Genomic DNA, 137,707 nt, shown 5'->3' with positions numbered 1-137,707 from the left:
GATAAAGCAATGAGTGAAATAGTCCTTGTTTTTTGTCTGTTTGTTTGTCTGGTCAATATAAGAGGGGAAGATCCTAAGACAAATATCCAGGTTTGATTATATAAGAAATGAGAGCACAGAAAACCCCTCCAGCTAACTCCACTGATCTTGCTGTAAAAGACAAAAGTGAAAAGAAAACAAATCTTTAAAAGATGGCAATGGAAAGCTGAGGAATAAAACATTTGTGGTTTCTTTTGTTGGTCTGTGTAAAGAAAGGATTTAAAAGACCAGAGACATTACCTCCTGTAGAGAAGTTGCTGAAATGCTGCTTTCTTTATAGCCTTGTGTCAACATTACAGAGAGCTATAGAAACCTAGCATGGCATCCCCACCAGAAGTGTGGCTTGATCTCATGAAGCCACACTGTGAATGTCAAAATGACATCTTGTAAGTTTAACATTTGAACAATTTAACTCTTTTAAAGTCCAGTATAAGATTTTTTTTAATATTCCTCACCTTCAAAAAGCAAAATACTATTTATAGACAAGTTCCTCTTCAGTAGGTTAAAAAATGGCCACAATTTCCCATCCCTCCCTGTAGGTCATGAGGCTCTTTACCTTCTCCCATCAAGTCTATCTCTCCAGCCCTTCAGTCTGCACCAGGTGTATACTTTGCTTTGGCCAATAGAATGAAATGAAGTGATCTTGTGCCTGTTCAAAGCCTCAACTTTAGAAGGTCCTTCAGGCATCTGTGCTCTCTCTTTCTTTCTTGGAACCCTGCTCTGGTGCTATGAGAACAAGACTTAGCTTCCTCTCCCTCTCTCTCTCTCTCTCTCTCCTCTCTCTCTCTCTCTCTCTCTCTCTCTCCATTCATACACACCCCTCTCTCTCTCCATTCACACACACCTCTCCTTTGTACAAAAAGAAATAGCATTAGGAAGCAAGTCAGAGAACAAAATAGACAAGGATATTCTCTAAAATGAAATAAAGCAGCTAAAACTCCTCATCTCTTCCCCTAGATCAAGGGTATGGAACATCTGGCCAGTGAAATCATTTGTCTGACCCTGCCAAGGCATTAGGGATAAGTTTATTAAATGTTTGACTAAATATGCTAATTTTTAAGTTAATAATTTAGTATGGCCCACAAATGAGGTTATAAATATCCAAATGGCCCTTGGCAGAAAAAGGTTCCCATCCCTGATCCAGATTATAGCCAGCTAATCCCAAAAACTAGAATTGTCTTGCTGTCATGCATGTTCCAGAACTGTCCAGTTGACTCTAGTCCAGATACACCAAGTCACAGAATCTTGAGCTAAATAAAAAACTATATTTAGGCTACCATGCTTTGAAATTGTTTGCTATACAAGATGATTCATCCTCTACGTTTCCTTCATCTGAAAAGTAAAAAATATAAGCTTACTTATCTGCCTTCTTAGCAATAACTAACATCATGTGTTGTGAATCCTAAAAGAAAACTAATATATGATTAAACTAATTTCATAAATTATTGAGAGGGAGTGTTTTACAATGGTTAATTGCAAATTCCACAGTATTGTTCATGAGATATCTGACCTATAAAAAGTTGTACAACTTGAGCCTCATTTTCCTCACCTATAAAATGAGAATGATGACAGTATAGTTAACTTGGGGATTAAATGACATAGGCCAATAGAACATTTAAGAACATCATTGGCACATTTTAGGCATCTGTTTATAGTAACTTGTATTATCAAATGAAGAAAAGCTTTCACCCCAAAATCACAATTAATACTTGGCAGAAGCAGGACTATAACCCATATCCTCTGACTCTTATCTGTTATTCCATGCTGCCTTGTACAGAAGACAAAACTAGCTCAAATGTTGGATATCCCATCTATAGATAGTCCTTGGGTTATGTCAGACTCAATATACATCATTTCATGGTTACATCACCATCTCCCATTTACAATATTTATTTTTTTTTAAGTTCTGTCATTTTGACATATGTACATATGTGCTTTATGTTTTTTATCATTTATTTACCACAAGTAAAGGTCAGGAATTGTTTTCTTTCTTTTAATTATTTTTTACTGTTTCACTTCATTACTGCTGTGTATGTGCTTCATGTGAGTGACATAGGTGCTTGTATAGGTGGGTTCCAACTTACGACGAAAATTGTGTTACCTCGCTCCAAACAATCGAATCTCCAACATAACCCGAGGACCTACTGTATATATATATAAAAGCCTAACTGACCATTATGACTGGTCAGCCAGTCTCTATAATGCATACTGACCACCAGGGGAGAGAGAGAGAGAACCTCAGTATATGGTTACCTATCATACTGCTTGACATCATTACAACTTACAAAGGGGGCAACATGCAGGAGCTCTTCCTAGGGTGGCTGCTCTACCTCTAAGGGTAAAATATTGACAGATATCACTAAAGTGTACTTTACTTCCTATTGTTCTTGTTCCATAATAGATCATGGATGCTAAATAAGACATTTCATTAAAATTTTATAATCTGTCCTTTTAGTACTTTCCTGTCTTCTACCGCTAATGATTTCATATGTGTATGACTTACTCTACTACATTATATATGTCTATAGATTTCCTCTCTTTACATTATCTTTATGACCTCTCAGCTATGATGGAGTTGTATGCTTTGAAGTGCATTAGACTCCCTTGTGAAGCTTTTTAAAGTGCAAAAAGGTCCCTTCCTGGGTTTATGATTAAGTTGGTTGGTCTGCACCAATTTCTGCAATTTCAAATCTGTGTTTTAAAAAAGCATCTTATACACTTTGAAACATTCATAAGAAGCTATATTGAAGTGAATGATTATAAAACTATGACAAGAAATTAACTGAACTTAGCACCTACTGAAAATATTAAAGGAGGAGTAAGGCAGGAAGAGAACTAATATTTCTTAACAACAAGCTCTAGACTCCATATTTACATATATTATTTTATTTTCCCTTACAAGCAAGTATTGAAATACTCATGTTCTTCATATTAAACTAGGGATTGTCAGAGTGATTAAGGAAAAAGTAATTATTAGTAATTGCAGTAGTCAAAATTTTTTTAAGCATGTAAGTGCAAAAGAAAATACCAGGAGGTTTAGATTCAACTCACTCGATGTACAACCTGTGATTTTACCAGCATTTTACTGATGTGGAGACTAGAATTCTAAAATAACTTTCCCAATATCACCAAGCTAGAAAAGGACAGCTGGTAACATTCACACCCACAGGTGTTTAATTCCAGTGCTTGTGTCCCAGGCAGAGAGTAAATGGTAGAGCCATGATTTGAATATAGAGAGAACCAAGATTTGAACAGAAAATCAAAGATCATAGGCAGGACAAAAAATCAATACCATACTTGAAGCATACTAACTATTTAGTGAATGAAAAACCAATTATTAAAATATCTCAGAGTTATATATCCTCCTGTTGAATAAACAGCATATGATAAAAGCATTAATCAAAATAGGTAAGTAAAGCAGATTAAAAAAAAAAAAGACCATGTTTGGGTTTCTTTAATACAGAAGAATAAAATGGAAACCATGAGTCACAAGTATTTTTCTGCAAAAGGCTGAAAATAATCAGGTTGGTTTCCCCAGGAAATAAAAGTAAGAGCACAGGAAAGAGAAAGTTGAAAGACACTTCTAATAAAAGTAAAGCAGATATAAGCACACCAGTTTAGCTTCATTATTGAGAAAGATATCTAGACAAGTGAAAAAGCTCTCTTCTGAAAAGCTACTATATGCAGGTTTCAAACAGAATCAAGGGAAGTAAAAATAATGTCAGAGCAATGAAACAGTTCTAAAGAAGAACCAGACAAAGGCAAACATTATTGAAATTCTTTTCCTTTAACTAGACCATGGAAACCTGCATTTCAATTCACTAAAAAAAATAATAATAAAATTATCTGGCCCTGGCCAGTGTGACTCAGTTGGTCTGAGTGTCACCCTTGTATACCGAAAGATCGCAGGTTTGATCCCTCGTCAGGGCACATACCTAGGATGCAGGTTCCATCCCAGGTTGGGGCAATGTGTCTCTCTCACATTGATGTTTCTCTCTCTCCCTTATCATACTATCTCTCTAAAATCAAGAAGCATATCCTGAGAGAGAGAAAAAGAGAGCTCTCTAAAGTCAATAAGCATATTGAGAGAGAGAGAGAGAGAGAGAGAGAGAGAGAGAGAGAGAGAGAGAGAGAGGATGAGAGAGAGAGAGAGAGAGAGAGAGAGAGGATGAGAGAGAGAGAGAGAGAGAGAGAGAGAGAGAGAGAGAGGATGAGAGAGAGAGAGAGAGAGAGAGAGAGAGAGAGAGAGAGAGAAAGAAAGAAAGAAAGAAAGAAAGAAAGAAAGAAAGAAAGAAAGAAAGAAAGAAAGAAAGAAAGAAAACTATAAAATAGCTTAGAGTAGTTTATCATGCAATTTGGGGGACAGAAATGAAAAAAAAAAATTATAATTCCAGCATGGATTACCAGGGCAAAACAACATCTCAAAGGAAATGTTAAACTGTATTCAGAAACACACAGTTGTTTCCAAGAGATATAAAACACTTTCAGAATTTTTGTCAGAAAAAAAGTCAATTCCATTCCATATTTAGATACTTAATCTTAAAAAGTCCCGTATTCTTTTAATGTCCTGAGTCTTTCTATTGCCCTAATTATATTTGTACATTTAAACAGATTTAAAAGCATGTTTTTTTAAATATTTTATTCCATTACTGTGATGAGTGACACAATGTATTAATGTAATATAAAAACAATACTCATAATACACACTCTTACCTACTCCTAAGGACAATACTTTCTGCTTTTATTACTACTAATCATTTCATTTAGTTTGTTCCCTTTTTGGCAATAACCACAAAAAAAGTATTGGGCCATAGAACCAAGTTAGAAAACATAACTGAAGACTATAACTAAAAGAAATAAATTGTTCCAAAGGCAGACTACCTAGAAATAAGTTTATAATCCATAGAATTTCTCCAGTATGGCAGCTCAAGGAATACCAGGGGAGTCGGATACTTTATATTGAAGCTCAGGGATTTAAAAGCAATAGATCTTGGTGGACACTACAAAGATTCCTACGATATTAAAAACCTAACCTTATGTCCAGTCCCTGTAGTCTTATTTCTATTCACTACTGTACTGAAGTCCTAACTTGGGACTATATCATTACTATCCTTTCCCTCAATTGCTGTTCTCATGGATTTTTTCCTATATTGCCCTTTATATCATTCAAATCTCTGCTCAGTGTCTTTGTTGTATAATGATTGTCTTGACATAGTTAACCTTGCAGCCATCACCCAGAATCCTAGAAGGCATATCAGTCACTTTTCTTAAGGGGATGGAGTTGTGCAGTGCAGAAGGCAAAAGGAAAAAAGAGGACCTTCTTTTGTAGATGGTGAGATATTGCCAATACTTATGACTTCATTTTTTTCTCCATCTTTGAGTCTTTCTGGATTTATGAAAAGAGAAATTTACACAATCCAATGTATACCTCTTTTTTTCTTGTCTTTCACCTATAAGTTTGGGAAAGGTGTAAATATAAATTTTAAAAAATAAGTGAGAATCCAGGCTAAAAAAAAGTGGGACCACAGACAAAATCTTCAGCCCTAACACTCTTCAACTTGCTCCCATCAACTGCATCAGTTACCATCTTCTTTATGTTTTACTCCCAAACCCTGAGCAACACATACACTATATGGAGAACAGGGAAAATGTTCAGTATTAAATAAATACTTATGCATTTTTATTCTCTCAGAAATATCTTTTAAACTGTCATTATTTCTCATCTGAACAAGATAATACCAAAGTTTAGGAATTTATGTTAGATGTAGGGGGAAAGTTCTGACTTCAGTGGTTATGAGGATGAAATGTGCCGTGCTGTCACAGCAGATGCAAAAGAAATTATTATTGAATAGAAAGCAATGCCTGGGTCAGCTTGGATGAACTCTCTAGGCAATAGAAGAAACTAGAAATTTAATTGTAGTCTTGTCCCAGTCTTAGAAATGTGCCCTCCAAATCACAAGGGATCATCATCAAACATCAAGTGTCATCACTTCCACCAGGAAGTTAATTCCCCATGCATTTTTTTTTCTTAATAAGGAAAACGTTTTCACAGATTCTAACTCATGGGAATCATACTAGAATCTATTACACAGTGGGGGGAAAAGCAATACAGAAATATCTTTGTACCATTGCTGAACTAAAAAAAAAAAAAAAAAAAAGAAAGAAAAAAAAAGAAAACACGGGCAAAGATGATAACTTGCACAACCTATTTAAAAAGAGTATCCAGAAGCCTCATTCTCAGGCTAGCAAACTAAAAGCCCCAAATCTCTTATGAAGACAAAACTACATTGTTAGAGCAAAAATACTTGCAATAAAAATAGAATGAAAACATATAGCCACGAAGAATACCTGGACATATAATTTTCTAAATGTTGCTAGTGCATACCCACTACACATATGCCACTGGGAAGAGAGGAGACCCCATAGGGTTGGACATTTTACTTCCAGGAAAAGTGGCAGCTCTCACTTAACATATGAAAACCTGAAGATGGTGTTTTCTAATATCTAGGATAGCTGGTAAATGTTCTGGTTGTTCACATTTTCAAAATGCGCAGGAGTGATTCCTTTAGATTTCAAACATTTACTTTTTAATGTTTTAAGGTAAGATATCAAGAATTTTTCCATATTTTCTGCCTTAGTAAATGGTGAAAGGCATAATTTATCCTCTTTATTGAGATAAGAGGGAAATGCTTTATTATTGCTTGATTGCTTTACATTCATTTCATTGCTGGTGAATTTAACTCACTCATTAAATATACAAATATTTATTTACATTTATATGCATACACATTAACATTATATATATATATATATATATACACACACACACACACACACACACAGACGCATGCAGGTGTGTGTGTATATTGCTGATTCAATTGAAAATAAGTTGTAGAAGACTTGAAACTTCATTTCTAAGTATTTTAGCATGTTTCTTCTATGAATAAAAACATTCTTCTATATATTTATATACCTAAGAAAATTAACAATGATTCCATAACGTCTAATAAATATTCCATGTTGACTTTTCCCAATCCAGTACCTAATTAATGTTCACATATTTATTTGCATTATGCTCATTATTTATCTTTTATCTCTCTTCATCTTGAACATGTTGCTGTTCCTTTGGTGTTCATGATTTTTTCTTTCTTTCAAAAAATCCAGGCCATTTGTCTTGCAGTGTGTCCTGTGTTCTGGAATTGTCTAATTTTCTCTCATTATTAGATTCAATTAAATATTTTTGGAAAGAATTTCACATAGATAGATATAGTGTAGTTTTTTGTTTTTTTTAGCAAATCCCACCTGAAGACATGTATAGGCAGTTCTACTACTACTGATGATGCTAAGTTGGTTATTTGGTAATTAAGCGATCATGAAATCTCTTCATGTAAAGACACATTTTGACTATTGTAATTAGTATGTAATCTGTGAAATGATTCTTTAAAATCACATGAAAATTCTTTTCCCCAGCATTTCCTCTCTTTGTCTGAATTATGGTGTTAGTTGGGTTTTTCCACACAGAACTTCTGCAATACTCTTCCCTCTGCCTGTACATCTCTTACTCACTTGATTGACACTCTCTTGAACTCCACAGCTATACACTAGCTAACTCAATTCATCCTTCATGTCTCAGCTTCAACATTGCTTCATTATGGAAACCTTCCCTGACACTCCCCTCCACTCAGAAACACAAACATTGGGCAAACTGACTTGTTTGCCTTAGTTCTTTTTTCATAGCAATTATCACCTTTATAATTGATTAGTTGTCTAGATAATTACTTGTTTAATATTTGTCTTTCTCATCATACTGTAACCTCTATTAGGATGAGAAGCATGTATATTGTACTCATCTCTATACTCCAAGCATCCAGGCCAGAGAAATTTAGTTTGTGGTTATAGGCAGGGTCTTGTAAAGAAAGATGAACAACTATGAGCTATGAGCTGATTATGGTTCAGTTAGATTGTATAGCAACTTTAAATTAAATTACTATATCAGAGAGTTAGAGAGTAAAGAGAGTCTAGAGACAGTATATACTTATTATGTGTACAGTGCTAAATCACATGATAAAGCAGTGATTCATTATCTTTAGTGTGAACCAGAATTGCCTTTGCACTTCCCAAAAGCTAAAGTCAGGGCCCATGCCCAGCTATTCAGGTTAATGAGATTCTCTGTGCCCTCTCTGTAGGACAACTTTCCAAGAATTTTGTGGTTTTCTGCAGGGTCTCTGACTGTAATATCACAAGGACACTCTCCCATTGATCTTTTTCTCTCAGGCTTATTGTTACAAACTACATTAGTAGGAGTCTGTTTTAGTGACTTTTCTATTTTAGGCTACTATCTAAATGACATGCAGGATAGAATTACAGATAAAAAAAAAAAAAACATTTTACCGTAGGGAAAAGAACAAAAAAATTACTCCCACCACAGTTTTTTTTAAATGAACATTTTAGTTTAGAACAGTTTTAGATATACAGAAAAATTGATAAGGTGGTAAAGAGGGTTTTTATATTTCCACAGCCTTAATATACATTGCTATGGTACATTTGTCACAATTAATGAATCAATCATTATTGTTAACTAAAGCCCATATTTTATTCATATTTTCTGAGTGTTTAGACTAATGTCATTTTTTTTTTCTGTTGCAGGGTCTCCAGGATACCACATTATATTTAATTGCCATGTACACTTAGGTTTCTCTTGACTGTGACATTTTCTTAGACTTTTCTGGTTTTGGGTGACTTTGACAGTTTCAAAGAGTGCTGATCACATATTTTGTAAAATGTCCCTCAATTTGAGTTCTTCTGATTTTTTTTCTTAATGAGCAGGCTGAGGTTATAGGTTTGGGGAGAAAGGCCTTAGGAGTTAAGGCCCCTTCTCATATGGTCAACATGTCTAATTGCTGTTTATTACATTTGGCTGAGGTAGTATTTGTCAGGTTTCTTCACTGTAAAGCTACTCCCTTTCTTCCATTTCCACACTTCATTCTTTGGAAGTTACTATATGGAGCTCACTTTTAAGAAATGGGGAATTATGTCCCAACTCTTTGAAGACAGAGTATCTACAAAAACTACTAGGAATTATCCTGCTTGAAAGATTAGCTTATTCTCCCTGATTTTATTTAATCATTTAGGTATATCTGTATGGACTTATGCATATTTATTTCATAGTTTGGGTTATGATCATAGTTAGTTTTTATTTTGTTGTTCAACTTGTTCTGGCTTTGGCCATTAGGAGCAACTTCATCAATGTGGGGATTCTTTTGTTTGTTGTTTTCTTTTTGTTTTGTTTTTTTAAATATATCTTTATTGATTTCAGAGAGAAAAGGAAAGGGAAAGAGAAATAGAAACATCAATTTTAAAATATTTAAATACTAAATTATACATTTATAATTTAAAGAACTACCAAGTTATATATTTATAATATCATAAATACACCTTAACTATATTAAAAATAAAACATATCAAATAATATAGGAGGCAATCAAAGCTATAACAGAAGTATAAATTTTTTATAAAATAATTTCATTATTTTAAAATACATAACAAACTAAGTTCAAAATATATTTATCTTCATTTGTAAAATCGCTATAAATTAAACCTTAGGAAAAATAATAAAAAGTAAACAAAAATTATAAATAAATTGGTTAGTTTATTTATCAAAGGAAAAATAATAGGATCAATTACTATCAGGATCTAATTCTTGGCAGCAATAACAGTACAAAATGTGATGATAAATTTTGAAAAAAGAAGTAAACGTAAATGAAATAATAAAATAGATAATATACTGAAGGATTATAAATTATAAGAAACATACTATACATGGTTTATGTTAAAATAGGAAAAGAAAATGGATATTGTTTTAATTGTCAATATTTCTGAAGAATAAAAAAATTAAAAATCAAATAACTAAAGGTGATAATAAAAATCTTAAAAACCCAAAAGACTGGGAAACAAAATTACTCTATGAAAGATTACTGACAGATATAAAGAAGACCTAGAAAAGAAAGATGGGTCATGAACAAAAGGAGAACAATTAAATAAATCTGCTTTTAAATGTCACCTGAGTCAATGACAACAGAAATTAACAAGTAACTAATCCTATGTCTCTGGATCTAATTTTTTTCATCAGTTTATTTTCCACAACCTCTTATACCTATTCCTTCTTTACTTCTCCATTATTATCAAACTTGCTCTGCAGGAGAAGTTCTTTAATATTTGGATAATTGCAGTAGCTGCCACCACTGAACCAACCTATTGTCCAAATTATTCTTTCCAACTCAACGTATCTCAATTAAGAGTCCTAAGTGTTTTATTTTCTATTTAAGAATGTACAGTATTTCTGTGAACTTTTAGGTAAAGTCCCATCAATAAATCTATCACTCAAAATCTTCTTAGTATTTGTGATTCCCATTTTTTTGTTTTAAGTTCTTGTGTTTCTTAATTTTAGTTATGTCACAACATTTTTCTTTTATTTTTTTAAATATATTTTATTGATTTTTTTACAGAGTGGAAGGGAGAGAGATAGAAAGTTAGAAACATCGATGAGAGAGAGACATCGACCAGCTGCCTCCTGCACACCCCCAACTAGGGATGTGCCTGCAACCAAGGAACATACCCTTGACCGGAATCGAACCTGGGACCCTTTTGAGTCAGCAGGCCGACGCTCTATCCACTGAGCCAAACCAGTTTCAGCAACAATTTTTTTTTTTAAACAAAGTCACATCATCTTCAAGTGTCCACGGCAAATCCCCACCTATTCTCAGTTGTGATGTTTTCTAACACAATTTTAAGCTGTCCTTTTTTATTTATTCATTTCTTTATCTGTTAATGTTAGAAAGAGGAAGTGGGGGGGGGGACTTCCACCTGTCACTCTACCCACTCATGCATTCATTGGTTGGTCCTTGTATTGCACTGCAACTTGTTTTATCTAACCAACTGAACTTCCCTTTTTATTTTTTAAACCAGTAAATCATTTGATGCTTAAATGATTGACTAAGTTCAGATTTTGTTTAATAGATGTCAACTGATGCCTTATTATACTTGTATGAGAACAGTACCTCTTAAAAGTAAAAATTAACATTTCATCCCAAGGTTAGCATTACTTTGTCATTATCTCTTCAGGCTAGAAACCACTAGCACCAGCAGATGTAACTTTCTTGCTAGACTTACACTCAGGAACTCCAGGTTAAGCCCCACCCATCCTGATATCCTCAAAAACACAATCTGGACATTTTAATTTCTGCCTGTACCCAATTCATTTAGCAAGTCTCCTTTTCTGAGACCACTGTCTGCCTTTTTAGAAAAATTACTTTTTGTCAATTGTTCCAAACTCCTAATCTCTTTCAACTGGCTTGCTTTTAGTTCCTTCTGGAAATGATATGTTCCTTCTGTGGCTTTTTCAGGTTAGACTGAAAATATAATTCTTTAAATTTCAGGATTTCTTTTATAAGCTTTCTTTATTTCACCATTCATATCCCTACCCTGTTAAATTATTGCCATGTGATCATTGATAAATTTTTAAGTAAGTTCATCTGAAGATAATGTGCCTGCTTTTTCACAGATAGGAAAAATAGGAACTAAAACTCAATATCCAATAACATTTGAAGAAGAAAGCTTTACTTCACAAAGCTGTATAGATGAGAATGCTTCATAATTTCAAAATATTATAGCAGAATCATTTTGGCAATGGAACAAAAGAGCTTCAAGTGTCCTGAAATACGTCTTTAATCGGATGCATTTTTAGGGATCTCTTATGAGGAAGAAATGGCCTTAAAGGGAAGGAAATCAGTGTTGCTGTAATTGTTGATAAAAGTAAATAGTTCCAAGAACCAGGATTAAAGACACTGTAAGTGGAAGCCCAAAGAGCTGAGATTGGGGAGCTTAAAAGTTAAGTTTGCTGAGGAACTCAATGTTGTTCATCAGTTTGCACAACTTAACTCACTTAAAGAGGTTGAAGAGACAAGCATTATAGAAACCTCATAAAATAAAATGAAAGGTAAAATCCTGTCTCCCAGTCTTTATTGGTTGTCTCTGACCTAGCAGGAAGGAGTTATTGAGCTAAAGTAAATTATCTTGTCACCATCAGAATTAATTATAAGACACACTATACATGAAAGAACATAATGACTCATCACTGTCTCTCACACCATGAAAACGCCCTGAAGTTGTCAGAGCTCTTGATACTTGCAGAAAATCTTTTCACACAGTCTTACCAGCTCCCCGAGACAGGCAAGGCACATTATTTTCGACACACAAAAAATGACTTGTGCAAAACTTAGAATGGAAAATATTTGAGGACAATCACTAGTGCCAACCCATGATCCTTGGCACCAACAGGAATCCCCAATTTGGGATGCAGTGAAGAAGGAAACTATTCTGAACAAAATAGCACAATTGTGATACAGCACAGCTGTGAGGCTGCCCTAGGGCCAGGCCCCTTCCCTCAACAGCTCTGCTCCTCAATGGTCTGCTTTGCTCTGCTCCACTGTGCTTTAGTGGCTTTATTTTGTGACAGTGTGCTGGTGGGTGCTGATCTGGTCTATTTTGCTCTTTTCCCTCAAGACATCTTGAGTGTTTCAGCTCACTCAGGGAGATGCAGGCTTCAATCTTCAGTGCAAAGGGAAAGTATCTCTCAGAGTCAGCAGGGAGCTGGCTTATATGAATAGTAGTCCCTGCCCTTAGTCTGTGATTGGTCTGTTCTCATGCAAATGAGGACTCCAAATCCTCAAAGTTTGATTGGTCCAAAAGGCAATGTCCTGATTGGTTAGAATAGAGCCACACTGATTGGTTGGAACTGGGCAGCTCCAATTAGATGGGGAAAGTCTCACTCCTATTGGATGAAATAGGATTCCAGGAACTCCTTTATAAGGGCTGGCTCAGATGGCAGAGGCATAATGTAGGCAGGCAGTTGAATGCAGACTTCTCCCTGAAGTGCAATTTGCCTGAGAGGCCCAAGTAGGTTCTGGTTTTTTATTGTTGCTGTTTGTTTTATTTTGGTTTGTTTTGTTTAATTTTACCCCAGTTAGCCACCAGGAGCCCTTCTTAGTAGGCATTTTCTTTCTCAGGGTTCACATCTGTGAACAATCCTCATTCCTGTTTTCCTTAATCACTGAAAAAATTCAATATCCTGGACTCTTTTCTTTTTTAGGGCCTGTGCTCCATTACTGTTTTCAGACTTCTCTTTCTGACCTTTCTCTATTGAACAACCCAACCACCCAACTCCTCTAACACCCTTTTCTGTGGATAATGAACTGCTCTATATCCCAACCTTCCCTTCGGGATCTCTCCACGTCCCCTGCCTGTTAGATAACTGTAAAATATTTTTACACAGAGAACAGTGGAAAGACAGTCTTCCAAAGGAACGAGAGAATTAGCCCAAAGTAGCATTTCATAACTATAAATTTTCTTAGGAATTTGTTGTTATTTGTTATCATTAACATGTACATCGTACTTCAAAATATATCTGAGTTTGTATTCCTCTAAGATGTGTAAAATTGTTGAGTATGTGTGGAACTGGGTGCTATAAGAAGAGACACCTTGATTCATTATGGCTTTCAATACTCCCACAAGCCTCTCTACTGGAAGCTACTCTTTCCCCCACATCCACACGAAAGTTTATTGGGAGATAGTGGAAGTGACATTCCACAGTTTCTCCATTTCTTTTTCCAGATATTTACTCTTCCATTTGACTATAAAAGTCCTCATGGGAGGCTTCTTATCTTTTATCATCCTTGTTAAGCTCACTTCGTTCAGTGTAGACTTTCAGAACTGGCTCACAGTCTCTTTATGCCACAATTCTGGGAGAGTTGTAGACAAATGATCGCATCCTAATTTCACATTTCCTAGACCTCTTTCACATTACCATTTCCTTCTCTGCCCTCCCCCAAGGCCCACACCTTTAACAGGTCATTCAGAAATTTCAAAGTTCCATATTCAAAATTTTGTAAACAAATTCTTGTGGGTTTTTTTTTTTTTTTCACATTTCTCATACTATCCTTCACACCAAATATGAACAATCTCAACAAACCCTCAGTCCCTGGATTCCCTATTTTCTTTGAATTTTTTAGTTCTGTTCTTAGGTTACCTTCCTTCCTTACTTTATCTTGGGCTTCAAGATTATTCATCTCAAGTTCAAAATCACCATCAATCTGCAAAACCCAAATGTTTGAGCAGTAGCAATTAATCTTCCTTGTGTCTACATTTTGGTAGTTGTGAATATTTGATAAAAAGCCCCTAGTTCTTTGATTTTGCACTCCTATAGAGTTATGACTTCCAACTTTGGCTAGGACCTCAGTACCTTTACTTGTCCTTGATTAGTTTCCTCCAAAATTTCCCTCAAAACCCACTCAGAACCTGTACCACTCCCCCTAAATTTCTACTCAGATTCTGTTAATTCTCAGTAGATTTCAGTCTCTTACTTCATATTAATCCAAAAAACAAATGTTCTCTTCCTCAGCTTCCCACATCCATATCCACAATATATATATATCATCTATATGAACAAGAAGGTAAAGATCATTTTCATTCAGAGAAAAACAAAGTGCCAATATTAACTATTTTCCATCAATAGCGAGGTCCTCGCTCATTTGACAGCTTAGAATCTAGAAACAGACCCAATCTGGTCTGAATAATTATAGTCAAAAAGTGTTCCAGTGTATGTATTCCTGTCTAAGTGAGAGCTGGACAAAAACACAACCTAATCCCTCATTTATTGTTTATAGACTGTTTATACACATACTTTCAGTCCTGTCACAGCACAATGAGATTTCTAAAATGGACAGCACAGAGACTATGCCACTTTCAAGTCGAAAAGGAAAGAGCATCTTTGATCACTGTCGGGGAGAGCTGCTGCGACTTCATTCTCTACAGCTCACATCTTCCGAGTCCTCACTTTCATCAAGACGCTGCTCGCTGGTATTACTGACAGCTCAGGAACGCTCTAGTTGCTGTCTTAGAGGCTCTGGGTTCTGCAACTAGAAACAATCCAAACCAACTTTTTTCAACCTTCAAGAGAAAATATCCCGCTAGGTATTTAGGAACTATCTCTCTCCAATAAAAACAACTCAGTGTCCTTAATCATTGAACACTTTATAACAAGCAGGAGAACCTGCAATAGTTTAACGAATTAGGTTTCGAATTCTCAATTGAGAAGGCACAAAGCTAACCCAGATGGCTTCGCTTTTGGAAAGACTGGTAGAATATGTTATACTTTCAGCTAAGCTTCCAGCTTATCAGGGCTCAATATTTCCTCTCTTTCTTAAATATAAAATCAATGTCTTATATAAGTGAGAGAGAGAAAAAAATATCTGACAGCAGAATGTGTCGTTCATAGTTGGGATTTTTTTTTCCAGAAGAATTTTTCCTTTTCTTTTCTGCCAGTGCATTTCCATGGACTAACCTGGATTATTTCATGAGTAGATGAACCATTGCATTCTTCTTCAACTATTCTGGAAGCCAGCAAACATAATAGACTCCAACACAAGAAGAATTTTTGGTTCCACCATCATAAGAGCCAAGGATCTATCCAAAAGATTGGTAGCCAGGATAAAAGTTTATGTGCAAGATCTCTCTCCCTGCTCCCCACCCTCACAAGAAAAAAAAAAGAAAAAAAGAAAAAAAGTTGGTTAAATCCTTAGATTTTGACATTTCTCTGTCTTTGGCACAAACTGCTCTGGTTCCCAATGGTAGTTGTCATCAAACTGAGCCTTTCCCCCTCAGGGTTAGAATGCCTGTGCTTATTCCTGGTAGCACTTCAAGAACTCAGAGAGCTGTGCTCATTCTAGACTGCCAAGAGCTATGCTCCCAGGTCCTTCCCTCGGTGGGAAGGGCCACGGCTGGCCTAGAGAGGAGAGCATAGAGGAACATAATGGACTCTTCCATGCTTCAGGCACCCATCCGCTCAGCAGTGCCCCAACGGGCACCCACCCTCCACTGCCATGGCCTCTCCTAGCCTCACAGCCCAGGTTCCTGTGCCGCCACGCCCAGGCCTCCTGCTGGCAGCACCTCCTCCTGCAGACTCCTGGCCTCCCAGCCGCGCTGGGGTCTCACCATGCCACCCGCAGAGGCTGAAACAAACCTCTTGTTCATCACGTTTTTAATTTCCGAAATTAAAAGTTGGTTCTCTGATTTTTATTTTCTCAGAAGAACATGGTTTGGTTTCATAGGCATTTTGCCTTTGCTTATATCCTTGAGGATAGTGGCTTCTTTTTGTTTCCTCTGTCCCACTGATTGTTTCTGTTCACTCCCCCCCCCCCCCCCCCCCGCCCCGTTTATTTTTGTACCTGTCTCCCAAGTTTATCTCTAGAGATTGCTGGCCGCCTCTTACTATGTTAAAACCAGAAGCTCACTGGAAGAAGCGTGTTGGGGTGTGTTAGTGGGGAGGTTATACTAAACCTGGCTGCTAGGATTCTAGGACCAAGGCAGGAAAAGCAGGCTGCATTTCAAAATGTAGATTTTTCTATAATAGTGCTGTTCTTAGTTCCTATATCACCCCTCCCTCATCCTGTATCTTTTACTCTGAATCCTGAAGCTCCTGGGCTCAGTTTCTACAGATTGAGCCTCTTGCCACCTAGATGGACGTAAGTAGGGCAGTTTCCCGAATGCTCGAGGAAACTCAGCAACTTCAACCAATTGGCATATGGGTTTTCAGTCAATCATATCTCACCATTTGTTATGGACATTCTGTCAGGCAAACTAGATCACTTCCTAAGAGTGTTCCACTCCTGCAGACACTGGATTCCTATTTCTTCTAGGTCTGCTAAGTCTATTAAGTCTCCATTAGTTTATTGTGTAAACATTTTCTGAAATATTTCATGCACTGTCTCTTATGTTCTCCTTGTCCTCGTGGCTAATAGCTTTTTAATTCTTCATTGATAGTTTAATAAATTTTTTAGAGTAAGAGCTGATGGGCAAGGTTGGTCAATCTGTCAAGTTTAACTGGGAGGGCTCAGTAGTCAGCTGCTGACATTTCTAAAACATTGGACAACATCATAAGTGTACATATGGTCTGGGAGCAATATGTAATGCCATGTTTCACTTGTAAAACTAGGATATATCCTTTTGCTCAACCTTCAATGTATAACCAGAATTTAAATCCCCCAGTAGCTATCATCCTAACCCAGTGATATCATCCTAGACCAGGTTTCTACAATCTGAATTGAGGGGGGGGGGGGGGGGGAAATGTAGCAAATGTCAGAAACTAACCTGGATTTACTGGCTGCCTGAGGTCTGCCCAACAACTGATTTATAATAAGTACTTAATATATACAATACTTGTTGAAGGAAGGAACAAAGAAGAACCATGAGCTTGTTTCAGGGTAAAAAGCAATTAGGCTAAATGCTTTCAATTAAGATTAGTGCTTATCTATAGCTTCATAATTATCCAACCATAGGAATACCATTGACACTGTTAATAAAGAAGCTAAAATTCAATAATGTAATTGGAAAATAATATTGAAACAGGGACTGTACACAATAAAGTGTGTGTGTGTATGTATGTGTGTGTATGTGCGAGTGCGCACGCACGCTCGTGCGCTCCTACACATTCTTAGGTTCCGCTTTTCTTTTTCTTTTCTTCTTTTTTTAATTGAAATTTATTTTTAAAGGGATAGGGAGAGAGTCAGTGAAACCAACATGAGAGGGAAACATCGATTGGCTGCCTTCTGCATGCCCTCTCTCCCAGGGATCGACCCGCTACGTTTCAGTTCATGGGCTGACACCCAACCGACTGAGCCACCCGGACAGGACTCAGTTTTTCTAAAAGATTACTTCGTCTCACTGGGTCCTAAGGGAAAGCTGGCTCAGGAGATGCAATTGTTAAGTCCTAATCTGAAGTTGAGAGAGGAGAGTGTGCAAGAGAGTAAAATGGGGAACCATTCATCTGACTTCAGTGAGAAAAAAACATCTTTTATATAATACAATGATATAATGATACCTAAACATGCCACTTATAAAATAGAAATATAGATTCAAGAAAAATATAGAGAACAGCAAAAATTTTATATAAGAGAATATAGAAATAGATATGGCTATTTTGTCATTGAAATAAAACCTTAAAATATATGAAAAATCTGATTAATAGATCAAAATTAATAATGAACATTTTATCAGAAAAAAATATTGAAATTAAAATAACAAAAGGAGAAATTTAAAAAAGTAAAAAATATGCCTGATATCAAATGAACAAGTTGAAGTCAGTGCAGTGATATGTCATAATAAGGCTGTAAAGTCCAAGAAAAAAAATAGAAAGTATCTTCAAACTTCAAAAGTGTGAGGAAAGTAAGCAGATTACGACCAGGAAACCACATGTCAGAGTTTCAGACTGCCAAAGACAGTAGAGTGACATCTTCAAAAGTCATACTTAAAGAGAAAGCCTGTGACTCCAGCCTGCTGTGCCCTCACGGGTCCCTATAGCCTGGAGGCCACAGGATCATTCTAGGAAAGGTCAACTCCCCACATTTTCCTACTTATGTGTCTTTCTTCAGACAATAGTCAAGTATTGTACTGAGAACACCAATAACTAGAGGATTACAGGAAAACTCAAAGTCTTCAAATGTCTTGTAAACAAACTACTCACTCTAGTCATACATAAGAAATATGAAGAAGGAAAGATAAAAGAATGATCATTAAAAGTAAAATACAAACACATTGGTGTGGATTTTAAGTAATTCCAACAATTTTTGGAACACAGTCATATTTTAAGTGTCATATTTTAAGTGTCATATTTTAAGTTATTCATATAGAAATCATAAACAATGTGACAGGATAGAAACAGAAAATATTAAAAAGTGTCAAATATCTGATAAAAAAAAATAATACAAAAGTATTGGGATTGCTGAGGCAGATACAATTTTATATATTATACCAGTCAAAAAATATGTATTGTGTATTTATGTGCCAGACACAAAGCCAGATGTTGCAGTAGACAAAGAGAATCTATCGCTATATATAAAAGCCACGTGACCAAAAGGCAGTGGAACGACCAGAATGGCCAGAATGGCCCGTGGCTATGACACGCACTGTGGCGGCCAACTGGCCTGATCAGGGGTGGGCTGGCCAGCCAACCGCTCTCAGCCCCTCCCTCCTGCCAGCCCCGCCCCCGAATGGGTCTCCTACCCCAATCACTGAAGTGTGACCTCCAGTGAGTCTAAGTAAACACTCTCCAGTCTTCATAGACCAGGAACCTAAATGACGAGTGAGCAGGAGGAAAACTGCTCATGGTCTGGACCATCAGTCAGGTGTCAGGAGAGGTGTCCAGCACAACCACAATTCTCTCTCCACTGCTTATTGCCAAAGAGGTCAGGCACATCACACCACGGCCTCTCTTTAGATGGTTTGTCAGCAGGGAACTAAACTGAATTACCTGTCTAAGGAGAGGCTTAGAAACAGGAGCTGTAAGTGTCCCTGACACTAATGCACCTATGAAGATTCAACTCATCTGAAAACCAACAGCAAACATGTATACACCCTGCAAAGATCTTTGACACTAATAATTCACCCTGGCTGGCCCTGCCCCCATCGCCTCCCCACCAACCCCCAACTCCGATTAGGGGTGGGCAGCATGAATTCATGCACTGGGCCTCTAGTACAGTGATGAACAATAAAAAAGTAACACCAACTGCCTCTCAAATAAGAATAATTGATACAGACAAATGTAAATGGGAAAAAAGATACAAGTGATACAGAGACTATGGAGCGAATAAGGAGTTCTAATGTTCCTGGCATTACAGATGAGGCCTGAACTTACGTTTTAAGTTGTTTAGAAGAAATTTTATAAATAGGATACTTACATTCGGGATGATACTGTGCTTTCCAGCCTTCATTACCCTACATAACTCCATTCAAACTTGCTCAAGTATTGTCTTCCCTGTCTTTTCCTTCCTCTTCATGACACACGTACAGATACACACACACTCACCTATAGTATCATAGTGATATCTATCCATGCTGCCCATCACTTATCTCACATACTACATAGTCACTGACTTCTCCATCCGCAGTCTCCAGGACCCACTAAGCTCCATGAGGACAGAAAGTTTGCTTGTTCTACTTTTCACCACCAGCAGCTAGTATAGGAATACCCTTTTGGTCTCTGTCTCAGTAGAAACTCCCAAAGTTCCCTCTTCCACTTCAGGTGGGACTATATCTACACTAATAAAAGAGAAACATGCAAATTGACTGTGCCTCCACCATGCCCACAAGCTACACCCACCAGCCAATCAGGAGCAAGTATGCAAATTAACCCAACCAAGATGGCTGTGGCCACAGAGCGAGCAGGCGGCTTGGATTTCCCCAGCAATGGAGGAAGCTAAGCTTCTCCCGCGCCCCCGCATCCCCTCCCCGCTCTTGCCAGCCCTGGCCTCGGCTCAAGACTACAAGTTTCAATTATAGAAGATACATAAATTCCAGACACTAGGGTCTCCACTTGGGTCACCAGGGGACCTGGCTGGCCTGCAAACTACCACAGGCCTTTCATCCAGCCAGCCTCATACCCCAAGGGAAACCACACCCTGATCCGGGACACCCTTCAGGGCAAACCAGCCAGCCCCCACCCATGCACCAGGCCTCTATCCTATCTAATAAAAGAGTAATATGGAAATTGACTGCCACTCCAACACAAGATAGCTGCTCCCATGTGGTCAAAGATGGCTGCTCCCATGTGGACACAAGATGGTCATCACAAGATGGCCTGCAAGGGAGGGCAGTTGGGGGTGACCAGGCCTGCAGAGGAGGATAGTTAGAGGCAATCAGGCTGACAGGGGAGCAGTTAGGCATCAATAAGGCTGACAGGGGAGTGGTTAGGGGATGATCAGGTTGGCAGGCAGAAGCAGTTAGGGGCAATCAGGAAGGCAGGCAGGCGAGCAGTTGGGAGCCAGCAGTCCTGGGTTGTGAGAGGGATGTTCAACTGCCTATTTAGGTCTGAGGTGTTCCAGATTGGAGTGGGTTCAGTCTGGGCAGAGGGACACCCACCACACACACACACACACACACACACACACACACACACGCAGAGGAAAGTTCAGATTCTGAATTGAATTATTGGCATTTCTGCTTCCAACCCTGGGACAAGAAAAACAAAAGCTTGCCTGTGTTCTTGAAATGGATTTGGAGTGATCTCTTTTATTCTTTTCAGTGTTTTATAGCAATAAGAGCCAAATATAAATAATCTCTACAATTTATCTTTTCATGTGTATCATGGGCAAGTTTTTCAGCAAGAAAATTGTATAATATTTAACTTAACACAGTAATAAATAAACTCACCAATTGCCAGAATTAATACCGCCTAATGAGTAACTGTTGCAGTGGTAAAGCATAATGTTCTGCAAATTTTCAACTTCATATTATGGCTCAATTCAGCTCACCTTTCAAACAGGGTTAATGTTTTTGGCTGGCGATGCAGGCTGTGAAAGGACTTACAACTAAAAGAAGGGACAGATGCAGAGAGAAAGTTTATTTTCCCCGAAGGGAAAGAGCCTGTGCATTGCAAAGAACAAAAAGCTGCTCCCCCTTTTAAAGCCTTGCTGCTGTTGCTAGGAGACAAGGAAGGAATGGGGACATAGAGGCTGAAATTGAGCAGACATCAGGGAAGTTGCAGTTTGTTAGTTCTAAAGGCTGTAAAACACTCTTAAAGCAAAAAGAGTTACAAAGTTACAAAGAGTTCAAAGGAGCCTTGTTTGAAGGGGAGAAGGGAGGAGAACTTTCTACCTAGAGACTTCCTGATCAAATCATCCAAGTTGTAAAAATAGCAGGAAGGAGGGGTTTGTCTGTAAGAATGTAGCCTTGAGAGTAGCTTATCTTGTCTTGTACTTTGAACACAGGAGCTGTTTGAATCAGAGGAGTGAACCATCTAGGGGTTTAATTACCAGATGATTCTCATAAATTGTGGAAGGCCACAGCAAAGAAAAAGAAAGGCCTTTTTCCCCAACCCTAGATAAAGTATGACCTTTTGGATTCTGTGTATCACATGCCATCAGATCACTTTCCTCTACACACTTAAGATCCCATAGACTTATTTTGCCTATTTTCTCCTATAATTTATATTTTAAAAAATTCACAAATGTGAGGCATATTAATTTAATCCCCTGGATATTTAACAAAAGGTTTTAATAACCTCGCTTTATTAAAATTCTAATTAAGGATTTATTCTACTTACTATTTGTATATTAAAAAATAATCCCAAAATTTAGCAGCTAAATGCAACTATTTGATTTTGTTCACAAAGATATGGCTCAACCATTACACCTTAACACATCTGAAATTTTTTTTAAAGAGAATATTACCCTAGCCCGTTTTCTCAGTGGTTAGAGCATGGCCTGCAGACTGAAGGGTCTTGGGTTCGGATTCGGTGAAGGGCACGTACCTCGCTGCACACTTGATCCCAGGTCCCAGATACAGATGAGTGTGGGAGGCAACCACTTGCTGTCTCTCTCTCTCACATCATGTTTCTCTCTCTGTTTATCTCCTCCTCCCTTCCACTCTCTCTAAAATGTCAATGGGGCGGGTGGGGGGGGGGGCGGGTAATCCCTTGATGAGGATTAACAAAAAACAAACAAAGAATCTGACAGGGCTCAGCTGGGTGCTTCTGACTCGGGTTCTGTACTGTGACTGTAGTGAGATGTTGGCTGGGGCTGTGATCAGCCGGAGAGGGTTCACTGGCTTGGTGGAAAACTGAAAGCAGCTGGAGTGCCTGTCTGCTACTCCCCAGAGCACCTGCTGTAGCCTCTGCCGTTCGGCAGTCCCACAATCGGACTCTTCTCACTTGGTGGTTCAAGTATTCCAACCAACAAGGCAGAGGGGGTACTTTGTGGCCTCGTCTGACATGTAGCACAGCGTCACTGCCACAATCCAATGTTGCAAACATGTAACAGGGCACCCAGACCCAAGCAGAGGGGACACAGACCTCACCTCTCGACGTGAAGTCAAGTTCACTCTATAAGAACATTATATGGGATGAGAGATACGGATGCAGCCATCTTTGGGTTAGAGGCCATCAGCTGTTTGGTTGTATACACCAAAAATATCAGGAACGTTGTCTAAGTCTCTACAGATATAAAATTAGTCTCCCACCTGTATCATCTTACAATTAACTTCTGTAACAATAAATTTCATTGCTAACCACCTTTTTAACCTGTCACTTTGCTACATAAGTTGACAGAAAAGAGAGTTGTTAGTCTTAATACGAGATTTGCTATTCCTTCATAGGCTCTAATGAAAGAAGAGAATTAATAGAAATGTTTACTAGATTCCAGAGGAAATAGTGACATGTAAATTATTCCTACCCATTTAATTATGTCTTTTTAAAAGAATGGCTTTTATGGCTTCCATTTGATATTAATAAATAAAAAAATGAGGAAAATGTTTATTAATCTTTTTATTAATTAATTTCTTCAAAACTTTTCATTAAAACAAAGAAGATAAGTGTATATGGAGTTCTATTTTCCTGCTAGACTGTGGTAAGTACTATATATCTAGGTATATACCTATACCTACATCTCTAAGTATATCCATATCTATGTTCAATCCTCATATCAACCTTCAGATGAAGTAGAGATTCAATGACATTAAGTCGTTTTCCAAAGTCACAGAGCTAATTTGTAGCAGAGCTCATTTGAAATCAGTATTCAGTGAGTTTAAAGCTTGCGCTCTTTCTACAGCATTGCTTATATTAAAATATTACTCCAAGTGCATACTTTTTCTTGCTGGTGTGGTCACTGAATACTTTCTCAAAATTACTTTTCCTTGACAACTTATATTTTTCTTAAATTTTTTTCGATAAAAATATTTCTACTAGTTAAGAATGTAGCTTTCATAAATGATACATGATGATTCTCTTGAACTGCAGTCGTTTGTTTCATATTGGCTTTCTCATCATCTGAAAATCTCAGAAATCTCAAAACAGTTGCAGAGGTGAGAATCTTTTCATTTATACCTGCATTCACTCAGCCATGGCTCGGAAATTCCATTCTAACTTGATAAAAAGAATCGTTAACACAACAGGGACCTTATTTTCTCATGGAATAAAATTTGCCACCAGACAGGTATTTAATTTTATAACTCAGATCCTTCCAAATAACTTTACTTTGCTCAGATATCCAAAAATGGTACCAATCAGCTTACATATGTGTTATTAAAGAGAGGAACCTGAAAATGCATTGCCATTAATACATTCCTGCAATCTATACAATTGAATCTCTAACATCTTTACTATTTCAGGGTGTTTTTTTTTTAAATATATTTTATTGATTTTTTTTTCTTTCTTTTTTACAGAGAGATAGAGAGCTAGAAACATCAATGAGAGAGAAACATCGACCAGCTGCCTCTTGTACACCCCCTACCAGGGATGTGCCCGCAAAGAATGTACATGCCCTTGACTGGAATCGAACCTGGGACCTTTCAGTCTACAGACAGATGCTCTATCACTGAGCCAAACTGGTTTCGGCTACTATTTCAGTTTTTATGTAGAACACATTTAGTTGCCATCTAAAATATACTTTTTTAAAAATCCTCACCAGAGGATATTTCTTGCACTGATTCTTAGAGAATGGAAGGGAGGAAGAGAGGGAAAGAGAAACATTGATGTGAGAGAGATACTTTGACTGGTTGTGACCTGACTGGGCCTGGGATCAAGCCCTTAACCCAGATACATGCCCTTGACCAGGAACTGAACCTGCGACCCTTCCGTGTGCAGGCTGGGTTGCTCTAACCACTAAGCAACTCTGGCCATGTCTCAATACTTTAATAAATCATGTTTTCAAACTGTGAATTATTATCCAGTTGAGATGATACTAATAGTCCTTCCATGTTCCAATGTGCCTGGTTTATGCCTGAGTTATACCAATCAAGGACTAGGGCTGGAGGGGTTTTTTAATCTTCTACCTTAGGCACTGTACCATACCATTTTGGGGTCACTGAGGACTACTGCAATGTTTGACAGAGAACTGTGAACTAACACCTAAATTAAGGGCAATTTAATTGTGCAAAAGTAATAGGTTCTTTACAGTGATTCACTATGACCCCCCATCCACTCCCCTCCACACACACAACACACACTAAATGTTTTTTTAAAGTATGTTTTTATTTATTTCAAAGAGGAAGGAGAAGGAGAAGGGATAGAAATGTCAATGATGACAGAGAATCATTGATTGGTTGCCTCCTGCACACCCCTTATTGGGGGTCAGGCCTGTAACTGGGCACATGCTTTGGCCTAACCAGGAACCTAATAGTGACTTCTTGGTTCATAGGTTGATGTTCAACCACTGAGTCATACTGGCCAGGCTCCCATTAAAATCTTTAAGGTGAGAACTCGCTGTTTCTCCTAACTTCACCATCCAGTTACAACGAAACTGGAGGCCTGGTGCATGAAATTTGTGCACGGGGCTCGTCCCTCGCAGCCACAGTGGCTTACCTCCGCCCTTGCAGCCCCGGCTTTGTCTAGAAGGTCATCCAGAAGGACGTCCGGAAGGACATCTGGCTGTCTGCTCTAATTAGCATATTATGCTTTTATTATTATAGATAAATTTCAAAATTGCTCCATCATGCACATGTACATTTTTCCTAATTATTATTTTTTTAAATATATATTTTCTTGATTTTTTAAGAGAGGAAGGGAGAGAGATAGAGAGCTAGAAACATCGATGAGAGAGAAACATCGACCAGCTGCCTCTTGCATACCCCCTACCGGGGATGTGCCTGCAACCAAGGTACATGCCCCTGACCGGAATCAAACCCGGGACCTTTCAGTCCGCAGGCCGACGCTCTACCACGAGCCAAACCGGTTTCGGCCATTTTTCCTAATTAAATACAGCTAAATATTCCTAAAGTATAACTCCAGTTTTCTGATACAATGTGAAATTTTCCTGAAATTTCTATGAAACTTTATAAGAATAGAAATAGTAAAGTAAATCAATATATTGAATTCAATAAATAGTATTGTTAACTGGGAAAGCAATTCTATACTAGAACAAGTAACTACCTTTTATAGATCTAGAGAATGATAAAATGAACTTAACTAAATATTAAGTTAAATGTTGTAACCATCATTACAACATTTTAACTTAATATTTTAAAGTTAATCAAGAGATATTTTAGAATCTTTTAGATAATTAACACTAGAATTTCAAAAGTCAATTACTATGCTTGGGATGTTTGAAAAATATAATTCCTATTAGATGCTCTTCTATTGAATTGAATATTAAATAATAGATTTTATTGTGCAAAAGTCAAGGAAGAATGCAGACAGTGAGGCAAAGCAGAATAATTTATTGTGCCACCAATTATAATTTAATGAAATAAAACAAACAACACTGAATATGTATTTTCTACCTCTACATGAGAATAACTGTGTAAAATAAGAAACTAACTATAAAAATGTTATATCATTTAAATAAACTTCCCACAGATAACCAAATATGAATATTTATACTAATAGGGTGGAGACTTATTTAAAAGTATGCGGTCATATTAATATGCTAAATCCCCAAAAAAGCTCTCCTCCCCTTTTAAAATAATATAATAGCCTATACATTTTCTGATTATATGTATAGGAAAATGTGACATAACACTATTGTTAAGAAGAACTAAATACAATTTTATCAGTGTAAAATACTATATGTATACTGAGCAACCACAGTATTATGAGTCATTTTAACAGCAGAGTAATTTACAGGGTTTAAAATGACTACAATTGGATGAATTTTTCCAAGTAAAAAAAATGTGACTCAAACAGTGTTAAAGACTTATATCTGCCAAAACATCTTTCAGCACCTTGATTTAATTACAATAATCTAATTGGGGGGGGGAAATTCCAAGGAATAAAGAATTCTGCTAGTGAAAACAACACTAAAATAGTTGTACATATATTTCTGATATTTTAGCAGTGAGTTTTAGTTCCTTCTAAAATCTTGAAAAGGTACATACTATGAATTTATTTAGTTCACACACATCACATTTTTTAAAATGTCGCCAAGTTAGATGAATAAAAATATATGCCAAAAAGTTGTATTCTACAAAGAATATATTTTTAATTTTTAGCCACTTATTTTACTTAACACTGTTTTTTTTATAATTTATATTAACATAGAAATGTAAAATTATGAACTTGGAAAAACTCTATGAACTTTCCTCTTTGTATTTCCAAGGAGAAGTGAAGAACATAGGAGAATTTAGAAAAAATGATTACAACACTTCTCACCACCAGTAATATCTATTTAAAAGAAACTGTTTTGGTTATTTATATAACAACAAAGGGATGCCTAGAATAATTTATATTAATCTTAGGACACAAAATACCTTTTTACATTTTGGTTAAGAATTATCAAATTATCCCTCAGTCCATGTATGTGACAATGCCCTTTCTGAGGTGTTTATTCAATAATCCAAGAAAACATCCTGTCTCCTATTTTGTATTGTTTCTAGCAAAATAATAATTCTGTGCAGGCTATAAGGTCTGCAGTTAAAAATAAAATAAAAAGATGAACAGAACTGGTCACTAAATAATGACATTGTGTTCTATTGAAAAACAACAACACACAATGTAGAAGATAAGAATCCACAAGTCTGTGTTTAAATAAACATTTTAGAGGTAGGCCTCTATCATTCGAAATATCAATGTTACAGAAAACATCCATAATCACCCTGCATGGAAAATTTACCTTGCATGTCCTTTCATTTCTTGAACATTTTCATATGTTTGAAACAGTTTGAACTATTTCAGCCTCATAAGTTTTAAGTCCAATTCCCATTTATCGAATTGGAAAAAGTAGCAATTTTATTTTGGGAAATGAATAGGGAAAAAATTGGATAAGAAACTTGGTTACTAATGATCTCATATAGTTTGATACAGATGTTACTTTCCTATGAAGTCTAATTAAAAAAAAAAGACCTCTGAAATATATTCAAACAGAATCTTTTTACATTTAGAGATAAGTGAACACTCATACCTGCAAATGAAAATACACATACCCCTAACATCTGTCTTTCTGAATATTTCTCTCTAGTCTAGACTCAACTTTTTTGAGAAAAAAGGGGGGGAAAAGAATAGAGCTTTAGGAAATTATATTCCAGTGTTTTATCATACTTTAAAATGTTTCTCTCCTTTAAAATGCGTAGGACTAACTTCGAAAAACTAAATCCCCCATGGAGTACGTAAAATAGTAACAAAATCTTCATCATCTACTACTCCTATACTTAGACCTTCATAGTAATCTTCAAATTCACCATATGACACTTCATCAGACTTGCTGCAGGCATCTTTTAACGTTTCCAGAAAAGATAATTTGATTTCTTCCTCTGTGGAATGGCCTGCAAAATAGTATCAATGATGCAACGATCTCCATAAACGTACAGGAAAATGACTATAGATAGTAAAAATACATAATCACCTTGTAAAACCTTTTCAACAATTTGAAATCTTATGGCCAACTACCCTGCAATTTATTTAAGTATTTTCTTGCATGAACTAGAATTTAAGGATAATACTTTAACACACATTGAAAGTATCTTTTAAACTTCTGATAAGGTGCATCCTATTTGTATGGGCAAAATAACAGTTACAGCTGTTGGTATTCTTGTATTAATGTTTTAAAGGACTCTGCTTCATTCTCATTAAGAAATCATTTCAAATCATTTCAAATATTTACATGCTGTTAACACAGTGATGTAATGTGTGAAAGGCATGTCTCATTCAGGCATTAGTTATTTTGTCAATCAGTTACTCATGACTGCAGCTAGAAAAGCATTGCTGCAAACACAAGATTCAAAGGCTGATGGAAATGTTTGTGGAAAACCTTCTATTTTAATCTCTGACATTAAGTAGGCTATTTCCATTGGGTTATATTAGATAAGATTGACTTTATCCTCTAAGAAGACGCTATTGAGAATCATATATGTTAAAAATTTTAATTATTTAGTTTATTATTTAAAGAGAGAACATAAAATATCCAATTTACCCTTCTTAAGATTCATTTTATTTTTTTTAATTCAGAAAGAAAACAATAAGCTATTTAAATAAGTAACTTTGATCATATTATGGTCAGTTAGAGGGGGAGACCGATCACTCTTTAATACCATTTTCTTGGGAAGCTTCCACTGATCACCCAATGCAGTTGCTCCATCAAAGAACTCTGCTCACTAACTTGTCACCCCTTCACTCCCTACCCTCCTGGCACTGATCTATTGATACTCTCAGGATCTGAGAATAGAGCAGGAAAAAAGACATTCATTAATTTTTTTATTTTAAAAAAAGAAATTAAAAAGATGAAAGGAAGCTATAGATGGTCAGGTAATACACAAAGAAAATAAACAGAAGCCCATATACAAAAGCAAAAAAAAAGGGTTAGAAAAATCTGTGACTCTATAAATCATTTTATTTTTTTAAATGTATTGTTTTATTTAAGGATAGTTGGTATAAATAATTTTAAGTCTCATTTAAAATAACAAACTTAAATGAGAATGCCACCTTAATTGTTTGTCTAATAGGACAGACAAAATTATGGTCAGAGTTGGATCTTTTTCAAGCACTGGAGGTTCTATAAAGGACTTAGATCACAGTTCATTCAAACTAAAAGAATAAAATCTGCTTTGAATATCAAAATGTTTAATGTCTTATAAAAACATGTATAAGAAATAAAGAACAGTGATTATTTTTTAAAGAACAGGTTGAATAAACAAGGACTGAATAACTGTGCCATACAGAGATGGTAATATAAAACAATAAAGTAAATTTGTGATTGAATGTTAGTCAACGATAATCAAGATCTAATCTATATAAAAATATATACATGTGGGCAGAGGAGATTTCTCTCTGTTTACCATCCATATTTTTAACAATTAAGTTTTCACACTATTTTTTTTCTAAAATAACATTTTTATTTAAATTTGTTTCAAATATTCAAGCAATTTATACATCCTTTGTATTCCCACCCAGAAAATATCCACTCTATCATTTGTAACTTTTCTTTTGCTTCTTAGTATTTTTATAAACAGCATTAGGTTTCTAATACTAGTGCATAGAAAAACACTTGATAAATTCCATTTCTATTAAAGCTGAAAATACTTTTTAAAATAAATTGAACTAAAAAGAAAATATTTCCTATAGTTAAATTAAATTGTCTGATCTAAAAACATTAATTTGAAATTATTAAATTTTAAACAATATATATCCTAAAGATATATATGTTTATAAATTATAATTTGTAATGATAGATGTAGCAAAAGGGTGTTTTTTGTTTTTTTTAAATAACAGATTTTTCCTCTTTTTAAGATTATTTGGTTTGCTAGCTTATCCTCTTCAATATGAATGCAAAAACAAGGTATGCAATTACTTAAACTAACAAAGGTTTATCCCTCAACAAAAAAATGCCCTCACAAGAATTCACCAACACATAACAAACAAACACAAACAAACAAAAAACTGGAGCTACTTAAGCAATTTAATTAAGATTATCAGAGAGGAGAAGATAAAAAGAAAAATACGTGGTATTGAAAGCGCCTTATTTTGAAAAATGTAAACTATTTTGTTCTTATCTTTAGTATGACAATTTAAAGGAAAAAAAAGCAGGGGATGGCATAGATTTTAAGGGAAAACATATATACTACAGATAACTAAATAATATTAGAAATTCTTTTTTAGCAACTGTAGTTCATTTAAAGTCATTGATAAGCAAATTAGGCTATTTTGACCTGAAATGTATTATTAAAAATTGGGAGTCCAGTAGTGATTATTAGCCTAATTATTAGCCTAATCTTCATACAAATTCTTTTTTTCTCACTTCACAATTAAAAGTAATAAATAAACTGTTTGCAAGGGTTAATAACAGAAATAAACTAAAGTAATTATAGTGTATCTTTTTAATATTAAAAAAGGAAAATTCTAGAACAATAGCCTTCTGTACTATTTATCAGTACATAATCAAAAGTATGAATTAGAAAGAGATTGTTCATTAAATATAAATTATGAATAATCAATAAACATACAAAAATATGTTTAATCTAATAATCAGGGAAATGCAAATTTAAAAAATATAGCCTATTAAATTGGCAAAAATCTGAGGTAAAATAAAATCTCCAACTAATGGCAGTATAATCTGGTATAGCTGTCTTACAAAGCATTTTGGAAGTATCAATTAAAACTTGAAATGTTGATATTCTAGGTCTTGATATTACCCCAAGAAAATAGGCCAAATAAACAAACTCATTATTCTATTGATTGCACATCAATAAATAGAAATTAAAAATCTTCCAATAGAAGACCAGCCAGGTAGATAAGTTTTTACACTATTTTTTGCTAAGAAATGGGTAACCTGCACTCCATTATAATATACTGACTTTTTAAAAGATAACATGCAGCAAATAAAAATAAGATAGCTCAACATGGATTAACTTAGAAATAGTTCTACAACATACCCTATATAATAAAAGCTTAATATGCTAAGTGTCTGGTCGTATGGTCAGCTATTCAATCAATCAAAGTGTAACATGCTAATGATATGCTAAGGCAACTCAACTGCTCACTATGACGTGCACTAAACACCAGGGGGCAGACACTCCAACTGGCTGGTTAGCTTGCTTTTGGGGTCCAGCAGATAAGGACTGAACAAGATAGGCCAGGCATGCCCTGGAGCCCTCCAGCAGCCCCTCCCCAGCTGGCCAACTTCCTGTATCCATCCACAGTCCAATTGTGCATTAGTGGGGTCCCTTGGCCTGGCCTGCTCCCTCTTGCAATCCAGGCTAAAGGACAATCCCCCCAGTGCATGAATTTGTACACTGAGCTTCTAATTGTTGAATAAGATAGCAAACTACATAACAATATGTTTAGTGAACAATCATGAAAAAACTTCTAAAATTATCAGATATTTATAGCACATATAAAGTATGATTGAAATATATGTACATATTAGAAGCCCAGTGCATGAATTCATGCATGGGCAGGGTCCCTTGGCCTGGCCAGACAGGGAGGAGGTACCACGGGAGGTTGGCCCCAGCAGCAAGCTAAACAACGGCTTATTCCGTAAGGAATTGGGCTCCCTCTTCCCTCCTGTCTGGGTCTGGGGTGTAGGTGAACTAGATTTGTTCTGTCAGGATGCTAGCAGCAAGGTCTGGGTTAGTGTGTGTCATAGCTACTGGCTGGTCATTCTGGTAATTCTGGTCATTCTGGCCGTTTGGTCATAACAATAGCTTAGGCTTTTATATAGAGAGATTAAATAATAGCAATTGCTACCTCTTTAAAGGGAAATGCAATGTAAAGTGGCCAAATGCTTTCTATATAGTGAAAAATTAACTTATAAATCTATTATGTATTTATAAGTGAACTTTTATTATATAAAGTCAGAAGAAATATAGTAGGTAACAAATCTCTAGAATTACTTTGAGATGTTCTCTATATCTTCAAATTTTCATACACACACACACACACACACACACACATATATATATATATATATACATATATATATATATATATATTCATTATATATGTTGCTCTACACTTAGAGAAAGACATTCCCTCATTCTGCCTTAAATATTCAAGTATAAGCACATTCAGAGAACTGCACATGTAATTATCTATTCTCTATATCTATTCTTTTATTTTTTACTCAAATTCCTTAATAGCTGAATAAGAAATAAAGGTTCAATCTTGATTATAAACATTGAAGAAAAAATAAGTAGGTAATAAACCTGAGAATTTTTAAATGAAAGTCAAAGAGCTCTCACTTTTTTAGTTAAAATATAATTATTTATTCCTCCCTAATGGCCTCAGGTCTACATTATAAACTAATATTATTTGAAGATATTACTTTCATTAAGTAACATTTTAGAAATCGAGTGGATTTTTACCTCATAATAATTACCTGAAATTACTTGAGGGTGCTTCTTTGCACAATAGCATTTTCTTATGTCTATGATAGGCACACTGCCAGTTTTGTTGAAATCTAGTTTCATAAAGGCCTAAATAATAAGAGAAATGTTATTTTATTCTATAAAATCATTAGACATGCAAACCTCATTTTTTATTCTGCAGTAGTTATTTATAAGCCTTAAACAAGACAATTTAAAAATACTAAACTGATGTATGAAAGAAGCATCATGAATGCAAGAAAAGAAGGCATTGGAGCAAAAATATAAGGTGCTTGTAATAGTCTTCTCCCAGGGCGTTCACACGGCCATCCATCAGTCTGTGTTATCTTTGGCCTAATCTCTTCTTTTTACTAGTATAAGGGCACCAGTCATATTGGATTAGAGCCCACTTGAATCATTCCATTTTAATTGAATTACCTCTTTGATTTTAGTGATGGAATATTTGGAAGTCACTTTTAAATCAAGATAATTCTGGTAACTTGTCTTAGCCATTTATCAGTTTCATGTGAACCTTAAGCTGGAAGTTACCTGAGAGGAGTTTTACCTAACGTGTGTGCAGAGGAGGAAAGCCAGGGCAACGGAGGTTAGGTTACTTGGCCAAAGTCAAGGTGCTGGAAAGTGGTAGAACTAATACTTGAGTGCAGGTTACCTGTGTTGACCCCGAGAAACAAGATACCTGCTAAGAAGAGCTCCTGGTGGCTAACTGGTCTCAAATGTGTAAATAGGACCTAGCAGCCCTTTCTAAACAGGGCCCTCACACAGACCCTGCTTCAGGGAGAAGCCCGCCCTGAACTGCCGGCCCACCTGCACTGTGTCCTGCTGTATGAGCCCGCCCTTATAGAGGAGTTCCTGAAGTTGTGTTTCAACCAATAGGACTGAGACTTGCCCTGTTCAATTGGAACTGTGCAGCTATATCCTCATTAGCATCTTATTGACCATTAAGATAAGCTCGCTGACCAATCAGGACACTGATTTTTGGACCAGCCAAACTTCAAGGGTTTGGAGTTCTCTATTGTATGAGGATGAACTAATTGAGGTCCAGGGGCAGGGCCTTCTCTCTCTATAAGTCCGCCTTCCTCTGGCTCAGGGAGTACACTTTCCCTTTCTGTTGAAGGCTACAACACTTGCCCCGGCTGGAGCTGAAACACTGAAGATGTCACATCAGGTAGAATGAAGCAGAGCTCAGAGCCGAGTAGAGCAGGCAGACTGACAGGAGCAGAGCTTTGTGAGAGGGGCCTCACCCAAGGGCCACCTCTGAGGACCATCTTGCAGCCACGCTGTTTCACACTTGGGCTGTTTGCACTGGATAAAGTTTCCTTTTTCACTGACCCCCAAGTTGGGGATTCCTGTTGACAGCGAATTGGTGCCAAGGTTCGCATGAAACCAATAAGTGGCTAAGACAAGTTACCAGAATTATCTTGATTTAAAAGTGACTTCCAAATATTCCATCACTAAAATCAAAGAGGTAATTCAGGTAAAATGGAATGATTCAGGTGGGCTCTAATCCAATGTGACTGGTGCCCTTATACTAGTAAAAAGAAGAGATTAGGCCAAAGACAACACAGACTGACGGATGCCCATGTGAACGCCCTGGGAGAAGACTATTACAAGCCAAGAAGAGAAACTCCAGGAAAAACCAAACCTGCTGACACCTTGATCTTGCACTTGTAGCCTCCAGGATTTACAGCCCCCAATCTATGGTTCTTGTTATGACAGCCTTAGCAAACTAATACAGCACTTCAAAACTCTACTTTTGTCCTCTATTCCAAAAACCAAGATATCGGAGACAACTCTCCAGTTTCTACTTCTGATACTCAAACCTATCACCAGGATATGTGAAGCACAAATGAATGCAAACATATAAACACTATGAGGAGAATTTGTTTGGCTTAAGGCTTTTATTGTGCTTTTGGCCAGCAGAGATTTGATATTTTTCTATTTGAGATACAGACACTTGGATATTTTTTCTATTTGAGGTATAGACACTTGATGTAATGTCTATACCACTTTATACAGAATAACTTTGTTCAGTATTAGGTACATATACACTTGATATTAAGTATGTAAACAAAAGAAAAAGAAAACTGCATTGCTCAAAAGTATGTTCTAGAATGCTACCAGAACTGGAGTAATACGTGGTTCCCTATAAAATCAGTACTCCTGTTTTTTAATTCCAATGTAACATAATCATTTCAATCTTCATTTTAACAGTATGCTTATTATAAAAATAAAAATAAAAAAACAGAGAACCACCTTAGTCATCCTAAGGTAACAGGTATTGTGTCTTGACCATGGAAACACAACAAGAAGAATTTTGCATGTATTATCTCATTCAATCCTTATACCTGTGAGATAAGGGACTGAGGTTCAGGATATTTAAAAACACATATAGTCACATAGCTAGTAGTTTATGGAGCCAAAAATTTATGGAACTAGTAATTTGTGAACCAAAATTTGATTCAGATTTTATTTTCCTTTTATATTATTTTCCTAAAACAAATGCATAGATTATTTAGATGTATCCTGGGAAAGTTATATTTGTATTATATATGTTTGTTTATGATTTATTAAAATCAAGATACATTCCAGATAAAGGGATTTAGAACATTTTCAAGGTAATTCATTCAAGTCTTATAATAAGGAACTTAATCTATTAAAAGTAACTATTTAAAGCCCAGCATGTGTGGCTCAGTTGGCTGAGCATGTCCTATGCATTAGGAGGTTACCAATTCGATTCATGGTCAGGGCATATGCCAGGGTTGCAGGCTCAATCCCCACTAGGGGGCATGCAGGAGTCAGCCAATCAATGTTTCTCTCTCTTCAATGTTTCTATATCTCTCCCTCTCCCTTCCTCTATCTGAAATCAATAACATATTTTTTGAAAGTAACTGTTTAAAAGGTTACTTAATAAAGTTACCTTTCGAACAAATGATTTTCTGTATTCATTCATTTCACCAATAATGGCACGTCTGAATTCTCCGTAGTCAACCTTGCCACTGCCATTGTCATTCAGAATTAGCCATGAAGACTCAAAATCCTAGAAATAACGCAGAGACCAATGACTCTTACACCTTCGGTTGTGCATGACCACAAGATAATAGTATTTTGTTACATCTTTTATAGTCCTAAACAAGAGAGAGGACTTAAGAAAATTCCCTCCAAAATTATATTCAAATCCAATCAAAGGCACTGAGAAAGCTATTTAAAGAAACTCTGTGGTAAACAGTTCTGTAAATGTAATAATCATTTAAGAATGACAATAAGACACAAATTGTCTTTTTAAACTCATTTTCTTTCCATGCAAGAATAAAAAGTGTTTATTGTTTGCTTAGTTTGGGACACTTAATTATTTTTACATATTATATCTGTGACAATTGAAAAATCACTTCAGGTTCTGGAATGCCTCCAATAGCATTAGAAGCAGTAATTGCATTTCTGCTGATCTTCAGGCTTGAAAGTATAAAGCATAATATTTGAATGATTCTAATACTATTCCATAATTTACAGCATAAGGTGTTTTGAGTAAATCTCTTATGCTAGTTTGTTCATTTTACCATTGCCACTTATTGCTTTGATAAATGCACTACTTAATAGAATATTCTATTTCCAGAGTTCCTAATAACAAAGGAATCACTCCATGAGATTTTCTTAAATTCAGGTTTCAGTTGTTAGCTTTAAATGATAATGTAAATAAAACATCTGACAAGGTGACTGACAAATAATAGTGAAGCAGGATAGTAAGTTAAGAAAATTGCTTGGCAAGTGGGCCGGGGAAACGGAGACAGACAGCTGAACAAGCTGGCCACGCAATTGACAGCCAGATGCAGAAGGTCACCAAGGGTAGGGAACCCAGGTGCCTAGCCATGAGCAAAACTAGTGCTGGATCTCACCCCCAGGGTGGCCTTCCCTCCCCTGGCATATGGCTGGGCATGGGATTTAGACCCTCTGACCTCTCCCTAGAAATAACTGTATTTCTGCTCCAGAAAAGCAGCAAATCCAAGCAGGTGATGCCAGGACCAGCTGCAATGACTAGTGACCCCCCGCCCTGGCCCTGCCCAATCATTAGAGAGACCATGACTCCGAAAGGTCACACCTGGAAAAGCTGATGAGATCTCCCCTAAATCCCCAGCCTTTAAAAACACCCGCAGAACAAAGGGCCCAGAATACTCCCTCTTCCTGGGAGCATGTCCTCACCTTTGCTCCCCCTCCGTCCCCACCTTCTTTCCTCTCAGACATGCATCTCCTACATTTAAAGGGTCCCGAGGAGACCTGCAACCAGGGGGAGCAATGGGCAGCAGCACCAGCTCATCTAGGGCTCACCCCCTGCACCTGTCTCCAAGGCCCCTTTCCTCTGACTCCCCAGTGAGCCAAAGCAGCCCTACCTACTTTCCTGTTGCTTCTTGATCCTAGGCTCTTCCTTGTTTCACTGCCCCCAGCTGTCGTAAATGTACTCTCAAAATCACCTGGACTTGTGTTGTAAAACCTTTCCTGCACCAAGTTAAGAACCCACACACTATCTGCTGGCCCTGAGGCAGACCCACTTGGACCGGGTCCCCTTTCCAATAATAACAGGTCCTCAAAAAACATTCTCTTCTACTTCCTCCTAATTTTTCAAATAAAACTTCAGTAAGAAAAACGAAATCTCAACAACCCATACATTTGTTTGTCTGCCTTAATGACCTATACATGATACAGACTTCGAGTGTCTAAAAAATGAGTTTTTAAGTGTGAACTCATAACTAATATGGATAGGAAAAAATGAATTTGGTAACCCAACTCATGGAATGCTAGATTTAAAAGACAATGCTTGAGGCTTAAAATAAATAATTCTCGCCAAAAACGGTTTGGCTCAATGGATAGAGCGTCTCTCTATCTCTCTCCCTTCCTCAATAAAATATATTTAAAAAACAAAACAAAACAAAATAAATAATTCTCAAAACTTGAGTAAGTTACCAAGTATGGCAACAAATTTATATAACCCCCAAAATATGGTACAGAATGAAAAATTATAATTAGTTGAAGAAAACTGAGGTTTATTCAATGATAGTTGAATTAAGTTATTTATGGTGCATACCAATTTTTTCTCTAGGTTATTCAATGCATATCTTTATGTAGCCATCTCTGCACAAATAAATACATTTGTGAAAGATGGCTGCATAAAGATATGTATTGCAGCATTTATTATAATAATTATAAATTGGAAATAACCAATAGAAAAGTGGTTAGTAGCCGGGACCGGTGTGGCCCAGTGGATAGAGCGTCGGCCTGCGGACTGAAAAGTCCAGGGTTCAATTCCGGGGAAGGGCATGTACCTTGGTTGCGGGCACATCCCCAGTAGGGAGTGTGCAAGAGGCAGCTGATCGATGATTCTCTCTCATCGATGTTTCTAACTCTCTATCCCTCTCTCTTCCTCTCTGTGAAAAGTCAATAAAATATATTAAAAAAAAGAAAAAAGAAAAAAAGAAAAGTGGTTAGTAAAGCAAGTTTTAAAAGAAAAGGTTATTTTTTATATGTTAAGTATTTATATGTTATTCTGATCTTAAGATTTTTTAACTTTACTTTTATCTTACAGTATTACAGATGTCCCCCCTTTGCCCACTTCCACCCCCCACCTTCCCTCTGACCATCTCCACGCTGTTGTCTGTGTCTGTGGGCTATGCATATATGTTCTTTAGCTAATCCCTTCACCTTCTTTCATCCAGTCCCCACCTCCCTCTGAGAGCTGTCAGTGTTCAATGTGTCTATGCCTTTGTTTATATTCTTATTTTATAGCCATTTAATTTTGCTTATCATTACATGGCCAGTCTCAGTGATATGGCAGGGGGGTGGGGGGATGAGATAGGAAATATTATCTACACTAATAAAAGAGAAACATGCAAATTGATAATACCTCTACCACGTCCACAGGCTACATCCACAAGCCAATCAGGAGCGAGTATGCAAATTAACCCAACCAAGATATCTGCGGCCAAGAAGCTAGTAGGAGACTTGGGTTTTCCTGGTGATGGAGGAAGCCAAGCTATCTGGTCTGCCCTGGCCTCTGCTCAAGGTTACCAAGTTTCAATTAAAGAAGATAAATAAATCTAAGATACCAGGGCCTCTGCTTGGGTTGCTAAGGGGCATGACCAGCCTGCAAACCACCACAGGCCCCTCACCCAGGCTGCCTCACACCCCAAGGGAACCCCCACCCTGATCCAGGACACCCTTCAGGGCAAATCAGGCCCCCACCCATGTGCCAGGCCTCTATCCTTTCTAATAAAAGAGTAATATGCAGATTGGCCATCACTCCAACACACAAGATGGCTGCCCCCATGTGGTCAAAGATCCTGCCCCCATGTGGACACAAGATGGCCTCCACAAGATGGCCAGCAGGGGAGGGCAGTTCAGAGGGACCAGGCTTGCAAGGGAGGGCAGCTGGGGGTGACCAGGCTGGCAGAGGAGGAAAGTTGGGGTGACCAGGCTTCCAGGGAAGGGCAGTTGGGGGAGACCCGGGCCTGAAGGGGAGAGTAGTTGGGGGGACCAGGCCAACAGAGGAGGGCAGTTGGAGAGAACCAGGCCTGCAGGGGAGGGCAGTTAGGGGTGACCAGGCCTGAAGGGGAGAGCAATTAGGGGCAATCAGGCTGGCAGGGGAGCAGTTAGGCATCAATCAGGCTGGCAGGTGAGTGGTTAGGAGATGATCAGTTTGGCAGGCAGAAGAGGTTAGAGGCAATCAGAAAGGCAGGCAGGTGAGCAGTTGAGAGCCAGCAGTCCTGGATTATGAGAGGGATGGCCAACTGCCCATTTAGGCCCGATCCCAGTAGAATTGTGCCTAAATGGGCAGTCGGACATCCCTTGAGGGGTCCCAGATTGGAGAGGGTGCAGGTTGGACTGAGGGACACACACCCCATGCATAAATTTCATGCACCAGGCCTCTAGTTTAAAAATATATGAGAATAAAAGAAAATTTACTCATATTCTCATAAAATTTTCTGTTAGATGCCTTGCACAATTTTTGTTTTGTTTTTATTCCTGAATCTAATCATAAAAATTTAGCAAATCAACCAAAAAGGGAACTATTGTGGTGATGCAGAAAGAGTACTAGACTGCATGTTCAATATGGCTCAGTGGTTGAACTTCGACCTATGAACCAGGAGGTCATGGTTCAATTCCCAGTCAGGGCACATGCCCAGTTTGGGGGCTTGATCCTCAGTGGGGAGCATGCAGATGGAGCCAATCAATGATTATCTCTCTTCATTGATGTTTCAATCCCTCTATCTCTCTCTTTATATATGTACACATATATAAAGAAAGAGTACTAGACTGGCCTGAATTATCTAGGTTCTAGTTTTATCTCAGTTATTAATTGCCTGTGTAATTGTGGATAAAGACACCAAGGTTGCCCTGGCCGGTAGTGCAGTGGTTAGAGTGTTAGTTCATGCACCCAAGGGTCTCAGGTTCGTTCCCAGTCAAGGTGTGCACCTGGTTTGCAACTTTACTCCATGCCACTTATTGGGACTCCTGCCCCCAGTTGGGTTTATTTATGGGAGGCAACCAGTCCATGGTCTAGATTTCTCTCTCTCTCTCTCTCTCTCTCTCTCTTCTCTCTCTCTCTCTCTCTCTCTCTCTCTCTCTCTCTCTCTCTCTCTCTCTCTCTCTCTCTCTTCTCTAATATCACTAAAAATAAATAAAGAAATAGAGCAGGAAATAAGAAGTGCCCTGCAGCCGAAATCGGTTTGGCTCAGTGGATAGAGCGTCAGCCTGGGGACTGAAAGGTCCGGGGTTCAATTCCGGTCAAGGGCATGTACCTTGGTTGTGGGCACATCCCTGGTAGGGTGTGTGCAAGAGGCAGCTGATCAGTGATTCTCTTTCACTGATGTTTCTAACTCTCTATCCCTCTCTCTTCCTCTCTGTAAAAAAATCAGTAAAATGTATTAAAAAAAAAAAAAAAAAAAGTGCCCTGCATCTGCCCTGATGGGGTTTAATTCCATTTGCAGGCACAGACAGACAATACTTAAAAAGTAGCATAAAGAAAAGAAAATGGGTAAATGGTAGAGAGAAGACCAGGGATCCCGGGACCAGATGAGTGCTCCTGTAGATAGAAGTGTCAGGGCTGTGCTCTCTGTAGAGAAAACTATGGTCTGAATAATGAGAAAATCCAGCATGCAGAGGTCTAGACCAGCGGTCGGAAAACTGTGGCTCTTGAGCCAAATGCGGCTCTTTGGCCCCTTGTGTGTGGGCTCGCATACAGTGCAATTGAAACTTTGTGGCCCATTCGCAAAGTATATTTTTGGCTCTCAAAAGAAATTTGAATCGTTGTACTCTTGATATTTGGCTCTATGGACTAATGAGTTTACTGACCTCTGGTAGAGGAAGGTTACTCCACAGCAGAGCAACAGCATGTGCAAAGGCTCTGGGAGTGGGGACTGGGGTCATGAACAATTTGTAATTCCTGGACAGGCCACACTCCCTCTCCCCTCCATGCCTTCACATGTGCTTCTTCTTTCTGTGACTGATCCATTGTCTGAGCCACACCCATCCCCTCCTGTCTGCTTAATTCCTCATGTTCAAAATTCAGCTGGGATATGTTCTCCTCCAGGAATCCTTCCATGATCTTCCCTATAACTCAATTTGAAATTTATCCCATGTATTCTGAAAGCATGATCTACTTAACAGATATCATTTTGTAATCATTTTATCTTTCTATCCTTTTATTATGAAGACCTTTAAGGATAGAGCATATCTTTCAGAGCTCTGGATAATGGCTAGTTAATATGCTCTTAATATACAGAGTGTATGCATTTGAATTATGTAATAATTATATAATTATTACACTCTTTGAATTATTATAAAGTCAGTGTTTATTAACATATAGTTCATTTTCAAAATTTAAAATAATCTAGAGAAATGTTTTTTTGTTTGTTTGTTTGCTTGTTTGTTTTTTGTCAATGTCTATTTTCAAACTGGTGACTGTTCTGGTCCAGGGACTGCTGATAACTCAAAGCAATAAAATCCCAACCATCAAGAATCATTTTGTTAAGTATTTATGTGCCCTCAATTCTTCGACTATTGCCGGTTTTGTACCATAAACTTTATATTTTATGTATTCCCATAAAACAAGTCTAGAGACACTTTAGGATAAATTTTCTTTGTTCAAAGCTTAGTCTAGCTTCAAATCAGTTAAACCTGAGGAGTGAAAACTGAGTTATTAGCTGTTAAAGTATACATTTGGGGTGGGAGGGAACCCACATATATATATATATATATATATATGGTAGAGGAATGAATGTTGAAATTTTAAAAAATCAACAGGGCTTATTACCTGGTGGCTTAATACTAATAACAGGGCATAAAGAAGGAGACAAATGAACTACTAAAATTTCAATAGAGAAGTGAAGAATATCACCTAAGAATAATAAATCATTCACGCAGTGAAGTATCTGTATGCATACCTTTTCAGACATTTCTAAGTGAAAGGCTTTTAGGGCTTGCTTAAAATCTGCTTTATCTAAGAGTCCATTTCCTTCCTTGTCCATTTGTCGAAAGTATTTTCCCATTGCAGTCAAAATACGGACACCTCTTTTATGCAGCTGTTCTTTTAGCTTATCTGTTTAGGAAGAGGAAAGAAGGAAACTAGTACTACTTCCAGTTCAAAAATTTATCTCATGTAAGAAAATTAAAGTTGATGTAACTGATATGAGTAATCTCAACCAAATTGTATGTATGACTGACAATAAAAACTTTAAAAAATAGAATCCTTTTCATAAAGAAGGTTATAAATAGAATTACATGCAAATATACCAGAACTATAGCACCACTGTGTGGTGAAAGTGTTATTTTTTAAATATAGGAAAACGTTTCACTTTACCAGCATGAAAATAAAATTTTGTTTTCTAGGCATCCTTTTCCTCTAACAATCCACATTTTTTTTTTTTTTTTTAAATCTCCTTCCTCTGTTTTTGTTGTTCAAATGAATTACAAAATTGACATCAGGCAAGTCACTCAAAGCAATGAAATCCCAAACACTCAGTTCAAATGTCTAAAACAGTGCAGTTTTCAAATGAAAACTTCCATGTGAAAGAGCATCCAGCCTTGGAGTGTTACTCTGTACTGATACATTGAAAGTAATCCGTTCTTCCAGGAATTCATAAGAAGTTATATCTTAGGCCCCTTGTATTCTCTTTGTGAGTCAGCGATTTCACTTAGTGCAGTTTGTGCCATTTCAAAAAAATATAGAGAACTTTACTAATAACATAGTTACTAAATAAAATATGTAGAGGAAGTAAATGCCACTAGACACAATACTGACAAATATTGTATTGACTACAATAGAATAAACAATGTACAAACAATGACATCAAGAATATTTGAGACTTCAAATACCAATTCCGACCACTTTAAAATGTTTCTAGACTTCTTACTCCGTGATCATCTTTAAATTATAAATCAGGGTTTATCAAAATTCATAAATTATATGATGATTCTCTATGATTACTTCTAGACTATGAAATTCAACAAAAGAATTATCTGAGCCTAGTATACTGTAGTAGTAGATTAGACTTTAGAAATAAAATTTGTAATATATGTTAGTATCCAAAGCCTACATATATTACATCAACTATGTAAAGTTAATAAAATCGATTATTTTCCCCATTTTAGAGAAATAGGTACAAGAGAATTTCACAATTATATGTCTACTAGAGGCCCGGTGCACAAAATTCAAGCACGGGGTGCAAGGTGTCCCTCAGCCCAGCCTGCATCCTCTCCAACCTGGGACCCCCCCCCCGCATTTAATCGGGCAGTCGGACATCCCTCTCACAATCCAGGACTGCTGGCTCCCAACTGCTAGTCTGTCTGCCTTCCTGATTGCCCCTAACCACTTCTGCCTGCCAGGCTGATCACCCCCTAACCACTCCCATGCCAGCCTGATGGATGCCTAACTGCTCCCCTGCCAGCCTGTTTGCCCCCAACTTCCCTCCTCTGACAGCCTGGTCACCCCTCACTGCCCTCCCCTGCAGGGTTGATCGCCTCCAACTGCCCTCCCTTGCAGGCCTGGTCCCTCCCAACTGCCTTCCCCTGCTGGCCATCTTGTGGTGACCATCTTGTGTCCACATGGGGGCAGGATCTTTGACCACATGGGGGCAGCCATCTTGTGTGCTAGAGTGATGGTTAATTTGCATATTATTCTTTTATTAGATAGGATAGAGGCCTGATGCATGGATGGGGCTAACTGGTTTGCCCTGAAGGGTGTCCTGGATCAGGGTGGGGGTTCCCTGGGGTGTGGGGTGGCCTAGGTGAGGGCCCTGTGGTGGTTTGCAGGCTGGCCATGCTCCCTGGTGACCCAAACAGAGGCCCTGGTATCTGGAATTTATTTACCTTCTACAATTTAAACTCTGTAGCCTGGAGCAGAGCCAAGCCTCCTGCTCACTCTGTAGGTGCTGCCATTTCTGTTTGGTTCTATGTATCTTCTATAATTGAAACTTTGTATCCTTGAGTGGAAGCTTAGGCCAGCTAGGGCAGGCAGAAAGCTTGGCTTTCTCTATTGCCAGGGAAACTCAAGCCTCCCTCCTGCTCTCTGTGGCTGCAGCCATCTTGATTGGGGTTAATTTACATGCTTGCTCTGATTGGCTGGTGGGCATGGCTGGTGGGTTTAGCAGAGTAATGATTAATTTGGATATTACTCTTTTATTAAATAGGATTGAATGACAGCATCCAAACACATCTGGCTCCCAATCTTACATCTTTTCTTTTATACTAAGCTACTATAAATCTCTTTCTGATGTCATCTAATGCATAAGACAAATATTATATTATAAAATTAGCTACTTGATTCAGTTCATGAATAAACCCATATTGCCTCATTCTTTCTAAGTGTTAAATTCATACTTCATATAGTATTATAATAGTTATTCAGTTAGATAGGATTATTAAAGTAGAAGAAATCTTTAAAATATTTGTAAATATATACAGTGTTACCCCAAAATCTATATATACCCTTTAGCAGCTGATAGCTCAATTTTGAAAATGAAATGTATTTTAATAAAAACTGCCTTTATAATTATTCAAAGTATATGTATGCATTTTTTGGGTCACCCTATATATGTATGTGTACATAATTAATTTACAAAAAGATAAGCAATTAGAAAATATAAGTCAAGTGCCATAAAACTAAGAAATACCTGAAAAATACTACTTTTCTACTTTCAAAGAAAATAGTTAAAAATTTAAAATACTTGAGAGTAATGATACAGACCTTGAATGGTTTTGAATACCAGCCTATCCTTGGCTTCTTGACTGGTTGTATCATCCTCATGTTCCACAGGATCAGTTCTGCAATTGACATGTACACAATGATAAAAATACACTACCTTTTGTAACTCTGAGCATGGAAACTCTGAGGTCTTCCCTGCTCGAGGCTCAATGAAACTCTATTAAAGTTGGAAGAGTGCCTCGAGAATAATCAAGTCCCACCTTCCACCTGCTGATTTAATCCCTGGGAGGATTAAATATGCTAAATCAAAAGCTAAAATCCTTAAAACCTTCCAAGAACTATCTTTAAGCACTATATTCATTTTTATGGCCATTTCAGTGTTCTTTTAAAATAATTAAAACTATTAAACTGAAAAGCAGTTTTACCTCACAAAGTATAAAGTGCTATTTTGGAAAACGAAAAATCTATTCATTTTGAGCCATACAATACAGTGAATTATATTTACCACTAAGAAATACAGAATAGCATCTATTTACCACTAAGAAGCACTCAGCAGTAACAATAGCATATATAAAAAATAATTAATATAAGTCAAATTAATTTAAATGCCTTTTTTGTCCATAGCATTATTTTTACATTACGGACATTAGCAATCAATGAACACTCGTAACATGTAGGACCCAAGACACTTTTAATGCTATAAAAACAAAACATCACACTAAAATGTGGAGGAAATTATTAATATTGTACTGTATCTCATCTTTTAAATGTTATTTCTTTGTTAGCATTTTATAAAATAAAAATGTTATAGCAAAGGCCAATTGATAGTTTCTTTAACATAAAATGGGACATTTTTGTTCTTTGCTGATTGTACTGTTTCCACACATGGAGTGTGAGGTAGCACATAAAACAGAGAAATATAGCTATGCTTTGTTTTAAAAAATATAAATCTAACTAAAGTCAAAATGCTTTGGGATTTAATTTAATTTTAAGATAATAAATAACAGTGTTTTCACTTTCCTTCAAAATGACAAATACGTGTTTGACTTACCTGAAATAAACTGAAGCTACCGGATCAATATTTGTGATTCGAAGGATAAGTAATGTGTTTTCTTTTATGCTTTCTGGAAGTCTGAGATGATCAGAACTTAAAAATGTCAAGTTTGCACCCTAAAAATAATTAACAGATGAATTACTTAAAGCTTATAATGTCTAAAAGAAGTAAAATACAACTAATACTAATTTTAAATATTCAATTTTAACTATGTGACATGGTATACTTTTATAATGATTTTTTAAAAGCATTTTAGAGACCATTTAGAAGTCACACAGGCTTCAATAATAATATAGGAAAATAAAGGAACTAATCTCCCAATCAATCTCTGAATCAGAATAATCATCTATTTAACAATCCATGTAGAAAAATAATGTAAGAACTCCATCTTCATAAGAATCTTAGGAAGAAATGACAAGATATTCAAATGAAAATAGAGCTATTGATGCACAGAAAGAGGTGCTGCAAACTGATGAACTGTGACGGACCAATCACACTTTTTCAATTAGTCTTTTGATAACAAACATCACTTTTAAAACCTACTTTTAACCTAATTTGAACTTAAAGGTTTCAATAAAATATTCCTATCAAATATACTTGATATACTCAGAAAATTGTTCTTATTTTGAACTCTAAGTCACTCATATAAATATGGTCAGGTGGGAAGTTTAATTTTCTCTCTTAAAAATAATGTAAGAGCCCTAACCAGTTTGGTTCAATGGATAGAGCATCAGCCTGCAGACTGAGGGTTCCCAGGTTTGATTCCAGTCAAGGGCATGTACCTTGACTGAGGGCACATCCCTAGTAGGAGGTATGCAGGAGGCAGCTGATCGATGTTTCTCTCTATCCCTCTTCCTTCCTCTTTGTAAAAAAAAAAAATCAATAAAATGTATTTGATTGATGTTTTTCTCTCATCAATGATTCTGACTCTCTATCCCTCTTTCTTCCTCTCTGTAAAAAAAAAAATCAATAAAATGTATTTTTTTTAAATAAAAAATAAAAATAAATGTATTTTTAAAAATACTTTATTAAAAATAATGGAAAAGATTTCTCTCCGCTCCTTTTCCCTGTAACATTTACCGTATTTTTCGGACCGTAAGACGCACCGGACCATAAGACGCACCAGTTTTTAGAGAAGGGAAATGAAGAAAAAAAGATTCTGAAACAAATAGTGTCCTAAAATATTTTATGTGCATTAAAACCCAACATCACAGTCATAAACACATGTAATCAACCCTGTAAAGTAAACAGCAGTATTTAGAACCATTTAGAACCATTATTAACAAATACAGTCAGCAAAAGACAAAATGTACTGTAAAACACAATAACGAGAGACTTCAGTAATAAATTAGAATAAAGTTGAAGATTTATGGTGAAGGTTCTGCTGAGATCTACGGTACGCCTACCCAGTAGTCAAGCACGGCAACAGAGGGCAGAGAGGAATGATTGGGGGAATAGACGCGGCATTCTTCCGGGCACGGAGTACGGGCCAGCAAGGGGTACAGGCGATGATTACTGTTTGGATTACGCAGTTATCGTACACCGCACCTGGGCTGACATGGAGATATGGCTGCAGCGAGGGCATGGAGGCTGACTACCATACATGGGAACTCCTCTACCACTCGGAGTTTACAGAGCGGGGCAGACACTCTGGGCACGGAGGAATGGACAGTGGCTGCAGCAAGCACACAGAGCCGGGCAAGTAAAAAAACTTTTTTTAAAAGTATATGTGTAGGCTATATTTGGACCATAAGACGCAGGGACTTTTTCCCCCCACTTCTGGGGGGAAAAAAGTACGTCTTATGGTCCGAAAAATATGGTACATAAGAAAGCTTGTAGCTCTAAGTGCTTCCTTCTTCATTTGAAATGTACATAAATTCTTTTCTAATCATAATAATAAGCTGTTAAAGAGACTATGTGGGTTGTGTAATAGGGTTATACAAATAAAAATGTATACAAAAGCAAATGTCTGTATATATTCATGTGTGCATAGGGTACATCCATATGATCTGTGTCAGTGCATCAGAAATCATACATTCATGCGTATGAATGAACATATGTGGGTGCAATTTTTATGCATGTGTGCCTGTGGGCATGTGTGTGTGTTTATTTGATTATTGTCTTAATTGCTGACACTAAAATTTCTTTTAGCAAGGGTTTAGGTAAAGACCTTGGTGGGGCATATGGGAAAGTTCCAGAGTAACATCTGGAAATCGGAAGAAACATCCCCACCTCCAAATAAAAGAAGGACGAGGTAGAATATTTCTGCATAAAGAAATGGAATATTGAAGGGAGGAGAAAAAGATGGGAGGAGTCAAAAGTAGAATATTGAAGAGGAGGCGCCTTTACCATGGGAAATACTCAAGGGACATATTTCTAAGAATAAGAATGTCTGATAAATTGTAAGCTGCTGACACTGCTCCAATATTAACCTTCCTCCATGTCCCTTTCAAAATGTCTGCCATACACACAAAGCATCATGTACATCAGTGGTTCTCAACCTTTCTAATACCGAGACCCTTTAATACAGTTCCTCAACAGTGACCCCCAACCATAAAATTATTTTCGTTGCTACTTCATACTGTAAGTTTGCTACTGTTATGAATCATAATGTAAATATCTGTGTTTTCCAATGGTCTTAGGCTCCACAGCAGCAGCTCTCAACCTCAGAACACTGCTGTAGAGCCTAAGACCATCAGGTTGAGAACCACTAGCAGGATCGCCTAAGACCACTGGACAACCCACAGGTTGAGAGCCGCTGCTGTAGAGCCTTAGACCATCAGAAAACATAGATATTTACATCACGATTCATAACAGTAGCAAAATTACAGTTATGAAGTACCAACGGAAATAATTTTATGGTTGGAGGTCACCACAACATGAGGAACTGTATTAAAGGGTCGTGGCATTAGAAAGGTCGAGAACCACTGATGTACATGGTTTGTGTGCAGATTTTCCCAGCTCTCTCCCTTCTTCTTTTCCTTGGTGAAAATCATAAAAGGGAGCAGAGTTCCACATCTACTTCAAGTGGCATAGAACAGGAATACAAGAATAAATCATAAACCACACTAACTTATTGGAGAGAGCACTCGGAGCTAGAGGTAACTTCAGTTGTGGGGTAGGCATTACACATCCTTCCTGCAGGTTGTGAAGTGGGAGTTGTAGCTGATTTTCTCCAGATCTCAAGAGGCAGACTTGAGTGACACATGAATATTATATTTAATCTCAGCTTAAGAGGTAAAGTTTGTCCTCACCTAACAGTTACTATATCTTACTGATTCTACCTCTTAAAGAATATTTTTGATTTTATTTTTCTAACTAGAGTCCCGGTGCACTGGGTTCCTCAGCCCAGCCTGCCCCCCTCTCATAGTCTGGGAGCTCTCAGGGGTGGGAGGCAACCCAGCAATCAGGGCAAGGCGACGTCCCATCACACCTCTGCTGCTGCCACTGCCGGCAGTACAAGCCTTGGCCGGTCCTGGTTACCTGAGCGTTGGGCAGCCCTGGGTGCCTGGGGGGCTGAGGGGACTGGGTGACTCTGGAGGCAGGCACACGGAGTGGCCAGGCTCACCTGGGGGCAGGCCTGGTCTTGCCACATGCCTGCTGCCCTGGTGAGGCTAAGGGGACTGGGTGCCACTATCTTGTGGCTGTGGGCACCACCATCTTTGAGGGCGTAGCAGTCAATTAGCATATTCCCCCCTTATTGGCTATGGACGTTACCATCTTTAAGAGTGTGCAATCACTTAGCATTTCCCTCCTTATTGGCTGTGGGTGCCGACATCTTTGCGACAGCCCAAGGGTCAGTTAGCATATTCCCTCTTTATTAGATAGGATTAGCTTCACAGACTCAGCCACCTGCTACTTCAGGTTGTCATAACCTCCTTCCTAAATCTATATATTTCAATCCAATCTGGTTCTTTATACCTAGTCTTTAGTGTATCTCTTTCCCACATAGTAACTAGGAGATCTTTCTAAATCAAAAACCTGATGTCACCTCTTCACATTCTGTCCACATCTTATGTCTCAATGACTCCCCAACACATTTTATTTATTTATTTATTTACTTATTTATTTTTAAGTCCTCATTGGAGGATATGTGTGTTTTTTTATTGATCTTTAGAGAGGGGAAGGGAGAGAAAGAGAGTAAAACATTGATTGGTTACCTTCAGTACACAAACCAGGCATGTGCTCTGACCCAGAATCAAACCCAACACATTTTAGATAACTTTTTAACATTGGCCACACTTAACAAGCTCTGGCTCATTCTTGATAACACCAACCCTGAACTCTATACTCCAGACAGACTTTCCCTCCCCTCTCCAATCTCCCTATCCAATCTAGCTAACTCCTCCTTTACTGAAATTTAGATAGCTCTTTCTTCATGGAGCCTTTTTTGACTCCACAAATCTAAATTATTACCCCTCCTATCTGACAGTGTTTCCCATTATTCTAAACTCAACAAAAGCAGGGAATAGGTCTAACTTACCCTCTGTATCCTCTGTAATGCTTAGTCTATGAACACACAGTATTTGTTACATGTATGATCATGGTGAACTGTGCTGCATTGTAATCATGAGATAACATCTATACTAGTAAAAGCTTAGGTGGTCTTCGTGCCCTTGTGCACAACGTCACAGGATGCCACGTGCACAGTGGAGGTGGGGCCTGGAGAACACTCCACACAGTAAGGCCTGGGAGTCCCATGGCTCCTAGCAATTCAGACTGTCAGTCCTGGTGTCGCCGCCACTTTGTGCAGAGGAGGCTGGTCCTGGCAGAGAAGGTGGGTCATGGCAGGGGAGAGCAATTGTGGGCAATCAGGCCAGCAGAGGAGGACAGTTGGGGACAATCAGGCCAGCAGGAGAGGGCATTTGTGGGTGATTGGGCCAACAGTGGAGGGCATTGTGGGTGATAAGGCTGGCAGGGAAATAGGCATCAATCAAGCCAGCAGGGGAACAGTTAGGAAACAACCAGGCTGACAGGGAGAAGCAGTTAGGGACAATCAGGCAGGCAAGCAGGTGAGCAGTTAGTAGCCAGATGGGAGAGGGTGCAGGCCAGGCTGAAAGACAACCCCCATGCACAAATTTCATGTACTAGGTCTCTAGTCCTATGTAATAAAAGGCTAATATGCAAATTGTCCCCTCAACCAGGAGTTCTATCAGGTGGTGGGGCTGGCTGGCCAACCATCTGAGGCTCCTTCCCCCAACCAGCCTCCCCCTCAATTGCCTCCCCAATTGGGGTGGGCTGGCCAGACCCCACCCATGCACGAATTCGTGCACCGGGCCTCTAGTGTGAATATAATGATTTAAAATGTAGGAACATTATAGAAATTGTAACATTATCTACTAGAGGCACAAAATTCATACAAGAGTAGGCCTTCCTTCCCCCAGCTGCTGGCACTGGCTTCCCTCTGGCACCCGGGACTCGGATTTCCTGGCAGCCCTGGCTTCATCTGGAAGGACATCTGGTCTAACTAGCATATTATGCTTTTATTATTAGAGATTATCAACCCGTTCTAGGAATTCTTTGTGATACAACACATGCCAGGAATTACATGAGGTGGGAAAATAGCAAGGATGAGCTGATTATCAGATATTACAACAGCTCTAGAGCCAACTACCCCTCTGTGTGGAGAAAAACCATGTGTTCCCAGAAGATAAGCCTATTTCAGGTGGAGCATTGCCCTTATCCCAATGGCTCAGCCCTGAAAAACCTTTGTTTGTTTGTTTAATCATCACCTGAGGATATTTTTTCCACTGATTTTTTTTTTTTTTTTTTTTTTTAGGAGTAGTAGAAGGGAGAAGGAGATCAGAGAGAAACATCAATGTGAGAGAGATATATCATTTAGTTTCATCTCTCATGTGCCCCAACCAGGGCCAGGGATTGAGCCTGCAACCAAGGTAAGTGGTCTTGACCAGAATCAAACCTGAGACCCTGCATTCTGTAGGAAGAAGCTCTAACTACTGAGCAAATTGCTAGGGCCCTGGAAAGCCTTTAAAAGTACCAACAAGCTCTTCGGTGCTTACATTGGGGATTTGGGGTGGGGGCAGAAGGTAATATGACAGGGAATAAAAGCTATGCTTCCATTCAGAGCACTGGGGTCTGAGTCTGAGAGGCAGAACCTCTAGGGAAACATCAACCATTGGCCATTCACACGAATAAATGCCCCTGCTCAGGAAGGAGAATCAGCTAAGAAGAGAAGCCCACTCCTCCAGCCCCACAGGAGCCCACAAAATCCAACACCTGGAATTAAACCTGTGTACACATACTCAAACTTACAATATAAAAATCGCCAAGTTGGTATTGTTTTCCTTTTCTTCGCCCACGCTGATGACTGTAAGTGCTTTTTTTAATAAAAGGAAGCACATTTGTTCTAGAAGTTAAATGACAAGAATGTGAAATTAGTCAGCTTCTCTCAGAAGTAGTCATCTTGAGAGATGTAACAATGCTTTATGGCATACCTATTTTTCCCAAATTGCCGATATTCGTAAATTGTAAGGGACTGATCGTGAATAAAAAAGAACCCAACCAGCTCTCTGCAAGCATCACGTCCATTTCTAGAAAAAGAGAATAACACCAAAGGTTTTCAAATATGATCATTTTCCAATTAAATAATAAGCTAAAATCATTGCGTCGGAGGGATGATACTAGCTCCCTGGAGTGTGTGGCAATGAGCAGAGGTTAGGTGAAGCCATGGGAAAACATGCCACAGCTTGAGCAGTGCCCATTTCAGTTGGATTTGGTTGGATGGAGGAAAAGCTTTAGCTTACACTGATGAGAACATGGACATACAGATTACTAATTTATATCGACTTGCAAGGTAAAGTGAGAGATCTTTAAAAAAATGTTTAGCTTGCAAGAAACCAATCAAGAAAATGCATTTATTATCCTTTGTCCAAGAAAGTTCAAAATCATTAAACAAACATAATTTAAAAAAAAAAAGATTTCAGCATTAGTGTACACAGAGAATATCAAGTAGCATTTACATTTTACTGGAAGTATATAAGACAGAGAAAAGAGAGTTAAGAATCATCTACTTTGTCATCCTATTGCATTTATCAATAATCTACCCTAACTTAAACCATTAACATGAAATTATATAAAGCAGTTTACATAAAGGTTATTTTTTTCAATGACTTAGAATCTTCTGGTAGTAATATATACCTTTTAAAAATTCACTTCTCTATTTCTTTTTGAAAGACATTTTAAAATCACACTTTAAATAACTTCTGATTAGAATGCTTTTAGTTAGGTTTATACTTCCTATAATTTTTGTAACAGATTTATATATATTACCTAAAAATGTTTGTCCTAAATTCACATTTTCACTTGTTTGTGACAAATTTAACTAATCTCATTATTGTCATTCCTATTTGAAAAAAGGATACATTTTATAATCATAAGATTTAAAAGTTTAATAAAATTATAATTACCTTGATATGATCCTACAGTCAAATTGCACTTTATGAGAAAGCATATTTTCGGTTAATGTAGAATGTGTTCTTATCCTGTTAAGAAACACATTTGTCAACAATGATTTTAAAATTACATACATTTGATATAAACAATAAAAGTATGCCAAAACCGGTTTGGCTTAGTGGTAGAGCGTCAGTCTGGGGACTGAAAGGTCCCAAGTTCGATTCCGGTCAAGGGCATGTACGTTGGTTGCGGGCAAATCCCCGGTAGGGGGTGTGCAAGAGGCAGCTGGTCGATGTTTCTCTCTCATCGACGTTTCTAACTCTCTTTCCCTCTCCCTTCCTTTCTGTAAAAAATCAATAAAATATATTTTTTTAAAAAAACCATTATTAAAAAAAAAAAACATTATTAAAAAAAACAAAAACAATAAAAGTACCAAAAAAAGGTTGTTAATGTTTTAAAATGCACAAATTGCATTAAGATGACCACGTAAGCTCTTTTTTCCAGATTGATAATTGCAGCAGACACCTAAGATACAAACCTAAAATATGGGATGTAAAACATGAACAACTTTTATGTTAGAATGTATAGTAGCATCCTATATAATAAAAGGCTAATATGCAAATTGTCCCCTCAGAGTTCAATTGGGAGACTGGGAGCTTGATCACTTGCTATGATGTGCACAGACCACGAGGGGGCGGCATGGAACATTGCGGGCAACCAGTGGCAGAGGGGTGCTGAGGGATCGAGGAAAAGAGGAGGGGGGAGGCGGAGAAGCAGGGAAACTGATTGGCCCTGATTGCTAGCCAGGCCTAGGGACCCTACCCAGCATGAATTTCATGCACCGGGCCTCTAGTAGTGCTATAAAAGTAAATATCCAACTAAGATAGCATATTTGTGACTGGCAGTGTTGCAGAGCTAACCCGACCTGCATTTCTAACCCTATTCTCCTTATTTGCCTTCCACCATAGAATTTGCTTTCTTAGCCTCTTCAATTTTAGGTGACTGAGCAACCCAGTTCTGCCAATACACTTCCAAGAAAGACTTTGTTTTGTCCGGATCAGAGAGCGGCATGGGAGAGCCCCACTGTGAACATGGCAGGGATATGACACCAGGAGCCACTCTAGCCATCCAGCAGCCTTGTCAGAAAGGCCAATAACACCTGGAATGAGTCAGCCCAGAACTGTGCCAGCTCTGAGCTCTTGAACTAAAACCAACAACAACGCCCAGCGGCCAGTTATACATCAAAAATGAATGCTGACTTGTTTAAGTCACTAGCAGTCAGCTTTTCAGTAGGGTAGCTCAAAACATCCCTTAGCAAAATAACAGAAGAGTGAAAAAGAGAATTCAATGAGGTTTTAGCCTTGGAATTGGTTTATGAGACCTCAAATCAGTCATTTCATCTTTATGACTTTCAGACAGCACAGATGATCTCACCAAGATTGCTCTTCTTAAAGTTCAGTTTAATAATACGAAGCAAAGCACCACTGTACACACTATGGCACTCTACTACTAATAATCTCTTTTATGTTAAGAAATCTTAAGATTCAGTGATATATCTTTAATTGCCTTCCTAAACTGTCTTATGATATATCCTGCAGGTATAATAACATTACAACAATGCAAATAGCAAGGGACATAAAGATTTTCAAATGTTTTATCTCTATGAAATCCAGGTCTCTACGAAAGGTAAACAAGATACAGTCAATAAGAGGCATTGGACAAAATGAGTTTGTGAACACAGGGTAAAGCCATAAAAGCTTGATCATCTCAATTCAACTTAACCTATTAATATTAATGTGCTTTTAAATACCCATTATGTGCCACAAATAATTCTAAATGCTGAGAAAATAACAGCATTAATAATAGCTACCATTTATTGAGAACTTCCTAGACACTAATTATTATTAAAATCAATTTAATGTGTATTTGGCTTATTTAATGGTTGCAATAACTCCGTGAAGTAAGTACTATTATCCCCATTTCACAAATAAATTTTCATAGACATACAGTTAGTACATGGCAAAGCTAGCAAAAACTCTTGCTCAGAACCATTATATTATATTGCTTCTGGAAGGTGAAGAGAACTCAGTATAATTGTCATAAGTTGAAGTAATAGCTTCAAGGAGTCTCATGTCTTTTTGAAAACATAAAAGAAGTAAACAGGTATCTATATGATTAATGGAAAATTCCATTTTGGGTTTTTAGGTATCTGATAAGCAGTACCAATAAACTACCCAAGTTCTTAACCAATACAGAAATAAGAATTAAGCAGATCAATATCAAAATATGAATTTTATTATTGATTGAGTTTAGGAATGCAGCAATGGGAAACTAAGTCTTTGATGCTAGAATTTAACAGACTAATTCACTCATTCCCATTGGGAGGTACTTGTAAAACAGAATGTGAACTTCTGCAGGCAGCTAATTCCCAAGGAAAAGATGGGAAGACATGTAAATTTTCTGCTTCTAACTCTATAAAGCAGACTTTTCTCCTCTTCTACTGGGAATAATAAAAAAAAGGGAGTGGGTGAAGTCCATAAATTCAATAATGCTATCAATATTCCCATAGGATTTTTCATAGAACAAAACTAACTAAATCAAAATTTCTATTAAAGAGAAAAGGGCCCAGTATGCTAAGACCGTATTGGAGATAAACAAGCTACAGGTATCTAATATAAAGTAATACTAATTAAGATGGAATTATAGCCCCAGTCAGTGTGGCTCAATGGAAACAGCTTCAGGCCCCACATCAAAAAGTCATGGGCTTGCTTCCTGGTCAAGGGCACATACCTGTGTTGCAGCTTTGATCCCCAGCCCTGGTCTGGATGCATGCAGAAGGCAACTAATAGATATGTCTCTCTCACATAGATGTTTCTCTCTCTCTCCCCCTCCCTGTCTACCTTCCCACTCTCTAAAATTCAATGGAAGAAAATTTCCTGGGGTGAGAATTAACAATGACAACAAGAAAAAAGATAAAATTATATTGGTGCAAAAATATATTACAGGTAGATGAGACCAAAGAAAAAGCCTAGAAGCCTACCATGAATTTATAACAACTTGATAAATGGCATTAAAAGTCAGAGAGATAATGAGTTTAGGTTGACATAAATTTCTTAAAGAAGATAGAGAAGCCCTGATGGTGTGCCTCATTTGGTTTGAGCATGGTCTCATGAGCCAAGAGGTCACCGGTTGATTCTCAGTCAGGACACATGCCCAAGTTTCAGGCTTAATCCCCAATAAGAAGTGTGCAGGAGGAAACCAATCAATGTTTCTCTCTTACATGGATTATTCTCTTTCTTGCTCTCCCTCTTCATTCTTTTTTCTCTCTCAAATCAATAAAAATATTTTTTTAAAAAATAATATACAAAGGACACTAACAACAAATGGAACGAATGGCAAACTAGTTTACACTGAAATTAAGAACTCTGATTAAGAGAATGTAAAGGCAACCACAAGGACTTCTAACTAGAATGTATAATAAGTTACACAGCCATTATGAAAAAGATAACCCAATAGATTTGAAGGGAAGTTTCATATAAGGACATATTTAGATGACCAATATACATATGTAAAAGTACTAAACTTCATTATTCTCTAGTAAAATATAAATTAAAATTACCAATACATTCCCATAAGAACTAAAATAAAATATATAGACAATACCAAGCAGGAGCAAATATATGGTTCAGTTAGCATCATCTTACTGTTACTGGTGACAGTGTTAATTGCAATCACTTTGGAAAACTATTTGGCAATATTTTTAAAAATATGTTATATATAGATTTCAGAGAGAGAAAGGTAGAGAGAGAGAGAGATAAAAACATCAATGATGAGAGAGAATCATGCATTGGCTGCCTCCTGTACACCCCCTATTTGGGATCGAGCCCACAACCAAGGCATGTGCCCTGACCAAGAATGAAATAATGACTTCCTGATTCATGGGTCGATGCTCAACCACTGAGCCACCACAGCCAGACTGCTAGTATTTTTTAAAGTTGAACACATGCATACTAAATGGTCCAGTGATTCCACTTATAAGTAGGTACTGAGCAGAAATGAATACATACATTTGCAAAAGATCATGGCAACACTGTTCATAAAGTGTCAAATGTCCATAAGCATGTGCATATAAGTAAATTTTGGTACATTTATACAATGAACTACTGTACAGCAATGAAGATAAAGGACACCTATTAATAATAACATGGATAAAATGTACAAACATAAGCAAAATAAGCCAGATACAGAGTCTACATTTTGTGATTTCATTGAAGTGCATAACCTCTGATAGTAGGACAGAGAAGTCGACCTGCTGTGGCAGAGGGTGTGGACAGTATCTGGGAGACAGCACCAAGGACGGGGTGCTGGGGAACAGGTACTGTTCTGTTTCTTGATCTAGAAACTTGTTCAGGCTGTGAAAAGTCACTTGCCGTACGCCCAAAACGTATATACTTTGTGAGAGTGGATTTTATTTTAATAAAACATTAAAAGAGAGAGAGATTTAGATATGTGATAGCTGAATGATGGTCCTCTAAAAATGTCCAGGTCCTAATGAATCCTCAGAATATGTAAATGTGTTAATTTACATAAAATGGCAGATTAAAGATCTGGGGATGAGGAGATTGCCCGGGATTATCCACATGCCTCAGCGCCATCACATGGGTCTTTATAGGAGGGAAGCAGAGGGACGTGTGAGACAGAAGGGTGTCAGAGTGAGATAACATGAGAAGGCTTGCCTGGCCATTGCTGACTTTGAACAGGGGAGAAGGGCCATGAGCCAGGAGCCAAGCAAAGAAGCTGAAAGAGACAAGAAAACAGGCTCTTCCCTAACCCTTCAGAAGGAATGCACCTGTCAAGGCACCTGCCATGGGCCTGACCTATAGAACTGAAAGAGGATGTATTTGTGTTGCTTTATAATACTGTTTGTGGCCATTTGTTACAGCAGCAGTAGGAAATTAATGCATGATTCATTCAAATGTTTGAAGCCATGAAAATTAAAGCTTCTAGAAAATAAGAATAAGACAGAAAGATTAAAATTATAAGTTGAAAACATAAAAGAATTGCTGTGGAACTGGTAGATTTTCTGTCTTTTAAAGCTGAGGCTAGAAGTTAGCAGCAAATGAAATTGTTGAGAAATGTAAGTGAAATACACCAGAGGCCTTTGAAAGCCCTTTCCAGTCTAAAGCTGTTATAAACTACAAAGTAAAATGCAAAATAATAAATTTTAACCAACACTAACTTTGAATGTAATACATACCAATGAGATTCAGCCAATATATATTGTGTACATTTAATGTCTCAGTTACTGTATCATATACGGTATTCTATACAGAAGGACATATCTATTCTCTCCTAAAGTTGTGGCTGTTATTCCTAAATTACAGATAGAAAACCTAAAGGGCAAACTTTATCCCAGTAGCTTAAAGTGGAAGACTAGAATCTAAACTCCAAAAATCCATTTCCTTTTAAATTGCAAAAAGAAAAAAACAAAAAACAACAACAACAAAAAACAACTTTTCAGTTGGACACAAAATAACATTTTAAAAAATACATGTACCGTATTTTTCGGACCATAAGACACACCGGACCATAAGACGCACCAGTTTTTAGAGAAGGGAAATGAAGAAAAAAAGATTCTGAAACAAATAGTGTCCTAAAATATTTTATGTGCATTAAAACCCAACATCACAGTCATAAACACATGTAATCAACCCTGTAAAGTAAACAGCAGCATTTAGAACCATTTTAGAGCCGGGCAAGCACACAGAGACCACACAGAGCCGGGCAAGTAAAAAAACTTTTTTTTTACAGTATATGTGTAGGCTATATTTGGACCATAAGACGCAGGGACTTTTTCCCCCCACTTCTGGGGGGAAAAAAGTGCGTCTTATGGTCCGAAAAATACGGTATAAATACCATGTGCTCAAATTATATAAGCTCTTCTTACTTGGTTTCATGTAGGGTTCTTTTCCTAAATCGAAGAGGTGTTATGTTTGAATCTGGAAGGACACAAGCACCTTCTTGTTTCTCAGTGGTTAAATTTTGCTCTGGATCACTGATTACAGCCCTAAGCCACAAAACACAAAGTCTGACAATGAAGGGGGAGAATCCATTCTGCCAGCATTCATGTATTTGTAGGCAGTCGAAGAAGCCCATATATGAATGCAAATTTATACTGCTATCAGAATTATATATTTGTCAGATATTGAATGGATAATCACCCTGTGGTGGCATGGAGGGGATGGAAATGTGACCAAAGTGAGTTCATGAGATAATGGAAGGAGATACACTGAAGACTGTAAGTAGTATTTATTTCAAACAATTTACTGAAAAATATGCATGTGGAATATTATTCTTTCTCTCCACCACCTAATCAAAGACTTTTTCTAAAGCTAAACTTGTCTTATCTCTTCTGGAAGATGTCCTTGACCTAGACTAATCCTCTTTCATTTGAAATCTTGCAATAGATACACGTTCTTATGCAATTGAGCACAGCTGGTGCCAAATCTTTATATAGTTTTCTAAGGGTTGGGAAACTTAGATTACATTTTACAGTTCTGATAGTTAGTCCCACTGCTCCCAAACTCTACACCAAGTTACTCTGAGGTGCCCCAAGGAACGCAGGGAAACTGCGGGATATTTTTAGTTTTTGAGGGAAACAGTATTTTGTGTTTATCGGACACCACATGAACTACCAGCTCAAAATAATTCGCAGTTTCAGTAAGACACGCTCCTTCAGAGAAGTCTCATCTTTGTAAAGCAGGGCTTCCTACAGTGCTATGGCAAACAGCAGGTGCCACATGAAATAGAAAGTGACTGTGGCAGCATCATAAGCAGGTCCATGGTTTGAGAGACAGTGCAGTGCCCCCAAAAGGTGCATGCCTCCCGTTAGCAAGTAATTATGGCTACTTAAAAATGAGAAAAATATGTCCCCTTTTAATTCATGTGTGGTTTTTCAAAGCTATGAAATAGGGAGTGCATGCTCATTCAGTTGCTTAGACAAAAATATTTAATAAATAGAAATAATGGGTATTTCTATTAGCCTACGAGTGCTTAAAAAAAGTACTAAAACACTATGAGGGCACTGAACAGAGAAAGTTTGGGAATGTCTGAGTTAGCAAATTATTGATTGGCCAAGGATATGAGTCATCAGGCATTAAAAAATTAAATTTATTTTTATTATTGAAAGTATCTTAGATGTTCTCTCCCCCCTCCCCATTGGCTCCTTCTAGCTGCCCCATGCTCCTACTCTATGTCCATGGTTATGCATATATGCATATAAGTTCTTTGGGGTTAATTTCTTCCCACCCACCCCCACCTTTCCTCTGTGATTCATCAGACTGTTCCATGTGTCTATTTCTCTGGATCTATTTTGTCCATTATATTCCATATATGATTGTGATCATGGGATGCTTATCTTTCTCTGACTGGCTTATTTTGCTTAGCATAATACTCTCCAGGTCCCTCCATGCTGTTGCAAAGGGTAAGAGATCCTTCTTTTTTTACATCTGCATAGTATTCCATGGTATAAATGTACCACAGCTTTTTTATTCACTCATCTACTGATGAGCACTTGAGCTGTTCCCAGGTCTTAGCTATTGTAAGTTGTACTGCTATGAAAACTAAGACTCACCTGCATAGGTGGTCTAACATCACTTGCTCTGCAACACTCTGTTTCTTCTTCTCAGCAGCCACAATTTCCTGAGAAGAGAAAATAAAGAAAATCACTGACCATAAAGCAGAATACTACTACAATTAACACAAGAGTCCTAAAATATAAACCATTCCCAGTACCTGAAAATGAAATTGAATTGGAATCATTAATGCTGTATCAAAAATAAAAAAATATAATAAAAAAAAGACTCACATCATTAAAATAATATTTTTGATGCATATAATCCATTAATAATCTTTTATCAACTTTTCTCAATTAATGTTTTGACTAAACGATTTCATAGTATTTTTTTGCTTTTCCAAAAGTATTTTTACTGCATTTTAGGTTTCATAAACTAATTTGTAATCACTCAAGTCCAAGTAGGTTATCATGTAACTCTAATCACTAAAATGTTTCTTTTGAAGGATAAGTTAAAAAGTTGAAAAAATTAAGAAGTCAAATAAAACTTGTTCTATTTTCAGAATATAAATTATTGTCATCCATCCCCATGGGTCATTCCAATAAATGAAATCAAGTATGTAATGTTGCTTAAGATAGAGGCTTTGTAACTTTAGAGAGAGAATGATGTTTGAAACTGACACAAAATTTAATAACTAAAGGTATATTATAAAAACAAAAAGTATAAACTCCTAAGAAAACCTGGAAACATTGGGCATGACCATTTAATTGTTAGTCTTGAATTTAAATGTTTGGTAGAAATTTAAGATGTATGCTTTACCCATTCAAATATGCCTCATTGAAGTTCATATCATAAGACTAATAAAAGAGTAATATGCTAATTAGACTGTACATCTTCTGGGCAAAGCCACAGTGGCAGAGGCTGAGGCAGAGGCAGTTAGGGGCAATAAGGCCAGCAAGGGAGGGCAGCTAAAAGTGACCGGCTGGCAGGGGAGGGCAGTTAGGGGTAAACTGGCCGGCAGGGGAGCAGTTAGGGGGCAATCAGGCGAGCAGATAAAGGTGGTTAGGGACAATCAAAGAAACAGTTAGGAGCATCAGGCTAGCAGACAGGCAAGTGGTTAGGAGCTAGCAGTCCTGGATTGAGAGAGGGATCAGGCCTCAACCAGCAGTTGGACATTCTCTAAGAGGACCTGGATTGGAGAGGGCACAGGCTGGGCTGAAGGACCCCCCCAATGCATGAATTTCATGTACCGGGCCTCTAGTTTAATATACAACTGCAGCTTGTGGTCTTAAGCTTGTGATAATTTATAATGATTTTTAATAAGTTAGAAGAATTGTATAACTTACAGGTAAAACATTTTATGTGCAAGGGTGACTCAGAAAGTGGATGCTGTCTAAAATAAAATGTGAAACTATATATTAAAAAAAAAAAAAAAAGCTCAGCCAGAACAGAGATGTAAAACCCAGAAGTGTTATTGGTGGAAGTGAAGCTCTTGGGGTGCATGAGGAAAAGAATTTCCCGAGACCCCATGGGATGATGGGGGATAGTAGAAAGCCTTATTGATTATGTAAAATTAAGGGAGTTTCCTCTCCAAGGTCCCACCATTGAAAGAATCCAACTATGTCTTCAGTGGGGCCAGAATAAAGGCTACTGCCCAGAATTTCTGCTTCATAGTAAAGTCCATCTAGTCTAGCCTCTGACTAGCTTAGCTTGTGTTCCCAGCTGCAGTCCATGGCATGTGAGGCTCGCACAGCCATGGCCATGCACTGCTGAAGGCCACGTGGCTATGGAGAGAGAACAGTGCTGGTCACGGAGCAAGAGGGAGCCGACATGAACAAGAGATTGTATCTGGAGATTTTAACTTTCCAAGGTTTGGCATGCTTCTGATGGGATCCTCCCCCTAGCCAATCCATTGTTCCCCAGGCTGGACTGACAGACAGGCACCTTTCCTACATCACCCCGACTTCACTCTGCATGCATCCTTCTACACTTTTATTCGATTCCTTCTCCCAGTGATCTTCCGGGAATGGACCTGTGGTTCCCATGGGGAGTGTGATGCTGTAGCTTCCTGGTGAAGCTGCCCAGATGGCCATGCTTATAACATCCGGCGTCCTCTTAGCTCTCTTCTCATTATCAATATCAAAAAACTAGCTAATTACACCAATAACAAGAGAATAAAGGAGCTGAGGTTAATAAATATACAGCCCATGCAGAAAGCCCATCGTAACTGTTGACATTTATGGTGATTTATACTTTTTGGAAAGGTCAGAACCACCCCGAGGCACATTGATTTAGAGGTTTGTGTAAGCATAAAGCAGATTAGATGCAGAAGTCACACTGGTGCAAAGAATCTGATCACATTGAAAAACGACAAGCAAACTAGAAGATGTGAAACAGAAACCTCACTCTCACTGCTTCTGTCATCCAGGTAGGTGGCTAAATATTAAATTAAAAAGTTGCCCCTACATTTTAAAAATAAATACATACTAATTTTGATGTGTTCAAAGTTTACTTACATAAAGATTTCCTTGAAAAGCACAGATAAATGAGGGCTACCACAATCAAGGGTAATGTACTTGAGAGTGAATTTAGATGTATTGCCACTAATAATGTAATTGTAAGGAAAAGAATTCCACTAACACTGGTGGCTTTGAATTACCCCAAGAACAAAACCCAACTGACCTTAAGCACTGGTGACATGCATTTCAAGTGTAACTTTAGACAAATATCAAAGAACCTTTATCTGAGGCACTATGCTGCCTTATAAAGTAGCTTCTTTATCTTTAGAATGACCCTGCTAATATTCTGTATTCTATTAAACATCAATATCTAAACAATAATAGGCATAGAAAATAATGTTATGTGGTTTTAGTAAAAGAACTACAACAAGTTAGCAACCTGGGACATCCACAAAAAACTGCCTGGCGGAGACTGATTTCACACTACTATCAGAAGACAGTGATTCTGATGAGTCAAACTCTGGATGAGTTTGACCAAAATAAAAATACATTCATTTTCCCGTCAATGATAACGAACATGTAACCGGCTGGATCCATATTGCTTTATTATTATTCAGTTTATCTAAATATGAATTTTCCCAACTTTTGAGCCAATACTCGCTGGATTTCTATCAATCCATTACAAGTGTCCCTAAGATTTTCACCACCCAGGAGTGTCTGGGGTGGCCATTGGATTCCAACTTCAAGCAGTTGGTCTGATGGGTGGTGGGCGCAATGCAATGTGCAGATGGTATATCAGAAAATTACCGTATTTTTCGGACCATAAGACGCACTTTTTTCCCCCCAGAAGTGGGGGGAAAAAGTCCCTGCGTCTTATGGTCCAAATATAGCCTACACATATACTTTTAAAAAAAGTTTTTTTACTTGCCCGGCTCTGTGTGCTTGCTGCAGCCACTGTCCATTCCTCCGTGCCCAGAGTGTCTGTAAACCCCGAGTGGTAGAGGAGTTCCCATGTATGGTAGTCAGCCTCCATGCCCTCGCTGCAGCCATATCTCCATGTCAGCCCAGGTGTGGTGTACGGTAACTGCGTAATCCAAACCGTAATCATCGCCTGTACCCCTTGCTGGCCCGTACTCCGTGCCGGAAGAATGCCGCGTCTATTCCCCCAATCATTCCTCTCTGCCCTCTGTTGCCGTGCTTGACTACTGGGTAGGCGTACTGTAGATCTCAGCAGAACCTTTACCATAAATCTTCAACTTTATTCTAATTTATTACTGAAGTCTCTCGTTATTGTGTTTTACAGTACATTTTGTCTTTTGCTGACTGTATTTGTTAATAATGGTTCTAAATGGTTCTAAATGCTGCTGTTTACTTTACAGGGTTGATTACATGTGTTTATGACTGTGATGTTGGGTTTTAATGCACATAAAATATTTTAGGACACTATTTGTTTCAGAATCTTTTTTTCTTCATTTCCCTTCTCTAAAAACTGGTGCGTCTTATGGTCCGAAAAATACGGTACACACTTGAAACCTATATCACTTTATTAGCTTATGTCTCCCCAGTTAATTTAATTTTTAAAAAGTAAACAACTTTTTAAACATTAAGTAAAATATTTCTATTGAAAAAACATTATGTAAAATATTTAATGAAAATAAATTAAGTAAAATATTTAATTTAATATTTAAATATTAAACATTAAGTAAAATATTTCTATTGAAAAAACTTTTATTTTAATGTCAATATAAAAGAAATGGTATAATTATCTTATTTGTACCAGAACTGGTCTAAGCAATTCCCATCAAACAATATTGATTTTGTGAAAGTTATAACATAGTTAATATTGAGAGTATAAAGTTTTACTTCCCTTTTGCTAAAGAGTTCTTTTTTAAATTCTTATCCTTTTCTTTAGGAGCTCTGAATTTCTCTAGCATTCTTAGCTTCTGACTTTGAAAAACAAAACCAGACTACTGTTGGGAGAGTCAATGCCAAATAAGCCCACTGACAAAGAGCAGCCAGTTAACATTAGGAACTTTATAAACAAAATTTTTACAAACTCTCAGAGATTCAAGACAATTTCTCCACCGTGAATAGACCAAATGTCAATCATTTATTAAAATGAGGACTCGATATTATGCACATTAATGAATGTTCATCTCAATCCAAACTTAATTGTTGAAATTATTTATTCAGTGATAAGTCTGTAAAACCTTGCAGGGCAAATTATCTCACTGGCTTATCAAATAATAAGTAAACAGACTGGTAACTTACAGCGTTAGATTTTCTTGCACTCTGCTGTGCAAGGGAAGGGTTGTCCGCATAACGCTGCTGTAAGAGGGCTTTCCTATCCAGAGTTGTAAGGTCATCTGTGATGGCTTCTTCCCCTTGGGCATGCTATACGCGAAAGCAATAAGTCAACTCTCATGCACATACTTTGAATATTTTTTAAAAGAACCACTGAATATGTCAGTGATTATTTGTGGAGGGGTTAACAGCACAGGCTCTGAAGATCACACTGCCTGTTCAAATCAAGCTCTTCCACTTTCTAGCTAGATGAACTCTCTGCGCCGTGGTTCGCTCATGAAAATGGGAATTAACTACAGTAACTACTTCACAGACACACACAGAAAAAGATTAAATGAGATGACACATGTCCCACACTTAAAAAAAAAAAATACCTGACATGCAGCAAGCATTAAATAAAAGGTAGCAACTATTGTATTATAACTATTATTGTCCATTTAAGTCTCTGTAAAGTTAATAAATGTAAGCACACCCACTTCTTCTAAAAATTAAATTTGGGGATAAAGTACTAAAAGAAGGGGTGTGTCTTTTGAGGTAAAAATTCTTTGGGGTCCTAAAGAGATAACCACTAACTATTTCTCTGCATATAAGATGTGCTATATTCCCTGGACAACAACAGAAGTGTTCCAGTAGGATTGCAACTGGAAAAACTTCTTGAAAGGTCTGTCTTCACACTCGACTCTGTCGTCATGGCCTTGATTGCTAAAGGGGATCTTACCACACATCTAGGTGTGGTTTGTGCCTGCCTCTCCTGTTATAGTAGGGGTGTCGAACTCAATCAGAGAAGGGGCCAAAATCTAAAATCTAGCCTAAATCGCGGGCCGAATGGTTTACTGAACAGTCATAAACTGACAATGTCATAAACTGACAGCGGAGTGCAGTGATGACAGCGCGGTGCGGGCCACATTGCAAGGCCTGGCGGGCTGGATTTGGCCCGCGGGCCTTGTGTTTGACACATGTGTGTTATAGGTTCCATGAGGGCAGGGACCGTGCCTGTCCTTTTCGTTGCAGTTCCCTGGTGCCAGAAAGAGGAACACACAGAGGATGCGCTTGATGAGTATTTATTCAACGAATGAATGATGAATCTTGTTCAAGTGTTAACTATCGAGAATCAATGGATGAGGATATTTTATGCCTTTATGTATTTACTGCCAATATCTTTGTCTGATTTTCTTTTAGACATAAAATTCTACATTATGTTTAAGTTGGAAAAAAGTTGAAAAGTATTTGGTTTTGTTTCAGCTTGTTTTTAACCTTTACACAGGGGAAACCGTAGCATTTCCACTTGGTATCTCAAATTTAACCTCCTCAAACCAGATTTCCTTGTGGTCCTCCCCACGCTTTCAATCGTTCAAAGCAAAAGCCTTAGCACCAATCTTCTTCTTTCCTTTCTCTCAAGCCTACAAGAAATCCATTAGCAAGTTTTCTCAGCTCAATCTTCAAAATCTCATCAGATGTGAAAAAATTGTGAAATTATCCTGCCTATTATAGATTATTATACTTGTGTGCATTTTTTTTTTGATCTAGGAATTTTGTTTTAATACAAGGGACACCTAATAACCCCATAACTTTTGCTGTTAATGCTTTCAGCTAAACAGTTTGTGAATTAGTTAGTTCTAAATAATTCCTACCTGGATTGGAAAAACTAGCTGATATGCCACACATGCTTATAAATTAATCTTTTCTACCTATAGAAAAATACAAACTAACCAAATACAACTATCAAACTTCCCTGAAAATAGATTACTTTTATAAAAAGTTAACTGAATTAAGAATTGTATACAACTGTTCTCTTCTTTATGTCCAGTTGCATCATAAACTATTTCCAAACTTTTCTTTCCAAAATTCAAGACTGACCTCTCCTGTATGTATCTGGAAAGCAATTAAATTCATTAAGTCTTACTCTTACAGAATTTACACCTAATTAATATTAAATAAAAGCATAACAATTTTAGGAATTCATGTTGTTAAAACACATCTCTCAAAATGAGACATAAGACAATCATGGACTAATGGTAGGTTTAGAAAAAAATAAACTCATTATAAAATTATAATGACTTTTATTAAGTCATTATAAAACCACTTTTCAACTTTAATATTTAGACTGGAAGACAGAATTCAAGGCAGTAACATCAAAAACAGATATACTATCTTATTTCCAACAGAGAAAAATTTCCAACAGAGAAAAGATGATAAGGTCTTGTCATATGGCTAGAGTTTTCACATCTGAAAATGGTAGCAATAACCATTTAGGGTAATTGTGAAGAATAAACTAGTTAATCTGAGTAAAATACTTAAACTGGTCCCAGGGGACACTTATTATGACTAACAGCAACACATATCAGACAAGAAGATGTTTCTATAATATGTGTACTCTTTTTTCAGAATTTCATTAGAATTTTATAAAGCCTCATACATTACCTTGTCATCTATCTTGTTTCTTGGAGATGGTTGATGTCTGATATTTGATTTTCTCTTTTCTCCATTTCTCTGACAATACTGTTTATATCCTTCTTTCATTTCAGTTTTGTATTGCTGGTATTTTAGTTTGTATTGGCCTGTTGGTGCTGGCAAATCTTCAGGTATAACGTCCTGCTCCTAAGACAAATAGAAAAAGTAAATCCACCAGGAAAAAAAATCAAAATCATTATTCATTGCCTGGCTAACATTAACAGGTTTATCACTTGCCTTAGCATGTATGCCTAAGAAACGACAATTATATCCACGCCCAAAAAGAGGCGACAGTTAAAACCTTTAGCTGTGCAGCACCACAGCAACCAGAGCAGACGGAACTGCTGAGAACGGGCACTGGCCTTTAACTCCAGTGAGCCCATACCTTGTTTCCCTGGCACTAAGATAATTTGAGAGGACAATGATCAACTTTCTTTCCTTTTAGGCTTTTTTTTTTTTTTTTTTTTTCCTGCCCCAGAAAAACTCCACTGTCAACCATTTCTTCCAGAAGGGTCATAGGAATTACAAATCACTGATACTGAGATGGTTCCCATTTCCAGAATGTTAAGATGTTTATCTTCTGGTATTATTTGGGCCCCTGCCACACTTCCATGGGAGTGAGACATAACAGAGGAAGTGGATAAGAGAGACCTAAAACAAGTGATAGGCAAATACTAGGACATACTTAATGGCCAAAAGGGGGACCATTTAAAAGCCAGCACAACTCTTGAAAATTATTGATAATATCTGAGTCTAACCCAGAAGAGAAGGATGAGGCAAATCTTCAGGCAAAACTGTAACATGATATAAACTAGGATACTATTGGAGCAATTTACCCAAAATAAAACTGATGAGAACATGAACAGAGCCAGTTACATGAGAAATATTAACATAGCAAGGCATGCCTTCTACTCATAGAATTCTAGTCAGAATTTGTGTTCGTAACACGGAATAATGTGTGAAATACAAATATGTCCCAAGGAGATATCTTGTACTAATTATTTCTTCCAGAACTTACTAGTAGCCTCAAGAATGAGTCAATTTCCAAGAAACAAATCTTATATTTTTAAATGAGCAAGAGCTGATCTAATATTCTGCCATAATTTTAAATTCCTGATTTCCTATTAGGATAATCCTACGCTTTACCAATTTTATAAGGCACTTTAATAATAACATTCCTCTGTGAGAAAAAAAACGTGAAGCACGGTAATATTACTGCACCAGCATTATTGTTTGGGATATTAGTATGTTAAATCCTTAAACTGAACAAGACATAGATTAAGCATAATAAAATATCTGGATTAAATACAGTGCTAAAATGCACACTATAATTCAGAATGTTGGTTATAAGAACTAAATACTAACCAGTTTATTTAGATGTTGTTGGGTATGTGGTATTTGACATGGTGTGACCCAATCAAGAGCAGATGATGAATTTGGTGGGTCAAAATAAATATGCGCTGTTCTAAGTGGAATATATAAAAAATCATCCTAAAAATAAAATTAAATGATAATTTATTATCTGCTAGATATAATATTGTGTTCAAATGTTTGATATATTAAATATGAAGTAAAAATTACCTCATCATCAGAGTCAATAAGGCTTCCCAAATCAAGGCGTGGAACCCTAAAAGAAAAAAAAAATCTATGTAGCCCATAACTTTAAAAAAAAGAGACTTTAATTGTTGCAAATCATATATACTGCATCTTACATAAAATGGTACACAGATGCCAATGGTTTACTTCCTAATGATATTACTATCCTTTGCTATTATTTGTATGCCAGAAGTTATTCTTTTCTGTGTAGTAATATATATATAATAGTAGACATTTCTTTCCAACTCTGTGTTCAATGATGTTATTCTATAGGTAACTTGAAATCAAACACAATGGTATTATTTACATAGAAATTGGCAAAATAATATGAATCAGGACTTAATTTATTACTTCATTGATTTCTGAGACTTTAAGAAGTGGTGGAGAAAATGTTAAATAATGCAGAAAAAAGTGTATCATGTCTTCTCTGTGACACTGTGAATAACAAAAAAAAAGACAAACAGAAATATTGTTTCAGTATTCAAAAGTATCACCTGATTCAATAGAGAAATCACTCACGTCACCTTACAATAAATAAAAATATCAACCAACACTCATTTTGGAACTATACGGTTCATCAATTCCAACCATAGGTTGGCTACAGATAGAAGAATTCAGCAAAAAACAAAGACATCTTGCTCTGGCTGGAGTGGCTCAGTGGCTGGAGAATCGGCCCAAAGATCAAAGCGTTGTAGGTTCAATTCCCAGCCAAGGGTGCGTGCCTCCATTGAGAACTCCATCCCCAGGCCCTAGTCGGGGTAAGTTCGGGAGGCAACCAATGGATGTCTCTCTCTCCTGGGCATGTTTTTCTCTCTCCCCATCTTCTTCTTCCCCTTCCCTCTAAACTTCAATGGAAAAAAAATAACCTCAGCTAAGAATTTTTAAACAAAACAAAAAGATGTATTTCTGTGATAATACCGTATTTTCCGGCGTATAAGACGATCCCCTAATTTTACAGTTAAAACATAGGTTTAGGCCTATATTTGCTGTATAAGACTACCCCCCACTTCAAAGAAAAGACTTACTTTGCCGTCAAGATCTGCAGGTAATTTTTGTGCAATTTTGGTCTTTGCCCCCGATTTTCGGTTGACTTTTTTTCGTTTCAAAAGTCGTCTTATACACCGGAAAATACTTGGCTATATATTGTAGAATTTACAATAAAGGGCTTATACATTTTATTAGTATTTGTCAATTTTTTGCTTCAAATCCTTTATGAAAATGTATAATCAACTAAAAATATACTTAAAATTCTTTACAATTAACAATTAAAATTTATATTAAACTTATAGTACAGTTTCAGAAAACCAGTTGTTAAAAACATTTACCAGCACATAACTGACTATTGTTACATACTCAACATCTTGTATCTAGTGTTTGTACCCAGCTCCATTCCTTATCTAGGTGAATATGCAGGTACTATTATGTAGACTCACAAGAAATGTCTAATACTTGCCAATTTCATGGGGCTCAGCCTCATAATTATTAAGTTTAATTTCTATTTTCCAGAATGCCTTGTAGTCTAAAATACTTGAAAGGATATATATACTTTCAAATTTTAAAAGGGGAAAATATACAGTATAAAACAAGTCAATGTATTCTAGTTCAAAATAAAAGCATGTTCCTCAAGATACAAGTACAGATAGAATTCCCATCAAATTCATTTGGACTATTCTAGTTATAGAATGCAAATTTTTTGTATTTCTTTAATAAATGCACTTAACTAAATTTTCCAAATAAAACAATATTTAAAATTGTCCAGGAATATGGAAGAACAATATTAAATAAAGTAAAAACAAGAGAAGTATTGCCCTTAGTCCTACCATCCTACAGAAGAGCTATTTTAGTTAATTTTGACATACTAGTAATTTTAGGCCACCTACTGGCATATAAAGTTTTCTGTAGTTTACAATCATAGCCATGTATATATACTTCTGCCTTCTTTTTTTGTCAGTATATTATAAATATTTACCCATTAAAGAGTTCAAATGTGAGAAAATGTGACTTACACAGGAGGGCAAGGATTCTGTGTGGCCCATGATTTGGAAGTCCATCCTTGCTTTAATTAAAAAAAAAAAAAAAAAGTTTCAATGTGCATATACTATTTATTTATACTTTAAAAGATAAACAATGGATTAATGCAATAAGGCTAATTATAACTTTTCTCACTAAGCTTTATGTAAACATTATTTATTAAACCCTTCCCAACTGTGAGAACAGAGATTGATAAGCAACTTAATTCCTACCTATGTGGCACTCCGCCTGCTGCAGAGAACATTCACTCATAAAAACAATAATGTGAAAAATAAGTGCTACAATAGAGAAACTGCACAGAGCATGTATATCCAACCTAGCCTAGGGAATTGATGAAATTTTACAAAAACAAAAAAGTAAAGTTTAAATGGATCTCTGAAGGATGTATAGGAGAGCTAGCCATTTAGAGAGAAGGGAGAAAACTACTGCCAGGAGGAGCAACTTGTGCTGAACCTGCCCACAGGCAAAAGTTAGCAGTGGAAAGGGTTGAAATCCATAGAGTGAGAAGGTAATGGCCAGAGTTGTTATATTATAATATAAGTTAAGGAACTTGGACCTTGTCCGAAAGGTTATGGGGAAAATACAGCAGAATTTAAGCAAAAAAGTGACAAATATATATACATGTATGTGTTTGTAAATATTCAATCATATTGCCAAAAAAAGTATGGAAAGACCAGAAAAGTACACTGAGCTTAGCCACTGTGATAAGAAATATGTATGAATCTTGGGGAAAGTTAAAGTTAATAAAAACAGGAAATAATTCACCCATTGGTGCTTATAGCTTATCCTGAAATGTTATTTAACTGGTTATGCTTGTGATTCTGATAGCAAATTTAGAGATTATATATATATATATATATATAAGATTATATACCACCAGAGTAAGAGAAAACAAGTCCAGCTCTGTATCAGCTTAAAAAATTATATTTTAGTAATATCCTAACAAATAGTTAAAATGTAGAAACATAAAATCACAAGATTATTTAAATAGAAGTATATATTTAATATATAATAATGAAAGAAAAATAAATATATAATACATTAATTAATTGCATTTAATTAACCTTAATATAGTAATGCCATTTAAAATATATATATCAGTTAAAATAGCAGCACATTTTCATCACACATCAAAGATTTTCTTTATCATGATTGGGAGACATCATGACATCATCTAACAGTAGTAAGAACATCTATATAGAATATAGCTGTGGTTGTCATAGTGATGATCATCATAATTATTATTCTCAGAAAGTGCTTTAATGGACTTAGAGTCTTCTGAAGTCACATAAATATTTTTTAAATATTAGTTATCTTTCTTTTGTGCTAGCCAATTTGGTGCTAGCCAATCCAGAATTGTAGAGAGCCACCAGAGAAGGCACATGGACATTCTTTTAATTCTTATCAGCTGAGCCGAGGGCACTGGCAGAATCCTGTTATCAGCACTGATTTCTTAATCCCTGTGCTTGGAATGAGGAACAAATAGGACCTTAACTCACCCAGGTATTGAAATGCTAAATCTTGTACCAAAAAATGAGGAGCTTACCCACATCTTGATGAATAGGATCTGGGCACACCCAAAACTCCTTTTGACCTTAAACTCCCCTTTGGAAGCCAACAAATATGCTGTGTTGTCTGTGGTGAGTGTGACTGTCTCTCCATCAGGGAGATGGCGCCCACTTAGCTCCCAGCTTTATGAATCTATTTCTGCCTCTTGTCTCTTTCTTTCTCTAATTTCTTAATCCCCAGCTCCTCCCCTCAGAAACCTGCTCTTTTTCCATGTGGGATGCGGAAAAAGGAGAAACACCACACAGAATAATGATAAATTATAGCTCATAAAACCCCAGGGCCAAGAGTCATCAAACTTTGACCCAGCTCTGTTTTTGTAAAGAAAGTTTTATGGGAACACAGGCATGCTCATTTATTTACCAACTAGAGGCCTGGTGCATGAAATTCATGCACGGGGCGGGGGAGGGGGGAGGAGGGAACGCTACACGACCCTCAGCCTGGCCTGCACCCTCTAACAATCCAATACCAGTGGCTCCTAACTGCTTGCTTGCCTGCCTGCCTGATTGCCCCTAACTGCTCACCTGCCTGCCTGATCGCCACTCAATGAGAGAGAATCATTGATCAGCTGCTTCCTGCATGCTTCACACTAGGAATTGAGCTTGCAACCTGGACATATGCCCTGATTGGGAATCAAACTGTGACCTCCTGGTTCATAGGTTGAGGTTCAATCACTGAGGCACACTGGCGAGGCAATTATTATTTCTCATTTTTAATTCTACCTTTAGAATACTCCAGAAATGGTAGCTGATAAATACAATGGTAATATTTTGCTGATAAACTCTAAACAATAACCTGGATACCTGAGGTTATTGTTTCTTTTCTCAAGGATCTAGAGTTCTAAGATAAACATGAATTTGTCCCCTACATCCAACACCAGAGCTGGACCTTTCTAATAAAAAGATAAGACATTAAAATTAAAGGAAGATATTATTTGAGGAGAAAGAATGTGGGTTTATAAATCTTTTTTTTTTTTTCTTTAGAACTTAAACCATGAGTTTTTCCTAGCAATTTGGAAAAAAAGTTTGTAATATGATATGCTTAATCATAATATGAAAGACTATAATACTATACTTGCTATTTTGACTAATAAGAAGAGCTGCTTTGATTAAAATTATTAAATACTTCAGATTTAACACAATATTGTGAACCATTAGAATCCCAGGGCACAAACTTGTTATAAGGGAGATGGCAGAAGACAGTAGAGAACTCAGATCTTGAAGTCAGAACTGGTGTTCAAAATCCTGCCAAGTCACTTGCTTCTGTGAGCCTCACTTCTTTCATTTTTATTTTTTTACTAGAGGCCCGATGCATGACATTTGTGCACTGGGTAGCAGGTACCTCAGCTTGGCCTGTGCCCTCTTGCAGTCCAGGACCCCTCAGAGGATATCTGCCTGCCAGCTTAGGCCCATTCCCCCCAAGGGGTCCTTAGTGCTGTGGCAGAGGAGGGAGAGGCTCTTGCTACCTCTGCTGCGCTCACCAGCCATGAGGCCGGCTCCCGGCTGAGCAGCACTCCCCCTGTGGGAGCACACTGACCACCAGGGGGCAGCTCCTATGTTGAGCATCTGCCCCCTGATGGTCAGTGTGCATCATAACAACTGATTGTTCTGCCGTTCGGTCAATTTGTGTATTAGGGCTTTATTATATAGGATTTTCTTTAAATAGCTACTTATTTTTTTCATCACCTTTTATCCCCCCTATATCCTCTTCCTACTCTGCCTGCAATCACCACAATGTTGTCCATGTCTATAAATTCATTTTTTCTTTTTTGCTCAATCCACCTATCCCCCTACCTAACCCAGCCCCCACACAGCTGTCAGCCTGTTCTCTATATGCTTGTCAGTTCATTTTGTTCATTCGATTCCACCTAGGAGTGAAATTGTATGGTACTTGGTCTTCCTCTGACTGGCTTATTTCACCTAGCATAAGTTTCTTCAGGTCCATTCATGAGTTATTCCATATTTAAAAGCAAGTAAAAATACAACCTACCTCAATGGTTTATTGTGAGGCAAGCTATTGAAACATTTATCAAGGTCACTGACAAGCAGTAGGCCTTCAATATTTGGAATAAGAACAGCAAGGAAATATACATAACTTTCATTTGTTTCTAAACTAAACTTTATGTATACCCATTTGTTAACTGGGTACAGGAACAATGTAATTTTAAACTTGTACTCACCTAAGGATATGCACAACAGGGATATTATGAAAGTTGAAAAGAATAAAACTCCTAATAACAGAAGCCCAGATTCTCTTCCTCCCTAGCTAACACAAAACACAAACAGAGATATCTTATTCTTCTTTCTCTATTCTTCTTTTATATATTTTAGGTACACATACACAGATAATTTTAAAAATAACAATAAGAAAATAGTAAGCTTAATATTTTAAAATAAAAGTAAATTCACACAGTGACCAATTTTCAAGTAATGATTACCTTCAAGATTAGTGGTTCAGTTTCTCAAATCAGGGAAATATTGATCCTAAATATCTGTGAGTATGAGTAGTCATAATTTCTCAAGAAAGGAGCCAGAAACTTATTTAATGACTCATTCTACAAGAGAGAATTATATAGCACACGTACTTGTACTTGTAGGGGCTTCCTTCTTCCAGAGAATGACTGAGTTTGACTCCTAGGAGAAGCAGCAACTCCTTTAACCTCCAAATCCATTCAAGTTCACGCACTGATTGTGCAATACACTTTGGAAAATGAAAAATATATAATCATATAAAAGTATAATTCTTTTTCAAATTTTAAATAAATCATACAAATTACATAAGGATATTATATGGAAAAAAATCATGTGGTCAATCACTTTTCCTTCTTTCGCCAAAATTAACTATTTGTGGGGGCAATTCCATTATATGAAGCAACATTTATGGGGTCAATACTAGTCTGAATAATAGCCCCCTGCCCCCAAAGATGTCCATGTCCTAATCACCAAACCCTGTGAATATGTTACGTTAGGTGACAAAAGGCCTTTTCAGATGAGATTAAGGATTTTGAGATGCGGAGATTATCCTGGTTTGACTGGTGGGTCCAGTAAAGTCCCAGGATCCTTATAAAAGGGAGACAGTGAGAAAGAGAGGATGTAAGGATGGAAGCACAGGTTACAGAGCAGCAGGGAGGTGCTTGCAGCTGGCTTCGAAAATGAAGGAAGATGTCTCAGGCAGCCTCTAGGGGGCAGAAGAGACAACTGGATTCCCTCTCAGAGCTGCCTGAAGACACCAGCCCTGCTGACACCTGGACTTCAGTCCTGCCGAGTTCACTTTGTGCCTCTGACCTCCAGAACTGTAAAATAACGGGCTTACAGAGTCTGAAACCACCACGTTTGTGGTAACTTTTTAGAGCAGCAATAGGAAACTAATACCTATCCTCTACCACAAAGTGATCTTTTATTTTCTTTACTCTTTTCCTGAACTTTTTTTGAGTGTTAACTTTCCCAGAGGAGACTGCTGAAATTTTTTTGTAGCGAGCAGTATTATTTATCTAATACAAAGAATAAAATGGAGTGAATGACCCAACTGGTAATTCTGAGGTGATAGGTAAAATGTTTGCAAAACAATGTGAAAATAATAAACTTGCAAATATGTACAAAATAAAAAACATGAATATCTCAGCCATCCAGATTCTGAATACTTTACTTTATACTTCAGCCTTATATTACCAAGTATAAATTTTTGTTTAATTATTCATTCATACCTTCTTTTCTATTAAACTTGGATTTATTTTTTTTAATATATTTTTTTTATTTATTTATTTATTTATTTATTTATTTATTTGTTTGTTTGTTTGTTTGTTTAACATAGAGGAAAGGCGAGGGATAGACAGTTAGAAACATTGATGAGAGAGAAGCATTGAACAGCTGCCTCCTGCAACCAAGGTACATGCCCTTGACCAGAATCGAATGTGCCCGCAACCAAGGTACATGCCCTTGACCAGAATCGAACCTGGGACCCTTCAGTATGTAAGCTGATGCTCTATCCACTGAGCCAAACCAGTCAAGGCTTGGATTTATTTTAATAGCAAAATATTTTGTTTTGTTTTTAAAGAAAGATAGTATGGCATAGTTCTTAAAGTCAAATAGGCTGTCGTTCACATGCTCATTTTTGACACTTTCCCATAGTGTAAGCTTGGGTAAGAACTTAATTTTTCTGAGTCAACATTTCTAACATGTAAAATGAGCTTAATTTTAGCACCTTTCTCATTCTCTTGTATCATGTGGAACACCATTAACTTTCAATACCTGGTAGCCACCATCATTATTATTATTAAAGTAGTTTCACTTCATGTCCAGTGAAATCCTCTTACCTGAAAGATATACCAATTCTTTAATAATGTATCTATAGGACTTCCTTCACCCCATTGCTATAGTCCCCTCCCCTAAAAACCCTGTGTCCTAAGCATGTAATTCTACTGGTAGAGTGAAGTCAGGAAGACTTACCAACCAATAGCAGACATATTCTGAAAACATAAATCATTAGATTTTAAAATACTCCTATAGTACTAGCAGTCAACTTGCTTTACACAGATCAATTTTGCAAAGAAGAGCTTTTTAAAGCTGTTCTTGGTTTGGTAGAGGGAGGGAAGTTATTGTTTGCTTCTCATCACATCACAAGAGCTGTTGGTATTTGCCATGCTGATTGGTGGCCAACAAACACAAGGGTGTTGAACAATCAGCCAGGTGACTATTCTCCACACGTCAGCCACACAACTATTTATACCTGACAATACTATAGCCACTTCAAATAACTGTAGGTTACTTTACATAACTATAATTCGCTTGCCAATAATAAAAACAACAAAATTTATACCCTCAAATTTCAGTTCCATCTCAGTGGCCTGACTTCACTGAAACTGAGGCAACTCATGAGAGGTTACTGCTAGCATGCCACGAGTCTTACTATATTATCCTTAGTGCTACCAACATGAATTAAATCACTTTTCTCATTTTTTTTTTAAGGATGTTTCTTTCCAATTCTAATCATCATCATGTCTCTCTTGGTTAGTGATATTAGTGGCTATACCGTTGCTTATACCAAATCAGAACATAACGGAAAGCAAAGAATAAATCCAGCATATAATCAAAGAGAGAGGAATGAGATTTGGAAATAGTATTTTAAGCTCCATGCAAGCAGGGGCCAAGTAAGTCTGTCTTGTAGCCCAGGTAATGGCAGACCCAGGAACCTTAATTGAACCTGAAGCCATTAATTTCCAAACAAGGCAGAGTAATTCCCCTACATGCCTCCCCCCAAAGTTGAGATAGTACATTAAGGCAATGGTACCTGCAGTGTATCAGAACGAATGCTCCACCCTAGTCCTATCTGGGATTCATGGACTGGGTGGGTTGGGACCCAAGGACGGCCAACCTGACTTGATCCAACAAGCTGGGTAAAAAGCAGGTCCAAAGTGGGAGGGCTGGGAAAGGTTCAAGCTGGGGCGATTTCACCAAGAACCCTCTTGAGACACTTTGAGACAGACAAGGAAAAGGGGCAGTTCCCAACAAAGGCCCCAGCCAACTCAGACCAGCGTCTGCAGGTTGCCTGGCAACCAGCGTCTTCACCTGGGCCTCCAACCCTTCTCTCACTTCCAGGGTAAAGAGGGTCACAGTCCCAAGTCCCTAGCTGCATCCACACCACCTCCCGCTGCCCCCAAGCTGTGTGGGTCGCTTTTCCTCCTCCAGGGTCCACTCCCAAAGTGACCCCGCCGGCCTCTCAGAGGTACTCACCCAAAAAAGGGAACTTCTGGTAGCAGCCTCCAGAGCCTTACTCCAAGTCCAGCTCTGTGACGCCTCTAAAACCTGGGGAGGAGCTGGAGCGGACTCACTCAATCTGTGCTTCTCCTGCGCAGGGAGAGAGCCAAAGCCCGGTCTGGATCAGTGGCGGTTGTATAATTCCTCCTTAGGCAAATTCTATTGAACATTTTATGAGCAACTACCAGGTGTCAGCTTCCAGAATGATGTTTTGATGGGGGAAATTTTTAAGTATAAGCTCTCAAGGAGCTTGCAATTATTGAAAAAGCAAGTTTACAATATAATGTTATAGAGAGCTATATATTATAGACATAAATATTTATTTAAAAATGTGTGCACATACACACAAATGTATATGATCACTTGTTGTATATAATATATATGATTATAGATTAAAATGTGGCTATAATAGGAATAGGTTTAGGAATCAGGAAACCTCCATTTTATTCTTTGCTCTGCACACAATGTCTTTGGATGTCAACTCCTCGCCATTAAAAGAAAGGGTCTGATTTGAGATGTTTCTAAGTTTCCATTCCACTCTAGGATGCCTGACTGACTTTCCTGCACTGAACAAGCAATATTCTGATACTCAAACTAGAACTAAGAGCTTCTGAAGCCTAACCCAGTGTGGGAAGGCAGAAAGGTGGCTCCGGGCCAGAGCAAAGGTGATACAAACAGCCAGGGGAAGGAAGGCCCATTCTTGCATGAATCTTCATGCATCCTGCCTCTAATTTCATATAATACTGGTTTAGTCATGACGAACTCCTTTAGTTTTGTTTGTTTGTTTGTTTGTTTGTTTTGTTTGTTTTTGTTTGTTTTTTTTAAATCTGTGAAGCTCTTCATCTGACCTTCATTTCTAGATAGTTTTGCTGGGTAGAGTAATCTTGATTGTAGTTTCTTGCTATACTTCTTGCCACACCCTTCTGGCCTGCATAGTTTCTGTTGAGAAAGCAGCTGACAGTTGTATGGGCACTCCCTTGTAAGTAACTAACTGTTTTTTCTCTTGCTGCTTTTAAGATTCTCTACTTGTCTTTAACCCTTGGCATTTTAATTATGGTGTGTCTCAGTGTGGCCCTCTTTTGGTTCCTCTTGTTTGGCATTCTCTGTGCCTCCTGGATTTGGAAGTCAATTTCTTTCACCAGATAGGGGAAGTTTTCTGTCATTATTTCTTCAAATAGGTTTTCAATATCTTGCTCTCTCTCTTCTTCTGGCACCCCCATAATTTGGATGTTGTCCCAGAAGCTCTTTACACTATGTTCATATTTTTTGATTATTTTATCTTTTTGCTCTTCTGGTTGGGTGTTTCTCCTGCCTCATATTTCAAATCATTGATTTGATTCTCGGGATCCTCTAGTCTACTGTTGAATCCCTATATATTATTCTTTTTTTTTTTCTTTTTTTCCCCCCACTCAGTGTATGCTTAATATCTGACTGGTCTTTTTCCTCCTCCCCCTCCCCCCTTTCTTTTCTTTTTCCATTCTTGCTAAGATACTTGAAAGTCTCACTAAGTTCCTTGGAGATTTCTAGATGATTCTTGAGTACCTTATAATTGTGGTTTTGAATTCTATATCCAGTAGTTTGCTTTCCTCCATTTCTTTTATTTGTGACATTTCTTTCCTTGTCTCAGCATTTTGGCTGCTTTCCTGTATCTGTTTCTATATGTTGGGTAGCTGCTAAGTCTCCTTGAGTTGATAGAGTGGCTTTTGTAGTTGGTGTCCTATAGGGCCCAGTGGCTCAGCCTCCCCAGTCACCTGAGATGGACACTCTTGGTGCACCCCTTTGTGAGCTGTGTGCACAGTCTTATTGTAGTTGAGCCTTGACTGCTGTTGGGATCGCTGAGAGGAATTGACCTTTAGACCAACTGGTTGTGAGGACCAGCTGTGATGACAGTGGGAAAGCTGCTGTGCAAGAGACACCCTTATGGAGAAGGAATTGAGGTGGGGGTTTGGTGCTCACTGAATCTGCCCCTCAAGTGTGTCACTTGTGGATATAAATAGTTGTAATCTGGTATGGTCTCACACTGACCACTGTGTATACTGGCGCTTGGGTCTCCAGGGAGGTTCAAAATTAGCCACTGCCTGGGGCCATCCAGCAGGAACTACAATGAGATCTGCAGATTCCTCCTCTTTGTATCAGGTTTGGAAGTGCCCAGATGAAGTTCAGCTGTGAAGCAAGGCAGGCTGGTGGTGGTGCTGGGTCTTGGGCCTTTTAGGTTTGGGACTGATAGGTTTGGGACTCCCTGACACAGCTACATTTTGTTGACATGTTTTTAGCCTAAGAAAGAACCAGCCATTCACATGCAAAATCCATTGAGCACAGCTGGAGTGGGGTTGTAAATTGGATGGGGCAGGTTCTCAGGGAATCAACAGGACAAAGCAAACAGAAATGGCTGCCAGTCAGTCCTGCAACCAGTAAGGTTCAGGATCTAAAGGAGGGGCCTATGTACAAAGGAAAATGCTAGACAAAAATATGAATTATTAAGGGTTGGGGGCCAGGTGGAGCTTCTTTCTTGAAGAGACACACTGATTCATGGCTTATTCCGCTTCTGTTCAGTTTTAGATAAACTTCTTGTCCTCAGTAAAGCTAGGCAAATAGGTAGCAGACAGACATTCTCAAAGATCAGTAAAGATCAGTAAGTTCCAGTAAATACTTCCTTGGAGGCTATCAGGTCAGTAAATTGCTTTGAGCCACCACTACCTCAACAGGAGCAATCAGTGCTTAGCATAAGCCTTGCTAATGCTCAAGGCCCATCAGCCGCCCGCCCAAGTTCCTTAGTGCCTGCTCATGACAGTGTTGGAATGTGGGGCTTCCCACAAGGGAGGTCCCAGCACAGGAACAATGGGAGCACCTTTGTCTAAAAGAAAGCCATTCCCAAGTTCCTGCTCTGATGCCAGAGAGTCCAGTCACTCCCCATATGTGTCTGGGTCACGCAGATCCCCACATGGCACTGGAGCTCGGAGGAAATGGGAGCCTGTAAATTCAGTTCATGGTGCCAGCCTTTTAAGAGAAGTAGCTGGGCTCCAGCAGCCTCTGTGTCACTGAGCCGCACGCCCCACTGTTTTTTATTCCCTGTAGTTCTTACTGCTTGTAGGAGCTCTTTTTCCAAGCTCTGGAAGCCTGGGATGGGGGTCTGGTATGAGACTGAAATACTCCCTTCTCCTCTGTGTGACCTCCGCAGACTTGATCTCTCTCCTGATTAAAAAAGCATCACACATAGGTGCCAGCCCAGCCCATTCTGCTCCTCCTACCAGTCTCTGTACTTTCTTCTTTACCTCTCTTGTTGTAGGACCTCAATTCAGCCAGCTTTCTGGCGGTTCTGGGTGATGGTTGCTCTTCATTTTAGTTGCCATTTTGATGTAGTTGTAGAAGGAAACAAGTGTGGGTGTTTACCTTTAACAGCATCTTGGTTCTCCCTTGAGAAAATGCCATTTTAAAAGGTGAGGACTTGCCGAAACCGGTTTGGCTCAGTGGTAGAGCGTCGGTCTGCGGACTGAAGGGTCCCGGGTTCGATTCCAGTCAGGGGCATGTGCCTTGGTTGCGGGCACATCCCCGGTAGGGGGTGTGCAGGGGGAAGCTGGTCAATGTTTCTCTCTCATCGACGTTTCTAGCTCTCTATCTCTCTCCCTTTCTCTCTGTGAAAAATCAATAAAATATATATATATATATATATATATATATATATATATATATTAAGGTGAGGACTGGTCAAGGAAGGTGTGAAAATATAAAGACAAAGCCATCAAAATTTGCTAAAGAACCATAGCCTCCAAAGTTTGAGGCCTGAACAATAGATAAAAAACATACACACAAACACACACACCAAACAAACAAAGACGCAAACAAATGAGAGAGAGAGAACTGCCATTAACTGAGACAGGGAAGATTCTGCAAAGGTCAGGCTTGGGAAGTAGGGTATCAAAAGCTCAGTGTAGACTATTTATGTAATGTTAAAGTAACACATTGACATTCTCCATTAGCAGATAATTGAACAGAAATATGTATTGCTCAGTAGAATTTCCACTGGGGTCCATGTATTTTCACCCATTTTATAATAAATTTCTGCATTTTATTACCAAGTAATGACTAGTTGCATCAAAGTTTTGGGATTTTGTGTGTGTGTGTGTGTGTGTGTGTGTGTGGCAAGCTTAATGGATTAGAATATTAGTAAATATGTGCTCACTTAAGTTAATTAGCCTAATATCAAATCATCAAATTAAGATATTTATTTGAGCCTTAGCCAATGTGGTTCTGTTGGTTGAGTGTTATCACCACAGCAAGAGACTCCATCCCCAGCAGCAGGATCAATTGCTAGTAGGGGGCATGCAGAATGTTTTTTCTCTCCCTCTTCATTCTTCTCTATCTAAAATATATATACTATATATATATATATATATATATATATATATATATATATATATATAAAATAAATTAATAAAACGTATTTTTAAAAATATATATTTATTTGAAGCACAGCAATAATAAAAATGTCATTTAATATCTCAGAAAAAGTGCTGAGTTATTCTGACTAATAAAGAGGTAATATGCAAATTGACCATCACTCCAACACACAAGATGGCCACCCTCATGTGGTCAAAGATGACTGCCCCCACATGGACACAAGATGGCTGCCACAAGATGGCCAGCAGGGGAGGGCAGTTGGGGGTGAACAGGTCTGCAGGGGAAGGCAATTGGCGGGAACCAGGCCAGCAGAGGAGGGCATTTAAGGGTGATCAGGCCGACAAGGAAGGGCAGTTAGGGGCAACCAGGCTGGAAAGGGAGGGAAGTTAGGGGTGACCGGGCCATCAGGGGAGAGCAGTTGTGTGGGGACCAGGCCTGCAGGGGAGGGCAGTTGAGGGTGATCAGGCAGGTAAGGAAGGGCAGGTAGGGGCAATCAGGCTGATAGGGGAGGGAAGTTAGTGGCAATCAGGCCAGCAGGGAGGCAGTTAGGTGCCAATCAGGCTGGCAGGGGAGTGGTTAGGGGGTGATTAGGCTGGCAGGCAGAAGCAGTTAGAGGGAATCAGACAGGCAGGCAGGTGAGTAGTTGGGAGCCAGCAATCCCAGATTGTGAGAGGGATGTCCGATTTTCTGTTTAGGCCCTATCCTGGTGGGATAGGGTCTAAAAGGGCAGTTGGACATCACTCGAGGGGTCCTTGATTGGAGAGTATGCAGGCTGGGCTAAGGGACACATGCCCACTCCATCCATAAATTTTGTGCACTGGGCCTCTAGTTATTGAATAATAATATAACTGATGTAATGGGTATTAAACATTCATCCAAATGACATTCATTTATATTGCAACTAGAGGCCTGTGCACAAAATTGATGCATGGGTAGGGTCTCTATACCTGGCTGGCAATCAGAGCCAATCTGTGGGGTGGCTGGCAGGGTGATTGGGGCCCCCACTAGTACCCACCTTGGCCTGGTGTCCCCCACTCACTGGCCCTGCCGCCCATCACTACTGCCAATCACTGTCTGTGGGGCGACTGGTGGGAAGTTCAGGCCCCCACTTATACCCACCTTGGCCTGGTGCCACCTGCTCACTTGCTCCACCATTCTAACAGGATCCCACACTCATCAGGGCCCATCGGGACGGCAGCACCTCCACTGCTGCCCACTGCCAGCACTGTGTCACCAAAACCTAACATGTTCCGAACCACCCCTGGTGGTCAGCCCACACCCAACTTTCAGTCGGTCAAACACCTACCTGTGAGAACAATTTACATGTTAGCATTTTATTATAAACTAGAGGCCTGGTGCATCATGAAAATTGGCATTCGGGGGTGGGGGAGTCCCTCAGCCTGGCGAGTGCCCTCTCCCAGTCTGGGACCCCTCAGGGGATGTCCACCTGCCCACTTAGGCCTGCTCCCCTTCAAACCAGGCCTGAGATGGCAGTCAGACACCTCTTTGGCAGCCTGGGAGCCCTTAGGGGATGTCAGTTGGACAACCTTAGTCTTGCCAAGCAGGTGGGAGAGGCTTCCGTCATTGCTGCTGTGCTCACCTGGCTTGTGGCTGATGGGGGCTCCTCCTGTAGGAGTGCATTGACAACCAGGGGGCAGCTCCTGTGTTGAGCATCTGCCCCCCGGTGGTCAGTGTGCAACAAAGAGATCAGTCATTCCTGGTTTTTCCACCTTTAGGGTCAACTTGCATATTACCCTTTTATTATATTTAATGACTAGAGGCCCGGTGCCGGAAATTTTGCACTCAGAGAGTGTCCCTTAGCCCAGCCTGCACCCTCTCCAAACTGGAACCCCTTGGGGGGATGTCCGACTGCCAGTTTAGGCCCAATCCCACAGGGACGCGTGGACGCCCCTTTCACAATCTGGGACTGCTGGCTCCCAACTCCTCCACTACCTGCCTGAAATAACTCCCTTGCCAGCCTGATCGATGCCTAACTGCTCCCCTGCCAGCCCAATTGCCCCCAACTGCCCTCCCCTGCCGGCTTGGTTGCCCCTAACTGTTGTCCCCTGCTGGCCTGGTCATCCCAACTGTCTTCTCCTGCAGGCTTGGTCTCCCCCAGCTGACCTACCCTGCTGGCCTGGTTGCCCCTAACTGCTTTTCCTGCAGGCCTGGTTCCCCCCACCTGCCTTCTCCTGCTGACCTGGTCCCCTGCAAGTGCCTTGTCCTGCCAGCCTGGTCATCCCCAACTTCCCACCCCTTCCCGCAGGTCTGGTCACCCTTAATTTACCTCCCCAGCAGGCCATTTTGTGGTGGCCATCTTTGACCACATGGGGGTGGCCATCTTGTGCAAGGGCTTGAGGGTTAATTTACATATTACCTCTTTATTATATAGGATTAATAAAATAACTAATCAAATGTAGATACTCTGTCCTAGTCTTCAGCATACCAACAAAACGCATGTTTATCTGAAATTCCCTCATCACCAAAAAGGCAGGTGTGTTCCAAGGCAAGGGTCAAGAAGAAGAGATTCTGTCCAGTGTGAGTACTTGGCTACACTTCCCATGTGTCTGTTTTTATCTTTCTAGGCAGTCATTCTCTTTCCATACTGAAACAGGCAGGAAGGAAGAAAGGAAGAAAAAAAAGAATTAAATCTTTTACAAAATAATTGACAATCACACTAAATCATTCGGTATATGCTAGCTTTATTCACAATCTCTGAGGAAACCAGCAATATGATATTGCAATTTATTTAAAACAATTAAAAAGCAATACACAGAAACTGAGTCTATGAATCTAACATGTAGAGTTTTGCACAGGCCTGGTTCATTGCTGGCATCTAATCCATGTGGTTCATTTGCACAACACAGTGCTTCCTGAATGTTGCAATCTATTGTAGATTACAATCCAGACCCCTTCGCGGTGATTCCAGATTAGGTCCACAGACAGTGCCTTCAGGATGGATTAATGCCTGCACCAGGGGGCAACTCAAGGCTTTCCCCTGTAGCCCAGGGCTTTCTGGACAGCTCCTCCTGCTGCCTGTCCCCTGTCCTGTCCATTCTGGCCCCGCCCTTGGGGCCCAGCTTGCTGTGCAACCCTTTATGAGCTCAAACCAGCAGAGAAAGTTGGGCCCAGGTGCAGAGCATACAGCCAGGGCTTTCTCTGCATTTTGCCATGGTTCATGGGAATAAATTAAATTTCTTATGGACTTTAGGTTTCTATTTGATAGCCAGTCAATCGTCTCCCATCCTGCCTTCCATCGAAGACAAGAGTTTCATAGAGGACTGTGTCGAAGCTCACAATGAAATGCGTCGCTCAGTCCAGCCCCCCGCGGCCAACATGAAATACATGGTGAGAAAACAATGAGCTGGGATTATACTAAGGGATCTTGGCGATTCATTTTCCGGACGTATTCGTACGAATTCAGTTTGGACTTTCAGCATGCAGTTAAAAATCAAACCTTGGGCCCTAACCAGTTTGGCTCAGTGAATAGAATGTCAGCCTAAGACTCAAGGTTCCTAAGTTCGATTCCAGTCAACCTTGGTTGAAGGCACATCCCCAGTAGAGGGTATGCAGAAGGCAGCTGATAGATGTTTCTCTCTTATCGATGTTTCTAACTCTCTCTCTCTTCTTCTTTGTAAAAACTCAATAAAATACATTTTTTAAAATCATATCTTGACTGAGCTGTCTCCAACAGGGTGGTGATAGAAGAGAAAGAGAAAGGAAGTCTCAAAGCTGTTACTTGCTAGTGTTATGTATGTGTGTTTATTCACAGCTGTGAAGACATGAATCAGTTTACAGCTGTGAAGACATGAATCAGTATATTCTTGCATTTTATTTTTTAATTATTGTATTGTTTATTTATAAACCTCCTTTTGCCCATCACTGTATATACAGACATTCCATATAAACACATACTTATGCTATATTTTCCAAATGAAAGGATAAATGTAGATTAATTTAAATTTTCAAAGCTACCTGAAGAAGAGGAAGAAGAAAGGAATAAGGAAGTAGAAACATGAACCTCCTTTGAATTTACTTTGTTTTATATATCATTCAACATCATAAACATGCAATCATTTTTGTTATTTTAACACTTTACATTAAAAATCTATCTGGTGTTTTCCTTCCTTCCTTCCTTCCTTCCTTCCTTCCTTCCTTCCTTCCTTCCTTCCTTCCTTTCTTCCTTTCTTTCTTTCTTCAGATCAATATCCACCTTGTATTATTTTCCTTCTGCTTAAAGGATATTAATATTTGTCTTACTGTGTATCAGTTGTAACTAATCCTATCAAGTTAGTATGTTTGTGAGTTTATTTCTCAAGTTATGATACATATTATCATTAGTCACAGAATTTGAAGTTGCCCTGGCAACTTCTATCTTCCCGCACATTGTTTGTGATGAGAAATATACTGGATCATTTTCTTTGTTCCCATGGATATCAGAAGTATTTTTCCTCTGGCTGCTTTAAAGAAATCTTTTTATCCTTGATTTTGAGCAATTTGATTATAATGTACCATGAGGTAATATTGTTCTACTTTTCTGGAGTTCATTGGGCTTCTTGGATCTGCAGGTTTAAACAAATTAGAAAAAATTTAGGCACTGTATAGTCAAATACTAAAAACTCCAATTATAAGCAATATTAATTATAAAACTTGAAGTTATCTGAAAGCCCAATGATGCTCTTTTCATGTAAAAGTTTGCTTTTTTTCTGTCTCTTGCTTTCTTTATTAATTTTAATAGATGTGTTACTTCTGGTTTAATTTCTACTCATTAATTTTTCTCAGTATTAATTTTTTAATTTATTGATTTTAGAGTAAGAGGCAGAGATAGAGAGAGAAACAAATATTATTTATTTACTTATTCATACATTAGTTGATTGATTCCCATTAGTGCCCTGACCAGAGAGAGTCCTCAACCTTGGCTCACCTTGATGATGCTCTAACCAACTGAGCTACTCATCCAGGGCCTTTCTCTCCAATTTTTTTTTTTTACTGTATTACTAGGGGCCCAATGCATGAATTTGTGCATCTTTAAAGGAACTGTGGACCCTGAGGCTGTGGTGAGCACATGGGTGGATGGATCTAGGCCCATCCTCCTCGCCCACCCAGCCCCTCTCACTGTGGCCCCTGATCTCCTCTGCTGACAGCCCTGCTCATGCTGCTGGCACTCCCAGGTGCTGATGGCACTGGACCCACTTGCACTGGAGCTATTGGGACCAGTGCCAGCATCTGGTGTGAGCTCGGCCAGCACTGTCAGCCAATACCAACAGCAGCTGCAGCCCCAATCACCCCTCAGGAGCAGGGGGAAGGGGAGAAGCCCAGAGTGGCAATCATGGCTGGCAGCCACTGCTTGCACACTCTGACAGCACAAACACCAGGTGCAAGCAGCAGCTCCAGGGCCAGCAGCAGGTGCATGCAGGTCTGGCATCGGCAGTAGGTACAAGGGCCAGGTGGGACAGCAACTCCCAGGAGCAAAGAATTTTTAGTAATCAATAGAGGCTCACACTTTTGACAGTGGCCAGTGTCCTACATTCGTCTGGCACCCTGCTCATCTGCTCAGTCATCCCGCCATGACCAATGCCCACCATGTACCTGCTACCAATGTCCACCATGTTCCATGTGTGTCCCTAGTGGTCAGTGCACATCATAGCAACTGGATGTTCAGTTGTTCTGTTGTTCTGTCTTTCAGTCTATTTGCATATTTAGGGTTTTATATATATATAGATCAAGAGTCCTGGTATGAAGATAAGTTTGTATCAGATATCTTAATCTGTACATTTTAGCTTGTTGGATGATGGTAATTTTTGTATTTCTGTAAATATTCTTGTCAGTTTTTTCTGGCATGGACTTAGGTTACTTGGTATTTTGATCCTTTTGAGTCTGGTGTTTAAAATCTGTAAGGCAGAACAAAAGAAGTGACTGAGGCTAGGGATAATTATCTCCCTCTATTAAGGAGAGATCCTCCTGAGTACTCTACACAATTCCCAAGGTTATGAGGTTTTCCAATCTCGCTAGCAGGAAGAAGCAATATTCCCAATGCTGTGTAAGCATTAGGTAATAGGCTCTCCTGTCATTTTGAGTGATTCATTCCCTGGCGGTGCATATGTTCTTCATATGTGTGTGTTAATCAGGCCTCCTTGGAGCTCTGCCTCTGTGCACGCCTGTGCTTTCTGGTATTCATTCATGGCCTGAACATTCTCCCAAGGCAGTAGGTAAGGACTCGCCTTACTGGATTCCTCCTTTCAGGGATCATGGTCCTTGTTGCCTGGTTTCAGGTGTCTTGCTTTTGCACACACGTATGTTGTTTTTATTGTTTCATGTCAGAAAGTTACTCCTTCTTGGCCAAAAGTAGAAGTGACAACTGTTGGCTAAGACTTCCACAGGAGTTTCTCCTGTCATCTACTACTGCCTCATCCTGAAAAACCAGGCATCCCCTTTATCATGTCAATTTCTATAAATGACAGAGAAGATAGAGCATGATGTGTTAACAGGTCAGCCCTGAAATCATGCAAACTTTTTAAAAGTTTGTATTGATATAAAACATTGTATTAGTTTAAAATATAAAAGATAATTATTTTATATATGTATATATCGCAAAATAATTACCAAAATAAGTTAAGATCCATTACCTCATAATTACATTTTTTTCTTGTAATGAGAATTTTTAATATTCTTAATATCTGAACAACTTTTAAATATACAATGAAGAATGGTTAACTATTCCCACAATACTGTACTCTAAAGTCTAAAACTTGTTTACCTTATAACCTAAAGTTTGTACATTTTGACCACCTACAAATATGAATGGCCACAGACTGTAGACTGTTTCTGAAGCACAACTTAAAAAAAAAAACTGACTAATGGTAAAAGTAATAAATGACAAAGAAAAACTATATTTTATTACAGTTAAAAACTTAAAATTTCACTGATTTCCATATTAGAATAACTTAAATGCAAACAAATATGCACAATGCAATTGAAATTATTTTTGTCTTTCAGACTTGGGATGAAGGTTTAGCGAAGACAGCAAAATCATGGGCAGACCAGTGCAAATTCGAACACAACAAATGTCCAGAAAATCATTGTCATCCAACTTTTCCATTTGTGGGTGAAAATATTTGGTTAGGTAGATTAAACAAATTTAACCCAGCAAGAGCTATTCGTTTTTGGTATAATGAAAGAGCATTTTATACTTATTCCAGTCAACTTTGTACCAAAGTTTGTGGCCATTATACACAGGTAAATATTTGAAATTTTATTCATTAGTTCTTATTTATCCAAATTTTAATCACAAGACTTTTTTTTTTTAGCAATTTCTTTTGAGTTACTCTTGGGTATCTTGAAAACTCAATTTTACTTAGAAGATAGGTTTACTGAATATAGATGTCTCTGGATCTTATGTTTTCTGGACTTTAAAGATTATTCTATTGTCATCTCAATGCATTAATTCCAATAAGATATTTACTGTCAACCTTTTATTTAGTGTATGTAATATGCATTTGTTTCTCTTATTAACTTTATAATTTTATTTTGCTTTTTGTATTTCTGTTACATATTACTTATTGTTGATAGTATTACAGATATCTCCAATTCCCTCCCTCCCCCACAATCCTCCCAGCCTTTACCCACCCTTAAGTCTTTCCTACCCTATTGCCCATGTCCATGAGCTATGCATATCCTATCCAATAAAAGAGAAATATGCAAATTAACCATCACTTTGAGACAAAAATGGCGGTACCCATAGCCACAAGATCCTCTTCGCCCTGCTGGATTCCCCAAGTCCGCCCAGTGGCAGCAGTCCAGGCTGTCTAGCTGGAAGGTGCCTGGCCCCATGCAGTGATCCCTGCCCAGTGGCTGCAGCCCAGGGTGTTCGGCTGGAAGGCACCAGCGCCCAGCGCGATCCCAGCCAGCAACAGCAACAGCATGGGCTGGGATCTCAGGCCAGCAAGGCCACACACCCCCACTGCACAATCCCCTGGCCATAGTGACTTAGGCTGGGATCTCAGGCTGGCTGAGCCTCTCAACCAAGCTGCAAGATCTTCAGGTCAGCGGCAGCAGCCAAGGCTGGGGTCTCAGCCTGGCCAGGGTGTGATCCTACCAGTGGTGGCAGCCTGGGGTCTCAACCATTGAGTCACACCAGCCAGGCAGATATGGAGGAATTTTAAATGTTTCTTAAAAAAAAAATTAAAAAAAAAAAAAAAAAATATATATATATATATATATATATATATATATATATATATATATATATATATATATATTTTTTACAGAGAGGAAGGGAAAGGAATAGAGAGACAGAAACATCTATGAGAGAGAAACATCGATCAACTTCCTTCTGCACACTCCCCACTGGTTATGTGTCCCCAACCAAGGTACATGCTCTTGACCAGAATCAAATCTGGGACCCTTGAGTCTGCAGGCCAATGCTCCATCCTCTGAGCCAAACCAGCTAGGGCTGTCCGATATGCTAAAGAAAAACCCTATCTAATAAAGAGGGAATATGTAAGGGAGGGACATTTGGGGGTGACCGGGGTTTCAGGGGAGGGCAGTTGGGGACAATCAGGCTGTCAGGGGAGCAGTTAGGCATCAATCAGGCTGTCAGGGGAGTATTTAGGGGGTGATCAGGCTGGCAGGCAGAAGCAGTTAGGGGCAATCAGCAAGGCAGGCAGGCGAGTAGTTGAGAGCCAGCAGTCCTAGATTGTGAAAGGGATGTCCAGCTGCCTGTTTAGGCCCGATCCCATCAGACATCCCCCAAGGGGTCCCAGATTGGAGAGGGTGCAGGTTGGGCTGAGGGACACCCCCCTTCCGTGCACGACTTTTGGGTACCAGACCTCTAGTAAGTATATAAGTTCTTTGGTTTCTCTCTTGCTGGCCTCCCAACCCCACATCGAGGTATGTCAGTCTATCCCATGCCTCCCTGCTTAGAATATTACTTTGTTAATCAATTCATTTTGTTCATTAGATTCCACAAATAAGTGAGATCATGTGATATTTGTCTTTCTCAGTTTAGCTTTTTCACTTAGCATAATAGTTTCCAGGTCTTTTCATGCTGTCCCAAAGAGTAAGAGATTCCTTTTTTTATACTGCATAGTGTTTCATAGTGTAAATGTCCTGGAAAGTTTTTGTCCATTCATCTACTGATAGGCTCTTGGGTTGTTTCCGAATCTTAGCTATTGTAAATAAGAGTGCTATAAACACAGATGTGCATAGATTTTTTTCTGATTGATGTTTTGGCTTTTTAGGATATATTCCAAGAAATTGGATCACTAAGTCAACCAGAAGTTTCTTTATTAATTTTTTGAGGAAAATCTATACTGTTTTCCATAGTGGATACACCAATCTGTATTCCCACCATCAGTGAACTAGTGTTCTCTTTTCTCCACATCCTCACTAGCAGGTGTTGTTTGTTGATTTTTTATGTTAGCCATTCTGACAGGTGTGAGTTGATATCTCATTGTCATTTTAATTTGCATTTCTCTGATGATTATTGACTTTCAGCATTTTTTTTATGTGTCTTTTGATCATTTGTATAGATTTTTTTCTTTGCAACAATATGGAGCTATTTTATAATGTACTAAAGTTTGCTTCACCTTTTTGTATGGCCATTTACTGAGTTTCTTAGAACTATAGGTCTATAATTTAGATAAATCAAAATTTGATAAATGCTGGATATTGCTTCTTGAAATATTTCTGTTACTGACTTCTATCTGCCCAGATTCTAGTCACCAAATTTGATTGCCACTAGAATTTTCCCATGGTTATTGATGTTCTCTTTCCTTTCTTAAGTTTTTTCCTTTCTGTGATTAATTTCAAATAGTTTTATTGTTTTATTATTAAGTTCACTACTCTTTTCTTCTTTAATATTTAATAGACTATTAATAATAATTAGTTTATTTTATCATCTTAGATGTTAAAACTTACATCTCTAAAAGCTTGATTTTTGTCTTTTTTACATAATCAGTAACTATGGCCAGAATATTTGAACTTTCATCTACCTTTTCAACTATATGAGGTAGTTACAATGATTATTCTAATGTTTTCTCTATGTTACTTCTAGGGTAGTTTCAATGGATTGATTTTCCTTCTTACTTATGGGTAAATTTTTTCTGCTTCTTATCACATTAGATATGTTTTATTATATCCTCAATGTTATAAATCTTGCCTTCTTGGATGCTTGATTTATTTATATGCCTATAATATTCTTGAATTCCCAGTTAAGTTACCTGGAATTTGTTTGATCCTTTTGGTTCTGGCTTTTAAAAGATATTAGATGGAGGCAAAATTCTTCTGCATACTCTACCCACTGCCCCAGAAATTATGAAAATTGCCAGTAGAGCTATTGGACAAGGCCCTACACCTGGCCCAATGTATGTTCCTGTGTTCTTTCATTTAGTTTATATAGATGGTTCATTTCAAGGTCTAGGGTAGTTCTTCAAATGCATGCTCTGATTAGTGCTCTGCTGAGTTGATGAGGTATCCAGAATAGTGTCACTGTTAGATTTTCACCACTGAGGTACTAAACTACCCAAACTCCTGCCTCTTTATTCTCCACAGACTCTCATCTGTCTCTCAACTATGTGGATCCATTGGCTCCTCCTGGTTTTTCCAACAGCCCTATCCCACCAGTCATGGCCTGGAAACTCTCTCAAAGCAACAGCCGAGACAATTATATAATTCAAGCATCCCCTAACCTGAACTTTCAGGGGGCATTATCCTTTGTTGTCATATGTTCAGTATCCTGAAGATTTATATTTCCTACTAGTGACCTGGTGCACAAAATTTGAGCACAGCAGGGAGGTCGGGGGAGGGGGGGAGGAGGTGTGTTTTAGCCCAGCATGCACCCTCTCCAATCTGGGACCCCTTGGGGGATGTCCGACTTCTGGTTTGGGGACATCCCTCTTGCAATCTGAGACCACTGGCTCCTAACTGTTCACCTGCCTGTTTGCCTGTTTGTCCCTAACTTCCTCTGCCTGCCGGCCTGATGCCCCAAACAGCTTCCCTGCCTGACTGATTGCCCCTAACTACCTCTGCCTGCCAACCTGATTCCCTCTAATTGCTCTCCTGCCAGCCTGATCACCCCCTAACTATTCCCCTATTAGCCTCATTGCTCCCTAACTGCTTCCCTGCTAGCCTGATCATTCCCCTAACTGCTCCCCTACCAGACTGATCATCCCCTAACTGTTCCCCTGTCAGTCAGATTGCCCGTAACTGCCCTCCCCTGACAGCCCCTAACCACCTCTGCCTTGGACTACACCACCATGGCTTTGTCTGGAATGACATTTGGAAGATGTTGGTCTAATTAGCATATTACTCTTTTATTATCCTAATAAAAGAATGATATGCAAATCACCCATCACTCCATTACACCCACAAGCCAATCAGGAGCGAGCATGCAAATTAACCAAACCAAAATGGCTGCAGCTACAGAGAGAGCAGAAGGGAACCTTGGGTTTTCCAGGTAATGAAGGAAGCCAATTTTTCCCCATACCCTGACTGGTCCAGGCCTCCACTCCAGGCTACAAAGTTTCAATTATAGAAGATAAATAAATCTCAACAAAAATGGCAGCAGCCATGGAGCTGGAGAGAGCAGGAAGCTATGGTTGCCCTGGTGATGGAGAAAGCCAATCTTCTGTAGCCCTGGCCTGCCTTGGCCTCTGCTTAAGGCTACAAAGTTTCAATTATAGAAGAAACATAAATCCCAACAAAAATGGCTGTGGCCTCAGAGCAAGCAGGAGGCTTGACTCCAATCCAGGCTACAAAGTGTCAATTGCAAAAGATAAATAAATCCTAGATACCAGAGCCTCCACTTGGGTTGTCAGGGGGTGTGGCCAGCCTACAAACCACCCATGCACCAGGCCTGTATCCTATCTAATAAAAGAGTAATATGCAGATTGACCATCACTCCAACACACAATATGGCTGCCCCCATGTGGTCAAAGATCCTGCCCCCATGTGGACACAAGATGGCCACCACAAGATGGCCAGCAGGGGAGGGCAGTTAGTAGGGACCAGGCCTGCAAGGGACAGCAGTTGTGGGGGGACCCAGGCCTGCAAGAGAAGCAGTTTGGGGGTCCATACCTGCAAGAGAGGGCAGTTAGGGGTGACCAGGCCTGCAGAGGAGGGCAGTTAGGGATAAACAGGCTGGCAGAGGAGCAGTTAGATATCAATCAGGCTGGCAGGGGAGTGGTTAGGAGGTTATCAGGCTGGCAGGCAGAAGAGGTTAGGGGCAATCAGGAAGGCAGGCAGTGGAGGAATTGGGAGTCAGCAGTCCTGGATTGTGAGAGGGATGTCCACCTGTCCCTGTGGTATTGGGCCTAAACTGGCAGTTGGACATCCCCCAAGGGGTCCCAGATTGGAGAGGGTGCAGGCTTGGTTGAGGGACACCACTCCCGTGCAAGAATTTTGTGCACCAGACCTCTAGTCCTATATAATAAAATAGTAATATGCAAATTGGCCATCAATCCAACACATAAGATGGTTGCCCCCATGTGGTCAAAGATGGTTATCCCCATGTACACACAAGAAGGGTGCCAAAATATGGCTAGCAGGAGAGGGCAATTGTGGGCAATCAGGACAGTAGGGGAGGGAAGTTAGTAGGGACCAGGCCTGAAAGGGAGGGCAGATGGGGCCCATCAGGCTAGCAGGGAAGGGCAGTTGGGGGTTACCAGGACTGCAGGATAGGGAAGTTGGGAGGGAGCAGGCCTGCAGGGGAATGCACTTGGGAGGAACCAGGACTGCAGGAGAGGGAAGTTAGGGGCGATCAGGCCTGTAGGGGAGGGCAGTTTGGGGCAACCAGTCCAGCAAGGGCGGGCAGTTAGGAGCAATTGAGCTGGTAGGCTAGCAATTAGATGTTGATCAGACTGACAGGGGAGTGGTTAGGGCATAATCAGGCTGGCAGGCAAAAGCGGTTAGGGGCCAGTAGGCCAGCAGGCAGGTGTGGTGGTGGGGTTGGTTTCTGGGAGAGATGTCTAACTGCTCATTCAGGTGGGATCGGGCCTAAACAAGCAGTTGGACAGCCCTCAAGGAGTTCCAGATTAAAGGGGTGCAGGCTGGGTGAGGGACACACAGATCCTTCTACCTCCTTGCACAAACTTCATGCACTGGGCCTCTAGTTAGAGACAATTTTTCTAATTATTTTGCTTGGTTGTTGTTGAGAAATGGAAATCACATTTTAGGCATGACACAGAGGCTCTAGGATGGCCTATTTAAGCCCTATCTGTCTAAGTTGAATTAACATACAGTGTCTGAAAGCATGCCATTATTATCAGAGGTTCACTAAACACAGAAATTAACAGTTTTCATGTTCCTATCCCATTTAAACTTCGTCTGACAACAGGAGACTGTAAATTTAGAAATCCTTATCATAATAGCTGTTGTATACAATGACTTTGGTCTGGCTAATGCTAGGAAAATTGAGGCAAGGGATCAATTGCCAGGTGTCCTGGTAAGAAGAATGCAATATTCCTAATATGGCATCAAGGCTGAGCCACAGCCTTTATACAATCCTTTGTCTCCTCTTTTACTGTCAGGGGAAAGGAACCTGTTTGCAAATACCCATTGTCTCTTAGCATTTCACAGCAGGACCACAAGCTCACTCCACATTGGATGATGCACACAGCTGTGTAGAAAGCTAGGAATAGGTGCATTCCTCATATTGGGTCAACAACTGTATCTTGCTTAGTGTTCTAAAGAAAATAAGGTAAAATGTTCTCACTGTTACCATCTGCAGATATTTGTACTGAAGTTACAACCAATGTTCATATTAATGTTACATTTAGTTCCTTTAAGAAGTAAATATTTAAAACCTATACATGTTCAATATTTATCTTTACCATTCCAAAATTTTTAAAAAGGTCACAATTCAGATATATTAAGAAAATAAAATTTCATGGTGTAGTCAGTTATTCAATAACTGAATTTTTAAACATGAATTCCTTTATAAATATACACCGAGTGGCCAGATTATTATGATCTCTGAATGCATAATAATAAGGCCACTCAGTGTATATCTTATGTAATAAAAGGCTAATATGCAAATTTTCCCCTTGACCAGGAGTTCGACCAGCAGACCCGCTGGCCAACTGCCCATGTCCCCTCCCCCTGGCCAGACTGGCTGGATCCCACCTATGAACGAATTCACTCACTGGGCCTCTAATATATATATCCTCAGCGGCCATATTATTATGCATTCAGAAATCATAATAATCTGGCCACTCAGTGTATATATGTGTAGTCGTATAGTTGATTAACTTTCTAAAACATTCCAAAGGAATAGGTATTTTAAAGAACTAGCTTAATCCCATTTGATTAAGTGGTAAACTAGGTCAGAATTGATCTGTCACTCTCCAAAGACACACACATGATTAGAACCAAAACTCATATCTTTTCTGTTCACTGTGTTTTCATTGCACTTTGCTGCCTCTCAGGCAAACAGCCATTAAAATGTATTTTCAAAAACTGTTGATTATAGCTATTATACCCAGATCATGGGAAATAGGGAGTAATACATCAGTTTATAAAATGTATCAACACATTGTGTTAATTAAATTGTAAAATAAACGAGATGAGAAAATTCATTTGTGTTATCAAAATCTATATAATTTAAAAAATAATTTTGTTTTCCAAATGGAGTAAATTAGTATTTTCCTTTTTGTTTATTTAGGAAATTGAAGAAAATTCCACTCTATCATTGTCATAAAAGAATACTAATTTTTTCACCTCTTTATCTCCCCCTGCCTCACCCTTTGGTGAGTTTTCCATAGGGATCTTCTTCTTCTGAATAACAGCTATTCTTTACAATGAAAAAAAAAATTAACCATCCTTATGGCAAGCATGTTTGTGTGTGTGTGTGTGATATTTTTTTTTGCAATAAAATCAATATATTCTTAGTCTCTGTCTCTATCTGTGTCTTATAAATTGACAGAAGTAAGATTATGGTTAAGACCACAACTTTTAAAATGTGATCATCAACTAAGTACTAATAAAAGGTTTTAGAGGAAAAAAAATAAAAGTCTAAGGTTGTTTTATTTACACTGTGATTTCAATATTATTTGTATTATATACCCATGGAGAAAATAATGTTTTCATAAATTATCTAAAATAATATTATTTTGACTGCATATTATATTATTTGATTTATGAGAATTATAATGAGGAAAATATAGTGAGGTAGCTTTCAATAAAGCAGCCTCTTAAAAATTTATTTTAAACTAAATATTACGAATGAAAATAGCCAATAAGAATTTATGTCTACTCATTTTTATCACACAACTAAGATTACAGCTATTCCCATAGTGCATTGTGGCATAGAGGTGTTTCGCATATTTTAATTAAGAATTCCTTTTCTTATAGGTAGTTTGGGCTGATTCACACAAAGTTGGTTGTGCAATGTCAATTTGTCCTAACCTTGGATATAGTGACTCAGCAATTTTCGTATGTAACTATGGACCTGCGTAAGTTATTTTGCTTTTAAAAATACTTTATATTAAAATAAATGTTATATTTATTTATATATTTAATAAATGAAGTATTTACTAAGTGAAGTCTCCCTCTATAATGATGATAAAAGAAATAGATGAAAATAGCTGAAACCGGTTTGGCTCAGTGGTAGAGTGTTGGTCTGGGGACTGAAAGGTTCCGGGTTCGATTCCGGTCAAGGGCATGTACCTTGGTTGTGGGCACATCCCTGGTAGGGGGTGTGCAAGAGGCAGCTGGTCGATGTTTCTCTCTCATTGACGTTTCTGGATCTCTACCTTTCTCCCTTACTCTCTGTAAAAAATCAATAAAATATATTTAAAAAAGAGAGAAATAGATGAAAATAGAAAGTGGTGAAAGAATATTATCTTATGTAAAGAATTACACCTACCATGAGATATTTAATGTTCAGAGTAAAAGTGATGGACATTCTTTATTAAATAGAACAACAGATAACATAAAATGCATCGCCACGCTAAGTACTAGAATACAAAATAGACTAGCAGCTGCTTCCTAATATAGCAGAACATAACTGGAATGAGCAAGTGATTCTGAATGATAATGAAAAGCATATTTTTCTGAAGAAAAAATACCATACATTTTATTGCCTTTTTTTATTATAGTGTACCTAAATGGAAATATAACATAAGCCTAATGGGAGGCTCCAAAAAAAAAATTCTGGAATTCTAATCCCATTGATCTGTACAAGAAACAAGATAAAATCCACCCACAACCCAACCATTTAACAAACAAAAATATTAAAATAAAATATACAAAAGATGAAAATCTAAATATAGAATAAATACATAAGATTGGTAAAAGAAGCTGAGATATGTCAAAATTGCTAAGGAGAGGCCAAATTTATAGATCTCCTCTTGTATTTATTCTACTCCTTCTCAGTTAGCAACAGAAATTAGTATGACACATGTATGAGTTTTTTTTTAAATGACAGATACAAAAATTAATAAGAAGATAGCCAAAATCTTAACCATGTGAATAATTATATCAAATATAAATGCTACAAACACCCAAATGAAAAGGTAGAGATTGTGACATTAGATAAAAATCCAAAACCAATTATACGCTGCCTACAAGAAGCATCCTATATATGCTACTATGCAAGTTGTCCCCTTCTATTATATTCCATCTTTGTGTTTTTGTATTTCAAATAACACTTCAAAATATAAAAAATTAATTCTTAGCTATGGGTCATACTTTGCTCATTGCTTGTCTGTAGATCTATGTAGAAAATCTAATGGAGTCTATAAATACTCTTCTAGAACTAATAAGTAAGTTTAGACATTTTTCAAGATACAATATCAAGATACAAAACTCAATTACATACCCATATACTGGCAATGAACAATTACAAGCAAAAATAAGATGACATTATCATTTATAATAGCTTAAAAATATAAATTATCATATGCAATATATCTTTGTGAAGCAGGATGATACAAATCTGGTGCCAATGTTCTATTTTGCATGACACATTTGTAACAGCATAGAATACTGTTTGATGATTTCAGTGGGATTTTGTCTGTATGTTTTCTTATGTAAATTGGGGTTGAATAACTCTGAAAAATGCCATGACTATAAAAATAAGGAAAATTATTGAATTCAGTAAATGATTTTGAACAAATCTTAATTTTCTCAAGCATAGTTTAATACTCTTTCCACTACTGAGTGCTAATAATGTAATGAAGTTCTTAACTGTAATATACTATGGAAATGCATTCAGATAGTTATTTTTACAAAGGAAGATGGTACAAATATTTTTTTCATGATATATATATTATCTAGGGATTATTCTGGCAGAAGGTATGAAGGACCTGTGCATTGAAAATTATAAATTCTTCATGAAATAACATACACAAATAAATATATATACTTTTTTAATAGGGTAAAAGACTAAATATTGCTAAAATGTAGTTTTTCACTAAATTGATATATACATTCAACACAATTCTAATTCTTTATTATAAATGTTGAGAAACCTTGATCCTAAAATTGATATGAGAATAAAGAGGACTTAAACTAGCCAAAACCACTAAGAAAAAGAACAAATTTAGAGGACTGACACTATTGTTTTCAAGAATTATTATAGCTAGAATAATCACAACATTGTGATATTGACATAAAGTTAGACAAATAGATCAATAGAACAGAATGAGGACTTCAAAATTAAATCTAAACAGGATTGACCACATGTGTTCAACTGATTTTTAATAAATACAAAAAGGCAATGCAGTAGAAAAAATTTCTTTCAACAAATGCTGTTGGAACAAAATGTTATCTAGCTATGCCTATATATAGTATATCAATGTATAGTATACTATATGCAAAATCAAACTTGAATTTTCACAAAATAAAACCTGTAAAAATAACTCAAAACTAATCTAAGATCTAAATGTAAAACGTAAACTATAAAAACTTCGTACCCTTAACATAGCCAACAATTTTTAGCTAACACACCAAAAAGATGATCCATAAAAGAATAAATTGACATCTTGGATTGAATTAAAATCACAATTATTCAAAGACATTGGTAAGAGAATGAAAAAAAAAAGCTACAGAGTAAAAGAAAGTCTTTGCAAAATATATCAGATAAAAGACTTGTACCAATAATTTAGGGGGAGCTGTTACAATTCAATATCAAGAATACTTTAAAAAAATAAAAAAATGCATAAAAGATTAATAAAGAAAAGTTGCAGCTGGCAGAAAAACAATGATAAAAACCTCAGTATCATTAATCACTAGGGAAATACAAATGAAAACCACAATGAATATCGCTACACTACAGTTGGGCTAAAGACTGGTCATTCTAAATCCAGAGGAAGATGTGAAGGGACTAGCATTCTCAACCACAGCTGGTGGGAATATAAAGTGTCACAAATATTTTGCACACAGTGTAGAACTTTCTTTAAAAGTTAAATATGCACTGACCATATAATCTACTTATTTCACTCCAAGAGATGTAGTCAAGGAAATGTATGCCTGTAAAGACACATATATGAATGTTCAAAATGCGCATAATTATTTAATATGTAATAGTAAAAAAATTGGAACAACACAAATGTCGATAAACGTATGCATGGATAAATGAATTGTGGCTTATTCTTTAATGGAATATTGCTAATGTTATTAATGTTTTCTTCGGGTAGTTTAAGTAACATTTTTAAAGTTTACCACAAACACTGAGATGGAAAAAAGCAGGTTTGTTAGGATGTATCAGCTTATGCTATTGAAAAGCAGGTATTATAATATCTGTCAAATGGTACCATTATTTTGGTATATCATCAAGCAGAACTAGATAAGAATGATGATATTATACTTTTAAAATAAGCCATAAAGCATATGTTTCCATTTGCTATTTAAAATCTGCTTATTCCATTTACAAAATAGAAATAATCTTAGTGCCCTACAAAAACAAACAAAAAATAATTTTGGCTATTATATACATAACTACACTGGTTTCATATCTAATTTGTTTTATTACATATTAAAGAATATAACTCCTTGGCTCAGTGGCTCGGTTGGTTAGAACATTGGTCTGGCTCATCAAGATTGCAGTTTTAATACAAGAATCAAGCCACCAAGGAATGAATATATAAGTGAAACAACAAATTAATCTCTCTCTTTTTCTCTCTCTCTCCCTCTCTTCCTTCCTCTCTAAAATATCAACAAAAATTTAATTAAAAGATATAATTTTGACATAGTGAGAACATGATGTAGAGATCAGTTTTAAAGCATCTTTTTACAAAAGAAATTAGCATAAAATTGGGGGGGAAAGTCATTTTCCTTTCAACATTCATGACCTAATGAGCCACACACAAAAAAAATAAGTAAATTAGAGGAGTAAATAGCCATTTGACTACTCAATGTTTCCCTTTTTTTCCAGAGGAAATTATTTAGGAAAAGATCCTTACACTGAAGGAGCATCCTGCTCTACCTGTGGAAAAGAAGACACTTGTGAAAACAGCCTGTGCAGTAAGCAAAAAGGGAAAAGTAAATTGTAACTTCCTATTTGGAGAGCAAAGTTTCCATAAATTCATTAATTTTCAAATTTAGCTCCCCGCAAGTTTATAATTTATGAAGAATATTTCACTGCTGCTATATGATAATATAACTCATTTGTCATAAATCATACTTAAACTCAGATAATCCCTCCCTTCTTCACTGATTATTTTCCCTCTGAGGCTAAAGGACAAGTGGGAGTGAGGTATAATTATGATCCAGTGTGCTGCTATACAGTATTTATTTGCTGCTACACAAGGAACTATTAGTTGAAATGTTTATTGGCATTTGGCTCCATTCTCCTCCTTTTATTAGCCCAGGGCACAAAATTTGTGCACTGTGGGAGAGGGTCCCTAAGCACGGCCTGCTCCCTCTCAAAGTCCAGGACTCCTCACTCCTTCCTGCCCACCTGCTTGCTGGTCCTTATCTCTCAGGTCACTCCTCCTTAGCGATATCGCAGAGGCGAGAGAGGCTTCGGCCACCATCACTGCGGGCACCAGCTGTGAGCCCAGCTTCTGGCTGAACAACGCTTCCCCTGTTGGAGTGCACTGACCACCAGGGGGCAGCTCTTGGATTGAGCATCTGCCTCCTGGTGGCCAGTAAGCATCAGACGGACCAGTCGTTCCACTGTCATTCCACAGTCTGGTCAATTTATATATTAGGCTTTTATTATATAAGGTTTGTGTGAACTCTTTATGTGTTAAAGATACTAACCATTTATTAACTACTAGAGGCCCAATACACGAAGATTCGTGCAAAAATGGGCCTTCATTTCTCTGGCTGCTGGCACTGCCTTCGCTCTGACTGGACCCGCCTTTTTGCTCTAGCCTGGAGCCACCTTTCCATCTTCAAATGCTGTCTAGAGGCCTTGAGTGGCACAGAGTGCCAGTGTCCTGCCCCGCCTCGATATGCAAATTAACACACCATCTTTGTTGGGTTAATTTGCATACTCACTCCTGGTTGGCTGGTGAGTGTCACCAAGGTACAGTAAATTTGCATCTTACACTTTTATTAGTGTAGATTACTGCAAATACATTTTTCCCAGTTTGACTTCTAAAATCTAGGTTCATTAGGGATTTCCCCTGTAGCCATGTAGATTCTTTTAGATGCACATTTTCTTCCTTGTTGGAAGTCTATGTTATTTTTATTGCTATAATTTCCTATTTAAAGAGTGTCTGATTCTTGTTGAGTTGTATTTTCTTCTAGCGTTTGAAACCATGGGACCATAATGGCTTCACTTCCAACTTTATTTTTTTATAACATATTATGATTTATTTGAGAGAGAAAAAGAGAGGAAGAAAGAGAGAAAGAGAAACACTGAGCCCACAATTGGGGCATGTGTCCTGACAGGGAGCCTAACCAGCAACCTATTGGTATACAGGACAGACATTCAGACAGGGCCTCAGGCTTTTTACCCTTTGTTGTTAATGCTTATAGGAGTCAGAAAGTCCTTCACAGGTGGTTTAATATGCTAATGAGCTCCTAGTTTCTGAAAGAGGCTGAAGATTCTCATGCAGGGTTTTCAAAGGACAGGGGCACCTCACACATTCTCCTTGGTAGCCTATGCCCCCTGTGGCCTCCATGCCCAACACATGCTTTGGGAACCCCTCGCCTGTTGGCAAGGCCCAGCACTGATCTCATATCTTGGGGAACCCAGGTTCCTTCTCCAGGGAGGGCCCAACTCATGCCACTGGGTGGGAGAGAGATCCATGGTACCAGCCACTATGATGTCTCAACCTCAGCATGAACAGAAAGCGCAGGCAACAGCTGTGAAGAATTAAACACTGAGAAGTGGGCCCACTTAGCCAAAAGGGCAATAGAGGCCAATATAAATGCTCAGGTGCCTTCCCAGGGGGCCCTCTACACAGTGAAAGGGATTAAATCCTTTCATGTCCTTTTTAAATTGCTGCTAGATATTCAAAGAATTGGTTTGTAAGTTTGTTTGGGATAATTATACATTATGCTGTTGTAATTCTAAAATATCAAGAGATGTGTTACCTTTGTCTCCAAGCACCAAAAGGATGATTTTCTATTAATTCCCAAGGGTGTGAGGTACTATTATAGGTAATGGGAGTAACACAAATCTGGGTAAAATTATAATGACCTTGTAGAATAATATCATGTAAGGATATTCTTTGCTCTAGGCCATGGCAATTCCATTTCAAACTGGCTGTCATTTTCTTTTTGTATAGACAAGTTACACCTCTCCCAGGAGGAAGTAGTGATGGTCCCTTCTTTTGGTATCCATGCAAGCCAGAAACCTCTCTTTAATTTTACACACAAAGGAGCAGTGGTTTGATTTTGTGTCATTCAAAAGGGAAGCTGGGTAGTGACCCCTATGTAATTATATTGTACTTCCTTGCCCCACCAGTGATCCTCCTGGATGACCCAGGTATTTGGAATCATCAGTGACTACATTAGGCAGGGGGATCAGTCCACATAAGGGCTCCCATTCATGAGGGGTCAGGAACAACAACAAAAAAACTTACCCATTTGCCCCAGGTAATATTACTGTACAGCTGATCACTGCTAACATGGCAGGAAAGACATTCTCAGGGGTTCTTGCTGTTCTGTTTTCCTCAAACTTTCTTTTTTAAATTTTAATATTATTATTATTATTTATTAATTATTATTATTATTTTACATATGTGTCCTTATCCTCCCATTATCTCCTACCCCCCGCTCATGCCCCACCCCCCTGTTATCTGTGTCCATTAATTAGGCTCATATGCATGTACGCAAGTCCCTTGGTTGATTTCTCACCCTTACTCCCAGCGATCCCCTCCTTCCCTGAGGTTTGAGGTTCTGGTCAACATTACTCAGTCTCTGGATCTGTACTTGTTCATCAGTCTATGCCGTTCATTATATTCCACAAATGAGTGAGATCATGTGATGTTTATCTTTCTCTGCCTGGCTTATTTCACTTAGCATAATGCTCTCCATCTCCATCCAGGTTGTTGCAAATGGTAGGAACTCCTTTTTTACCACAGCATAGTATTCCATTGTGTAGATGTGCCAGTTTTTTAATCCAGATGGGCATTTAGGCTGTTTCCAAATCTTAGCTACAGTAAATTGTGCTGCTATGAACATAGGGGTGCCTATATCCTTTCTGATTCATGGTCCTAGTTTCTTAGGATGTAGTCCTAGAATTGGGATCACTGGGTCAAATGGGAGTTCCATTTTTAATTTTTTGAGGAAACTCCATACTTTTCTCCACAGTGGCTGCACCAGTCTGCATTCCCACCAGCAGTGCACGAGGGTTCCTTTTTCTCTGCAGCACCAGTCTGCATTCCCACCAGCAGTGCACGAGGGTTCCTTTTTCTCTGCATCCTCGCCAACACTTGACATTTGTTGATGATAGCCATTCTGACAGGTGTAAGATAGTACCGCATTTTTTTTTTTATTTGAATCTCTCTGAAGATTAGTGACTTTGAGCATATTTTCATGTATCTCTTGGTTTTCCTTCTGTCTTCTTTCAAAAAGTGTCTATTCAGATCAGTTACCCATTTTTTTATTGGGTTGTTTACCTTCGTTTTGTTAAGTTGTATGAGTTCTCTGTAAATGTTGGAGATTAAACCCTTATTGTTGATATCATTGGCAAATATGTTCTCCCATGCAGTGGGCTTTCTTGTTGTTTTATTGATGGTTTCCATTGCTGTGAAAAAGCTTTTTATTTTGATGTAGTCCCATTTGTTTATTTTTTCTTTAGTTTCCATTGCCATAGGAGCAGTATCAGTGAAGAAGTTCTTTCGGCATATGTCTGAGATTTTGCTGCCTGTGGATTCCTCTAGTATTTTTATGGTTTCCCATCTTACGTTTAAGTTCCAGCACTATGTTGAACAGGAGTGGTGAGAGTGGGCATCCTGTTCTTAGGGGAAGTGGTTTTAGTTTCGCCCATTGAGTATGATGTTGGCTGTGGGTTTGTCATATATGGCTTTTATTGTGTTGAGGTTTGATCCTTCTATTCCTACCTTGTTGAGAGTTTTTTTGTTTGTTTGTTTGTTTTTTAATCAAGAAAGGGTATTGGATTTTGTCAAATGTTTTTTTTTTCTGCAACACTCACTCACTTCCTCTCTCTCAGCTCCATCCTGCCAGCCACCATCTTTTCCCCCTCCCAAACCCATTTTATAGATGAAGAAACCGAGGCTCAGAGAGGTAACACAGCTCTAACTGGCAGAGTCTGTGTTACTCCAAAGTCTGTATAAGGTCACCATGTCCTCTGCTACCCAAGACCTTCAGGTGGGTGGCATTGCTAAGTTCAGCTTTCCTCTCCCTCCTGTTCTGGGACACCCCATGGTCAGCAGGGCTGAGCAGAGAGGAGAGGTGGGGCTCCGAGGGAGCCAGCAGGGGACCTGGCCATTATTTCTCTGGAGCCGGGATAAAGAATCAATAAGGAGAAAGAGTTGCCATTCTCAGGCTATTCAATTGTATGTTCTTTGCACTAGTGACACCTGGTAGGCTATGGGCTATCAGAGCTAGCAGCCGGGGGGAGGGGGGAGGGAGAAGGACTGAGAGGTTGGCCATTCCCACCCAGCCCACATTGCAGGATGTCCTCTGTGTGTGGGACGACCAGTGGTGCTGGCGCCCCCTGCATCCCCTGCATCCCCTGCCACCCATGCCCAGTTCCCCATTCACCATCAGGCAATGGGAGCCTGCCCCTGGGGGAACGGACCATGAGGTGGTTAGTGTGCCTCATACTGACTGGATGAACAGTCATTCTGGTCGTTCTGCCATTAGGATCAATTTGCATATTACCCATTTATTATATAGGATTATTAAAATTGTGACTCACTCATGAGTAACACATCAACACGTTAAGTGCCAAGCCTGTTTTGTCTTCCTTTCCATTTAGCCCATTGTTGTTTCCAGGCTGATCTATTGTATGGTCTTCCCACAAATGGAAACTGGTAAACCATGGGCAATCAGAGCCTGCAGACGGGGAAGAACCGAGAGGTTGGCTATTCCCGCCTGCTTCCCAGCACCGCCCTTGCCACCGGTTGCCCTCTGTGTCTGGGGTGCCTGGAAGGGAATACTTTGGCCTAACACCAGACTGAGTACCCTGCCACCCAACCCCAGCTCCTCATTTGACACCTGTCAATGGAAGCCTGATTCAAGGGTAGAGGACCATGAGGAGGTCAGTGCACCTCATAGTGATTGGTCCAGTGGTCATTCTGGTTGTTCTGCCTAGGGTCAATTTGTATATTACTCTTTTATTATATAGAATTATTAAAATAGGGACTCACTTAGGAGTAACACATTAATGTCCAAATTAATTGAAATTTAAAACTAGTGCTTCCTTTCCATCATCATCCTATTAATTCTCAGAACAAAGATACTTTTTTAAGTTAAGTGTCTAAATTCTTTGATTGAAGATAGAGTGAAATAGATGAAGGTGGTAGATATAAGAAAAATAAATAATTATAATGCCATAAAATAAAGCAGATACAAAATAAAGCATATTAAAAGATTTCCTTTATATAAATTTCTAAATCAGGCAAAACTATTCTACATTTGGACTCAGGATAGTGGCTCCCTTTGGAAAGGAAAGAGGACTTAATAATACCTAAAAGTTATGTATGTATGTTCAATTTGTGATAATTAACCTACTTTTCTATGAGATATGTATATTTGAATATTCATTATATACATCACTTACAAATGACTTAGAGTATGGTCCCTCTAATTTCAGTTTCATTCAAAGCAATTTTAAAAAATAAACTTACTTCATTATGTCTGATTTGGAAATTATGTTTTCTCCTTGAAAAAATAAAAAGATAACAATAAAACACTCTCTTTTTTTCATTTCTCCTTCCTACCCTGTATCAAGCCACCTTCATTTCTCTCCTGAACTAGTCCAGTCTACCGTTGCTCTTACTATTCTACTCTAAACTGTTTTACAGAAAGAAAACCAGATCAAACACCTTATTTTCTTAAAATTTCTCATATGCTTCTTACAACAATTGAAGAAAAATCAGACTCCACACCGTGTAGCTGCCAAGCCCGTGTTTCTATTAACCCCCCTGCCCCAAGCTCCATTATCAACACCTTCAAATATTCTAACCCCTTTTAAAAACTCAGCATCCAAATCACTTCTGGGTCTCTTTCTACTTTCAAGATTGTTTTATTTTCCCTTATATTTGGTGATATTCTGTTTCTTGGTATGGTACATTGACTCTAAAGATGGCCTCCAACTCTGGCACACACACACACACACACACACACACACACACCTTCTCTCTACTCTCATCGACCAGTGGAGCGTATTTCTCCTTGCCTTGAATAAGGGACTTGATATTGTGCCAGTTCTGAAACTGATCTTTAAGAGACCTGGAAGCTTTGGCTTTTGCTATCTTGGAAGCTCCTGGTGTAGAGGAATCCATGCTCTCCTGCTCAAGAGGTCACATGGAGAAAGGCCCTAGGAGAGGAGGGGCCATCTTTCTGTTGCAACCCCTCCTGAACTGCAGTGAAATGCAGCCATGCCATTGACTCCTGGTAACACTATTTGTAACAGCAATTGCCTGGTAGAGCCAGCCAACCCAGATAACTGTGGGAAATAATAATAAATTGTTACTGCTGTATTTGGAAATCTATTACACAGTAGTAATAGACACTTGGTGTGACTAATAAGTTTTTGCTAAACTGTAGAAAGTTCTACCTTTGGCTCTGCTGAACAGGTGAACACGGGGATGTCTCATTGAATCCAAACACAATTTAGTGAAAGCTGGGCTAGAATATAGGTAAAACCTGGTCAACCTCTGTTGAACCCGGTTCCAAGGGTATACGTTTCCAGGGCTTTTCACTAATAGATTGGGGTGTCCACTGTTGCCTTTCCCTGGTGGTCATTAAACTCCAATATCTTATTGCTTTAGCACACTGCAATCATTAAATATCTGCTTTTATTTCCAGGGCTTTCAGCCTAAAGATTTATCCTCTTGCCCTCATAGCTTCAAAATTAAAATAGCTTGAGTACAGCATACATAACTATTAAGCTAATTTCCTCCATCTCTGCCTCTCACCTGAACCCTGACATACTCAATGCAGAGTAAGCCCATATATTCTATGAGTTAAGCCCTTGATCTGCACCAATCAAAAAAATGGGCCCAGAGATAAAGCAACATTCATAACATCAGCCCACCTCTCTATGGATCTCCTGCTCTGAAATCTTCACCCTCTAGTCTTTGTTGCTTTGGATCTCTGTTGCTCTTAAACACTGATTCGTTGTATTTTATTTGGATTTTCTAGCTGTGATTGATGACCACTCCTGTCTGTCCCCAATGACTACATTGCTAAGACTTATGCAGGTATTGACAATGGTCTCCAGTACAGCACTGCACAAACTGCAAAGGCTGCAATAAACTTTGAGACCTGGTAGGCGGTGTTCTCCAACTTGTTCCTTTTCCAACTGTTTGGAGATTATTTGATTGGCCCTTTACTGTTGGAAATTAATGTTATGATAAGCTCATTGATTCCATGGAAGACCTGGAAGTTGTGGTTGGCATTGCATTGAGTTTATAGGTAAATTTAAGAAGGATTAACGTCTTTACAGCATTCACTATATTAATAAAGATTGAGTTTAAATGTTTTCAGTTAAGTTTTAAACTTTTCTCAGTAAAGGCCTTGCTCATCAAGTTAGATTTCTTAATAGCATGTATTTGTTGTTTAAAATGGCATATTAAAATGATATTTCCTAATTGACTTTTGCTAGTTAATAGAAATATAAATTATTTTTATATTAGTCCAATATCCAGATATCTTACATAATTCTCTTAAGAATAGTTTTTAATACCCTTGTCTTTTCTTAATGTTCTCTATAAAAATCATAAGTTTGTTTTGTCAAATAAACTTTTACATCAGTTATTTATTTTACTAATATTTATAGTTAGTGAATCTTCCAATACAATAATTTATAATTGTGGAGGCCATTTTGTTGTTCCATACTTTAAGGACATTTTTCAACATTATGTATTTTTGCTTTAGAGTGTTTTTATTTAGTCTTTATGGGTAGATTATGGTAGTTTTCTCTTTCCTTATTTTCCTATGACCTTTTATCTTGAATGAATAATTTTATCAGATACTTTCTGCATCCCTTCAAATGATCCCCAAACATTTTCTTTAATGTTATAAACTTCATCAAAATATTTCTGTCTTTTTTGCTGTTTGGATACGTTTTTTGAAAGCATTACATTGTAAGTTTAATTTTTTAAAATGTACTTGTACTCTCAACTCCTCTTTGAATAAGTATACTTTTTAAAACTGGTCCATTTTAACAAACAGTTTGAAATGATTGCAAAAAGATAGATACACGATGGTTTTTAATTTTTAATTTTATATATTTATTTTTTAAAATAAATCTTTATTGTTCATATTATTACAGTTGGTCTTCTTTTTCCCCCCCCATACTTCCCTCCACCTGGTTCCCACCCTACTCCATGCCCTTACCCACCCACTATCCTCATCCATAGGTGTAAGATTTTTGTCCAATCTTTTCTTGCACCCCTTTTTCCCCTGAGAATTATCAGTCCACTCCCTTTCTATATTCCTGACTCTATTATATTCCATTTTATTCCATTCATCAGATTTTTTATTCACTTGATTTTTAGACTCACTTATTGATAGACACATATTTGTTGTCCCTTTGTTGTTCAAAATTTTTATCTTTATATTTTTCTTCTTCCTCCTCTTCTTAAAGAATTCCTTTCAGCATTTCATATAATACTGGTTTGGCAGCGCTGAACTTCTTTAACTTTTTCTTATTTTTTTTAATTTGACCTTCAATTCTGAATGATAGCTTTGCTGGGTAGAGTAATGTTGGCTGTAGGTTCTTGTTATTCATCACTTTGAATATTTCTTGCCACTCCATTCCTGCCTACATAGTTTCTGTTGATAAATCAGCTGACCTCCCTTGTAGGTAACTAGCTGTTTTAATCTTGCTGCTTTTTAAAAAAATATATATTTTATTGATTTTTTTACAGAGAGGAAGAGAGAGGGATAGAGTTAGAAACATCTATGAGAGAGAAACATTGATCAGCTGCCTCTTGCACACCCCCCACTGGGGATGTGCCTGCAACCCAGGTATATGCCCTTGCCCAGAATCGAACCTGGGACCTGTAAGTCCGCAGGCTGACGCTATATCTACTGAGCCAAACCTGGTTTCGGATCTTGCTGCCTTTAAGATTCTCTTTTTATCTTTTGCCCTTGGCATTTTAATTATGATATATCTTGGTGTGGTCCTCTTTGGATTCCTCTTGTTTGGGTTTCTCTGCACTTCCTGGATTTGTAAGTCTATTTCTTTCACCAGGTAGGGTAAGTTTTCTGTCATTATTTATTCAGATAGGTTTTTAATATCTTGCTATCTCTCTTCTTCTGGCACCCCATAATTCAGATGTTGCTGCATTTGAAGTTGTCCCAGAGGCTCCTTACACTATCTTCATATTTTTGGATTCTTTTTTCTTTTCCCATTGGGTGTTTTTTGCTTCTTAATATTTCAAATATTTGACTTGATTCTTGGGATCCTCCAGTCTGCTTGTTGGATCACTGTATATTATTTTTTATTTCAGTCGGTGTATGCTTAATTTCTGATTGGTCATTTTTCATATCCTTGAGGGTCTCGGTAAATTTCTTAGAGGTTTCTAAAAGATGCTTTAAAAATATATATCTATATTTTTAATTGATTTTTTACAAAGAGGAAGGGAGAGGGATAAAGAGTTAGAAACATTGATGAGAGAGAATCATGCATCAGCTGCCTCCTGAACATCCCCCACCGAGAATGTGCCCGCAACCAAGGTACATGCCCTTGATTGGAATCAAAGATTCTTGAGTAACCTTATAACTATGGTTTTGAACTTTATATCCAGTAGTTTGCTTTCCTCCATTTCTTTCATTTGTGACGTGTATTTTTGTCTCCCATTTTTGGCTGCTTCTCTGTGTTGATAGAGTTGCTTTGTGTGCTAGGTGTCCTTTAGGGACCAGTGTCTCAGCCTCCCCAGTCACCTGAAGTGGACACTATTGGTGCACCCCTTTATGGGCTGTGCACACAGTCTCGTTATAAGCAAACCTTTATTGCTGTTGGTATCACTGGGAGGAATTGACCTCCAGGCCAATTGGCTGTGAAGGAGAATTGCCTTATGGGGCAGAACTTGCTTCATTGGGTCTTTGGTGCTCACTGAGTCAGCCCCTTAAGTGTGTTGCTTATGGATGTAAGGAGTTGTAATCTGGTACGGTCTCACACTGACCACTGGGTACACTGGCTCTTGGATCTCCAAGGAGGTGCAAAATCAGCCACTGCCTGAGGCTACCCAGTAGGAGCTACAGTGAGATATGCAGATTCCTCCTTTTTGTATCAGGTTTCAAAGTGCCCAGATGAGGCCCAGCTGTGAAACAATGCAGGCTGCTGCTGCTGGACCTTAGGCCTTCTTTTGGAAGCTTTGGAGCTCTCTGACCCAGCTAAAGTTTGTTAGATTTTAGGTTTCAAAAGGACAGGCCATTCATATGCAAAAGTTGCTGCTCAGAGTTTGGGTGGGATTGTAAATTGGGTTGGGTGGGGACTCAGGAAATCACCAGGGCAGAGCAAAGAGCAATGGCTGCCTGTCAGCTCTGCCCTCAAGAGATCCCCTAATCTCTGTGTCCCCAGGCCCCATTCTGGAACAATGATTGCTGCAAGCACCTCTGAGAGAAAGCTGCCCTCGTGTTCTGTGCCAGTCCAGATTCTCCACATATGAGTCTGAGTCCCCAGAGTCTCACCTGGAACTGGAGTTCAGAGCAATCAAGAGCTTATATATCCCTCCTGATAGAAAAACAAAAAAAAAAACAAAAAAAAAAAACAGCACTGCACCCAGTTGCCAGCCCATTTCGCATGTGCCTCTTCATCTCCTCACCTCTGCACCTCCTACCAGTCTCAATGTGCTTTTTTCTTTCTTTCTAGTTGTAGAAATTCCACTCAGCCAGATTTCCTATGGTTCTGGATGATATTTTTTTTGTCTCTTGTTTGTAGTTTTTACAATATGTGGTTATAAGAGGAGCAAGTACAGATGTTTACCTAAGCTGCCATCTTGGTTGTTCTCTGCAGTTTTTAATTTTTAAAATCTTTTATCACATCTTATTTCCTCCTTCATTTTTGTTTATTTATTATGTCTTGCATTCTTGCTTTCTTATTATTTTTATAATCTTGGTTGTTGCTTGGGCCTCTCTGTGCCTCCTGAATTATGAGAGGTGATTTTACTAAGGAGGTGATTAAGAGCATTTAAGTGTCATACAAAGTTATTTGAGCACAAAATAAAGTAAGCTCTCAATAAATTTTAGCTAATAGTTTAAGTTCCTTATTTTCTATCTTTTGAGGCATTTTTTATAATACTAATCACTCTCTGTAATGGTCATTTTCACTCATTTTTATTTCTTTAGTCCATTTTTAAAATGATGATAGATTTTCTTTCCTTATTTTTCTATAAGGAGAGGAACTTTATTTTGTTCTGATAATTATTATGTCCAAAGGCTGGAATCATGCTCAATACACAGCAGGCAATTAAAAAATAAATAAATAAATAAAAATAAATGAAAAAAATATAAAAAGAAAGGAAGGAAGGAAGGAATAAAAAAACAAACAAATGAATGAATGAATTCCTAACAAACTGCAGATTGCTGAGAGAACAATAAATAGAGGAGAATAATTTGAAGGGGGAAAGAGATTGAGCAAAATTCGGAGCAAGGACCAGTGCAGAAATGAGTGAGCTATTTCATGGAAGGCTATGGGTACTCAAAACACTGCATGAAGGACTACCTTTTTCATAGATTTTTAAATGGGTATGACAGAGTATCAACTATAAAATAATATACTTTTGTCTATGTTTGGTTTTATGCCTTCAAGCAAAGGTATTTTAGAAATATTTGGGGAAATGACATTGTTGGCAGAGACCATCACATGGATTTTTAAGTACAACAGGATTTGGGGAGGAAGCTTTCATTTTTTTTAAGCTAAAAGGCCAAATTTTGTTTATTAAGTTGGTTAACTTATTCTAAAAGCCCAAAAAGCAAGTGAATACTTCTAATTTTATATTACTTTTTCTATTATAGGAAACGAAGTACGTGAAAGACTTACAAGTATGTATAAAGCTATCTGAGTTGATTTAATTACTTTGGGTCCCTTGAAACTAAATTGAGCTCCTAACTGTTGTTTTTTATTGACAGAATATCCAAATTGGCATCCACAGGGACAAGCACCACAGTTGGTAGCATATAATCTCTTGTGCCTACTTTGTGTTATTCTGAGAATGTGTTAATCTTTATGTATTATGAAAAACACACTCACCAGTCCAAAATTAAATAAAAAAAGAAATTGGAGACACAAAGTACAGCAAAGGTGAGGTGTTTAATGTCTGTCTGGCAAGATCAGGTGTCTGGTGGGCAGGCACACCCAAAGGGTTTACCACCAACATTTTATTCCTGGTGCTCAGGTCCCTCCCTTGATTCCTCATTGGCTGAGTTCTATGGGGTATAAAATCTTCTGGGACCTCTCCTAAGTTTCATTATTTCCTTATAGGGTATTCTTTCCTTTCCAGTTTAAGTTCCTCTTTCAGTTGGCCTCTCTCCAACATCCTGTTTGCCTGGGAACCCTCCAGGTGCATGAACTTTGTCATGTCCACTGGACCCTATGCTGGCAAACTACCAGTCATTTTCCATTCAGGGTTAAATGCCTCACCTTGAAAATGGACTACCACTGACTTTAATTCAAGCATTTATGTAAAAGAGTAAACCTCACTCATGACAATAAAAAAAAAGTGCAAAATTTAAGTTGCATCATATTAGTAATTGAAATTTCAATACTCTTGTGTGTTATATAATTTAATTTATATTTTTAATTCAAAAGGTGTATAGTATTGCTGTATAAAGGAAAAGCAATAGTAAAAAGAAAGTACCTTGAATTATTTATTTAAATCCTCACCCAAGGACATGTTTACTGACTTTAGACACAGAGAAAGTAAGAAAAAGGAAGAAAAACAACAATGTGAGAAACATTGATTAGTAGTCTCTTGTATGAGCCCCTACCAGGGTTCAAACCTGCAACTTAGGTATGTGCCCTGACATGTCAGTGCCATGACATGATGGTGTGATTTAGTTGATTGAGCATTGGTCCATGGACCAAGAGGTCACAGGTTTGATTCCTGATCAGGACACATGTCCAGTTTGTGGTCTCCATCTCCTGGAGGGGCATGCAGGAGGCCAAAAGTCAATGTTTCTCTCTCACAATGATGTTTCTTTCCTTCTCTCTCTCTCTCTTTCCCTCTCTCACTCCCTGTGCCTCTCTCTTCCTCCCTCTCTCTAAAATCAATAAAAAAAGTGTATTTTTAAGAAAAAAAGACATAAAGGACACTAATAGCAAGCAGAAAAGATGGTAAATTGGTCTACACTGCAATTAAGAACTCTGACCAAGAGAATCTAATAGCAATCACAGAGTAGGAAAATATTTGTTCAGCAGATACAAATGAAAAGAATTTGTTACTAGAATATATAAATAAGTTCCAAGCCAATATGAAAAAGATAACCCAATAGATTTGAAGCAAAGTTTCATATACAAATGTATATAGATGGTCAATATACATATGTAAAAATGCTACAGTCCATTATTATCCAGTAAAATGTAAATGAAAATTACTAAACCATTCCCATGACAACTAAAATAAAAAATGTAGATGATACCAAGCAGGAGCAAATATATGGTGCAAGTAGCACCCACTTCCTGCTACTGGTGACAGTGTTAATTGCAACTGCTTTAGAAATCTATTTGGTGATATCTTTTTAATGTTTTTATTTTATTTTATTGATTTCAGAGAGAGAAAGGGAGAGGGAGAGATAGAAACGTCAATGATGACAGAATACTCTATTGGCTGCCTCCTGCAAGCCTCCTACTGGGGATCAAGCTGGCACCCAACACATGTGCCCTGACCAGGAATGAAACAGTGACATCCTGGTTCATGAGTCAGCACTCAACCACTGAGCCACCCCAGCCAGGCTATCGATATTTTTTTTAAGTTGAACACATGCATACTAAATGTTCCAGTGATTCCATTGCTGAGTGGAAATGAGTACATACATTCACAAAAAGGCATGCAGAAGTTCATGGCAACACTCTTCATAAAGAGTCAAATGTCCATAAGCATGTGTATATAAGTAAATTGTGGTACATTTATACAATGAAATACTGTACAGCAATGAAGATAAAGGACACCTATTAATAATAACATGGATAAAATGTACAAACATAAGCAAAATAAGCCAGATACAGAGTCTACATTTTGTGATTTCATTGAAGTGCATAACCTCTGATAGTAGGACAGAGAAGTCGACCTGCTGTGGCAGAGGGTGTGGACAGTATCTGGGAGACAGCACCAAGGACGGGGTGCTGGGGAACAGGTACTGTTCTGTTTCTTGATCTAGAACTTGTTCAGGCTGTGAAAAGTCACTTGCCATACACACAAAACTTTGTGAGAGTGGATTTTATTTTAATAAAACATTAAAAGAGAGAGAGATTTAGATATGTGATAGCTGAATGATGGTCCTCTAAAGATGTCCAGGTCCTAATGAATCCTCAGAATATGTAAATGTGTTAATTTACATAAGATGGCAGATTAAAGATCTGGGGATGAGGCAATTGCTCGGGATTATCCACGTGGCTCAGCGCCATCACATGGGTCTTTATAGGAGAGAAGCAGAGAGACATGTGAGACAGAAGAGTGTCAGAGTGAGATAACATGAGAAGGCTTGCCCGGCCATTGCTGGCTTTGAACAGGGGAGAAGGGCCATGAGCCAATGAGCCAGGCAATGAAGCTGAAAGAGACAAGAAAACAGGTTTATTCTGGAATTTGTGTTGGTGTAAGAAAATGGAAGATATTAAATCTTTCATTTTCCCACAAGGATAAACAGTTATCTGATAATATTCTTTTAAAAGTCCTATCACCCTCCCCTCACCCTTCCCTGGCTATCTCCTCAGAAATGCCATTCTCATCAGATGCCATTTCTGTTATATGCCAGTTTTGGGGTGCATGTATGGGTACTTCATGACTCTTTCTTCTCTTCGTGGTATCTGTTTCTTCATCCAAGTTCCAGTAGGAACAGCTTTATACATAGTTAACATTCTCTGACTACAAATGTAATGAAACTTCATCAATAACAAACAAAAAAGTTAAAAGTATACATTTGGAGAAATTGAACACACACTCCATGAAAATTCATACAGGTTCCAGTCAAAATGGTGGACTAGAGCCCCCCTGGCTCAGTTAGTGGAGCCTCGTCGCACGTGCTGAAAGGTAATCCCTTGCACAGAAACATTGTGGGTTTGATTTCCAGTGAAGGTACATACCCTGATTGCTGGTCCAATCCTGGTAGGAGCATGTGCAGGAGACAAGCAATGGATGGTTTCCTCTCACATTGATGTTTTGCGCTCTCTCTCTATATATATAGAAATAAATACAAAGTGGCAGTCAAAATGAGAACACAACGAAACATGTCAAAATGAAAGAAGAGAACAAAATACCAGAAATTAAGTAGCTAAAATGGAGGCAAGCAATCTACCAGATGCAGAGTTCAAAACATGGTTATAAGGATGCTCAGAAACTTATGGGAAAATATGGAGGGAGAACTTCAACAAAGAAATTTTGTAAACAAACAAGCAAACAAGAGAAAAGACATAGAAACCATTATAAAGAACCATCCATTTAACTTCTGGATATTTATCTGAAGAAATTCAAAAAATTTATTCTTAAAGATATACGTATCCCTATGTTCATTGCAGCATTATTTACAGCTAGAGGCCCAGTGCACAAATTTGTGCATGGGTGGCATCTGGCCAGGATGGCTGGGGGGAGGAGCTAAGGATTGTTGGCCACCTGCCCCACCCCTGATTGGGGTTCAACTGTGGGCTGGGCTGGCAAGGGGAGGGGCCAAGGGAGGCTGGCTGGCCTGGGAGAGGGGCCAAGGAAGGTTTGCCGGCCAGCCCCGCCTCTGATCAGGCTGGTCAGTTGGCCTCAATATCCATCATAGGAACTGGTTGTTGTGATCATTCCAGTCATTCTGGTTACTTGTCTTTTATATATATAGACTAGAGGCCCAGTGCATGAAGTTCATGCACGGGAGGTGTCCCTCAGCCTAGCTGGCACCCTCTCTAATCTGAGACACCCTGAGGAATATCTGACTGCCCATTTAGGCACAATACCTTAAACGGACAGTCGAGCACCCCTCTCACAATCCAGGACAGCTGGCTCCCAACTGCTTGCCTGCCTGCCAGCCTGATCACCCCCTAACCACTCTCATGCCAGCCTGATGGAGGCCTAGCTGCTCCCCTGCCAGCCTGTTTGCCCCCAACTTCCCTCCTCTGTTGGCCTGGTCACCCCTAACTGCCCTCCCCTGCAGGGTTGATCGCCTCCAACTGCCCTCCCTTGCAGGCCTGGTGCTTTCCAACTGTCCTCTCTCATCATTGATGTTTCTATCTCTCTCTCCCTCTCCCTTCCTCTCTGAAATCAATTATATACATTTTTAAATGTCATTTAATACCACATAAAAAGTGCTGACCTAATTGAATAATAATATAACTGATTATGGGAACCCTGATCAGAGTGTGCCAGATGTGCAAGCCAAGTAGCCACATGTAGGCGCAAGGACACAGCAGTTTCACTGTATGCATTGTGCAGGCGTGCTTTTCTATAACCCAAATACTGAGTCACTGTTTTGGCAAGAATCCTCTTTTGTCTAAGTTAGAATAAAGATGTGTTACTGACCAGCCAGTGAGAGGGTGCCTAGTCAGACTACTTTGTGTGATAGCTCCTATGTCTACTGAGGCTGCTTTTACGTAAAGCTGTGTATACAATGGCTGCCTTTGTGGGACTACTTATGCTTTGTCTAATGGCTCCTTAGAAGCAATGGTTACTAGGGCTGCAATAAAAACTCTCCCATATGCCCACAACTTCTCATGTCTTCTTCGTCTAATACCTGGCGTCCAGGGACTTGGACTCAACAGTCAGCATAGTCAATCAGGATAAAAGAGTGAGTATTCCCACAATTGCTATAGTGAGCAGGGTCCAGGAAAAACTTACTTCAACACTGATATAATGGGTGTTAAACATTAAACCAAAGGAAATGGATTTATATTGCAATGTAAGTACAATAACCAATCAAATGTACTCTGCCCTTGTTTTCCGCATACCAACTAAACGAGTCCTTAATCTGAAATTCCCTCGTCACCAAAAAGGCAGGTGTGTTCGAAGGGCAAGTGTCAAAAAGACGAGATTTTGTCCAGAGTGATTACTTGGCTACACTTCCCATGTGTCTGTTTTTATCTTTCTAGGCGGTCATTGTCTTTTGATACTGAAACAGGGAAGTCATTGAATTAAGTTTTTGACAAAACAATTGAGAATCACACTACATCATCCAGTATATGCTAGCTTTATTCCCAATCTCTGAGGAAACCAGAGGTTGATGTTGCAGCTTATTTAAAGCAATGAAAAAGCAATACACAGAAGCTGAGTTTATGAAACCAACACAGAACTGGTCCATTGTCAGCATCTAATTCGTGTCATTTTTTTTTCTCTCTCTTTTAAAAAAAAACACACATATTTTTATTGATTTTTTACAGAGAGGAAGAGAGAGGGATAGAGAGCTAGAAACATCAATGAGAGAGAATCATCAATCAACTGCCTCCTGCACACCATTCACTGGAGATGTGCCCACAACCAAAGTACATGCCCTTGACCGGAAACGAACCTGGGACCCTTCAGTCCGCAGACTGACGCTCTATCCACTGAGCCAAACCGGCCTCGGCTTTTTTCTCTTAAAAAAAAAAACTTTTTTCTATGGATTTCAGAGAAGGTGAGAGACAAACATCAATGATGGGAGAGAATCACTGATTGGCTGGCTCCTGCACAGCCCCCGCTGGGGATAGAACTTGCAACCTGGGCATGCTTCCTTGCAGGGAATCAAACCCAGGGCCCTTCGGTCCACAGGCCTATGCTCTATCCACTGAGCCAGAGCACCTAGGGCTCATGTCTTTCTTTTTACCTAACACATGCTGCCTGAATCCTGCAATCTTGATTAAAATCCAGACCCCTTCGCGGTGATTCCAGATTAGGTCCACAGACAGTGCCTTCAGGATGGATTAATGCCTGCACCAGGGGGCAACTCAAAGCTTTCCCCTGTAGCCCAAGGCTTTCTGGGCAGCTCCTACTGCTGCCCATTCCCTGTCCTGTCCATTCTGGCCCCGCCCCTGGGGAACAGCTTGCTGTGCAACCCCCTATGAGCTCAAACCAGCAGAGAACGTTGGGCCCAAGTGCAGAGCACTGGCTGGCCTAGCCGTTACCAGTCCACAAAGTCAGGGCATCCTTTGCATTTTGCCATGGTTTATGGGAATAAATTAAATTTCTTATGGACTTTAGGTTTCTATCTGATAGCCAGTCAATCGTCTCCCAGCGTACCTTCCATCGAAGACAAGAGTTTCATAAGGGACTGTGTCAAAGCTCACAATGAAATGCGTCGCACAGTCCATCCCTCCGCGGCCAACATGAAATACATGGTGAGAAAATAATGAGCTGAGATTATACTAAAGGATCTTGGCGATTCATTTTATGGACGCATTTGTACGAATTCAGTTTGTACTTTCAGCATGCAGGTTTGTATCAAACCTTGGCTGAGCTGTCTCCTGCAGGGTGGTTTGTGATTAGAAGGGAAAGAGCAAGTCTTGAAGCCGTTACTTGCTAGAGTTACATATGTGTGTTTATTCACATACAGCTTGTAGTTGTGAACACATGAATCAGTTTATTTTTGTATTTTTTTTGTATTACAACTGTAAACCTCCTTTTGCTCACCCCTGTATATACAAACATTCTAGTATATAAATGCATACTTATGCTATATTTTCCCCCAAAAATGAAAGGATAAATGTAAATTAATTAAAATTTTCATAGCTACCTGCAGAAGAGGAGGAAGAAAGGAGTAAGGTAGAAGAAACATGAGCCTTTTTTTGAATTTACTTTGTTTTATATATAGTTCAAGTTTGTAAACAAGCAATCATTTTTGTTATTTTAACACTTTACATTAAAGATCTGGTGGAAATATTTGCAGATCAGTATTTCCACCTTGTATCGTTTTTCATTCTGAATAAAGGACATTAATATTTCTCATACTATGAGTCTTTTGGCAATTAATTCTATCAACTTTTTGTGTCTACAAGTTTATTTCTCCTTAAGTCATAACCCATATTATCATTAGACACAGAATTCTAGGTTGCCCTCTACACATTGTTTGTGATGAAAAGTCAACTGGATCATTTTCTTTGTTCCCATGTATATCAGGTGTATTTTTCCTCTGACTGCTTTAAAAAAATCGCCTTATCCATGGTTTTCAGCAATTTGATTATCATGTGCATTGTTATAGTTTTATTCATATTTCCTGGGGCTCATTGGGTTTCTTGGATCTTCAGGTTTAAACAAATTTTTAAAAATTTAGACATTGTATAGTCAAATATTAAAGACTCCACTTATAAACATATTAACTATACAATTTGAAATTATCTCACAGCCCATTGATAACTCTATTCATATAAAATTTGTTCTCACTCTTTTTTTTTCTCTACTAATTTTAACATATGTGTTAATTCTGGTTCAATTTTCACACATTGATTTTTCTCCCCATTAATATTTTTTAACTTAATGCTTTTACAGTGAGAGAGATTTGTTGTTCCACTTATTCATGCATTCATTGGCTGATTTCCATATGTGCCCTGACCAAAGAGCCTTCATCCTTGGTGCACCTTGATGATACTCTAACCAACAGAGCTACCCAGCTAGGGCCTTTCTCCTCATTTTTTATTGTATTATCATGAGTCCTTGCATTCAGATAAGTTTGTATCAGATATCTGAATTTGTCCATTTTAGTTTGTTGGGTCATGGTAACTTTTGTATTTATGTAAATATTCTTTTTAAAAATATATATATTATATTGAATTTTATTGATTTTTTTTTGTACAGAGAGGAAGGGAGAGAGATAGAGAGTTAGAAACATCAATGAGAGAGAGTCATCTATCAGCTGCCTCTTGCACACCCCCTACTGGGGACATGCCCGCAACCAAGGCACATGCCCTTGACCGGAATCGAACCCGGGGCTGACGCTCTATCCATTGAGCCAAACCGGTCCCGGCATGTATTTATGTAAATATTCTTGATAGTTTTTTTTTTTTTTTTTTTTTTTTTTTTTTCTGGCATGGACTTAGGTTACATGGCATTTTGATCCTTTTGAGTCTGGTGTTTAAAATCTGTAAGGCAGAACAAAAGAAGTGATTGAGGCTAGGGATAATTATCTCCCTCTATTAAGGAGAGATCCTCCTGAGTACTCTACACAATTCCCAAGGTTATGAGGTTTTCCAATCTCGCTAGCAGGAAGAAGCAATATTCCCAATGCTGTGTAAGCATTAGGTAATAGGCTCTCCTGTCATTTTGGGTGATTCATTCCCTGGCGGTGCATATGTTCTTCATATGTGTGTGTTAATCAGGCCTCCTTGGAGCTCTGCCTCTGTGCACGCCTGTGCTTTCTGGTATTCATTCATGGCCTGAACATTCTCCCAAGGCAGCAGGTAAGGACTCGCCTTACTGGGTTCCTCCTTTCAGGGATCATGGTCCTTGTTGCCTGGTTTCAGGTGTCTTGCTTTTGCACACACGTATGTTGTTTTTATTGTTTCATGTCAGAAAGTTACTCCTTCTTGGCCAAAAGTAGAAGTGACAACTGTTGGCTAAGACTTCCACAGGAGTTTCTCCTGTCATCTACTACTGCCTCATCCTGAAAAACCAGGCATGCCCTTTCTCGTGTCAATTTCTATAAATGTCAGAGAAGATAGAGCATGATGTGTTAACAGGTCAGCCCTGAAATCATGCAAACTTTTTAAAAGTTTGTATTGATATATAACATTGTATTAGTTTAAAATATAAAATATAATTATTTGATATATGTATACTATATCACAAAATTATTATTCTTGTGGTGGCATTGAAAATTGTTTATGTGGAGGACACAGATAATCACATGGCCAAGAGTATACACACCTTACCTTGTTGGTGAGATTATTGCATGCATACCACTCAGTGATATTAGACTCTAATTCAGATATTGGTGTGGTTTTTTTTTGTTTCTTTGAGGGAGGTTAATAATTTGTTCTATGTATTAAAGAAAAGGAATGAAAAATATTCAATTACCACAAAAGGAATCAATGGTAGAGATATTTAAGGTAAGCATGCTAGGATAACTAGACTAATTCTGGCCAGAAGGATATGGGTGGAATTAGAATATATCACCTCTAGGTCTGATCATAAAACTGAATAAGATCCATTAAATCATACTTACATTTTTTTTCTTATAATGAAAATTTTTAAGGTCTAATATCTGAGCATCTTTCAAATACACAGTACAGAATGGTTAACTATACTCACAATGCTGTACTCTTACAGCCCAAAACTTGTTTATCTTGTAACTGGAAGTTTATTCATTTTAATCACCTTCAACCTTTCACCTACCCCCCAACCTGGTATTTTGACAAAGACTAATCTGTTCTTTGTAACATGAGTTGGGTTTCTTAATATCCCACATGTAAGTGAGATTATTCAGAGTTGTCTTTCACTGTCTGACTTATTTTAAATAACATAGGTTTAGCGTCTCAGTAACGCCACTCTCCCTACCACCTGTTCTCTTTGCAGTGCCTTTGGGCTGTTTACATCATGGTTTATGTCAACACATGTTCCTCAGAGTCACCATTGAGAAAGCTGAAGGGCTGCACAGAAGTTTTATGATCAGACTTAGAGGTGATATATTCTATTCCCACCCACATCTTTCTGGCCAGAATTAGTCTGGTTATCCTAGCATGCTTCCCTTAAATATCTCTACCATTGATTCCTTTTGTGGTAATTGAATATTTTTCATTCCTTTTCTTTAATACATAGAACAAATTATTAGCCTTCCTCAAAGAAATAAAAAAAAAAACCACACCAATATCCTGTCCAGTTTCTGAATCAGAGTCTAATATCACTGAGTGGATACAATAATCTTACCAACAAGGTGTGGATACCCTTGGCCATGTGATTATCTGTGTCCTCCAATAAACAATTTTCAATGCCAGCACAAGGACAACACAACCACAACAAAGATCTCTATGGAGAAAGTAGAAGAATGCGAGCCACATGGCAATCATTGGTTCAGAGCAATTTTGAATTTTGGGGGAAATGGTTATACCGTCAACCTGTTCCATTTGCTGAGGCACTTTTTAATCAGTCAAAAGGAATGGGAACTTTTTATATAGATACATACATTTGATCAAGTTAAGGGAAGTCTATTTCTAGCTTGCTAGGAAGTTCTTAATTATAAATGGGTCCATTCTTTACTTGTGATATGCTTGCATGATTTTCTAAATTACTGGACTGTGAACTCTGACTTATTTAAATCACATTCAAATATTTTTGACTGCCTGTACTGTACCGGGCCAACAAATACAAAAACAAACAGCCACAGAATGGATCATAGAGTGTTTCTGAAGCACAAATTAAATATGGTGAACATAATAAATGCCAAAGAAAAACTACACTTTATTAAAATTAAAAATTAAACAAAATTTCATCTATTTTCATCAGAATAACATCAATGCAAATGAATATGCAAAATTCAATTTAGACTATTTTTGTCTTTCAGTCTTGGGACAAAGGTTTAGCGATGACTGCAAAAGCACGGGCAAACAAGTGCCAAAAACAACCTAACACCTGCGCAGAAAAACCATATCTGTGTCATCCAACTTTTAAATATGTGGGAGAAAATATTTGGTTAGGTGGATCATACCAATTTAAACCAGAATCTGCTATTGGTCTTTGGAATAATGAAAAGATGATTTATAATTATAGTATTTTTTATTGTTCCGAAGTTTGTGACCATTATACACAGGTAAATATTTGACATTTGATTGATTAATTCTTATTTATGCACATTTTAATCACAGGCATTTTTTTAGAATTTTCTTTTTAAAAATATTTTGTATTGCTTTCTAGAGAGGGAGGGGTAGGGGGAGGGGGAGGGGAGAGGAGGGGGGAGGAAGAGTGAGGAGAGGGGGAAGAGGGGAGAAGAGAGGAGGGAGAGGGGAGGGAGGAGAAGGGAGAGGGAGGGAGGAGAGGGGAGAGAGAGGGAAAGAGAGGAGAGGGAAGAGAGAGGGGGAGAGAGAGGGGAGAACGGAGGGGGAGAGGGAGAAGGAGAGGGGAAAGAGAGAGGAGGGGGAGAGGAGGGAAAGGGGGAAAGGGAGAGAGGGGAGAAGGGAGAGCGGAGAGGAGAGGAGAGGGGAGAGGGGGACATGGATGTGAAAGTGGAACATCAGTTGGCTGTCTCCTGCATGGCCCCTACTGAGTATAGAACCCACAAACAGGGCAGGTGCCCCAACTTGAACCCAACCAGCAAATGGTTGGTGACATTGAAGGACAATCGACTGAGCCACACTAACCAGGGCTAGCATTTTCTTTCAAGTTACATTTGGGTGTTCTGAAAACTCACCTTCATTTGGAAGATAATATTACTGTATATAGAATTCTCTGGAGCTTTTGTTTTCTAAACTTTAAAGATTACTCCACTGTCATCTCAGTGCATTAATTCCAATAAGAAATCTGTCAGTCTCATTTATTCCAGTGTTATGTAATGTGCCTTTTTTCCCTGTTTCATTTAAAAATGTTTTCTTTACAATAAATCTTTAGCCATAATTTACTAAAATTTGCTTCACCTTTCTGTGCTGTGGTTTACTGTGTTTCTTAGAACTATCGGTCTATAATTTAAATCAAAACTTGATAAATGTTGGATATTGCTTCTTGAAATATTTCTGTTACTGACTTCTGTTTGCCCTGGTTCTAGTCACCTATGTTGACGACCACTTAAATTTCCCCATGATTATTGTTGTTCTCTTTCCTTTCTTAAGATTTTTCTGCTCTGAGATTAATTTCAAAGTCTTATTGCTTTATCGTGAAGTTCACTAATCTTTTCTTTTCTAATATTTAATCTATTAATAACATTTAGTTTATTTTTCATCTTAGACATTAAAGTTTATATCTCTAAAAGCTTGATTTTTGTCTTTTTTATATAATCAGTAACTATATCAAGAATATTCGGCCCTAGCCAGTTTGGCTCAATGGATAGAGCATCAGCCTGCTGATTGAAGGGTCCTGGGTTTGATTCTGACCAAGAGGACATGCCTAGGTTGCAGGCTTGATCTCTACTAGGGGGCGTGCAAGAGGCAGCTGATCAATGATTCACATCTTTGATGTTTCTCTCTCTTTCTCTCCCTCCCTCTCTGAAATCAATAAAGAATTATATATTTTTAAAAAAGAATATTTGGGGGAGATAATAGATCAACCGAAGGACTTGTATACATGCATATAAGTACAATCAATGGACACAAAACTCTGGGGAGGGAGGGTATGTATGAGAGGGGGGAGGGGCAATGTTAAAATATGTACACAGATAATAATTTAATTAAAAATGTAAATAAAATAAAATAAGTAAAAAAAAAGAATATTTGACATTTCATCCACCTTTTCAACCATATGAGATAGTTACAATAATTATTCTAATGTTTTCTCTATGTTAGTTCTGGGGTAGTTTCAATAGATTGATTATCCCTCTTTCTTATGGGTAAATTTTTTCTGCTTCTTATCACATTAGGTATGTTTCATTATATCTCCAATGTTATAAATCTTGCCTTCTTGGATGTTTGATTTATTTAAGTATATGCCTATAATATTCTTGAATTCCCAGTTAAGTTACCGCAATTAGTTTGATCCTTTTGGCTCCTGCTTTTAAAAGATATTAGATCGAGGCAAAATTCTTCTGCATACTCTACCCACTGCCCCAGAAATTATGAAAATTGCCAGTAGAGCTATTGGAAAAGGCCCTACACCTGGCCCAATGTATGTTCCTGTGTTCTTTCATTTAGTTTATATAGATGGTTCATTTCAAGGTCTAGGGTAGTTCTTCAAATGCATGCTCTGATTAGTGCTCTGCTGAATTGATGAGGTATCCAGAATAGTGTCACTGTTAGATTTTCACCACTGAGGTACTAAACTACCCAAACTCCTGCCTCTTTATTCTCCATAGACTCTCAGCTTTCACTCAACTATGTGGATCCATTAGGCTCCTCCTGGTTTCTTCAACACCCATACCCCAACAGTCATGGCCTGGAAACTCTCTCAAGGCAACAAGCTCAGACAATTGTATAATTCAAGCTTCCCCCAACTCAAACTCTCAGGGGGCATTATCCTTCAGGGGGCATTATTGTTTCCTATTATTTTTCTAATTCTTTTGGTTGGTTGTCATGAGAATATTGGGTGAGAAATGGAAATCACATTTTCGGCATGACACAGAGCCCATCCATTTAGGCAAGAGCTCTCTTCTGTAAACCTATCTGTCTAAGTGCAATTAACATACAGTGTCTGAAAGCATGCCATTCTTATCAGTGGTTCACTGAACACAGAAATTAGCAGCTTTCATGCTCCTATTCCATTTAAATTTCATCTGAGAACAGGATGCTATAAATTTAGAAATCCTTATCAGAATAGCTGTTGTATACAATGACTTTGGTTTGGCCAATGCTAGGAAAATTGAGGCAAGGGATCAATTGCCAGGTGTCCTGGTAACAAGAAGAATGCAATATTCCTAATATGGCATCAAGGCTGAGTCACAGCCTTTACACAATCCTTTGTCTCTGCTTTTACTGTCAGGGGAAAGGAACCTGTTTGCAAATACCCATTGTCCCTTAGCATTTCACAGCAGGACCACAAGCTCACTCCACATTTGATGATGCACACAGCTGTGTAGAAAGGTAGGAATAAGTGCATTCCTCATATTGGATCAACAACTGTATCTTGCTTAGTGTTCTAAAGAAAATAAGGTAAAATGTTCTCACTGCTACCATCTGGAGATATTTGTACTGAAGTTACAACCAATGTTCATATTAATGTTACATTTAGTTCCTTTAAGAAAGCAAACATTTTAAAACTATACATGTTCAATATTTATCTTTACCATTCAAAAATTTTTTAAAAAGGTCACAGTTCATATATATTAAGAAAATGAAATTTCATGGTATAGTCAGTTACTCATTAACCGGATTTTTAAACATGAATTCTTTAAAAATATATATGTGTGTAGTCATATAGTTTATTGATTAACTTTCTAAAACATTCCAAAGAAATGGGTATTTTAAAGAACTAGCTTGATCTCATTTGTCTAAGTGGTAAACTAGGTCAGAATTGATCTGTCACTTTCCAAAGACACAAACATGGTTAGAACCAAAAGTCAAATCTTTTCTGTTCACTGTGCTTTCATTGCACTTTGCTGCCTCTCAGGCAAACAGCCATTAAAACATATTTTGCGCCGAAACCGGTTTGGTTCAGTGGATAGAGTGTCGGCCTGCGGACTGAAAGGTCCCAGGTTCGATTTCGGTCAAGGGCATGTACCTTGGTTGCGGGCACAGCGCCAGTAGGGGGTGTGCAAGAGGCAGCTGATTGATGATTCTCTCTCATTGATGTTTATAACTCTCTATCCCTCTCTCTTCCTCTCTATAAAAAATCAATAAAATATATTTAAAACACACACACACACACACTCACACACACAAACACAAAAAACAACATATTTTGCAAAACTGTTGATTATAGCTACTATACCCAGGTCATGGGAAATAGTGACTAATACACCAGTTTATAAAATGTATCAACACATTGTGTTAATTGAATTGTAAAATAAATGAGTTCAGAAAATTTATTAGTGTTGTCAAAATCTATATCAATTTTCCTTTGTAATTTTGTTTTCCAAATGGAGTCAATTAGTATTTTCCTTTTTTGTTTATTTAGGAAATGGAAGAAAATTCCACTCTATCACTGTCATAAAAGAATACTAATTTTTCACATCTTTATCTCCCCCTACCTCACCCTCTGGTGAGTTTTCCATAGGGATCTTCTTCTTCTGAATAACAGCTATTGTTTACAATGAAACAAAAATATCCACCATCCTTATGGCAAGCATGTTTGTTTTTTTTTGTTTGCTTGTTTTTGCAATAAACACAATACATTCTTAGTATCTATCTCTATCTGTCTGTAATTTGACAGAAGTAGAATATAGTTAGGACACAAAATTTAAAATGTTATCATAAACTAAGTAGAAGTTTTTAGAGAAAAAGAAAAGTTTATAATTATTTTCACTTATAGTGTGATTTTAATATTGTTTATATTTATACCTATGAAGAAAATATTTTTTTTTCATAAACCATCTAGGAAAATATATTATTTTGTATATATATTATATTTTTTGACTTATGGGAATTATCAGTGAGGAAAAACTAGTTAGGTAGCTGTCATGAAAGCAGCCTTTCAAAATTGTTTTAAACTAAATGTTAGAAATTAAGAAAAATGGTCAATAAAAATTTACGCATGTTCACTTTTAAAGCATGACTAAGATTATAGTTATTCTCATAGTGCATTGTTTCATACCGATGTTTTGCATATTTTATTTTATAATACCTTTCCTTATAGGTAGTTTGGGCCGATTCATATAAAGTTGGTTGTGCAATGAGAACTTGTCCTCTACCTGAGGGAGCTTCAACTGCAATATTTGTATGTGATTATGGACCTCTGTAATTCATTTTGCTTTTAAAAATGTTTTACATTGAAATAAATGTTAAAAATTATTTCCAAAAATAAGAAGTTAGACTAAAAAGGCAGGTATATGTATGTAGTAAATGAAGCCTCCGTCTACAATGATTATCAAAGAAACAGATGAAAATAGAAAGTGGAGAGAGGATATTACGTTGTGTAAAGAATTATACCTACCATGAGATATTTAAAGTTCAGAGTAAAAATGATGGACATTCTTTATTAAATAGAACAACAGGTAATATAAAATGCATTGCCATATTAAAAACTGAAACACAAAATATGCTTGCAGATATTTTCCTAAAATACTATAACTGAAATGAGCAAGTGATTCTGAATAATAGTGAAAAGCACATTCTTCTAAGAAAAAAATACCATAAGTTTTATTGCCTTTTTTATTATTGTGCATCTAAGTGGAAATATAATATAAGCTTAAACGGAGGCTACAAAAATAAAGTCCTGGAACTCTAATCCCAATGATTTATACAAAAAAGAAGATAAAATCCGTCCACAACCCAACCATTTAACACACAAAAATATTAAAATAAAATACACAAAAGGTGAAAATCCAAGGATAGAATAAATATATAGGGCTGGTAAAAAGAAGCAGAGATATGTCAAAATTGCTAAGGAGAGACCAAATGAGTATATCTCCTTCTGTATTTATTCTATTCCTTCTCAGCAACAGAAATGAGTATGACACATGCATTACTTAAAGAGAAGAAAAACAAAGGACAGATGCAACAGAAAATAAACAAGAAGAGAATAGCCTCAATCTTAACTATGTTAATAATCCATCAACTATAAATGCTATCACATCACATAAATTCAAATGAAAAGGCAGAGATTGTGAGATTAGATAAAATATCAAGAACCAATTATATGCTGCCAACAAAAAGCATACTTTATAAAAACACAAACACATTAAAAGTAAAAGGATGGAAAAGCTTTAATATACTGACATTGGGCAAAATGAATCTGCAGTGACTATATTAATATCAGATAATGTGGATTTCAGAGCAAAAACATAGCCAGAGATAAGGAAAGACACTAAAAATAATAATGGGGTTAAGTAATCAAGAGGCAACTTAAATAAAGGGAACAAATTCCTCAAAAGACACAAATTGCCCAGGAGAAATAAAATGAAAAGATAACTATAGAGCAGTATCTCTTAAGAACATAAGTAGAAAATTTTGAAATAAAATTTAGCCATTGAATCCAACAATATGATAAAGCATAATATATCTTGTCCAAATGGATTTTAGTCAAGGAATATAGGCCTGGTTTAACACTATAAAATCAATTCATATACTAATTAGCCATATCAATCAACCTAAAAATAAAGATCATCTGATCATCTCACTGGATGAAATAAAAGACAAAACATTCATTCATAGTGTAAGTTCTCTGCCTGCTAGAAACAGAATGAAACATGTTAAAACTAATGAAGGGCATCTATGAAAAACCTGCATGTAATATTGAACCTAATTGCAAAACATTTTTCTGTAAAGTACAGATAGCAAAAATGTTAAGCTTTGCAGAGCACATGCATTCTGTTACATATTTTCCATCTTTGTGTTTTATATTTTAAATAACCCCTTAAAATATATATATTTTTTAAATCAGTTCTTAGCTATGGGGCGTACTTTGCTAAGTACCGGTCTTTGGATCTAAATAGAAAATCTAAAGGAGTCTATAAAACTCTTCTAGAACTAATAAGCAAGTTTAGACCTTTTTAAATTAAAAGATCAAGATGTGAAACTCAGTTACATGCCCATGTACTAGCAATGAACAATTAGAAGCTAAAAGAAAATGACATTATCATTTATAATAGCTTAAAATATATACATTATCTATATATAATTCTGACAGGAGATATGAAGAAACTGTACATTGAAAATTATATAATCTTTATGAGCTAAATTAACATACAAAAATAAATAAAGAGATATACCTTGTTAATAAGATAAAAGACTAAATATTGTTAAAATGTAATTTTTCAATAAATTGATATATAAATTCAACACAATTTCAATAAATATCCCAGAAGGCCTTTATTTTAAAAAATTGATAGACCTTGGAAATGCAAAGGACTTAAACTAGCCAAAAAAAAAAAAAAAAAAGAACAAATCTGGAGGACTGACACTATTGTGTTCAAGGATTATTACAGCTAGAATAATCACAATATTGTGATATTGACATAAAGTTAGACAAACAGATCAATAAAACAGAATAAGAAGTCTAAAAATAAATCTACACATGATTGACCACATGTGTTCAACCGACTCTTTATAGATATACATAGGCAATGCAGAGGAAAAGGAATTTTGCAACAAATGCTGCTGAAATAATATGTAATCTACATATGCAAAAGCAAACTTGAATCTACACAAAATAAAACCTACAAAAATAAGTCAAAATTAATCTCAGACCTAAATGTAAAACTTAAACTATAAAACTTATAGAAAAAACATGGATGAAAATTTGTGCCCTTAACAAAGCCAAAAACTTTTAGCTACCAAACTAAAAGTCTGATGCATAAAAGAACAAATTGGCCCTAACCATTTGGCTCAGTAGATAGACTGTCAGCCTATGGACTAAAAGGTCTCAGGTTTAATTCTGGTCAAGGACATGTACCTTGGTTGTGGGCACATCCCTAGTAGGAGGTGTGTAGGAGACAGCTGATTGATATTTCTCTCTCATTGATATTTCTAACTCTCTATCCCTCTCTCTTCCTCTCTGCAAAAAATCAATAATTCATTTAAAAAACAACAAATTGACATGTTGGATTGTATTAAAATTATAATTATAGATATTCAAAGACATTAGTAAGAGAATAAAAAGATACGCTACAGAGTAAAAAAAAAGTTTTTGCAAAACATATCAGATAAAAGATTTGTAGCAAGAATATAGGGAGAACTGTCACAATTCAATATCAGGAATAGTTAGAACAATAAAAAATGAATTAAAATTTAATAAAGAAAATTTAAAGATGGCAAAAAAGCAATGATAAAAACCTAAATATCAATCATTAGGGAAATATAAATTAAAACCACAGTGAATGCTGCTATACAACAATTTGGCTAAAGATTGGTCATTCCAGACCTGCCCCAGCTCAGGCTTTAGACTTTTATATAATCTCTCAGATAAGCAACATCTGGTGTGAGCATGCCCCAAATCTATCATTAAGAAGCCCAAGACCCAGCACTAGCATCATTCTGACCTGAATCAGAGCTGGGCCTCACCTGGGGCACTTCCAAGACCAACACAAATAGTAGCCATCTGCAGCTCTCTCTGTAGCTCCTGTCAGTGGCTGACTTTGCACCTCCTGGGAGTCCCCAGAGCCAGTGAACCTGGGGTACAGCTTCAGATCATACCAAATTACAACTCTATCCATCCACAAGGCAGACTCTGAGAGCACCAAAATCCCACTGACGCAACTTCTACTCCATAGAAGTGTCTCCTGCCCAGAAGTTCTTCCACTGTAGTCACAGCTGGTGCTCACAGTCAGTTGGCCTGAAGGTCAATTCCTCCTATTGATGCCAACAGCAATCAAGGCTCAACTACAACAAGACTGTGCACACAGCCCACATAGAGGTGCACCTAAAGGTCCCAGTTCTGGTGACTGGGGAGGCTGAGCCACTGGATCTTACAGGACACCTACTATACAAGACCACTCTGCCAAGTCCAGGAGACATAACAGATCTATCCAATAGATAGAAACAAATACAGAGAAGCAGACAAAATATGAATACAAAGAAATATGTCACAAATGAAAGAAATGGGAGCAAGCACTACTGGATACAGAGTTCAAAATAATGATTATAAGGTTACTCAAGGATCTTAATGAGAGCTTCAAGGGACTTAGTGAGAGATTCAAGGGACTTAATGAGACAAGAATCTTTGAATTTCAAAGACATGAAAAAGAACCAGTCAGAAATTAAGCATACACACTAAGTGAAATAGAGAATAATTTACAGGGATTCAACAGTAGAATAGAAAATTCTTAGAATCAAATCAATGATTTGGAATATGAGGAGATAAGAAATACTTACTCAGAAGGGCAAAAAAGAAAAAAGAATCCAAAAGTATGAAGATAGTGTAAGGAGCCTCTGGGACAATGTCAAGTGTACCAACATTCAGATTATGGGGATGGCAGAAGGAGAATAGAGAGAACAAGATATTGAAAACCTATTTGAAGAAATAATGACAGAAAACTTCCCCTACCTGGTGAAAGAAATAGTGTTATAAGTACAGGAAGCATAGAAAATCCCAAACAGGAGGAACCCAAAGAGACACACAACAGACACATCATAATGAAAATTCCAAGAGTTAAAGACAAGTAGAGAATCTTAAAAGCAACAAAAGAAAAGCAGTTAGTTACCTACAAGGGAACACACATATGACTGTCAGCTGATTTCTCAACAGAAATTATGCAGGCCAGAAGGGAGTGGCAAGAAATATTCAGAGTGATGTATAGCAAGTACCTACAACAAAAATTACTCTACATAGCAAAGCTATCTTTTTGAATTGAAGGTCAGATAAAGAGCTTCACAGACAATAAAAAGGTAGCGAAGCTCATCATCACCAAACAAATATTAAATGAAATGTTTAAGAATATTCTTTAAGAAGAGGAAGAATGAGAAGGATAAGATTTAAAATATGAACAATAAATGACACTAAATACATATTTACCAAAAATTTTATTTAAAGACTGGCCTTAGACACAAACTGGGACCCTACAGCCACTCTGGACAAACACCTGCTACCACAGCTGCAGACCCACAGACACCAATACTCCAGCTATCCCAGCCGCAGATTCCTGTGAATTACAGAGTATGTCCCCCTCTTGCTGACCCCCCGCAGCAACATAGGGCCCACAAGACCCTCGGAACATGAGTGGGCCTCCCACCAACACAGGGTGGCTATGCAACCTGGCCCCCTAGCTGGCCTATGACTCTGATTCTCAGCATGGATGCCTTCCCCCACCCTACCCTCTGCCACCTACACTGACCTGTGGTGGCTGCACCCTGCACCCATGACTCTGATTCTTGGAGTGTGCAAAATAATGGAACTATACCACCAATTTTCACCATACACAAAAATAAACTCAAAATGGATAAAATACTTAAACGTTAGATGGAAAACCAAAAAAATCTTAGAAGAAAACCATAGACAACAAAATGGCAGACATTTATCATAGCAACATCTTTACTGATACAGCTCCTTGGGCAATGGAAACTAAGGAGAAAATAAACAAATGGGACTACATCAAAATAAAAAGCTTCTGCACAGCAAAAGAAACCATCAACAAAATAACAAGAAATCCCACTGCATGGAAGAACATATTTGACTATGTTATTACCAATAAGGGTTTAATCTCCAACATTTACAGCGAACTCATACAACTTAACAAAAGGGAGATAAACATCCCAATAAAAAAATGGGCAACAGATTTAAATAGATACTATTCAAAAGTAGGCATAAGGAAGGCCAAGAGACATGCAAACATGCTCAAAATCACTAATTATCTGAGAAATGCAAATCAAAACAACAATAATGTACCATCTCACACCTGTCAGAATGGCTATCACTAATAAATCAACAAATGACAAATGCTGGAGAGGATGCAGAGAAAAATAAACACTTGTGCACTGCTGGTGGGAATTTGGATTGGTGCACCACTGTGGAAAACAGTATGGAGTTTCCTCAGAAAGTTAAAAATGGAACTCCTATTTAACCCAGTAATCCCACTTCTAAGAATATTTCCCAAGAAAACAGAAACACCAATCAGAAAGGATATACGTATGCATCCCTATGTTCATAGCAGCACAATTTACAATAGCTAAGATTTGGAAACAACCTAAGTGCCCATCAGCAGATGAGGGGATTAGAAAACTACAACTACACAATGGAATATGATGCTGCTGTAAAAATGAAGAAATTGGCAACAGTATGGATGGAACTGGAAAGCATTATGCTAAGTGAAATAAGCCTGTCAGAGAAACATAAATATCACATGAACTCACTCATTTGTGGAATTTAATGAACATCAACAAAAAACAGATACAAAGTCAAAGAAGCATAGAACAAACTGTCAAACTTCAGTGGGAAGGCAGGGGAGGGTTGGGAGGTGGGGGTAAGTGATCAATCAAAGGGCTTGTATGCATGCATATAAGCATAACCAATGGACACAGACACTAGGAGGGGTGAGGACATGTGCTAGGGGTGGGGGAAGCCAGGGGGAGATCAATGGGGGTGTGGGGGAGGAGACATGTGTACTACTATTTGTAGTACTTTAAACAATTATAAAAAATTAAAAAGCAAAAAAATTTATCTAAAAATCAAAATAAATAAATAAACACTAACGAACAAAATAAACTAATGAATAAAATAGAGCCAGAGGTGTGGAGACATGGAACAGACTGACAAATCTTGGAAGGAAGTAGGGAGAAGGGATGGGGACATGGGAAGAGAATAACCAAAGATTTTTAGGGCATATATGCATTACCTCTGAACATAGACAAAGGGTTGTGAAGGCTTGGGGTGGGGCAGGAACTGAGTGAAGGGGAGCAATGGAAGGGGAGTTTGGTGTGGAATGAGGAACATCTGTAATACTATCTACAATAAAGGTTAAAAAAAAATACTGGCCATTCCAAATCCAGAGGAAGATGCGAAGGGACTACAATTCTCAACCAGGTAGTCCAAATATAAAGTGTCACAAATATTTTGTAAAATCAGCATGGCAGTTTCATAAAAAGTTAAATATGCCTTGACCATATGATCTATTTATTTCACTCCTGAAAATGTATGCCCATAAAAAGTCATATATGAATGTTTAAAATGTGCATA

The 137,707-nt window shown here is 38.0% G+C and overlaps 1 protein-coding gene across 7 annotated transcripts; it reads right to left on the bottom strand.

The window, feature by feature from the left end:
* Positions 1–26,274: 26,274 nt before the first annotated feature.
* On the bottom strand, positions 26,275–79,315 carry CAPS2 (calcyphosine 2). Of its 7 annotated transcripts, none has more exons than XM_084876305.1 (18): positions 79,254–79,315; positions 76,115–76,224; positions 71,934–71,983; positions 69,913–69,958; positions 69,697–69,822; positions 68,302–68,478; positions 65,848–65,970; positions 61,177–61,244; positions 59,491–59,610; positions 53,558–53,632; positions 52,586–52,681; positions 52,404–52,497; positions 46,128–46,246; positions 45,119–45,195; positions 42,318–42,472; positions 35,807–35,926; positions 32,883–32,979; positions 28,118–28,335 (listed from the first exon to the last, which is right to left on the bottom strand). In XM_084876305.1, exons 2-18 carry the CDS (start codon positions 76,193–76,195, stop codon positions 28,160–28,162), a joined length of 1,800 nt encoding a protein of 599 aa, XP_084732431.1. In that variant the 5' UTR covers positions 76,196–76,224; positions 79,254–79,315; the 3' UTR covers positions 28,118–28,159. The 7 variants fall into 7 exon arrangements, with proteins under 7 accessions (XP_084732435.1, XP_084732431.1, XP_084732433.1 ...); XM_084876307.1 differs by lacking the exon at positions 79,254–79,315 and adding an exon at positions 79,162–79,243; XM_084876306.1 differs by lacking the exon at positions 79,254–79,315 and adding an exon at positions 78,811–79,239.
* Between the last annotated feature and the right edge of the window lie 58,392 nt (positions 79,316–137,707).

Source organism: Pipistrellus hanaki (genome assembly GCF_964339955.1).
Source record: "Pipistrellus hanaki genome assembly, chromosome: 3".
Taxonomy (NCBI): Eukaryota; Metazoa; Chordata; class Mammalia; order Chiroptera; family Vespertilionidae; genus Pipistrellus; species Pipistrellus hanaki.
The sequence above is the reverse complement of the archived record's forward strand: the minus strand, read 5'-3'. Positions and strand labels throughout refer to the sequence as shown.

Coding starts and splice junctions, on each gene's coding strand:
- CAPS2 (XM_084876305.1), bottom strand. CDS start 76,195: ATGGATTTGGAGGTTAAAGGAGTTGCTGCTTCTCCTAGGAGTCAAACT. Junction 61,245..65,847: donor GTGCAAGAAAATCTAACGCT/GTAAGTTACCAG, acceptor TTCTCTTCTCAG/GAAATTGTGGCTGCTGAGAA. Junction 46,247..52,403: donor AACTTGGCGATTTTTATATT/GTAAGTTTGAGT, acceptor AATTATTTTTAG/GGTGCAAACTTGACATTTTT.